Source organism: Fistularia commersonii, chromosome 24 (assembly GCF_037954325.1).
Source record: "Fistularia commersonii isolate RoL2024-O1a breed Wild chromosome 24, RoL_Fcom_v1.0, whole genome shotgun sequence".
Lineage (NCBI taxonomy): Eukaryota > Metazoa > Chordata > Actinopteri > Syngnathiformes > Fistulariidae > Fistularia > Fistularia commersonii.
The window spans coordinates 2,523,670-2,660,998 of NC_141307.1; the positions used below are offsets into that span (position 1 = coordinate 2,523,670).

The 137,329-nt window shown below is 44.5% G+C and overlaps 13 protein-coding genes across 23 annotated transcripts; 5 read left to right on the plus strand and 8 right to left on the minus strand.

Annotated features, from left to right (window-relative positions):
• Positions 1 to 300: 300 nt before the first annotated feature.
• LOC147219679 (uncharacterized) lies at positions 301 to 8,753 on the minus strand. 2 transcript variants are annotated; one of them, XM_086171353.1, is made up of 9 exons: positions 8,619 to 8,753; positions 7,248 to 7,353; positions 6,606 to 6,719; positions 6,465 to 6,521; positions 5,663 to 5,800; positions 3,940 to 3,987; positions 3,285 to 3,398; positions 2,908 to 3,012; positions 301 to 1,489 (listed from the first exon to the last, which is right to left on the minus strand). In XM_086171353.1, exons 2-9 carry the CDS (start codon positions 7,344 to 7,346, stop codon positions 1,382 to 1,384), a joined length of 783 nt encoding a protein of 260 aa, XP_086027479.1. In that variant the 5' UTR covers positions 7,347 to 7,353; positions 8,619 to 8,753; the 3' UTR covers positions 301 to 1,381. The 2 variants fall into 2 exon arrangements, with proteins under 2 accessions (XP_086027479.1, XP_086027480.1); XM_086171354.1 differs by lacking the exon at positions 3,940 to 3,987.
• Positions 8,754 to 9,900: 1,147 nt separating this feature from the next.
• On the minus strand, positions 9,901 to 25,255 carry sema4ab (sema domain, immunoglobulin domain (Ig), transmembrane domain (TM) and short cytoplasmic domain, (semaphorin) 4Ab). Of its 4 annotated transcripts, none has more exons than XM_086171357.1 (15): positions 24,912 to 25,255; positions 21,623 to 21,882; positions 21,136 to 21,296; positions 20,337 to 20,396; positions 19,837 to 19,935; positions 19,657 to 19,750; positions 18,024 to 18,146; positions 17,796 to 17,923; positions 16,627 to 16,808; positions 16,270 to 16,414; positions 15,414 to 15,603; positions 15,225 to 15,340; positions 14,817 to 14,980; positions 13,781 to 13,878; positions 9,901 to 12,696 (listed from the first exon to the last, which is right to left on the minus strand). In XM_086171357.1, exons 2-15 carry the CDS (start codon positions 21,720 to 21,722, stop codon positions 11,924 to 11,926), a joined length of 2,433 nt encoding a protein of 810 aa, XP_086027483.1. In that variant the 5' UTR covers positions 21,723 to 21,882; positions 24,912 to 25,255; the 3' UTR covers positions 9,901 to 11,923. The 4 variants fall into 4 exon arrangements, with proteins under 4 accessions (XP_086027483.1, XP_086027484.1, XP_086027481.1 ...); XM_086171358.1 differs by lacking the exon at positions 24,912 to 25,255 and adding an exon at positions 22,956 to 23,087 and having other exon boundaries at positions 9,901 to 12,681; XM_086171355.1 differs by lacking the exon at positions 24,912 to 25,255 and adding an exon at positions 22,956 to 23,087.
• A 1,263-nt stretch (positions 25,256 to 26,518) lies between these two features.
• s100v2 (S100 calcium binding protein V2) lies at positions 26,519 to 37,108 on the minus strand. Its single transcript, XM_086171359.1, has 3 exons — positions 36,980 to 37,108; positions 30,531 to 30,662; positions 26,519 to 28,480 (listed from the first exon to the last, which is right to left on the minus strand). Exons 1-3 carry the CDS (start codon positions 36,986 to 36,988, stop codon positions 28,310 to 28,312), a joined length of 312 nt encoding a protein of 103 aa, XP_086027485.1. The 5' UTR covers positions 36,989 to 37,108; the 3' UTR covers positions 26,519 to 28,309.
• A 1,138-nt stretch (positions 37,109 to 38,246) lies between these two features.
• Positions 38,247 to 44,667, minus strand: thap7 (THAP domain containing 7). Of its 4 annotated transcripts, XM_086171461.1 has the most exons (6): positions 44,541 to 44,667; positions 43,273 to 43,352; positions 42,228 to 42,365; positions 41,722 to 41,823; positions 40,825 to 40,959; positions 38,247 to 40,734 (listed from the first exon to the last, which is right to left on the minus strand). In XM_086171461.1, exons 2-6 carry the CDS (start codon positions 43,350 to 43,352, stop codon positions 39,753 to 39,755), a joined length of 1,437 nt encoding a protein of 478 aa, XP_086027587.1. In that variant the 5' UTR covers positions 44,541 to 44,667; the 3' UTR covers positions 38,247 to 39,752. The 4 variants fall into 4 exon arrangements, with proteins under 4 accessions (XP_086027587.1, XP_086027583.1, XP_086027585.1 ...); XM_086171457.1 differs by having other exon boundaries at positions 38,247 to 40,959; XM_086171459.1 differs by lacking the exon at positions 44,541 to 44,667 and adding an exon at positions 43,935 to 44,515 and having other exon boundaries at positions 38,247 to 40,959.
• A 505-nt stretch (positions 44,668 to 45,172) lies between these two features.
• LOC147219683 (low-density lipoprotein receptor class A domain-containing protein 4-like) lies at positions 45,173 to 56,421 on the plus strand. The gene is made up of 4 exons (XM_086171719.1): positions 45,173 to 46,052; positions 51,905 to 52,056; positions 52,190 to 52,243; positions 53,885 to 56,421. The coding sequence occupies exons 1-4, from the start codon at positions 45,953 to 45,955 to the stop codon at positions 54,356 to 54,358; spliced, it is 780 nt and encodes a 259-aa protein (XP_086027845.1). The 5' UTR covers positions 45,173 to 45,952; the 3' UTR covers positions 54,359 to 56,421.
• Positions 56,422 to 57,055: 634 nt separating this feature from the next.
• ssr2 (signal sequence receptor, beta) lies at positions 57,056 to 60,715 on the plus strand. Its single transcript, XM_086171720.1, has 6 exons — positions 57,056 to 57,103; positions 58,001 to 58,161; positions 58,283 to 58,381; positions 58,691 to 58,799; positions 58,895 to 58,972; positions 60,133 to 60,715. The coding sequence occupies exons 2-6, from the start codon at positions 58,001 to 58,003 to the stop codon at positions 60,241 to 60,243; spliced, it is 558 nt and encodes a 185-aa protein (XP_086027846.1). The 5' UTR covers positions 57,056 to 57,103; the 3' UTR covers positions 60,244 to 60,715.
• A 6,129-nt stretch (positions 60,716 to 66,844) lies between these two features.
• On the plus strand, positions 66,845 to 71,970 carry LOC147219685 (death-associated protein kinase 2). The gene is made up of 12 exons (XM_086171721.1): positions 66,845 to 67,022; positions 67,420 to 67,568; positions 67,812 to 68,033; positions 68,158 to 68,296; positions 68,384 to 68,513; positions 68,638 to 68,686; positions 68,937 to 68,963; positions 69,685 to 69,837; positions 69,953 to 69,998; positions 70,082 to 70,171; positions 70,273 to 70,347; positions 70,433 to 71,970. Exons 2-12 carry the CDS (start codon positions 67,507 to 67,509, stop codon positions 70,511 to 70,513), a joined length of 1,074 nt encoding a protein of 357 aa, XP_086027847.1. The 5' UTR covers positions 66,845 to 67,022; positions 67,420 to 67,506; the 3' UTR covers positions 70,514 to 71,970.
• A 701-nt stretch (positions 71,971 to 72,671) lies between these two features.
• LOC147219686 (tropomyosin alpha-1 chain-like) lies at positions 72,672 to 77,759 on the minus strand. 2 transcript variants are annotated; one of them, XM_086171722.1, is made up of 10 exons: positions 77,507 to 77,759; positions 76,846 to 76,971; positions 75,626 to 75,759; positions 74,593 to 74,710; positions 74,433 to 74,503; positions 74,231 to 74,306; positions 74,083 to 74,145; positions 73,937 to 74,006; positions 73,740 to 73,818; positions 72,672 to 72,898 (listed from the first exon to the last, which is right to left on the minus strand). In XM_086171722.1, exons 1-10 carry the CDS (start codon positions 77,618 to 77,620, stop codon positions 72,895 to 72,897), a joined length of 855 nt encoding a protein of 284 aa, XP_086027848.1. In that variant the 5' UTR covers positions 77,621 to 77,759; the 3' UTR covers positions 72,672 to 72,894. The 2 variants fall into 2 exon arrangements, with proteins under 2 accessions (XP_086027848.1, XP_086027849.1); XM_086171723.1 differs by lacking the exon at positions 72,672 to 72,898 and having other exon boundaries at positions 73,736 to 73,818.
• Positions 77,760 to 82,216: 4,457 nt separating this feature from the next.
• Positions 82,217 to 96,377, minus strand: arhgef2a (Rho guanine nucleotide exchange factor (GEF) 2a). Of its 2 annotated transcripts, none has more exons than XM_086171578.1 (22): positions 96,167 to 96,377; positions 92,139 to 92,301; positions 91,729 to 91,796; positions 91,251 to 91,311; positions 90,995 to 91,127; positions 90,090 to 90,199; positions 89,688 to 89,831; positions 89,331 to 89,581; positions 88,721 to 88,846; positions 88,516 to 88,633; positions 87,829 to 87,905; positions 87,490 to 87,661; positions 87,173 to 87,249; positions 86,872 to 87,044; positions 86,613 to 86,680; positions 86,285 to 86,473; positions 85,786 to 85,872; positions 85,644 to 85,693; positions 85,261 to 85,311; positions 84,825 to 85,133; positions 83,779 to 83,959; positions 82,217 to 83,247 (listed from the first exon to the last, which is right to left on the minus strand). In XM_086171578.1, exons 1-22 carry the CDS (start codon positions 96,227 to 96,229, stop codon positions 83,219 to 83,221), a joined length of 2,700 nt encoding a protein of 899 aa, XP_086027704.1. In that variant the 5' UTR covers positions 96,230 to 96,377; the 3' UTR covers positions 82,217 to 83,218. The 2 variants fall into 2 exon arrangements, with proteins under 2 accessions (XP_086027704.1, XP_086027703.1); XM_086171577.1 differs by having other exon boundaries at positions 91,251 to 91,314.
• Positions 96,378 to 97,706: 1,329 nt separating this feature from the next.
• On the minus strand, positions 97,707 to 107,073 carry LOC147219688 (palmitoyltransferase ZDHHC18-B-like). Of its 2 annotated transcripts, XM_086171585.1 has the most exons (9): positions 106,292 to 107,073; positions 105,552 to 105,712; positions 103,971 to 104,120; positions 103,248 to 103,385; positions 102,661 to 102,712; positions 102,481 to 102,583; positions 102,249 to 102,361; positions 101,799 to 101,901; positions 97,707 to 99,291 (listed from the first exon to the last, which is right to left on the minus strand). In XM_086171585.1, exons 1-9 carry the CDS (start codon positions 106,543 to 106,545, stop codon positions 98,989 to 98,991), a joined length of 1,377 nt encoding a protein of 458 aa, XP_086027711.1. In that variant the 5' UTR covers positions 106,546 to 107,073; the 3' UTR covers positions 97,707 to 98,988. The 2 variants fall into 2 exon arrangements, 1 of the variants encoding a protein (XP_086027711.1); XR_015108044.1 differs by lacking the exon at positions 97,707 to 99,291 and having other exon boundaries at positions 100,793 to 101,950; positions 102,481 to 102,712.
• A 567-nt stretch (positions 107,074 to 107,640) lies between these two features.
• Positions 107,641 to 114,169, plus strand: kdf1b (keratinocyte differentiation factor 1b). Its single transcript, XM_086171396.1, has 5 exons — positions 107,641 to 107,665; positions 109,320 to 110,230; positions 111,155 to 111,241; positions 112,311 to 112,393; positions 114,106 to 114,169. The coding sequence occupies exons 2-5, from the start codon at positions 109,339 to 109,341 to the stop codon at positions 114,151 to 114,153; spliced, it is 1,110 nt and encodes a 369-aa protein (XP_086027522.1). The 5' UTR covers positions 107,641 to 107,665; positions 109,320 to 109,338; the 3' UTR covers positions 114,154 to 114,169.
• Positions 114,170 to 115,400: 1,231 nt separating this feature from the next.
• On the plus strand, positions 115,401 to 120,967 carry nudc (nudC nuclear distribution protein). Its single transcript, XM_086171236.1, has 9 exons — positions 115,401 to 115,595; positions 116,430 to 116,507; positions 116,610 to 116,825; positions 116,903 to 116,980; positions 117,055 to 117,168; positions 118,101 to 118,295; positions 118,374 to 118,457; positions 119,170 to 119,288; positions 119,963 to 120,967. Exons 1-9 carry the CDS (start codon positions 115,521 to 115,523, stop codon positions 120,012 to 120,014), a joined length of 1,011 nt encoding a protein of 336 aa, XP_086027362.1. The 5' UTR covers positions 115,401 to 115,520; the 3' UTR covers positions 120,015 to 120,967.
• An 8,155-nt stretch (positions 120,968 to 129,122) lies between these two features.
• On the minus strand, positions 129,123 to 132,562 carry tbxta (T-box transcription factor Ta). Its single transcript, XM_086171428.1, has 8 exons — positions 132,344 to 132,562; positions 131,845 to 132,109; positions 131,557 to 131,691; positions 131,407 to 131,468; positions 130,963 to 131,024; positions 130,660 to 130,833; positions 130,447 to 130,570; positions 129,123 to 129,759 (listed from the first exon to the last, which is right to left on the minus strand). The coding sequence occupies exons 1-8, from the start codon at positions 132,526 to 132,528 to the stop codon at positions 129,501 to 129,503; spliced, it is 1,266 nt and encodes a 421-aa protein (XP_086027554.1). The 5' UTR covers positions 132,529 to 132,562; the 3' UTR covers positions 129,123 to 129,500.
• Positions 132,563 to 137,329: the final 4,767 nt, after the last annotated feature.

Sequence of the window (137,329 nt, forward strand, 5' to 3'; positions counted from 1 at the left end):
TTAATAAAGTTGTTCTCATCTCATCTCATCTCATCATTTCATGTAACGTCAGAAGAGTGTTTATTGCGAGACTGCAGCTCTCTGCTGACATCTGCTGGCTCTCTTGCAGTGACAGAAACACACTTACAGCTGTCAGGCTGATCGTTTCACACTTTGCACAAAACACACTCTGTCCACCATCTTCCAGGAAACAGTTAAACGTGCACAAACACACTCTTCACCATGTCCAATATACCAGTTGTCATTCACTCCAAACACAACGTGAACACCAACACGTTTCCAAAAGCGACCAAAGGAGCCTTCAAGGAGTACAACCTTTTATTTTTGTCACGACAATATACAATACCGTTCTGGAAAAGCTGTGCGTCATGCTCCCTGGCACAAGATGAAACACTACTGGCAAAAGAAAAGGATAAAAAATAGAGGAGAAAAACTTGCTTTTGAGCATGAATTAATGTCATATGCATATGCGTGTAAATATGCAGAAGACTGTGCAAAGGCTGCAACAAAGAGAAGGTAGTTGGATCAGACATTTTTGATGCCAGTACACAAAAATACAATAAGCTACAAAATTAAATATATTACTCTTCATCCTTTTCAGTGGTAAGCATAGTCTTTTTTTTTTTTGTACAATATTATTGCGAAATATTAAAGTGCTCACATAACAGACAGGTACAGGGTTGAATAAACAGCAAATGAGAATAATAATGAGTTTGAGTACAAGGGCCCTAATACAGCTTTTTTAATCTTGTGTTCACAACACAAGATCCCGACAGAGTGCATTTTCTCACATGAACAAGGAAATAATGTGTGCAGGAGGCCAATCTTTCGCAAACAAGTAAAATCTTTCGTGCAGGAAGAAGACAAGTGTCTGGCCTGGATTGTCTTGTGTGAGAAAAGAAATCAACATTTTGAGAATAACAGGAAAAAAGATGAATGCGTGTTTATGTGTGCAAGGTGGATACCAGTAGGAAAAAAAAGAGAATTGTACTTGTGGGGAACAGAACAACACACATGTGAATGTGAATGTTCATGTGAATGTTATTGCAGACTAATGAAGATCTAAACAGAAAGAAATGCCGCAAAAGAAAAAGCATCACAATCCTGATTTCTGTCTTTTTTGTACACGTGTAACTGCCTCTCGGATTATAAATATCATCAGCCATTTAACTATATATTTTACTTTAAAATTAGCATCTCCTTCTCCACTGTAATACTCATCTTGAACTATCTCTTAGAGAAATGGCATTTTTTTACGGTCTTCGATTTCATTATGCTAAATGCTACACACTATCAGTAAAGTGAGTACACATGTGTCATACATTCTGTGTGTGTGTGTGTGTGTGTGTGTGTGTGTGTGTGTGTGTGTGTGTGTGTGTGTTCAGGGCAGCGCGGTTGCAGCTTCTATGGGCTCCACCTGTGGCTCGGTGGGTGGGGTGGACAGCTCCTCCACCTGGTCCGAGTCTGGTTCAGTCACAACCACAGCCACCTGCAAATTCACACACACACACACACACACACACACACACACACACACACACACACACACACACATAATAACTATGTTTAGAATTTTATTTTCACTTTACTGAAGTAAATATTATTGTGAATGTGCACATGATAGTTATTTTTTTAATCCAATTTGACACTGTTGTGGTTGGTTGTGAACAGTCATTCAAACCTTGCATTGAAACTACACTGACTTAATAGCAATGTTAAGAATTGAATAATCCCTAGCCTGTTGTGAGCGTCGAGTGGAGAGATTTTGGTCACTTCTTTCCTAAAATTCTCAATTGTGAGAATGTTTATTTGAACCTTTCGAAAAAACAAACAAAAAAAACAAACAAACAGCTGAATAACCTATATTATCCACAATTCGGCTGAAACATTTTGTATCAACACCAAAGCTTGAAAACAAGCTAACATTCAAAGCTAACCACAGCTAGTTTATGCTACATGCTAAATATTAGAAGGTAAGTGAGGCAATGCTCCTTCTTTTCGGTCTGATAATGTTGATTTGGGGTGTTTAAAAAATATTACAATGATTATTATTATCATTATTGCTATCATTATTATTACTATTATTATTATTATTATTATTATCATTATTATTACCATGGATATGAGCATAGGTACAATTCATTCCATTCTTTTCATCATCATTACTAAATGAATGTCAGCTAATGCTGCCTAGCTATCCCTGCTATACATTTATTTATTTTTAGTACTCTGAATGCTCCCTTCTACTTGAAACGTGTGTGAAGCCATAGAAACAATATGTAACAACAAAAATGAAAAACTAATTTCTTCATTTTTTTTTATCTTGAGCAAAAAGCCCCTAAACAAGCTGTTAGCAGAACCTAGCCACAAACTGATGTTCAGCAGCTAGCTGTCATGACAGTTAGATTACCCATGTTTTATAATATTTTGAACTTGATTTTTTTTTTTAACGGAACGATTAATAGTATTACCGAATTGTATTGCCCTTTATCTATCATTGGTTAATACTCAAATCACTTTAAAAAGCAACTGCTAGCAAACTTATTGAAATTCTCTGAAAGTGGACGGCAGATTGCGAGCTGACATTAGCAGCTAGCCCCCATAAGCACTTTTGAGACAATAAGTAAAATAACGTTGTCCGTGGGCTGTGTTTTAAGAACACAGAATCATATTTAATATCAAATCCCTTTTGGGTTTTAATGACTTTAAGAAATTAAAATTGCTCAGGTGGTCTTACTCATTATCAGGCTTCTTTTGATAGATGTAACTGAATGGAATGCAAGGATGTCAGTGTAAAAAATGTTTTTTTTTAAATAATATGCAGGTGTAAAACGTATATTTAACCTTTTATATTTTCCGTCTTTCATGTAGGGGGCCAGAAAACCTGTCTGGTCACGTTTATGTTACCTGAGACACACTTGGTGCAGCTGCTGCTGGAGAAACATGGACGGCCTGCACAGCCGGAGCCGGCGGAGGACGAGTCTGTGGGTAGACGGGCCGTTGGCTGGGAGCCTGCAGGGCACACACACACACACACACACACACACAAACACACACACACACACACACACACACACACACACACACAGAGTTGAAATTTCACTTTGTAGTAGTTGTTTACCAAACCTGTACTGAAAATAGATTTGCTATATCAGCCAAGTTCCACATGTTCTTAAATTGAATACAGTGGCTGAAAACATGCTGTACGAAACTGAACATTCAAGGTGAGTCATTGAGTCGTCCTTCCCGTTCCGTCTCAGGTGTCAGTGGGCGGCCGTGCTCACCTGGGTCGGTCTGGCGGCGAGGACGCTGAGGCCGAACAGTATGGCGGTGGTGCAGATGAGCAGCTCGAGCACCAGGAAGATCACCAGCGTAGCCAAGATCCCATCGATCAACAGCTGAACACAGAAACCCGACGGCAAACACGGTCAGAAAACGGGCCTGCGTTTGAATTTCTCATCACCTTGATAAAAAATAAATTGATAAAATCCATTGTAATAGTTGAATATTTTCTATGCGCTGTGTCAGGGGTCTCAAACGGCCAGCCAAGGGGCCCCCATCCTCCAAAATAATCACATAATTAGCGTAATTTATCAGTTACAATCAGTAACTATCAGTTACAATTGAAGAAACAAGAGAAATTGTGAGAGTAAAAATGTCATGATAATAAATAAATCAAATAAAATAATAAAGATAAAATAAATAAATCAAAATGGCGGCTATAAGCACAGCAACGCCTTGCCGGAGTTGAATTTTTGATTGTTATCGGATTTTCCTCTCTCAAGAGTTACTCTCATTTATTGCTTGAATACAACAGCGGATTTTCTCAGTGACAAACGGCCTCCGGGGAAAACGGGGTTTGAGACCCCTGCTCTACATGCACGCCACAATGTGACAGCGTTGGTGAGAAAGAGGGGAAGCTATCCGCCAGTCACTTACTTTACACCTTTGCTCGATCGTCCAGGTGCATTTCCTGAAACAATGTTGCTGCAGTGGACAGTAAAAACAGAGTATCATGGACGTGCTTCTTCAGCAAACAAAGCGCAAGCTTTGAATACGTTCAGGTGATTTATAGGAAGGGAAAAGTGCAATCATAAGTTAGTGATGACGCCGTTAACTTCTGTTAATATCTGTTCTTTATGTAATGCAAACTGGGCTCGGCTCCCTCTGCAGTTCTATGGATGGGGAGGAGAAAACAAGGATTCACTCAAGTATCATGAATCCATGCTAATATTAAAGAGTTATTTCGCCTTTTTTTAGATAAAAGATACAGTGTATCGTTAACTTGTCATTCAATTTACAATATCCGACAGTACAAACTCTGGAAAAAGAGGAAAACAAAAGTTTTTTGGTGATTTTTAGTGATTTTATTTCATGTGTTCTAGATTTTCGTGCAATGAGAAAATAAAACAATGGGATGAATATCATTTTTTATGTGAAACATCTATACTTTCTGAAATGGAATATTTCTAATATGTGAGCAATTTGCACGATGTTACTGAATTTTATGCATGTTGGTAAGAATAAAAGATAAAAAGATAAAAATATCAACTTGAATCAAAATCTGCCAACAAGGTGAAAACGAAACAAAGAAGTGATACACTGATGGTGGAATCCCCCTTTATATTTTAAAATGAATCAATCATTTATTAACCATTTTAATATCGCCACCTTCTTAAAATAATTGCTTTTTCTGAAAGCACAAAAGGCCACATGATCAATAAACATGATGACAATTATCTTTAGAGGGTGGATATTACAGGTAGAGTTTCCAAGTTGAAGTTTCTATGTGAGGGAAACTTAGTGAAATCAGGCTGAAAGACCTTAATTTATATTCTTAAACGGTGCGTTGTGATATCGGCCCCATCTATAGATCTACATCAGCAAACAGCAGGAAGAGAGGAACACTCAGACAAACTAACAGGATTTGTTTTCCAGAATATTTCTGTCCTGCAAACATTGTTTCAGTCTTGCACCAGAAGCAATTTCACACACACACGCACACACACACACACACTAGGACGGTAATGTGAAACTTTAAAAGTCAGCCTGAGCTTGACTGATGCTAACTTTCCAAAGCTGATGCCAAGATTTGGGAGGAAAAACTCAGGAAGAGGAATAACCGCCTGAAACCCTGAGATACTGCAAACACGTTTCATTTAGGCACTTTGGGATTAGAAGGACTAAAATAATAGTTAGATCTAAGTTAGTATTTTATTTTAATATTTAGTTTGATCATTATTATCATGTTTATGTCACTCAAAAAGACGGATCGATCGCTTTTGTAGTTTTTGCTGCTGAAAATTCAGTTTCCTGCCTTTCTATTCACATTTCCTCAGACGTTCAAACAAACTGTGCTTTTGAGTTACTATCACACGGACGACAAGCTTTTCCACGACGTCCTATCGCTGGTTTATTTTTCAGCGCATCTCAAGCTTCGCAGTAATCTATTACTACTCTGCTCCTCTGCAGTTTTTGCCCTGCAGCCTGGACTCTGGGAGAGAACCAAGAGAAAGCGGGCTTAAAGCCAATATGCTGGTAAAATCAGGTAATCAATGAGTTCAATATGATAGTTGCAACATGTGAAAATGATATTAGCAGCTGATATTTCTGCTTTCTGTCACCACAAACCATTCAGCATTCAGGAAGGGGGGGGTCGTACCACGGCGTGCAGCTCCAGTTTGTGGCAGTGTTCGCAGTGGTAGGAGTTCTGCCGGTACGGGAGGTGTTTGGACATCAAGCCCAGCGCCGCCGTGGTGAAGGCGGCGCTGATCAGGTGCAGCACCAGGACGCACTTTACCTGAGGACGACGACAACAGCACGCCGCCCGGGGTGAGTGTCACCGCCACAACACGGGGGGACATAAAGTCTTATAATGCCGCGCGCCACATGTTGCCATGACAACAAGCATCATTGCATAGGTGCTATTGTACCCCTATGGAAAAGGTAAAATCAATTATTTGTACGTGTTTTAGTTAATTAACACAGTAAATTCAGATCTATAAATAAATTGTGATTTTGACAACCATTGGTTGTTTGAAAGCCTCCTAAACATGGAGCATGATGAGATTGAAATAGAAAACCAAATTAAAAATGAATTCATCGCAACTTCTGTACATATCACAAAAAATTGTTATTTTGCAAAGTTCTCTAATTGCACCTGTTTTTAAATGTGTAGATAAAAGCTGGTAGACGGTCAAAAATTAAATTTCAAAGTTTACAAACACGCTCACTTCGATTCACATGAGACTGTGTGCAGTTTCAATAGCAACAACTTCGTTTTTTTGTTTTTCTTTCTTGGAAATACAGTGTTTTTGTGGGGGGAAAAAACATTCCGCAGCACTGATTTGCCATTTTTGCTAGCCTAAATAGTGATGACTACTTCAACGAACTAATCCGGAAGCAGTAATTGAGCATGACCCAGCAAATATACGTCTGCTGCACAACCACAAGGACAAACTCACCCAGAAAAGAGTAGGTCTCCTCCCGCTGTGGATCAGCGCCGACCCCGACAAGGTCACCTGAAAAGTCAAAATATCTTCATCACGTGGGATGTCATGCATCTCACAGACGCCTCATATGGAATCAAAAGCGCCACAAAAGACCTGAATGACCACGACCAGGAAGTAGATTAGATCTCGGGTGAAGTGGACCTCCTGGATCTGGAGCATGGAGACGCTGAGGCAGAGAATCAGGGCGCCGATCACGATCTGGATGGCCTGGGGGAGGAGAAAACTCAGGGTCGACCGAAAATATTTTAAAAAATAAATACACGTCAACTGAGTTTGTCCTCACCTCAATAAAGATTAGTTTTATTCCCTTTCATTTAGACACTGAAAAATATTTAAATGAGTAAAGTCCCACAGTATAATGGTGACAATCTGAAATTGATTTATTATTATTATTTATTAATTTATTATTTCTTTATTTAATTTTTGCAAAGTAATTGTTCATTTATTCAATTTTTTTAATTTTTTTTATCCTGTACATGGGAGCTCTCATTGCGAAATTTCACCGTACCTGCACAATAACAATTAAAAATCTTAATTCTTGATCTGAAATATACTTTTCACATATTTAAAAAAATAGATTGGCATATCACCTTTATTTGCCACTTCGAACCCCGAGAAGAACATTTTTTGCAACTTCTTGCGGTTTCATTTAAAGCCTCAAGTATAGCATTCCGATCACATCGATCGATAGATTAATCCGAGGTCGGATCAATAGCCGCGGAGGTCATTTCTCACCCCGAGTGTCTTGGGCTCCATCTTGAGGTGGGACTGCAGCTCGATGGGGGAGAGGGTCCCGGGCCGGGCCGGCGGCTCGCTGTCTTTCACGTCAGCCATCTTGCTGCTGAAAAAGCAAGAGTAATATGTACATATTGATCAATATCAAAATTGGATTTTTAGATCTATTTTTAAATGAAATACATGCGCGATAAATTAATTCATTTCATTTTTTTTTTCATTGATGCAAAACATTGCATTGCATTTCTGAGTGTTTTTTTTTAACCTGATTAATTTTTATAGGTCATAAGAATTTATATAACATTCTTAGAACTTGTTTGGCTGATTTATTTTTTTCAAATGAACATAAAAAGATGTTACTCATTTTTAAAATAATGTTTCACTTTTATAGAGGTGCTTACATGCTGATTTTTGGCATCGTTTGGATTTTTCAGTTTTGTTTTCCACATTCTCAGGCAGTTTCTGCTTAAATCTAACATGTTTTTAAACGCTTTAGATGATCGTGATTGTTTGTTTTTGAGCTGACTTTCAGAAAATGATAGTGATTTTTGACCAAACAACAACGAAAGGCTCCGAAATGTGACTGGCGGCTTAAAGAAAACAAAAAACTGCTTGATTTGAAGGGGAATGAAAGTGATCTTTACCAGACAGTCTTAAATAGATTTAAAAAACAGAAACTAAATGACATGATGTGATCACAAGGCCTCTGAGTGTGAGTGCAGCTTTCAGGCCAGAAGACGGCGTCAGTTTGCAGGGTTCTTCATGGCCGAGGCCCGCGGTCACCTCTTTATTCACACCTTTCTGGGACTTTAAGAAGAAAAGACCCAAACAAAATCCCCGACAGCAACAAACCACCCGTGACAGAAAATGGAGCGGAGGTCACTCGGGCACAATTTGCACTTGGATGGAAGTTACAAGCTGAGAGTCAGCACTCCGGTCGGCTCCTTCGTCATCCAGCTGAATCTTCTTCAATATTAATGTCCTGCATCCGGGAATAATTCAGACAGCAGAAACCCTTCTGGGTTTTTTGGTTTGGTTTCTTTTCTCCAAACTGACTGCAAAGACATATTTCAATGAGCGCTTTAAAAGAAAGAGAAACCGCCTGAAAAAAAGTGAGCCTCCTTAGAGCCCGGAAAATGGATGCATTACGCCAATGTGTGTGTGTGTGTGTGTGTGTGTGTGTGTGTGCACTGCAGTGGGATCTGGCTGGCTGCATCTTCGCACTGGGCACCCTGCAGAAAAAGTGCTTGAAACGACTTCAGACCTTTACGTTTCTCTCTAGGCCTTTTCAATGACATTCAAGGACTCCAGCATCCTGCATCCCAAACACACACACACACACACACACACACACACATGCAGGGATCCTACCTGTGCGGGTTCTGTCCCTGCCGTGCACGGCCGGTGGTCTCGTCCCCGGGTGTCTGCGGGTGGTCGGCGGCTCCTGCGGCCGGATCGGATCGGGGCGTTCCCGGTGCGTGTCCGGCTTCAGGCACTGCGGCTGCGGCTGCAGATGCGGTGGATTTCGGCTTCTGATGCACCGACTGCGGAACTCGGAGGCTGCGGTGATGCAACGACCCGTCTCCGCTATTTTCCTTTTGTGTTCCTGTTTTTTTTTTAATGCAATTTATTGCATGCGGGCTGTGGAGCAGCAGGCCAGGAGCTTCGTTTTTTTTTTTTTTTTGTTTCCGGACGTGCCGAATGGCAAAGCCGCCGGGTGACGTCACGGCCCGCCCCTGCAGGACCGGTCCGGACCGGGATCGGGATCAGGAGGTCCGGGTCCGGACACCACCTTTCCCCTCTGTCGATGACTGTTAAATATATTACTGTTATCGGGTTGACAGTGTTTTGTTTTGTTTTTTTAAAGGAAAAATAACAACAGTGAATCAGCAAATAATCAAAATGAAATTAACAATAAATAACCAAACATTTCATTTTCCCATCCTCTTTGCATTTAAAAAAAAAACTTCTGCACTACTTGACGGTTGATTGTTGTGACAGTCACTGTCACATCCGTCCATCTGTAACCATGGCAACGCTCTGCCGGCCACCTTGGGCATAGAGAGTTATCAACTGACCGGCGTTTGGAGGAGGGACGAGGGGTCACGGGGTCAATCCAAGTAGGGAGACACTGAATGAAACAAATGACATTTTTTGGGAATTTGACATGAAGTCGTCCACCGGGGCTCCACCCGGATGGGTCACCTGTCAATCACGCGGCTGAGCGTGGGAGCATCCACTCATTCACACCCACAGACAATTTAAGAGTGGGTAGTGACGGAGAACCCGGAGAGAAGTCACACAAACTCCCGGGGCTGCAAAGCATCCAAATGAATCCTTCTTGGAGTGAAACTATTTCATCAGGATCCTGCAGGGCTTCGGTGCACTTCCAGCCGCGGCCACTAGATGGCGCCCCCGAGCAGCGGTCGTGTTTGGAGTCCCGCGTCTTGCGGGCTCTGCGGGTGTGGCGACAGCTGTGACCCCTGACCTTCACCGGCTGGAATTTAGGTCCAGATATGAAAACATCATGTGTCGCGGAAACTTGCAAAGGGGTTCTCAAACCACCCGAGGGTTTTTTTTTTTCAATGTCAAGATAAATCTATAAGCAAGAGTGTTGGATTGGGCAGAAAAATACAAAGAGCGGTGAGCGAACTATGCGTTCTTATCCATTTATTTTAAAAATGACAGCACATTGATTGATCCTTAGTGCATTTGAATGCTTAATCATCCGTATTTCTTCCATTAATATCTTTAAAAAAAAAAAAAAAAAAGACATTTACCTGAGAACATTATGCTGTAAAAGTTTTTGAAAAACAATTTTATTTCATTTCACTTCCAAGACATGAGAGCGGAGCAGGTTGTCTGAGAAGATATTCAGCGGAATTTTTTTTTCCCCTCAAAATATTTTAAAACATCTGAAATGTCACTGGCCTTGGGACGATACAAAGGACTGTGGATTGTGCTTGAAGGCAAGACGAAGGCAAACAGCGAGAGTCGGGAAACAAACATCACCCGGGGCTCCGATTCAAAGAACATAATTTCTGTACATTTGGTCCTGGCGTTGGTGAAAGTTCAAGCGGTGTGTGTGAAGTCACTTCTTCCCCTCGCACCGTCTGTACGCGGGTTTTTCTTCTCTTTTTTTTTTTTTTCCCTGCTCCGGACCGTGATGCTGACTCATAAAAAGTCACACCTCGATAGGAAGTACCTTTAGCTGAGACACCTCAAAGATATTTCCGCATATCTGGACAAAAAACACCTGATTTTGCCTCACCGATCGCATTTCGGGAAATGGTTAAAATAATAAATAAAGAAGAGGAACATTGTTTTTGTCAATGGTCTTGTGATTTGTTTGCTTTTCTTCTCCCTGGCAAATTCATCTGAAAATTGGCAAAAAAAAAACAAAACTAAAAAAACAGGTAGATCAGTGACGCTGCGTCACATTTAAGTCCATTTCAAGCATTTAAAAATAAAATTAACTTTCTCTTTTTTGCAAAAGTCAACTGTGGCGGGGGGAGGGTCGTGCACAACATTCAAACAGTGCATTTCCGCCACCGAAAGGGTCCCTCGGGCTGACGGCCGGCGTGAAAACCCTGTCAGTACCTTCACGTGTAGCAGCTTCTTCACAAAAATCACATCAGGCAGAGAATGTGTGTGTGTGTGTGTGTGTGTGTAAGTGAGAATGAACGGGCCGCGACCTGGTTGCCATAGAAACCATGTGACATACAACTGGAGGAAGCACGGGGTCAGAATCTTGGCCTGCTGGTGGTGTTGACATGCAATGAGTGTGTGTGTGTGTGTGTGTGTGTGTGTGTGTGTGCAGGGGGAACGCCCAGTGGGCTAATCACCAGTAGGAAAGCGGGCAAGAAATCTATGAATAATTCATCTAATCCGCTGTGCGTGACGTGGAACGGACAAATGTATCGGAAAGTGAATTGCTCTCATTTTTAGAGAAACAGTGGTTCGGTTTCGAGACGCGTCTGCAGTCTCGGGGGGGAAAATGAAAAAGTGAAACGGTCCGGTGTGTGACGCACACGTCCAGGAACATCACATCCGCCGGCAGACACTCGTGTGTCACCGGCCTCCGGTGGCCTCAGTTAGAAGATCATCCACTTTCCCCGAGCGGAGAACCTTCCCATCTGATTCACAGCTTTTCGACGAGCCAGAAGAAGTTTTGAAAGTTATCGTCGATCCTCACGGGACGTGAGCTTAGACGCCTTCTTTGACTCCTCGCGGCTCGAATGAGCTCGAGATAGAGTTAGCTTAGCACGATGAATGGCTGTTTATGGCAACGGAGGCCTAATTCTGTTAAATTCCTCAAAAAAAAAACAATTTTTGTGCGGGGCCTGACAGAGGCGGGATACTGATTCATTGTGCTAAGCTAACAAGCAGGAGCTGCGGTTCTCGCTCTGCAGCCCCGACGGTGAGAGTCCTTTAACTGTCAGCTTGCTTTGGACTTTGGAAAAAGAGTTTGACTGAGGCGGTCTCTGGCTTTGCATGAACATCAACTATTCTAACGAACAATGAACCCCGTTCCCACCTGGAGATCCGGCAGGCTGGGCGTCAGGGAGACGACAGGAAGTACCACAGGAACTTTTTGCGTTTACGCCCTTGAATCCGAGTCGGACGCCGTGCAAACAGAAGCTCGCCTCCTCATCCGGAACGGTTGCGGAGGCGTGTCAGATGGGCGTGTTGGGCAGATGGCCGTTGGAGCCGACGAGCCCCCCGTTACAAACCAAAACGCCGGCTTGTCCGTTGCGCTTGCCGAGGAACTGGCTCCCCCTGAGGGCCTCCTGCTCCGGCGACGGCGTCCTGTCGGAGCCCCGGCTCGGCGCCGCCGCCTGCGGGGCGGTCCGGCTGCGGCAACGCTGCCTTAGCGCGTAGAGGACGACGGCGGCCAGCAGGCTAAGGCAGAGCGCCAGCAGCGCCGAAACCGCCACCAGCTCCTTCAGGTAGCCGGGGTTCGGCGCCAGCGGCTGCGCCTCGCCGTCCCGCCGGCCCCTCGACCCCCACCACTGCATCCACGGGCTCCAACTGGAGTTCCCCGAGCCGTCGCCGGGCGGCGTCGGGCCCGCCTCCGTCCCCCGAGGCCTCGCCGATGTGCGCGGTCCGGGTCTCCTCGCCCAAGTGGCGTCCGCGCGCAGCGTCGGGGCGGCGCTCCAGCCGGTGGGGGGAGGGGCGGCGGCGGCGGGGCCGCTCCTCTGTTTGACGTGGTAGACGGCCATGGTCTGCTGGTAGCCGTTCTCCACGGACAGGCAGAGGTAGTGGCCCAGGGTGGCCGGCGTGGCCACGAAGCTGAGGCTGCCGTCCTCCAGGTGCAGGTAGAGGTCCGAGGACAGCCGGCTGTTCGGACGCTCCCACAGCTGCCGGGACAGCAGCGAGGACGCCGGACACTGCAGCCGCACCACCTCGTTCAGAGACACCGACACCGGCTCGCCTGCGGGACAGGAGGCTGATATACAGATCACGGCTGGAGGACCTCCGTGCACGGAACCGTGACGTGCATGCAGGGGAAGGGGAGGAAGCCGGCGGCGGTGGCGGCGGCGGCGGCGGCGGCGGCGGCGGCGACTGTACCTGCGGCCGCCGGGGAGGAGGAGAAGAGCCTCTTCTGACCGACGCCGGTAAAAGGATTTATAGATCGATAGATCGATTTGAGGTGTACTTTAAATAAAATACTTTATTACTTCTATTATTTTTTTTGGTACATTTAATTATCTTCATTTTTTTTATTATTTTGTATCATTTATTTGCGGTTATTATTTATTTCTTTATTATTATTTGTGTTTAATTTATTAAAATTTAATTTAAAAAAAAAAAAAAAACTCCACAACCTAGAGTCAAATTCCTGCTTTATGTTTAATTTATTTATTTTGTCTTCCAAAAGTGCCGAGGTGTTTTATTTTTCACTGCGCTTTTTCTTCATTCCAACTCGTGTTCGTGATGAACACAAATGAAAGCACTCATCAAGTTTGTTCATGAAGCTGCAGCAGAGGAAAGCGGTGTGTGCGTGTGTGTGTGTGTCCACCTGAGTAAGGAAGTGGACAATGCCACAGGAACACACACACACACACACACACACACACACACCTCTTGAGCGCCAGAATCTCAGGTCTCTCCCCCGGCCGAATCTGCCGACAAACCCACAGGTGCGTCTCAAACTACTGCTTCCTCGTTCGACAGAAAAGGGGAAGTGCAATGGTGTTGCAAGGACTTCAAATTAAATTAAACTTTTGGCCTCTAGAGAGGGAATCCGCCTTTCCGCGCCAGTGCGACAGCTGCGGGCGGCTAAACGCTCCCGCGGCGCCTCCTCGCCACCTCCACTGAGCCGCTGCCGTTCTCAGCCAATAATCCCTTCCAATCCCAGCGGGTGCGAGCGCCGAGCGCGCTCAGCTGGGAATGTGGCACGTCGGCCTTACGCTTTACGAGCGCCACCGCGCCGTCGTCGCGCTAATCCGAAGACGAGGTAGCCTCGGCGGGGTTCGAGCGGAGCGTTTCTAGGCGGGGTCGCTTTCCGGCGACGTCCCGGCGTCTCTCACCTGCGGGCAGGTTGTCGGGTCCGAAGCGCGCTCGGGGGGCGGGGAAGGACACGCCGTTACAGGCCTGGTCGGCGTTCCCTCTGTCCACATCCTGAGCCCTGCAGGAGACGGCGGGTGAACATTCACAGATCTGCTCCCAGACGGATGTTATGCAAACCCTTGTTTTTTTTCTGCACCGAGGTGACGGGAACCCGCACATGCAGATGCATTAAATAGGAATTTCCAAAGGCGTTTAAGCGCGTCAGGTGCTCTGGATGCAGATGTTTGAGCAAACAAGCAAACGCTATCCCAAGGCAATATCATCATTGACATATCTTGGGAAAATGTAAAATATTAAGCTTCGACAACTTGATCAGGTACTCTGATATCCACAAAATTTGACCTAACGCCGCCCCTCCTCCTCTTAAGACCTACATCAAGCCTCGCTACCAACTCACGAGTCGAGTGCTAAGGTCGGTGTCTAGAGGGGACTGCAATGTTCCTAAAAGAAAGTCTGCCTTTTCCTGTAGAGCCATAGAAGAATGGAATGGGCTTCCAGACAACCTAAAGAACACGACTGATTTTTACACCTTCACGCGGACCGTAAAAATTGGATTCTGGAGCTCCAAACATGCTCACGCTAACAATGCTAGATGGGTATTTTGCCCCCAGATGACCAAAGTAATAATATCACAACGATGGCACTTTCAACTTGCAAAATACATATTTTATTCCTGTTTATGTATTGTATAGTTATTCTATTGCCTATCTGTATATTTTATATATATTGTCTATTTTGTACAGTTTTATATTTGTATTGTCCAGGACTACAGATGGGAATTAGCTACGAGCTACAATCTGGTACAAACATCTCTGCCTCTGTGCTTAATGTAACTGTACACTGTCCTAATAAACTTCTAAACAAAAAAAAAACCAAACAACTTGTTTACCAGCGCTTCCGTTTGTTGGAAAAGCCTCGCGTTTGGCTGTCAGGGTCCTCAAAACCCCCCGTCGGGCTCATTCAAATGGGAGAGCTGTGAAACAAGGGGGTGCTTACAGGCTGGTGGTGGCGCCGGCCGTCTCCACGCAGGCCCGGCGAGCCGGATCCCACCCACAGAACGGGTCCCGGGACAGGACGCACTGAGCGCAGGTCCAGTAGAAGGAGCAGTTTGCCGTTGGGAGCCTCGCCACGCCTTCCGACGTGCCCACGTATATCATACCCTGCAGAGGCCGGGGGGAGATAAACCCAAACAAATCATCGTGGATGAAAGTCTTATCTCTGCGCCGACAGCTTGCTGATGTCTGGCCAGATTCTTTCTTTTTTTTTTTTTTTTTTTTTTCTGGAACATCTGGTTTCCTCGAGGCTCCGCTTTCAAGCCGCGAGCGTTTCTCCGCAAATCGAGCGGATCGGGTAATCAGAAACGTGCAGCCGGGTTGAGGATCCGGTCTGAACCGGACCGCGTACCGTGGCCACCGACAGCTTCAGGCTCTTGATGGTCTGGGGCTTCTGGAAGACCTCCACCTCCTCCACGACGTGAGCTCCCTCCTGCAGCAGCACCACTTTGTGCAGGAAACCGGACTCTGGAACCGACGAGCCGTCGGATTAGAGTTCGGCGTCGATGAATTTGATACGCGGTTTTTAAATCTCACGCACCTGTGAGCAGGAACAGGACGGTGTGATCGCGGCCGGCGGCGCCGCGGACCCTCTGCGCCGCCAGGCGGCTGTAGCGGCGCTCCGCCGACACCAGGGTGAGGCGCTGGGCCGCCGGACGCACGCTCTCGTCCGCCAGGAAGTTTTCCTTGACGAAGCGCAGGGCGTTGTCGGAGGCGTTGTGCAGGCCGCACTGACGCGCAGAGAGGGAAGGCGAAGATAACGCAGGTCTTAGATCGCAGCGGCGAAAAACACACTTTGTATTTCCGAGCGGAGTTGAGAATCACGGGTGTGGTTTATCTTTAGCCTCCGTCCTCGTCGATCCTCGGATCGGAAGAGATACGGGCTGACTTTTTAATAACGTCTTCTCACTTTCTCCGCGTGAAGATGTCGGGTAAACCGTAATGATATCAGTTGCTGGAGATTACAAACGTCGAAATTAACTTTTTAGTCGGATAGAAAGTGGGATTACACGAGGCGGAAACGGGCCACCTAATCCGTCCTCTGGAAATATTTTTCATCGTCTTTTCCTCCGTCCGAACCGACCGGAGGTTTGGATTTACAACCCGACCGACCGCTTTTAATGACCGTTCCGTTTTCCGAATATTTTCTTTTTTTCCACCGGCGGCGAGCAGGGAGAGGAATCCAGATTGAGGTGGACGTCGGGAGAGGCCTCGGCGAATGAACGTGTCATTAGCCAAACAAACAATGGCTATGTTTGTTCATGCCCGGATAAGCTGATATGTAAAAAATGAGCTTGTTAGTGTTTAATGAGGTAAATCTCAGACTCCTTTTATTCCTTCGGGCGGTTAAACGAGCTCTTTCCCGTCCTAATGCTCGCAACAAGTGAGGCTTTTACCTCGCCCGGGTTGGCGACCTTCTCCTTGACCCGCGTGTTCCACTGCAGCGTGTCCCGGTTCAGGACCTTGTAGTTTCCGGCGAAGACCGATTTGATGTCGGACAGGCGGAAGGAGCAGACGGCGGACAGTCCGGAGTTGACCGACCTGGATGACGGGAACAAACGCTAATGAGCTACATGGGAATCCGTCTCGTAGACGTCCTTTTTCAGCTCCGCGCTTCGCAGCGTAACGACGTTGTTATCATCCGGTCGCATCTTTGCCGTTCGAGCACCGTTTTACGGTTCGCGGCTGTAACGAAAACCGGATTCGACGTGTCTTCCGATTGTTTTCGCGCCGGATCGAACTCCTCGACTGACCACTGCGAGCTGAAGATGCCGTAGAACAGCGTGTCGTCGGCGGGAGCGCCCTCTGGTGGCGAGAGGCTGTCCACGTCCTGGATCACGTTGTAGGGCAGCTGGTTGTCGGCCTGGCACAGCAGCTGGGCTTTGGCGAAGGTGGTCCAGCGCCGTTGCAGAGTCCGCTGGCCGCCGATGTCGCTCTGAGAGAAAAGGGGGGATGGAAACTCAGCGCTGAGGTGCTACACGGTGCTCGCAGTACTGAATACGACTCTGGGGAAAGGCGCTGGAAAGGCACCAAAACCCTCGCGTGAAACGCGGTGCGACGACTAACTTTGCGCTACGTTCTTGCACGATTCAAACTCCGCGGCTGAAATTCAAGGTCACGACTTCATTCACTCGGTTTGTGTGAATGAAAACGGGAAGTTTTAGCGGAATTAAAACTTCCTTCCCAGTAATGAGTCTCTTCAAATCAAAACCACCAGAAGGAATTGAGTCATTTTCAACTTCTGCTTTGGGTGAAAAGAGAGATTTCGCCGCCGCTCTGTCACGGCCTACAGATGCAATCGGCGCGTTTGCTTTTAAGTTTTAGAAACTTCCTTAAGCAGAGGAAGTTTGGTCGAGCTGACAGAACAGACGTGGACATTTTGATGAGCGGCCTCATTCGGAGATGACTTAATGAACCCGAATCTTTGGAAAAAAGAGTTTGACTTTTTACATGAGCATCAAATCGAAAGCCATTTATGTCTAAATTCGATCTTTTTCAAACGTCTTCACTCTGACACCCACATCGAATGTCCATGGATGCTTTGGAGTTATTGATCCTTCTCTTATCTTTTTCCAATCCTTGTCTTCTTCAGTTAAATTTTCTCTTCTATTCGTACTAATATTCATATTTATTGTTGCGCTGCTGCGACAAATGAATTTCCTCGACGGGGATCAATAAAGTGATATCTTAGCTTATCTTAAAGTTTCAACCGTCAGGCAGAGCGGTAGCTCACTGATAAACAGGAAACATTCGGAGACGCGACGGATGTAGGTCGTTCGAAATGGTCTGATATATTTGAGCGAGTCAGAGCAGCCAGTGGAGGGAACATAATGCAGAACCCAATCCGCACGTCTCGCTCTTCCTTCTCTGGGTTTGCGGCGGACAAAAAAAAAAAAAAAAGGGGGTGGGGGTTGTTTTTTACCGTGCAGATCTGGGAAACTCGGGACACGATGAATTTGTCGATGAAGTCGTACTCTCGGCCCACTTCGCTGAAGAAGAAGTAGACTTTGCCCTCGTCCGGGACGAAGCTGGAGGTGATGAAGGTCGGCTCTGCGGAGACACGGAGCACGTCGCGGGTCCGACTACGGTTTCCACTTCGCGCTTTGCCAAACGCAGAGACGGAAATTTAGGGAATTCGGCGACGTCTCACCCTCCAGCCATCCCAAGGTGTCGTCCAGCTTCATGTCGACGCGGCTGCCCTCGCTGAGGTGCCGGGAGATCACGGGCCGGTTCCCCCGGTAGTCGGCCACCGTCGCCGTGTACAGCTCCCCGTCTGAGGAGGGACGGAAACGCTTTCCCTCAGACACACACACAACTCAAATTTGAGTTTGAGCTTCAACTTGGCTTCAACGAAGGATTCACAAAGTCAAGAAGCACGTCAGACTTTCAGCGCGTTCAGAAATGTTTGGTTCCCCAGAACTTGTAGGTTTCACTTTGAATAAAATCGTACCGTCGGGATCAAATAGTAACACAACGAGTGGATTTGAGAAGTAAAAGCCCTTCGGGGTTATGAATTAGCCGAGGGTTCCAGCTTGTTCACTGACTCGAACTTACGTTTACAAAATGTGTATTGTCGGAGAATTACTTTAAGACGGTTTAAAGAGCTTAAGCTAAGTTTTAGGGCGCCACAAAAAGCACGGCAGGTCCAGAAACGGAGCGTCTCACTTTCAGTTCCTGCAGGTGAACAGAAGGTCCGGACGCCGAGCGAGGAGTTCTCACATCGAAACTATTAATCTCTCAAGTGCCGGCAGATTTCGTCCGCGCAAAGCCGACAGTTTTGCGGGGAATATTTTGCAAACAGCAATTAGCGCGGCGCGCCTCCGGGCTACCAGCTGAAGAGGCTCATTTGCTGTTAATGGCGCGGAGATTAAGGAGAAAAAAGAAGACAAAAAAAAAAAAAAAAGCTTCGTTCCGTCCTATTCTCGCCGCCTGGCCGAAAAGGTCACTAGGAGGGCGAGGCTTTCAGGAAAACCCTCCGTGAGACAAAGGTCTGTTGATTAATGTCACTTTGACTTTTAAAAGAAGGCCACAGGATTCTCTAAAGAGGTTAGAAAAACAAAAAAGAAAGCAGCTGCTCTGCTCACTCGCTTTTCACTGCCGTCCACAATTATTTCAAGGGTCCCTTTAGTAGATCTTAAGAGACATATATAACAGGAAAAAATGAACATTTTCCTGAGAGTTGAGAGTTTTCTGCGGACGACAAAACTTCCAACTCCAACAACGACAAAATCTAGTTTTTTTTTTCCTTAACACAAAAAGCAATAATTCCTTTTTTTTTTTGCATTTTTATAAAGTTACACAATTTGGCTCTTTTTGCATTTGAAATCATAAATCAAAAAACACAAAAAACATTTGCAAATGACTTGATACACATAACACAATGAATGAGTAAAATAGTACGAGCCTCTGTCCTGTAGGAAACGCTGTTTCCTGGTGTGTGTGTGTGTGTGTGTGTGTGACCGTCCCCTCCATATTCAAAACTTTAGAAGTGCAATGACAGCTTCTGTTTCATCATCAGAGATTAGCGAGAGGTGACAGGGAGGAGCGGGTGTCACGCGTCGCCGAGGAAACTTGACCGCTTTGACAGCGGCAGTTAACGAAGATGAAAATAAGCTGGTCTTATCAGCGGGTCGGGACGCAGGAAGCGCCGAATTGAATTTGGCCGGCTTCCTGTTCCGCAGGTTTGCCCACCCGTGGCCGGTTTGTGTTGATTGGAAGATGGTTTCTGTCTTTGCGAGGCGGCCGGTTTCACTTTTTCATTTTCACGCCGAGCTTGACCTCACCTACGACAAGAGCGGTGTTGCGCTGGTAGGGGTCGTACGGGCAGCGACCCCGTCCCTCATCCCGCTTCACGCCCATGGTAAATGACTCCGAGTCCTGCACAGAGACGAGGCGGGTCAGGCCGGGTCCGGAGATCGAGGCGCAAGAACAAACCCCTTCCGTGTCGGCCGGGACGGACGTACGATGTAGGCGCAGCGCGGGCTGAAAGCGAACGTCCCACACGCGTAGAGGTGGGTGTCGTTCAGGAACTGCAGCACGCGGATGAAATTTGGACAGTCGGCCTGGCGGGTGACAGAAAAACACTCACTGAGGATTTAAATCTTGATTACGAGAGGCCACTTGGTCACACAAGCAGGATAGCATTCACTCCTAAATGAGGTCATAAGGTGACCGAGTTATTTGCATTTATTAGCACTAGCGCCGCCATGCATTGGTACTGATGTTTCATCAGAGAAACCTATGATAATTTTGGGGAACTCTTGAAATGCAACAAACAAGAAAAAAAAAAAAAAAAAAACACCAGATGGAATTCCGACAAATCAGGAAAAAGGGTGTTGGAGACGGCACAAAATAATATCTTTATAAAGTAATATACGATACAACTGTCATGAAAAATGCCCTCGTGCAAGGAATTAATTTAGCTCGATTTGCTTGCAGAATCCATCAAAACTGGACTACTTGCCATTTTCTTGCCTTTCATGGAACACTGTTCCAGGTCCTTCTCCGAGGCGCTCCAGTCCAGCTGCAAGGAAGAGGACGGGGTCAGAAGGAGCCGCGGCTTTCAGATTTGAACACCTGCGCCGAGCAAACGCGGTAAGCTACAACAACAGCGAGGACGGTGGAAAGCGCTCGGATGTGGAAGGAAACCCGGGCGCCGGGAAAACACCGGGAGCCGAGGCATGTTTGTGTAGTGATCGAATTGAGGAATTGAAAGTATGCCGAGCACCACGTGACACATCTCCAACGAAAAAGAGGCTTTGAAACAATCGGACGCTTGATGAGAATAACAACACTTTTTTTTTTTTTTAATGCATTTCTTTGTGACTTGAAATTAAAATCTGATCATATTTTCTGGACGACAAGCTCAACCTATTTACGTCATCAAACCACAACCCATTTCAACCAATAACATCAGGACATTAAAAAAAAATAAAAAAAAAATAAACAAAAAAATGTGATATTTAATCATCATGTTGACATCCGGGCAGAGATATCTGTCTTTGATTTTGTTTTTGACAGTTCTTTTTGAACTTTGTTTTCGCTAGCATGCATGACAACATACAAATACATTGATCTGCTAATTGTAAAAAATGCTTCAAATAATGGCAATCAGAAAAGAGGATATTCTTGCATCCAAAGCTTTTCGGTTGCAAAATGAAAAAAGCTGAGATCACCCTCTGAAAACTTGTTGAATCATGTTTTTTTTTCTTTAAATTCCTTAAATTCTGAGTGTGAGAACATTGACCCGGGAGGTTCCCCACCTTGCCCTTCAGCCTGAAAGCATCTTTGTCGCTCACGTCCAGTGCTAACACGGCGTCCCGGGCCCCGACGTACAGCATGTCCCCGGCGTCGCTGAGCAGCAGCGTGGTGGTGTTGCTGACGTCGCGGCCGACGAAGCGGCTGAGACGTCTCCCGGGGCTGCCTGCGGACGGAAAACCGCCAAAGTCAATGGGCGGCCGTCGGGAAAGCGATTTTCCAAAACATTCAGCGGAAATAATATCATCAAAATAAATCATGGATGAAATGTTGAAAAAGTGATTGGAAGAGCTGAAATTTATCAAAATACATTAAAAAAAAATATATCATAGATGACAAGGAAAGAAGTTTTAAAACACGACTAATGGTAAATGAATAGAGGTGAGAAACAGCCAGGGTTTGAAGAGGCAATGAAAACTGTGTTTTCGTACTGTTAGTATAAACACACCCCGAGCCGACTTAGCTTTGACCCTGTGCGGCATCTTTACTCACCCAAAGGGAAAGAGACTCTGGGTGTCAGTCTGGTCAAACACGGGCTCAGGAGAGCCAGCAGAGCCGCGGCGAGGGCCAGGATGTGACGGCGATTCTCCATTACGGCGGCGGGGAGGGTGACCTCGCTTACATCGAAGGTCAGGGAGCAGCAGCAGCAGCGCCGATGTCGAGCCGGAGCGTCGAGGAGCCGTTATTAAAGAGGGGCGGGGAGCCGAGCGGCGGCCACATCGTCTGCTTTCTCCCGCAGGACATCGCTGTTTCTGAGATGCATGTGAATCGAGTTTTAGTTCCTTTAATTCCCTGTTACCGCGGTTTAGACTAGTAAAACCGAGACAAACTCACAACAGGAATAGGAGACGAGAGACTCTTTCAGAAGCCTTGACAAGTGAATGGGGAATCAACATTCTATTTATTCTCATTTAAAAGCTAATCATTTTTTTAGAAGCAATATTTTGTTAACTTCTAATTCACTTCCTGCAGAAATGATATAATTTAGTTGCTGATTCTGGGATTGTTTTCTTGTCTTGTCCCAAATGATAACAAAGTGACTTCTTTGCAACACAATTCTGGTATTATTTTGTAAACATTAGCTTTTATTTGTTTATATTAGTTGGTGTGAGAGAAGAGGAGGAGGTTCTGTGGAGGAGGCTGAATTGCTGGGAGAGAGCAGCCGAAAGGAAAAGAAGATTTGTTGATTTTATTTGTTTTTGCAGTTTTTAAACAATTACCCCTGGTCCTTTCCAGCCATTTCAAAGCAGGAGTTTGATTTTATTTACCAGTAATTTCTTGCTGAGGTTTGCTCGTGGTCGGTCTCACCAAGAGATGTTTCTTTTTTTCTTGAGGAAGCAAAAATAAGTGCCGGATCAGCAGAAAGAATGGGGAACTGTGTCTCCCGGGGTGGCGGGTGGTCTGAGCCCGGGGGCCCCGCCGCCAACCCGGGGGACCGCGGGTGCCGGTGCTCCGCCCCTGCCGGTGGACCTCCACTGCTGGCGCAAATAAAATGATCCGGTAACCGGTTCTGTTTCGGCTTCCAGCCGAATTCGAGCCGTTTAACGGTCAAAAAAAAAAAAAACACGTGTCGCGCTCAACAGGCTGCGGAGCTCCCCGCCCGCCCGCGGGGGTCCGTCGCCGAGGCAGCCCGCTGACAAAGCGTCCCCCCCGGCCGCAGCCCAGCTCCGTTCCCCGGTAGTAAGCTAGCTAACCGAGCCGCTTCCGGTCGGAGCCGCCGAACCTTCCGAGTCCGGAACCACACGTATCCATGACAATAAAACCACGCCAGACATTTAAAGCGACCTTCCCAACGTGTGTGTGTGTGTTTGTCGGTTCTCCTTACCGATCTCCCTGCCCGTCCTCCGGTCCGCCGCCTCGGTGGAACCCGACCGGCAGAAACTCGGTGAGCGGAGCGCGCTGGCCGCCTTTACTATGTCAACAAAGCCCGTGGGGGGCCTCCCAACACCGAGCCCCCCTGGCCCCCAGGCGCCCCCTACCGGTCATTCGTGAGTACTGCAGGTAAAGGCAGGTGCGGTTCACAGAGTTTTACGTCCCCAGGGGCGGCCTGTAGCCCCCCCGCCCCTTTTAATAATCCATCCATCTATCCATCCATCCATCCATCCATCCATCCATCCATCCATCCATCTATCCATCCATTCATGCAAACTTTCCATCCATCCATCCATCCATCCATCCATCCATCCATCCATCCATCCATCCATCCATCCATCCATTCATGCATTCATCCATCCATGCATCCATCCATCCATCCATCCATCCATGCATCCATCCATCCATGCATCAATCCATGCATCCATCCATCCATCTATCCATCCATCCATCCATCCATGCATCAATCCATGCATCCATTCATCCATCCATCCATCTTCTGCAGCTTATCCTGCACTCAGGGTTGCTGGAATCAATCCCAGTCCAGGCACACCTTGAACTGGTCACCAGTCAATCGCCACATCAAACAACCATTAGCTCATACACTCGTTCAGGACAATTTTCCCCCTATTTTTTCCCAATTAACCTCCTGTGTGTTTTTGGACTGGGGGAAGAAAATGGAGAAAACCCACGCAGGCGTGGGGAGAACGTACAAACTAACCACATAAAAAGGTACGACTTGTTGGAGTTGAATCACTGCGCCACCCTGATGCCCTTCATTTACGCATTGTTCATAAAAGATAACAGTGATAAATAGCACTAAAAATAAAAATAGTAATAGAAATAAGTATTTCTAGTTGTTATTGCATTTTTGCTCTTATTGGGAGATGAATTCCTTCCATCTCTTCCAAAACAGATGCAGTTTAGGGAACTGTTTTTGTTTTATTTTTTATTTTGAGATTTTTTTTTACACAACTGGACCGTCATATGTAAACTTACTTTCCATTTGGGCTTCTCCCTTCAGGGTCACCACAACGAATCAACCTCCTCCATCCTCCTACTTCAGCATCCAGCTAACCTACATATTCTGTACGTAACTAAACCTTCTGAGTCTGAAACATAAATGAGCACAATTGAAAAGCTATATTAGCATTATTCTGTAAGGATAACATGTAAACAAATGGACATGAGCCATTGCACATTTTCTTGCTTTTATACCACTGATTTCAGTTTATTTAAGATAAGATAAGATAAGATAAGATAAGATAAGATAAGATAAGATAAGATAAGATAAGATAAGATAAGATAAGATGATAATAATACTTCTACATAGGGAAAATTGATTTGTCACAGCAGGGAAATAAATACAGAAAGAGATGAAAGAAGGGTAAAATGAGGCTATCGTCTTCCAGCGCCATCTTGGAAAAAATAAAGATTTTAGACTAAAAGCTGACAGATTTGTCCGAACATCTTACTGCTTTTACAATTCAGCCTTACGTGGCCCGCACCACAACTCCTTCAACTCCACAAAGAGCCTCAAAAAAGTGCCAAGTCGCAACCTGTCGCCACCAAGACGGTGACTTGGTCCCGCCTCCGCAGTTTCCTGCTTGTTCATTGCATTAGGCGCCAAAACTGCAACGCATCTTTCAGCGATGACACCGCGGAGGATGATGAATCGAGCAAATCTGTTACACACCTTGTCCAAAACTCCCTCACGCTCTGCTCTGGTCTGGATGAATAATAAACACACTGAATAGACTCGTTGGAAACAAATCCACAAAGACCTCCAAGTGCCTCCTTATAAATGAACTTCTGCATTGTATTTTTTTCTCAACGCGGCAAAGCATTGCTACTCTTCCGACGTGGATGCGGTTTTAAAGAAGATTGAAGTCACGGTTTGTTTCGGTACCTGCCGAGCGTCTAGATGTTTCCCATCGTTTCCCTCCTGACAAGGAATCCGATGATGTTTGGCTCCAGAGTCTGTGATCTCATCTGTTCCACATTAAAATGTTTGCAGGATTGGTCAATGTTGAAATTGCCCAACAATTGAGCACACACAGGGTTTTGCTGGTTTAGACTAGTCCAGACAAGCTAGTTTTTTGCTGAAAGCCACCTCTTTGTACTCCACCACGCGTCATCTCCAGAGTCCCATCCTTGAGGAATGAAAAAAGGAGGATTGCCAAGCATATCAGATTAGAAATCAGCAATAATTCCAGTTCAAACTGTGGCGTGTAAAATTAGACTGCAGAATTAGTCGGAGGCAGCACCACGATGAGCGCGGCAGGGAAAGGAGAGGGTAAGATGGCTAATGAGGAGAAAAGAAGATTGGAGGGGATTAGCAGTGACCTGAAAACGGCCATGTGTTAACAGGCCGGACGCCTCCCAGCGTCAAACGTGAAGGTGCCGCCACTGTGAGAAGAACACGGCAGCATCCGTAACACCGGCCCTTCAGGAGGCCTGAAAAATGAGCATTGCCTCTTTTGCAGCCACTACCACATGGGAGGTGGCGAGGAAGTGGCGAGAGAACTTGACATCATCGCCACGTCTTTTTCGGACGCTTGGTTGCGAGGTACTTCCCTCGGTACATCGCAAGGAAGTCAAAGTCATATTTATTTTCAATTTCTCGGGATGTACTGGACATACAGGAATCGAGAAGGCGTTTCTCACAATCCCACGGTGACATGACATTAACTAAATAATAATATAGCTTAAATTAAACACTAAAGTGTATTGTTAAATTAAACTATGTGCATGCAGATACAAACTGATGATGAGGTGAAAAGACATTTAACGGCATGAAGACCGAAGTGCATAAATACTTCTTCTTCTTCTTTCGGCTTTTCCCGTCAGGTGTCGCCACAGTGAGTCAACCTTCTCCATCTAACCCTATTCTCTGTATCTTCCTCTCTCACACCAACTACCTTCATATCCTCTCTCACTATAAATACGTGCAATTTAAATATAGAGTAGCAGCAGTTTTTTGTTTTTTTTTCAAAAGGTTAGTAATACCCTAATGGTATGTGGTGCAATAGCAGCATGATAGTGACTGTGCAAAGTAGCATTAGCGCATGTATAAAAAAAAGTTAACATTAACATCAAGCCCTCTATGTAGCCCAGAATTCCAGAGTAACTTCTGTCATTTGGGCAGTTCTCAAAGGAAGCTCTGCAGTTAAAAACAAATGTTAGATTCCGCAGCACTTCATTTGAGTAGTAGAGCAGAGACAGTCTACTGCCCCTCAAAGTAAGTGTTGCAGGACTTAACATTTGTTTTTGACTGTATAATGATTGCATCTGTATTCTGAAAGATATTTGATAAATGCAGCTGAAAGCATGCGAGAGTATGCAGATGTGTCCCTAAATTAGTATCTTTAAAATAAAAATAAAATTGAAAAAATGATGTAAAAGATATATAATTATATAAATATGAAATGTACAATTAATTATCCATTAAGGGACATATTTATTCATCGACCCGGTAAAGAAATTGTGAATAATGTGGACACAATACACACAGTGTTGTGTTGCTACTTTCTGTAAATGTTTATTATATAATTTTCTTATGGTGTCACACAGCTCAGAATACAGAGAATAACAAAATATAAATACAAAGACAATGCGGGTTCACAGAGGGCAAAGCGTAACTGATATAAAAAGGGACGCAAATTGAGATGCTGAACTGGTGCCGGTTTCTCTAAACCCACGCAAAATCAACGGCGCCGGAGTGTTGAGAGAGAATCCGGACATTTGTGTGTTTTGAGATGAGAAGAGTTTATTTTAACACTGCCAGTTTTGAAAAACACAAATACTGCGAATTACAGGTTGTAGTACTGTTACCCTCAAGTTGCACGAAGAAAGACAAGCACGTCCGAAGTATCCCAGAGGGAAACAGTTGATTTTTGTGATTATGTCCTCATTCTGATGTGCCATCAGGTTGTTTTTGGCTCAACCTCTTGATGGTTTTTAAACTAAATGCCCGACACTTAAGGGTTTAATGATGTGACCTTCTTGAACTCTGTCGCCGGCACGAAATCTGAGCTCTGAACCGTAAAAAATGCCGGAGTGGTGAAGCAGTGAATATCGCAGCAGCGGGCGACTCATCCTCCTGGAGTTAGTAAACACGACACATTTGGAGACACCATGAATCAAGACTATACATGAGAAAATAAAAACAAACGTCAGACGACGTCCGAGTGGAGATCTACTTGATGTTAATGACTAGAATAACGCCCCGCCACCCTTTGCACCAGTTAATTTTCAAAAAAAATCCTGCACCCCCTTGGGCATTTCAGAGAGGATCGTCTAGTAATGTCTGACGGTTTCACTGTCCCGATCCGACAGTTTGTTGTAATTCACTGATTTTCCTCCCCGACTCGACTCCGGGATGGATTTACCACCGACCTCTGACCTTAGGGACCCTAAAACACCTCCGACTGCAGCCTGGTGCAGTTCTGGTTTTGTCCAAAGAATGTGTCCAATGAAGGAGGGAATTATTTTAAGGTGACCTCAGGTCAAGTCATTTGTTTAAGCTTCTTAAAAAAAAAGAAAAGCAGTTATAGTAAAAAAAAAAACTGACAGCATCGTGGACCCCCCCCCCCCCCTTCTGGTGCATCATTCTATTGTATAAAGATGTAGGTTTTTGTTTATTATTTTTGTTCAGGTTTCTTTTTTTTTCCTAATTTCCTGGTAATTGTGTAAATGTCAGGCTAAAAAAAAAATTCTAAGCCGAGATTTCTCCCAGATCATTAGCAAAAATCGAAATAAAAGTAAGTTATTGAGGGATATTCTTGAAAGTGCAGTTTAAGGTGTCTGTCCAGGGGCTTCATGTGCTCTCAGTCTAAACTCCAAGCAGTGGTTTTAAACCCCAACACATTTCACAGTTTGATCCAGAAGGAACTTTCCAATGAGACAACAGACCTGAAGAAAACCACACACACCAAAACAACCCTCAGAAGTGCAGCGAAGGCTTTACGGACAGATCGGACTGCCGTTTCTGCTAACTGGACCTGAACCCTTTGGAGAACATTATATATAGAAAGATGGCTTTAATTGGTGCAAAGGATGCAGAGCACTATACGGGCCAAAGTGTGACGTGGTACAAACAAAAAAAAAAAATTTAAAAATGTAAAAAAAATGTTTTAAAAAAGATACGTTTTAGTCATAAATGTTGGAATATCTTGCAGGGGGCGGACTAGACTTTGTATCTTTGTATTCTGTCCGACACCTGATTGGGAGAGAGTGACGTTTACTCTGTTTGTTTCGGCCCCGGGCTGGAAGCTGGATGACGTGGTTGTGCGGGCGGCCAGGTCTTCACAGCAGGATGCAGCTGCAGGACGTGCCCTTCTGGCCGCTGAGCAGGCCGTGCTGCGTGGTGGCGAGCGACTGGATTAGGTTCCAGAAGTGCTTAAAGGAGATGCCCTCGCCGTCGCCGACGCCCATCTTCCTCATGATCTCGCCCAGGCCCTGCTCTGTGCCGATGCCCTGCAGTGACAACCGCACAGGAAACAGTCAACGCCTTTTTCAGGTTAACTGGAACCCCCTGGTTTTCAGCAACCCAAAAATGACCTCTGGTTCATTTTTGACAATCGGTTCAACTTCACATGATTCGAGACAGAAATGCAGGCAATTTATTGATATTGAAAAAAAAAACGGGTAAAAATCACCGGCAAGGGGTTTTCAATATGTCAAAAAATGTCTTGGTCAGTTTATATTCGTCTTTTATTTTACAATAGAGAAAGAAGTTTCAATTGATTTTGTAGGTAATATTCAAATAACTCCCTGTTAATTTTCAAACACTTCTTATAATAACTACAAAAATAACAATCAGTATATCTATAAAGTGCCTCTGTACAAATGAGAAGAAGGGTATGAACTTGAACGATGATCTTTTTCTCATTTATGCTAATTTCTTGGTTTAAAATCATCATTAAAAGGTGATTCCTTGTTAAATTCGACTTTTGAATCACAAAGAAATATTTGTATTGTTTTCACAATGTCGATTGAATGGAAAAGCTCCATTCGGTTTCACGCTGCACTTCAGGCGCCTTGGCGTAATCTAGAAAAATACTTGGGTAGATCCTCCCGCTCATCGAGGAACCTCACGCCGAACCGAACATGACGGACCAAACTGTGTGTTTTTCATTTAATTATCCGCCCAAACGACTCTGGCTAAAACATCCCGAATGCAACTGAAAGAGTTACACATAAACGCAAGATAAAACAAAAAAAGGGATTTTTTTAAAGCGGGTGGCGAGGGGGGGGGGGGAGGGGGGGTCACTGTAAAGGAATGCTCCTCGGGGCAAGCGTTCAAACAGAATGTGTCTGGAATGTGTACACAATTACAACACCGCCACTACTACTACTACAACTACACGCCGTTTACGACCGCGAGCTCCTCCGCTCGTTTGAAGCCATAAACTGAATATCACAACACTCACACAAGAAGATACTGCACCTCTGTGTTCTCTCACCGGATCCACATTCCCTGGTGTGCTCTCAGTTAATCTCCCATTGTTAAAAAAAAAAGGATAAAATAAGTGTTTGAAATCGATTTTAAATTAGCAAGAAGTGTAAACGTTGCCGTTGTGTTTCCGCCCGCCGGAGTGTGAACAGACAGTCGGTCTGTTGCACGGATTCATGGCCTGTGTCACGGCTCCGCGCTCCTAATCGGGGATTCAGATTGAAATTTTCACCCGAGGGCCCCGAGACCATTGTTGACATTTTTTTTTGAAAATTTACAAAAAGCAAAAAAAAAAAAAAAAAAAAGTTTTGAATTATTTGGCCAAGATGCAAACATTAGTTGGATGTAAAATAAATTATTTTAATCCAATTAATATAATTCCATTTGATTTATTGGATGCATTTTTGATGAGTTGGCCTGTTGTACTATTTGAAAGAATCCAGAATCAATTCTTGCTTTTCTCCTCCAAGAATTTATCTTATAACTATCTAACTTCTTCGCTTAATTTTGAAGCCCAATAGATCGGCGATAGTGTCTCAATAATATCATTGGTGTCATTATCAATCAGACTACATTTGTATAACTGGATCAAATTTAACACAAAGCACTTGATGGAGCATAAAGAAGTGTGTGTGTGGGCGGGGGAGTAAGTCTCTTTCAGTGTGTGTTTGTGTGGATTGTGTTTCTATGTACAAGCCTTCACAGCGTGTACCTAACTGTCGGTAGTTCCGTGTGTGCGCATGTGTTTTTTTTGTTGTTTATATAATGCTTGAGAGTGTGTTTGTGTGTCATTGTAATGCGTGTGTGTGTTTTTTCTTGGAGGTGTTTGTGTAGGTTTGTGTTTAAGTCTCCACAATGTGTGTGTATTCTTGTCTGTATGTTTAAGTCTGCAGTATTTGTGAGCGTGAGTGTGTGTGTGTGTGTGTGTGTGTATGTGTGTGTATGTGTGTGTGTGTGTGTGTGCACAGGGTTTGCTGCTGTCTGAGCATGTCTCTGTCTGCCTGTGTGTGTGTGAGCCTCGCAGCCGCGCCCTGTTGCCGCGGCGATCCACGCCAGTCTCGGCGGCTTTACCTTCACCAGGTTGGGCAGCTGGGAGGACAGCAGCCCCTTGAACTCGTCCGTCTTCAGCGTGCCGCTGTTGTCGGCCGAGGCGGAGTGGAACTGGGTGACCAGCGTGTTGATGGCGCTCTCGAGGTCGGAGTACTGCAGGAGCCAGGAGAGACAGGAGGAAAAGCTTAGTCACCCTCACATCTAATACCACGTCTGCCACGGAGGGCCTCCCAGCAGGCTGCTGGCTCTGCCCGGGTTACGGTTAAGGGAAAATTGCGGCTTCGGTTAAAAGTAGCCTCCGCCATCTGGGCGCGTCGGTGGACAGATGACAGGCGGGGAGGCGGCGTGGGTTCGAGCCGCCGCTGAATCCTGCCTGGTGGATTCCCGAGGAGCAGGAGAGGTCCTGCACCCGTCACACACACACACACACACACACACACACACACACTCTCTATATATTGCTCCACAGAAAAGAACAGAACCGGGGAGTTTTTATTTCTCCCATCTGTTGCACAAAAACTCCCAATCCACGGCCAGATTTTATGCAGGACTGGGAACCTTTTGTAATTCAGGTAATATTTCATATCATTCTCAGAAAACTTTTGCAGAGTTTCAATCGATTTGATTTGTTGGTGGATTAGGTTTCATTTTGAGGCAACACGGGAAAAGTGCAATCCCTCTGCGTTTGCTTTTATTGCAGTGTAATGAGGCTTGGAGGTAACAGGCAAAACTGAAAAGGGTGCTGCGCCTCCTCAGAACTGATGTGAAAATATGATCGCTTCTGCAGCTACACGACTGTCATGTCTTTTTTTTTTTTTAAATTTACATGTCGTTTCCCATTATTCCAGCCCCGAGGGCCCAATTATCCAATGCAACACATATCATTTTTAATTAGTACCGACATGTGGCATAATGAGGGGGCGACAAGAAAACATACTCCACAGAACTGTATTCCACAACGGGTTGGTTTGGAATGATCATTTATTTAATTTTAAAATCCACTCCAAACTGCAACGCGGTGTCATGGATATCACCAATTGCGTATAAAATTCATTTTAAATGCTGCTGAAGGTGGTTTAGGGAGGGCGCCGTTGTGTTGGGAGTTTCGGTTGCTGACAAACATCTTTTCATCGTCCTTGTAACTAAATGTGAGTCAGTAATAATTGTACCCGCTGGGATAACTTCCAGTTTGAGTCCTTACTTCTAAGAACGGGGTTAAAATCCAATCATCTTGTGATTCTTCCCTGTGTTCAGGGTGCAATCAGACCAAAGGGCTTGAAATCTGATCATAAAATGAGTCACTTTACAGAGGCTGCGGTGGTTAAAAAAAAAAAAAAAAAAAAAAGAAGACAGAAAGAAAGAAGAAAAACCCAGCGGTTCTACGGCCGCCCCTTTCACAATGTAAGTCAATCGTGACAAAAAAAAAAAAAAAAAAAAAAAAAAAAAAAAAAATCTGGGCCAAGGCAGGCACGTCACATGACCGACTCTCTAAACAACCGGGATCCACACGTTATCGGCTTCGAGACTTCCTGTGAGGTGAATCATCCCCTCCTGCATTGTTCTGGTCACCGGCAGGACACACACACCGACTGGAAATGTTGGGGCCGTTTGTGGCTTTGGAGAATTCACTGAATTGCTCTAAGATGTGAGTCACCACCCCCCGGCCCGGCTCCGGAGGCCCGGCGCTGAACGCAGCTCAAACCAGGCCACATTTCCTCCGGTTCCGAGCCGGATCGAGAGGCGGACGTGATCGACCCTGTTTCCCACAGCGGGTCCGTGTTCCCGAGATTTGTCGCAAAAATGAAAGTGCCGAGCGGGATCGAGAAGGACGTAACTGTACAAAAGAAGAAAAAAAAGGCTTGAAAAGAAATGGCTAAACACTTGAGTTTTTTGTTGGGATCTCATGTTCCGACAGGGGAGAAGGGACGAATGAGCTCTGAATAAAAACAACCCGAAAGATGAAAATTTACAAACAGCCGCTGCGTGGAGCCCAAACATATGACAATCCGCATGCTGGGACTGAAACGGAAAGTCAATAAGTGTCACCTGACACAAACTGCTGACTAAACCACCGTGATCTGAAGGTTTACTCCCATTTCAATTGAATTTGTTGCAAAAAATGAATTAAAAAAAAAAATCCGCTCAAAATGAGCCAGAAACTAAGAGGAAACTCTTTAAAGTCACCTTAAACTTGTAAAAATTACAATTAAGATGTTGAGTATTCATTCTGAAATATACAGCTCAAAAAAATAAAGGGGACACTTGGAGTAACATTATGTTGTTTAAGTGCTCCCTTTATTTTTTTGCACATTGTTTATTATCAGTTAACTACATTTTGAAATACAAACCTAATTTTAACTTTAAAATCTATCATGCGTAGGTTGAACAGACACACTTCCCTTCAAATGAACATTTCAGAAAGCAACACTGGAACAATGCCATCCTGCAAAGCTTAGTAAATACTAGTGTCGCTCTTCGAATATTCAAAAATGCGTCTTTCAGTTCTTGAGCCGCTCTCTGTCCTCCAGGGCTCCTGGGTGAAACTTACAGTCATGCAATACATGCGGGCTCGCAGCTCCGTCAAACCACGCCCTTGCGTCTCAGAATGACTGATACCCGCCATGTCTGAGAAAACCGACTCCTTGGTGTTGACTTTGACTTCTTTTATTCATCAGAGGGATTGAAGGGAAAAAGATTGCTTTACAGCCTTGAAATCACAACTCGGTGTGTGGGTGGTGGGGGTCCGCTTAGCAACAAACCGCTGCTTTTGTTTGGTTCATTTGAATGTGTGGCGTCGGACTACTCTTTTTCTGTTTTTTTCCCAGCTCTGTGGGGATATGAAACCTACCACAGCTTTGTTTTTTAGATTTTTGGTGGTGGCGGGGGTCATCTGTAGACAAGTTTCACAAGATTCTTTTCAACCACCGGTTATACGTCCGATCGTTGTCCATCTGAAGCTCGCAAGCTCTGCCAGCACAGGAGCGTAGCTGACCACAGAATTGTGCAAAATTAAAAAGTACAACGGTATGCATGTGGACGCTGAAATATCCATCGCAAAACTAGGTCAGTTAAGTTGTCCAGTCGGCAGGAAAACTAGTCGATTTAATTTTGTACTTTGCACTGGAAATGACTTCAAGGAATGAGGAGGAAAGTGCATCGAACATAGAAACTGTTTTCGAACTGTTAAGTAAACAAGAAGGAACCGTTTGAGCCACAAAGACTCCAGTTTGTAACGTTTTGTCTTCATTAAAAATGACAAGCATGAGATTGTCTATCGAACGGAGCATAACCCCATTTTGTCTCTGTTGACCTCTCCATAATAAATATGACGGCTGGTTGTTTCTCTGCTATTATGAAATAGCCGGCTGTTGAATGAAAGAGTTTATAATTAGAACTACAATAATCCCAGGTTCATGTCCCGAGGGTTCAGTGTCCCCACGGTTCAATGCTCCATAGGTTAAAATGGTACAAAATTGAAACAACACAGATGGTGTACTTTTCCCCCGCTGGAGAAGCACAATGCCTAACCTGTGATTTTGCAAGTGAAGGTGTGTTAACAGAAAATCAAACAATGGTGGATCCTGGGAACCATCCTTCTATGAATGAGCGTTGGGGCACGAAGGTCATGCCAGGCCACGCCAATCCCACTTACTGTTAAGACTGTAAACCGGCACAGACATGAAAACAGACATGAATCACCATGCTCTAAACTTGCTGTCATGGTGACAAGCTGAGCACTGGGTGACTGACAGCCATCACTCAGGATCAAGTTCATTGTTATTCACACAAGCTGGTCAATAAGACTTCTAATCGGAGGAGGAACTAGTTCAAACCGAGGACTCCGTACAATTAATACACTTTAATACACGACCGCAGGAAGAATAGATTTGCAATCAAGTTAATTTTTAGGCCTTTGACTTTTCAAACGGAACCGCATGTATGCTGGACATCGACTTATCTACTCTCGCTGAATAATCAACATCACAACTAAAATCAATGTGCAATCCGTTGTGAGGTTAGCTTAGCAAGCTACAGGGAGAGAGGGCTACTTCCTGAGTTTCGATAATGCAGCGCGTCACCGCCGCTAAAAGCACTTTTGGAAGCATGGGGAAGAGCGAGAGATGCCAGTTAGGCAGAACTGAATGCAAAATCAGAATCGCTCGACAGGTTAGAGGAACTGAACACAGCAAAGTGTTCAGGGTTCACGAAAATGCCTCCCATGCGGGAAGTGTCAAGTCACATTTCTACACGGACTTGCCGAAAATCTGTCAGGCCACGTGTAACACGATGCGTGCCCTCTTTTGGTTAATGCAAGTATTTCTTCACGCAACGGAAGCAAATGCTCCAAGAATTTTTACCCATCCTATTGAATCATTTAACTATCATCATAAGCTCACAGATAGGAGGGAACAGCATGTTAGCTATTCTATTTTCACCGCTAGCGAACAACCCAACAATGCTCGTCTTTTAGTTGGTGACAGGACGGAAATGCATTCAGAATTACTGCCACTTTTATCAGAGGAAAAAATATAATATAATCAGTGGTGTTGACCCCCCTTCACACTCACACACACACACACTCGCGCTAAAGTACTATTTTTGAACAGCCTGTCTATTCAGACATGATAATCCAAATCACTTGAAGTGTGTTATCATTTTATCAGATGACACCTTCCTTCTAGCAGCCCGAGGTGGGAGTCGTCCAGTGAAGGGTGGAGCTGAAGCCAGGACAGCAAGCTGACGATCGCCGCTGTCTGCAGCCACCGAGTTGGCAAATGTTTGACATACTTTTGGATGATATTCAACATTGTTATAGACAAAAGGAGGGGTGCACGAGTGTGTGCTTGGTGGGAGGGGTTGCTCCAGTTGAAACACAGTAAATGCGTTTTCACTCTAAAACCTGATAAGGTTTCCTCCCTTTCCGAAAATATAACATCTCACTCATACCCACCCCACCCTCCCCCACGCACACACACACACTGAAAAGTATCTTTTGCCACCTGATGTTTTTGTTCCACCTGATGTGCAGACAAGTCAGTATTTAGAGCGCTGTCTTTGAGGGTTTTAAAACTTTGAAATCCAGTTCTGAGATTTGACAGCCACACCAACAGATATGTCCATGTTCTTGACAAAAATAGAGCGCTATCACGGTGTGTGTGTGTGTGTGTGCGTATCTATGTGTGCGTGTGTGTGGGCTCTGGGGGCTGCTGAGGTGCAGCGGGTCGAACCACACCCAAGCCCTTCTCCACCTCAACTTTTCTAACTGGGCTGCACACCTGTGAGAATTTGTGACTAAAACAAACGTGGCGCCGTGCTTGTGCCATTGGTCTAACTCTCCACGCCCTACTTCCGGCACCTCCACGAGAACCACACCCAGATATTTTTTCTTCTTCTAAACGTTTCGTTTTTATTCTCGATGAAGCAACCACCTGCCAAGTTTCCGCCCGTTGAGACACGACCCCCGGGGTCACACCGAATCCCGGGGCCTCCGCAGCAATCCCTCGGCCCCGGGGCGGGTGGGTGGGGGTCGACACACAACCTCACAAACGGTGAAACAATGCTCGCCACATGTGGATTAGCAACGCAAATAAAGCACCTGGGTGAACGTGTCCTCAGCTGAAACCAGGCAGGGAGGAAGCTCAAGCTGCTTCAAATATGAAGAGCCCCTCCGCGCCTCTTTTGCGACACCCACCCTGACAGAGCAGCTCCGGCGTGACCAGTACAGTTATTAAGCTAATTTCTCTGTTGTTGACGTGTCTTTTATTCTTTAAATAGCATAATTTGGAGTTTAAATCTATTAGGGTGTCTTAAAGAACTGTAAAGTGAGTTCACCAATTTGAGGGGGGGGGTGATCAAACTCAGTCCTTGCAACTTTTTAAAACTACTCACAATTTTTTTTAGCTCGCTTTAAGTTAAAGTATGATGTTCTGTGTATCTTTTTATGCGATTTGAAATGTTTAAAAAAAAATCTAAATCAGATGAGAGTTTTGACATTTCAAACGGTTTTTAGTGAAGGGGGCGTCCGGGGGGAGGGGGACTGCTGGCCGGCTGACAGGTGGACCCACCTGGGCCCCGCGTCCCCCTCCGACGGCGACCTCCGCCCGTCGCACCGCGGACCGGACGCCTCCCCAAGCCGGGATGGAAGGCGCGCCGGCCGGCGGGCGGCCACGACGGCTCAGCCTCTCCCCAGCTCCCGGTCCTCAGGGAGGGGCAGCTCGGTCTCCCCCCGCGCGGAAAACACGGACGGAACTACTTTCCGGCTCAAATGCGAGGCAGCTGGATCGCAACGGCCTCGACGTTTGATTTTTTTTCCCTCCTTCGATTTATTTTATGTATTTAGGGGGAGGCGAAACTCATAAAATCCAAATAAAATGTAAAAAAAATTTAAATAAATCAAAAACTAGTCCTAATGGGGATTTTTTTCCGAAAAGGGGAGAGGAAATAGGCCCCAGCGGAGGAGCAGCTCCTACCTGAGGCATGTCGACTTCTCGGGCGGGAGAACTTTTTTCCTTCCTGCGTGTCTCGCTGGTGTCGCTGTGGTGTGTCAGCGGAGGCGCAGTCCGTCTGCCGCTGGCAGCCGCCCTGGATCCTCCCCGAAAAACCAGGAAGAAGGCGCTGTAATCTGACGCACGGCTGAGAAAGAAAGAGAGAGAGAGAGAGAAAAAAAAGACGGGGAGGGAGGAACGTACCTAGCTAGGCTAACTAGCTTCTTCTCCGTGGGGCCCCCCGCGCGCTCTGCTTACGGGGCCCCGGCTCGCGCGTGTTGGTATGCGCAGGCGCGGGAATCAGGTGTGCGGTCAACATTTGGCGCCCAGAACATCTGGAAACTTTTAGGAAAACCTGTCTTTTCTGTCTTATTCTGTGCACGACATGCAAGTTTAAAACTAGTGTGATTTCATTAGGAATCGATTCATTCCATTTTTTTCCTCTTTCTTTTTTTTTTGACATGAGGTTCACATAGTGTTGGAAAAGAGGCCTGGTTTTGCAATAATGAAAAAAAAAACAAACAGGGTGAGAGGAGACCGACAGAAAGACACGGAGAGGGAGAGAGGAAACAGGCACAACCGCATTCTTTCTATCTGGTTTTATGGCTGTCGGTATGGGGGGGTTGAGAGGGGAGGGAAGGGGTTGAGGGAAGGGGGGGTGTGCGCAAAAAAAAATAAAAAGTGGTTCAAATTAGCCGCAGAAATCTTTCTGAAGAAAAAAAAATCCAGCAGAAGAAACAGCAAAATTCCAAGAAGTAAAAGTAGGGGAGTTTTCCCTCCACTTGTGTCCCCAGGGTGAAGAAGAAGAAGGGTGTGTCACACAGTATATGATCTCTGGAACCCCCCACCACCACCTTCTGGGATCTGGAGTATCAAACTGGAGGGATGATGCCACACCCAGTCACAAGCCACAGCGAATTGTTTCAGTGTGAGACCATCAATATTTCCCTTCATCTATGGAGGGGAGAGAGTGTGGGAGTAGGATCAGGGTGGGGGGCTCCAGATGCTTTGTGTTAACAAGCATGTACACAAGCACACACACAAGAAGGATGCAAAAGGAGTGCCATTAAGTCAAAGTTACATGGGAATATTAAAGTGAGAAGGTGGGATGTGCATGTGCAAGTATGAAGATGTCCTTGAGTGTCGGGTAACGCACCCTAAAAATGTTTTGTTTATTATTAGGATTCCGGGATGTCAGCCCGGGTCCTCGGGTGGAGTCCCAGCTCTGCAGTCACTTCAATACACTGTCACAGTAAAATATCTAATGCTATTCGTCACAACCATGTTAACACTGTTAACATTTCTTTGCACTGTTTGCATTTCATTGCTATAATATGCTCATAATATACATATATGTTATGTTCATACATGTTATGTTTTTTTTCATCCTGCTCTTATCCTTGTTGTTTTGGTTGTCTATTGTCACCCTTGCTGTTGTTTTTTTTTTTTGCTACCTTTTAATTGTCTCTTTTATTTATATTTATACTCATATTTATTGATATTGTTATTATTATCTGATCGATCTTATAAGAATTTCATTGAACTTGGAAACATGTTTCCAGATTCTGCATACCAGAATAAACATGTCTAATGTTGAATCACAAGAAATTATTTCTCCTTGATTTTCAGGTGAAAATCAGGACATATGTGCATTTTGGAGAACATTAGTGCATATTTTTCATCCATGCATCACTTATACCGCCTATCCTTCACTGAGAGTCACAGAAGGGCTGGAGCCTATCCCAGCTATCCTGGTGATACATGATGTGCGTGTTTATTTTTTCTCATCGTTGCAACAAAAGCAGCAAAGCTGTGCATTCATTCTTTCCTTCCGTTGCCGCTGGGTGAGAGGCATCACAAGCATTCAACTATTACAGTGTAATAGTTGTGTCATTTCTGTCATTTCCGTGTCATTTCTGACGCTCAAATGTCATTTGAGCGTCAGAGGTAAGAAAAATCCATTAGCACGATTCTCCTTTTTAGATTAATGAGTTGGAACATTAAGGATGGTCCTGATGGTCTGCACCGTAACAGTCCCTTGATGGTTTCCACCTGGTCCCCATTCGAGCATTTACATGTGGCGCAAAGCTATTAGCCTTACTTTGTCCTGATGCTGCTCAGCTTCCTGGTCTGTATTCCTGTTTATGTTTAATAATTGCTCACGCCATGTTTCTGTCAAACCCTGTGACGCTCCACGCCGACCCCTCGTCGAGTGATCGGATTTAAACGTCCCTGTCAAATCGCCCTTTTGGCTAAAGGTTGCAACCAAGGCCGTATCTGAGAGTAGTTTTCAGCTTTGTTTCCCTGCAGCGGTAGGTTGGACTGGGCGGTCTCTGAAAAATGTTTATTGAAAATATGACCGTGACAGGTTTCAATCTACAGGCAGAAATGTGGCCCGAACAAACAGGTCACTTTGCCGATTCTGGTTTTCAGATTTTGTAGGTGAGTCACTGCTTTTTAATTTTCATTTTTCCACACACATTGAGGTATTCTTGCAATCTAAGATTTAAAAAAAATATATATTTGACACTAATTTCCAGTTAATTTTCAGTTTGCTTGCTGTGGGACCTTTCTTGCAAATGTAGACATATTGACACTAAAAGTTATACTTGGTTTTAGGAAAACTATTTCTAAGTTTAAAAGTGACCTCTGCCGTTCCTCTGATGTCTACCTAACACCTAAATAAAAAATAAGGCGCAACATAAAACCGCTTGAAATAATTCATCAGAAAGTGATTTGACTGTGACTGATAAAAATGTCAGTTTCTGAACTCAGTGCTGAGCTGGAGGTGAAACCCCTCCAGATGTTCCTTCAGCTTCTCCCTCACGTCCTCCCTCATTTCCACCGTCGAGCTGTCTACTGCAGAGCGCTGGTTTCCCTGTTTATCCTCACAGAGCATCTGGACTCCAGACAGACCTCCGTCGCCCTCCGTCGTCGGGCTGAACTCTGTTTTCAGGTCCAGTTCTGAAACCAGTACGGTTTGTGCGTCATCGCCGACTCCCTCCATCTTGAGAAGGCCTTGCAAACAGTCTTCGGCCGGGAGGGGGAGGAGGATGAGCTGCGCCTCGGCGTCGCCCTGGATCCAAAACAGCTGCGGGCACAGATCCTGGTGAGACTCCGGGCCCTCGGACTCCCCGTCACCCCCCTCAGACAGCAGCGGCTCCTGCTGGGGTTCGAGGAAGGACAGATTCAGCTCGCGGGCGTCCGGCAGGGATGCTGCCCCCGGAACCGCCGGCTGGAAGCTCTGGAGGAGAACCGGAGGAAGAGGCGCCGGGAGGCCGGCTTCGTCCCCTGGCGGCCTTTCTGGCGTGACCCTGGATCCACCTTCGGAAGTCTTTGCCGAGTCCGTGGGCTCGGCGGGCTGGACGTCTCCCGTGGGTTGTGTCAACCGCCCCCCAAGCCGTCCCCTTCCACAGTAAAAACAGAACCCCTTGTCTTCAGACCAGCGGCTTGTGTCCGGGTGAAGACCGGCCCCGGCCTGATCCATCTGATCCCCACATCTGTCCTCCAACTGTCCCGAATCCTCGCTTCTATCCTCCCCTCTTCCTCCCCGGCCCTCCGCCTCCGGAATCCAGCCCCCCCTGTGTTTGGGTCCGTCCCGGGACACGAGCAGCGTGTGCTTGAGCCGTTTATCCCTCAGCCTCAGCACGGCGCTCCGCAGCCGGTTCTCCCTCCGCCGGGCGGCGTGCAGCTGCCTCAGGGCTTTCTCCAGGCAGTCGATGGCCTGGTCGTAGCGCCGCCTCCACAGCAAGGGGCAGAGCTGAGCGTAGCTGTGCTCCTTTGGCAGGTAGAAGCCCGGCGGCGGCGGCAGGCGGCGCATGTAGCGCGACGGCGACGGCGGCGGGGAGGGCGAGAGCCGTTCCACCTCTGCGAGCGCTCCAGAAGACAAGGGCCTACGCTCGGCCCGCGACCTCCGACCTTCTTCTAGAGTTGGACCCAACTCTGTCTCTTCGCCCGAATTCTTCCTGCAAAGAAAGGAGTGAATGTCCCGTTAACCCGTCCTTCACATGAAGTTGAACCAGAGTAGTTTGTTGATCCAGACCTTTTTAAGTGAGTAAACTCACTCATTTGAAAACAAACACAGGAATTCCTGCAGAGTTCAACCTTTTTTGTTTTATACCTGCTTCTTGGGGACTTGTTGCTGTGGTTACTCAAAAAATTAGCAAAAGTCACATGACCTTCCCCTGGCAGGGATGGATGATGGGTTTATGTAAACATGCTGGAAGAGTTTCTGTTACAAATTTGCATGGCAGGTGCAGAAGACCGTTCGCAAAACAGGATCCCTGTCGGAGCATCGCTGTTTCCAGCCCACCTCCTAACATCACCCCGGGGGGGAAATGGAATCCGTAACGTGACGAGTGGCTCGAAGTGCACGGCCGCCCCGGGGTTTCGCAGCCACTTATACCTCAGCGTTTACGTGACTGCCCGCTCCAGGGAAGAAGTGGTTCAGGCACTTCAGAAGCGTCGCTTCTGGCATTGACACTTGATCAGAATGCTTCACTGGTCCAATTTGACAAGACGAAACAGGTCAAAAATGAGGGCCGTTGACTCACGGGCTTATTGGATTCTGCCGCCAATGTGACCTCTAAGATGTGAACAAAACCTTCCCGCTTCACTCCAAACTGATCTACAAACGCGCCTTTGTTAGCTCGCTGTTACACTGACGATGTTGACTTGGGAAGAGGCGGGGCCAGGCCGCGGCAAATAAATCACTTAGCTCTGCACACCTGTCGGCGCATTTGGGAGGCATCGCCCGTCTTTTACACTTGGCGGTTGGAGAGGAGTCAAACACGGTGGGGAACGCGTCTTCTTTCAGTCTTCTGATCCCGCTGGGGAGGAGAAAGAAGGGCGGATTGTCACCTGCCGGTCAGAGATCTGTTCAGCTAAACCATGGATATCAGACTTGAACAATTTAAGTTTGCATGAAATCTGCAAATGACTCTAAATTATGGATTGATTTAAAGATGTAAACTTGTGATACATAGTTCACCAAGCTGCATCATACATTTCTGGGTTGATCATTTGATTACTTTGGAAAAAAAACAAAAAAAAAAGACAGATCATCACTATGATGTTTAATCATCATGTGAAAGAAATGAATTGGAAAAGCAATTTGGGGGGGGGGTTCCAGTTCGTGTTTGTCGTTTCTCCAGACAAAACACAATGTCGTGATAAAGAAACTAGATACATTTTTTGGTTTTTCAATGACACCCAGCCCTGACTGGCAGCTGACCTGCATCCCGTCAGCTCGAAGCTCTCCGGCGTGAAGTGTTTAGAGCAGAAATAGACAAAGTCAGTCTGAGGATCCCAGGAATTGGGGCGGTGGGAGTTTGTGATCCACAGGCTCCGGCGAGTTGCTTCTTTTGGTAACCTGCTCATTTGAGACAGAAAGAAAAGATATACACATGTGAGTGATTCAACTATACACTAGCTTGGTCAAATTGATAAGCAATCAATTTACAGTAATTTCCCGACTATTGGCTGTGACTTTTTTCACATGATTTCAACACAGTGGTTTAAACAATGATGTGGCTAATTCATGTATTTTCTGGTGCTAATGAGCTTAATGCCGCCAAAACATTTAGCCTTGTCACATAGGACCAGTGAAATCACTGTAAAATTCGGAGGCCGTTCAATTCTGACAACGATGAAGACGATTTTAATGGTTGTCATGCTCAGGAGGAAGATAAAGATAGCAATTGGCTGGCGTAGGATAAAACAGGGATAGAAAATGGATGGATGGATGGATGGACTTTTCCTCGTGTTATTTAGTATTCATCTTTTTCATCAACTGTGTTACAGACACTGTTCAGACAAAAGGATTTCCAGTGGATGTTACATGTATGTATTTAATTAAAAGATTAAAATCTGTGTAAATATCTCACGTTACAACGTGGACACCTGTGGCTTCTGGACAAGTGCAGCGTATATATGCAAACATATACTTATTTAGTTAGTTTTAGCTGGTGCTGCTTATATTCAGGTGCGCTCAGCAGTCCAGAAATGATGGTACTCCTGGCCTTTCAAATTAAAAAGCCACATCAAAATTGAGCAAGGAAAGAATCAAAAGCAAGATATTTCTTAAAAAAGAAAAATAGAAATCCAAATGTAATAATACGTGTAATGATAGGGTTTCAGTTTGTCGTCCCTAAATGGTGAACGGAGACAGGAAAACAAAAATGAACGTGATGAAATTGGTGCAAACGTGATAGGGCTGATCGGAAAATAGCAGATGCCCACGCCGTCTGTAACTTTTCCACATTGAACACGGCGCCCACCTGTGAAAAGTCACACCAGCGTTACGTGTCTCGCGGTTGTCCCGAGACTTGCAGCCGCCCGCCGAACAATGGCGGGGCATCTATGGGCACGAGAACAAACAGCGGTTATAGTTTGCCACGTGTCTTCTGTCAGTATCAGACAAGTATGACAAGAATTCCATCTCGATGGAAAACAGAAAACATCCGGTTTAAGAGTTTCATCAGAAATACTTCACTTCACAAAGTTGGATAAAAAGTCTACTCCTTTTTATTTATATTTTTTGTTATTGTCGTTGCTTTACGTCTTTTGTTACCTGTGCTCTGCCCTATGCTGTGGCAATGGCCGAATTTCCCCTTTGGAGATCAATAAAGTCTTATGTTGTCAATCAAGTTTGGCTAAAATAAAGATACATATTTGCTGCTTCTCCAGGTATGTCTGAAATTAAATACCTTTTATTTCCTTATGAACACTTAACTTATTAACAGAAAAGCAATACTGCAAGTTATTTGCCATGATTGCCATGATTGATATAAACTTCAATGTTGAACAGACAATGAGGACTGCAGAGAGAATCATAGATGCCAAACTGCCTTCTGTTCATGGACCGATACATTTTCTGTCAGGAACTAGGCAATAAATGTCACTGCAGACTCATCACACCCTGGACACAAAATTTTCTTACTTCTCCCCTCTGGAAGGAAGTTCAGATCACTGCACGCCAGCACGACCTACCATCACTCTGTTGAACACACATATTATAAGGCCGTACATATTGTGTCATACAACAACAATAACATCACTCCCTAATCATCACTTTGACAAATTCAGATAAAATCTTAATAAAAGTGTGGACTATTCGTTTATTTTATTATCTATTTCACTGTTCACTTTAGCTTTAATACATACTTGGCCTTTCAGGCTGTTTCTGATTGCGATGTTTCGCCACTAGATGGCGCTGTTTCTCTGTCTGTGTCCGGTTCTTGTATCAGCAATAAAGTTTATAGAGAAAAAAAGAAAACTTTCGTGTTCCGATCTAGATGCTGTCGTTCCCGCTGTAGCTGGCTGTTAACGATTACGGCTTTTTGAATATTTGTAGTATTTTTCAACCACCTTACATGTTTAGACTCTCCCTTTGGCCGACCGTTATAACGTTATTTGGGTCAAGCTCCGCGCGATACCCGGCAGACGTAAACTAGCTAGCGGAACATGCTAACTTAAGCCCAGAAATGGCGACATGCTAACCCGCTGTGGACGCAACAAACACATATTGTACCTAAATGCCACTTACTTCTTCAGTTGGGTGAAGACGAAAGAATATTCATGTGTTAATACAGGAATACGACTCTTGCGCAGCGGTTTTGACCTCACGAAGATGGCTGTTCGGTCTTCCGTTCACCTTCTTCCTTGTAGCTTCGTCATCGTTTTTTTTCTTTTTTTTTTCAGCTAAAACTTTATTTAGACACCGGATGCAAACAGGCACGACTCACCAACGCACGACGCCAACACATCGGGCTTTCTTTGCCAAAATCGATCATTTTTTTTATAAATAATTCCTATTTCTTGAAATGAATAGGTTTTCTCACAGATATGAACTAAAAATGGGAAGAAAAAAAACGTAAAAATAGCAGGAGTCCACCTATTGTTTTTATATTGAGTCATGATGTATTTGATTAAATTTTCACAACAGTAAATAAATAACAGTAAGTACGGAGTTTGAAACAATCAGTGCCACGATGCATGCAAATAAAGCAAATTAAAAACCAAGAAAGTACATTCAAATCAACAATTACTTTGGATTAACATGAGTTACGGGGACACAACACCAATTGAATGTGAACAATCTATAATAGATGGATAAGTAAATAAAAATGATGTTAATCAGATAATTCTTCTGATACCAACGCTTGGCTGAAGATGGAATCGTGTTCTGACATTTTGCTTTCACGTGAAATGACAAAAAATCCAAAAAAAGCAAATAACGACGAATTTATTTTAATGTGGACACGCACAACAAGTTATTGGCACTGTAGATATCAGCTGGGAAAAGGCACATCTACACTCGAAGCCTGCTAATCTCCAAATGATTTCTCTTTTTCCACATGATCAACTGATGACACTGATCGGATGCAGAAACTAAACTTCAAATCCTGCACCTTCTGCACCCAGGAGGTGCTCGGAAAGCGAGCAAAAAAAAAGAAGACGGAGGAGGGGGAAAAAAAAAGCTTTGTCATGAGGGGTTTCCACTTGTCCTGGAGTCAGCTGGTGGTCACGGTCAGCGGTGGGGGAGGCTGTCTGGGAGCTGGCTGTCTCGTCTGGGCCCTCCTTCCCTCCCTCCGCCATTGTCCCCATCACTTCCTCCCCCACTGACAGGAGGAGAGAGGAGGCGGGCTGCAAATCAGAGCGCGTCCCACAACACACACACACACACACATTCGCACTCACACACACTCTCCCGCAGACACCGATGCCCTATCTCCGAACCGGGATTATTTCCACGATGAGGAGAGTCCACGGAGCTCCACGACGGTCGTGATGTAGGCTCCCCACCCCCCCACCGGAGGAGGCTGCAGGACCGCCCCGCTGCTCTCCGCCCCTGCGGCCGCCTGCGAGCGGCTCAGCCCCGGCTCTGCTCTCCGGCGTCCTCCCCCTCCTCACCGCCGCACACACCTCCACCGGAGCCAGCCAGCGAACCCCCGTCTCATGAGAAGCAGAGCCGCACCGGGAAGCTCCAGCAAGGCGAAGTCCAATGGTTTATGCCGCTGCACCTGCACCGGACCCCCGCCACAGGGCATGGATATATGTAAGTCACCGGTCTGGAGGAAGAGGAGGGGGGCTCAGACAAATTAGAGCAGTTTCCGGGCAGGGTTAGGCTCTAACGGTGCTGCCTGTCTGCGTGTGCGTGTGCGAGTGCATGTGTGTGTGTGTGTGAGCAGTCTAAGTTTCCTGTGCAGGTTATGTGGGAGCAGCAATATAAGGGTGTTTTGTTATCACTCAGCAGCAGATGTGGTGCAGCCTGGAGTTGGGAGTCTTTGCCCTTCCTCTCACCTGGCAACCATTTCAACTCCCCGGGCATTGAGTCTCAGGACATTTTTTTTTTTTTTTTGGATGTCTGAGCTTATAGCCGCAGCCTTGTGGGGCTCAGAGGGAGGAGGAGGAGGAGGAGGAGGAGGAGGAGGAGAGAGCCTGGTGTGTATTCTGGTCCTGCTGTGTGAGGAGAGGCCGGCTGGCGAGGCGGCCACCCTCCCCCACATCTCATACTTCCCAGGCCGATCTGTGCTGCACAAAGGCGGTCATAGAAAGCAGGCGTCACCGGGCACAAATGGTCTGACGCACGGTGATACTTCAGGCTCCGGCCGTGCGGGGGGGGTTCTCGTAAAATACGGCGCGTAATCTCAGATCTGAAATAAAACCGGAAGAAAATGTTTTGGTTTTGTCCGGAGACGGTATGTTTCAGACTGGATGGCGAAGGCGTTGCAGTTCCATGCAAATGAAAAGCAGGGGGTCAGAGGTCAGGGTTAGGGAGGGGAGCGGGGCTCCGGTGTTGTGTCTCGCAGTGAAAGACCAGATGAACGGAGCGCAGCTGATGGTCTGCCAATCCATTCATTTACTTTTATTTCCCCCACTTCCTGTTGTGTCTCTTTGGATTTTAGTGCGCAGATCGGCCGGTTGCCGCGGGGGCCGGGGAGGTACGAGCCCCCCGAAACGACACCGTTTTCCCTTACATTTCAAATCCGGCCTCGATAAGAGTCAGATTTGGATGAAATCCAGCGTCTGCGGCCGCGGGAGAGATGTTTTATCTCCATTTTACACGGCCCTCGGTTTTTGAAACCGTCGAGCAAAATGTGCAGAGATAAAGATATCGCAAAACCACAGGACAAGATGGTGTGTGTGTGTGTGTGTGTGTGAGAGAGAGAACTGCGTGATTCCCATCTTCTTAACACGTCGCTCACAGGGTCAAAATGTGGCGGTGGTGTGTTTCCATACACAGACCCGAGGCTGTGCGCTTTATTGGCCCTAAACCAGGCGTCTGCTTCGTCCCCCGCTCAGCTGTGACTAACTGACACACAGGAAGTTGTTATTCACTGCCGCTCTAAACCCGAGACAGGATGTTCACGGCGCTCAGCCTCTGTATGCGCCGCTTCCCAGTTTCCAGACATGGTCAAAAGTGGCGCCGTCCATTGTGTGTGTGTGTGATGTTCTTGTCCGGGGCGGTTTCAGGACATTTGAACTGGACGGATTCTCTCATTTCATCCCATTTGAACACGTAGGCCGTCATTTCATCTTTGCGGCTTTTCAGCCGCCGTCTAGACGGGTTTCTCAGTACCTACCATGTAAACAGTGCTCAAATGCTACTTAGCTCTAGACGGAATACCACCACCGCCACCGCTACTACTGCTACCACCAATAATAATGATAATAATGACAGTGTGTTTTGATTTCAACCATAAATTTCAAGAAGAAAATGCAGAGATATATGCAAAAGAATGTTTCAGATACGGAGAAAATAAAATCTGTCACCTTTTGTTCACGTGGTGTCTCTCTCACATGCAGGTCGTCCAGATCGAGCAGAAAATGCGCAAAGAATACAAGCGGAATCAAGTGTAATATCTGTCTGGCTTCGTGAAATTAGCATCTTGAGCAAAACAAAAATAAAGCCAGATGCAGATAATAACTAAGTGTGTTTTGGCGTGAAGGTTATACCGAGCCATTAGCAGAAAAACATCTCATCCGATGTATAAAAGCAATATTACCAAATTGAGTAAATATGATAAAAGTGATATAGTGAACGTCACCGGCGGTCATAAATGAACGCTCAAATGAATCCGGGGCTTAATGAGCCTCATTTCCAAGGCCGACGCGCAGAGATTATTGAAAGTAAGAAGAATCAGTGGCGCTGAACAGGCGCAGATCCCGATCACGTGAACGCCCGTCTCCTCTTGGCTCCGTCTCAAAAAGACACTCAGGCCCACATGTGAGCTGCAGTTAGCAGGCGGTGTGTGTGTGTGTGTGTGTGTGTGTGTGTGTGTGTGTGTGTGTGTGTGTGTGTGTGTGTGTAACGGTGGGGGGTTGATGGGACGACTGAATGAAACACACAATGCTGGGGCTGATTTGTCTCCTCATTACGGCTGGCTGCTGTCTCACGTTGCTCCTCCCTGGGGGTCAAAGGTGAAAGGTGAAGGTCTGTCAGTCACCGGCAGCGTCTGAGTCTTTGTCTCCTCTTTGTTCACACACACACACATAGAGCAGAACCGACACACACTCCTCTCCGGCTTCTCTGGGGTTTTGTGTCCTGAATGAAACGTCTGAAATTAAAAAAAAAAAAAAATCTTTTCAGAAACATTGATGCATTTCAGATCCAACTTTGGACAAAATGGCGAAATCCCTGAAAGAGAGGAGGCTTTTTCGGTGAACACACTCCCCGGGTGTGTCACCACAGCCTGAAGGATATTAATAAATTACAGACTATAATGTATTTCAAGTGGTTATTACACTTTTCACATGTGTGCTGAATATCCAATGAGCTGGAATCGGTTCGCAGCGTTCGAAAAGGAGCCGTTTTTGCAGATTGTAATGTGAGTATTGTTTCAGACGGACCTGAAAAACACTTTCAGGATCCCCCATCGGTGTTTTTAAATAATGTCGGTCTTTGGCCTAATTCGTTGAATATTACACCTTCAAAACTCCCACCTTTGAACCGTCTTTTGGTTTCACGTCTTTTTTTTTTCTTATATCGCCTGCTTTCGCCGTCAAAGGCAAAGTCTTACCGAATGTTTTATAACTTTCCGTGTGAATAATATATACCGGCCTGAATAATTCATCAAACCGCCTCTCGCTGAGATAAAAGGGCTTGTTATGAAGACGGCGCGTCTCACTCTAGAAAAAGTTTGAACCCGTTGCGCCGGACGGCGATTTTACTTCTTCCTAGCAAAAATCACCTTTTGCGATTCCGCGCGGCTTCTTCTCAGCGGCCTGTTGCGGGACGGCGAACCCCCGGCGGTGTTCTAATATTAGGTGGAGCGGCGCCGAGCCGGGTCAGGTGACTTCCTGTCAGCCCGGTGGTCTGGTATCGGGCGGGGCTGCAGGAGGAGACGTTTTCCTTCTCTCGACGTGTATTTTCAGCTGCTGCTGAGATCTCCAGCCCAGACCCGGGCGTCTGCATGGAGGAAGGCGAACATCTAGTCTTGTTCTGAATAATGACATTTTAGTGAAGGTGCGTGTTCATGCAAACCTTGCAGAAGCTCTCGTGCAGAGCTTCACACTCATTTTCACCGAGGGCCACATCAGCATAACGGTCGACCTGAAAGGGCCACCTGGAGCGGTAACAGCAAAATTGGAATTAAATGTTACCAAATGGAATGTAAAATAAATGTATTTACTCCTTAATGTTAAATAATAATTTATTACTCATTCAAATCTAAAATGTTACATATGCATTTGCATAGATGTAAACAAATGTTTGCTAGTTGCTCTGATCCAAAGCGAGCTTTCACTGCTGCAGTGTTTTGGTGCAGACATTCTGCCGCCATCCTAGTTTGGCTTTTAATTCTTGGACGATTTCTTGTTTTTCTAGAGGGCAAACCTTAGCATACTTAGCGTCGCGTTGGTGTCAAAACGCAGACGTAGATTTTACTCTTTGATGACCAACGCCTTGAAGCACAAACATGTATTGGCCTTCCCACCTTTCTTGAAACAGCCTTCCATCTGATGCTTTTCTCTTCCTGGACATTTAGGGATCATTTGTATTTCTCAATTCCACGTGTTGAGAATGGCATTGATGTGGATTCACCACAATCCAATGGCAGGATGCCGGCACTTCCTGGATAACATGATCGGCATGAATTGTGGGAAATGCAGTTTATGGTCGATGCACACGTTTCACTTATTTATTTTAAGGCATCGGATTTTTTACGGCGTTTTCGCAGGCCGCATAAAATGACTCGGAGGTCCACATTTGACCCGCGGGCCTTGAGTTTGACACGTGTACTCTTGTGGCAAAGACTCTCAAACGGCTGTTTCTGCTCGGAGGGAGAAGGTCTGAGCGAGTGGACGGCCGCGCTGTGAGCACTGAGGCCGTGTTGCAAATCAGAAAAGCAAGTTGTTTTTTTTTTGCCATCGCTCCTTTTTCTCTCCCGATTGATCTGAACGGCGATGACTTCCGCAAAACGAGGCTGAAAATAGAGAAACGCGGACTCGTGAACCTACTCGCTTCATCCCGGTGTGACCCGGGGTGTGTGTGTGTGTGTGTGTGTCCAGTGCCGGTGTGTGTCGTGTATTTTGGTCGCGATTTGCTGAAATGGCGAAACGGAGGATGAAGAGTTGTCGTGAGGAGGGATTCTCGCCAGCAGCGAGCCGTAATGTCTGCGTGGGTGTTATTGGTCGCCTCTCAAACATCTTGAAATTTCACTCTATTTTCCTCAAATATTTCCTAATAAGTGAACGAAAAGGTCGAGCTACGGTAGAACTACAGCTTTTAAATGTGATGAGTTCAAGGCCCCTCTGGACCGCCTGGATGAACGGGGTTTTTTTGTGATTCCGTGAGTTACAAAAACATTTGTCTTTTATTTTCAATTTTTGATTTTGCCCCCAAACCTCGCTGAAATACTCGCCTCTCTCAAATATCATTGTCGTCGTCGCTTCATCAGACACGTCTCGGGAAAGGAAAGTCAAAAAATGGCTCGACGCGAAATGATCTCCGCGGTCGTACTTTGTTTGAAAAATAAAAAATAAACACAGAAAAGCGTGTTCTGAAGGGGACCAAAGTCATTTCCACAGCTTTGTCTTCGTCCTTCGTGGAATAAGAAATGACTGAATAAAGTCGGGTCTATTCGTACAAAGCACGTCTTTATTTATTATTTGAGTAGATTAGAGACGCAGCTAATTATGTGAGACAGATGGTGTCTGGTCTGCAGCTCAGCCTTGTTATTATTAAGCGCTGTGTGTGTGTGTGTGTCTGGGTGCGTCTGAATGTGTCAGGGAAATGAATGACCCCCCCACACACACTTTAAACACCAGACCACATGGGTCCTGCGGCTTGTCTCTTCAGCTGATTGTTGATGTAAATATAACATTTTCTGACATTTTTCAGTGCGTGTGTGTGTGTGTGTGTGTGTGTGTGTGGCCGACCAGCTGAATCGTGGAGTCATGAGACGTGTGACAAGCGTCTGGTCTGGTTTTAAGATCAGAACCCGTTCCCGTCTTATTTTGTCGGCCCCAGCAGGAACATTTCAGCAGATTTGCGTGAAAGTATTGAATATTTTGATTGTATTTTTTACTTCAAATTCATGTTTAGCTGTTTGGTTTCCTTCAGCTTACCATCAGATGGCGCACAAGTGACGATTCCCCCCGAATCGTGAGACGTATTCGTGTTGAAATGTTCATTTCTACATATTTCAGGTTGCGGGTTGTAAAAAATCAGTTCCTTGACAATGTGGGGAATTTTAATGTTTGATTAAAAGTTACATTAAAATTTTCATTGTTTAATAATCTCCGGTTCCAAAACAATAAAACGTTCAAAAGAACTCATTTATCTGCGTTGAGGGAAATGATATTGCGTCATTTTAAACCACGATTGAAAGAAAACACCCAACCAATACAAAAAAAAAAAATGTTCTGGCCGTCCCTAATGACGTTTCTCTCCGCCTTCCCGTGCAGCTGAACTGGAGTTTGTTCAGATAATAATTATCCTGCTGGTGATGACCTTCATGACGGTCGTGATCATCTGCCTCCTCAACCACTACCGGCTCTCCGCCCTGGCCTTCCTCAGCAGGCTCAGTCACGCCCAGCGGGACCGGGACGCGCAAAGGGTAAGGCCACGCCGCCGCCGCCGCCGCCGAGAGGTGAAGTCCGATCCAGCTCTCCTGTCATCTGACATTGGATGAAGAGCAGAAGGAATTCTAGCCATCTGACGCTCCCTCTCGCTCTCTTTCTCCTTGTCAGGATGCCAACGGCGTGTGGTCCAACGGCGTGCTGACTCAACAGAGAAATGGCGAGGTGAGGGATGCCCGTCGGGCATTGTGAGCCATTTATAGCATGTATTGTACATCGAACGGCGAACACGGTCCATCGATTTAAAAACAAACAAAAAAAAAAACCAACACGTTCGTAAATAAACGCAACGGAGCGGTGAAGAGAAACGAAAAGTGAGTGACAGGGTGAGGACGAGAGCAGGCAGGGCGGTTGCAGGTGTCGGATGAAGTGCGGGGTCGTCAGACTGCCGGAAGTGTGTGTGTGTGTGTGTGTCTATGTGTGTGTGCGGTTTGGCAAAGTGAGCGGCAGGAAGTGCAGACGTGGACTCCTGGTAGGCGGCGGCAGTTATAGTCACTGTTTTGTAAGAGAGCGTTGGCTCGGGGGTGTGAGCGTGAGCAGGCGGACGGATACCAGCTCTGCTCTGTGCCGCTTAAAGACGTGATGCGTTCAGGGACGCTCGCAGATGTTTGGATTATTGGCTGTGCGAATATCCAGACACTGCGGGGGGCGGGGGGACGATTCTTAAAGGTTAGTGGGCCATCGATCCCGGATATTGATTTGTTGATGTGCGGAGGCTCCGGCCGGGACCGCGGGCGGCTGGGATGGTCGGCTTCGGAAAACACGAGGGCTCGTGTTGTTTGACGGTAAATTCCATTATGACGGAGCGAAAGATGGCCTGGAACGCAAGACCCTCCAAATAACACACTTTATGCTGTATCCTTAACTTATTTTCTGCTTTAGGGGTGGGCAGTTACAAGGGGACGCGTGAGAAACCTGAAACCCGGAGGGCCGAACTCGGAATAAATGTTTTTATTCCTGGACAGGGACGCCCGAAGGGCCACATGTGGCTGCGGCCCACAAACGCCCATGTCTGGTCTCAGACCCTCGGCCCTCGAAACAATATTTTGTGTCCCCCTGCCTGAAATCAAATCTTGGTGTTCAGTGCGTCCCCTTGCGTTTTTTTTCACATGCATCTGAGGGTTTTATACAGCGGGTTTAAAGAAAAAACAAACAGGCAAGGAAAAAATGAAAAAGAAACTTTGCAATGTATCTTTTGCTTCAAAATTTGAAAACAAAATGAGTTTGGGATGAAAAAATGTCTCGTGACGTTGTTGAAATGATCTTAAAACCACAAAATGATCGCAAAAAAATAAACGGGCAAAATTAAAAAGATTGATTAAATAACTAGGATAGCCATCATAAGGCTTGTAAACATGATACCTCCTCTTGAACACGCTACCAATCCTTTTTCAAAAAAATTTCCAACAGTGACAAGATTTTCTCTTTTAACTCAACAATATTTTCAGGGTGTAATTTCATCAATTCTTTTTTAATAGTCATTTTTAATATTAATTCGTCATGTATTTTTTAGAGGAACAGTTGATTACAAATAAAGATTTTTATAATTTACCCATTTACCCATTATCCATTGAGTGTCATGAAAAGCGCTATAAAAATCCCATGTATTATTATTATTATTATTACCTCCTTTACACTAAAACAAAGGAAAAATTTGGAATAAGTGTTACTTCTAGGGAATGATTTCAAAAGGTCTGACCACCTTGACCAAAATGAGTTTGACACCTCTGATTTAGACGCTTTTACTTCGAAAAAACCCAAATTTCCGAACTTGCGTCTAACGTTTCCGTGGTCTTCCGTTGCCAGGCGACATGCGGTCACCTCAACAGGACCCTGCCGCCTTTCGTGCAGCAGCAACTGTGTCGCTTCCAGCCCACCTACCCTCTGCTGCCGCAGGAGATCATCAACCTGCCCCCGATCATCTGCCTGTCGGACGGCGAGGAGCTGCCCTACAAGGGACCCTGCAACTTACAGCTCCGCCACCCGGATCAGCAGCTGGAGCTGTGCAGGGCGTCGGTGCGAGCGCCCCCGAACCGGACCGTCTTTAAAAGTGACTTCATAGATATTTATATTCACAGTACCAGGCCGTCGGTGCTGAGAAGCGACCGCGGAAACGGCAGGCCGGAGCATCCCCCGCCCTCCTACGGCGCCGTGATGGGCGTCCGTAGCGACGCCGCGACGAATCACAGCCCGGCCAGCAATAACGCTCCTCCCGCGGAGGCCAGGCCGCGGCACGGCGGCTCGGAGCCGGCCTCCGCCGACACGGACCAGAGGAGCTGACAGAAGAGTGTCGTTTGACGAGCGCCGGCGGGTCGGCCGCCGCCACCGCGGAGGAAGCAAAACCTACCCGCATCACGCCGACCTGTGAAAAGTTTATCGTTGCGACAAGATTTTTTCAAATACCTATGAATCCCAAACACGTGGACCAATATTTGGTGTGGAGAGCGCAGAAAAATATCGCGAACGTTTCACATTAGAGTTTAAATGGGATCCTATTAATTTAATAAGTTGTATGTTGTTATGCAAGAAAAAAAAGTCAGAGCCACAACAGCCTGTGTTATTTATTTACGGCATTTGAAAAAATCTTGTTAAAATACGAGGAACTAAACTTTTTGCACAAAAAGGTGATGTGGCTTTCTTCTCCTGGCGTGGCAGCGACGCAACGTAGGCGAAGTACTCTGAGGAGATAAACTTTTTTTTTTTTTTTTTTTTTTTTGAAATGTAATACTAAAGTTGCTGAGATTTTTTTATTAGGTGCTAAAATCTCTTCTGTTTTGTCTATTTTTGTACGCTTTGACATCTCCGTATGCTGACATCGGCAGCTTTCCCACTCCGTTGCAAAGAATCTAGTCATTTGAAAATGGGAGTTTGGCAGCTGGTTCCGTCCCGGTCCGCGGAACGCCGCGCCGACGTTCACGCCCCGGTCGGCCACGGGAATGTACCGAAGTTTGTGATGCAAGCGAACCCCAAGTTGCACTAAAACCTCTCGAGCAGAACTCGCTTCCGTTCCTTTTTCGGGTTTTTCGTTTCTCCGAGAGGCCGAACGTGTCGGTTGCCGTTCGGGCCCCGGACTGAAATTTGAATCTTTGAAAGCCTCCGCTTGGAAATTTTTCCCGCTGTGATTTTAATATCTTTGTAATTATAAGACGTTCACGCTTAACTCTCCACCGAAATTGAATTGAAGGTTCCAAAACCTTCAGTCGGCAATATTTAATGAGGTGGATTCAAACAAGACTAGACGTTTTTTGCTCAGAGTCACTGTCCGACCTCAGAAAGGGACGTCAGTGCTGCCATTTCTGTTTCGCGAAACAGCTAAAAAGTAGCAAATCACAAACGACAGAAGAGGATGAAAAGCCCCCGGAGACTTCTTTACCCTCGGAATCCTTTTTCGGCCCCTCGTCCGTCTTTTTTGACTTTAGCTAACGTACGCGGTTTTACCTGCAGAGGTGCAGGCTGACACCAAACTTTACATCGAATACTGGATGACCTTGAAACACTGTCTTGGCATTGAGATCAGGGTAAAACAAAACGAGCCTCCCCCCAAATCCTGTTCGGCAAAATCCTTTTTCGACTTTTCCATCGATGAAATGCTCGGACTCTTAACAGGTGACGAGAGGAAGAAAAAGTAAAAGTAAACTTGAAGTAATGGCAATATCTGCATACCTGGACTTCACGCCGACTCTCTTTTGGATGCTTTTGAATGGCGATAATACAAACGTGCTGGTTTTAGAGCTATGCTATGGATAAAAAAGGAATATTTGATTTATTTATTTGATGTCGATGACGGATGAAATGATGATTTATTCATGTCTGAGCAGGTTTCTGAGTTTTAGTTTAGTTTTATTTTTCGTGTGGCTTCTGCTACGTGACGCTGCTGCTTCTTCCGGCTGCTGCTACTTTCCACCTTTTCCATTTTCTCATGTTTGGAGGTTATTTGGGAAAATGTATCTTAAAGTATATATATTTCTTTTCAGTTTTGTCTCAAATGTTCCTTACACGTGTCTGTCTGTTTGTTTGTTTTTTTTTGTTTTTTTTTCATGTAACTTCCAGTTTACATTTTCTCAGACGTATTTCCGGGTAGGTCAGCATGTTAGGTGAAAATGTGCCTGATGGACAGACCACAGGAAACCACTTGCACTCGAAAAAAAAAGCCCCCACCTCTGTTGTGCCTCACTTCCAATGGTGCTTTTTCAGCAGGCTGACTCCTGAGTCTTTTTCTGTACAGTACTGTATATAACTAATATATTATGCACATGCACTACCCAGTGGGTAGAAAAACCACAAGAGAACATTGTTACTGGTATAATGTAAAGACATTAAAGCAACAAGAATGCATTGGAAAACAGGAGCTTGTTTTTTGCGTCGATAGGTGTTGGTGTGTGTGTGTTTTCGAGGTAATGCTGCGCTGGCGACGTCACGGTCGGGAGGTGTCATCTTGGCTTCGTACAGCCTGGAGAGCAGCAGTGTTATCCTTATCATCAGCCGGTGGATTCGGACCCTTCACAATGGGAGGAGCAATTCGGACCCAAAGAGATGACACAAACAGTGTAAAAGTTTTCTTATCACGATGATTATAATAGAGGTAGTCACACTCGTTTTAGTAGCAGGAGTCATCAACTGTCATGAATCAACTATTTCCTATGTGAAGTTACTTGTGAAGGCGTCTAAAACGATGAAGATAGTTATGATCGTGGCAACAAAAGTAAACAAAGAAATGCCGAAAAAGCTCTATCATGTGTGTCACGAGAAAACTACAACAACGCTCATTTAAATTTTGACGCTCAGTGTCAGAAATAATCCAAGACCATAAAAATAATATCATAGGTGAGGTGAATCTTTTGTGCTTTTAAATAAAATAAAAGATTCGCCCTGGCAACAGTGTAGCCTCCGGTCCACTAGGGGGCGCTGTGACGGCCGAGCCCCACCACACTTCCCCGGTACACGTCATGCCAACAGCGGCGTTGACGTTCTGCGCCTGCGCGGCCGCTGCTCCTCGACGTCCTGGACTAGAAGGGGGAACCGGCGGTAAGGCGCTGCTCTCGTTTCTGTGCTAACACCACAAACCGATCGCGTCTTTAAATTGATCGTTTCGAAGTGGACTCGGGAACTTAATGTTGTTCACGTCCTTTCCGGTGAATTTCAACTTTCGGCTGTCACCGCGACACCGAGAGGTAGTCGGTTGTGTCCCGGCTGGTTCCACGTAGGCGCCGTCAGCTGCTAGCATAGACATCCCTGCTCTGACAGCCACAAGCTAGCATCTCTTAAATCATTACTAATCTGCTTTTTCGTCTACTTTCCACCCATGTTTTGCTTAATAGATAATATTTCACCAAAGTTCTTGATTACGTAGCCGTGACACCAAGTCTGCGCTGTTTCCAAAGCCTTCATTTGACATAAAACTTGGATACTTCGCCAAATACCCGTTTTTCCCCTCTTATTGTCCTCTGAGATAATTTTTTTAATAGTTTTAGGTTGTTAAAGTTAACCTCTGTTACTTAAAAAAGTCAGCTGTGCATGACAAGAGATGTAACTCCTAAGAGAACATAGTTATTATAATTATCATCATAATGAAACCAAGTAGTTGTTTATTTTGATATGTGCCAAAGCTTTTCATTCGCCCTTTCCATGAAAGACTGCTATTTTGTGTTACCTTCATTTTAAAATCAAGCATTAAGTAGTAAAGGGAATTGGGTCAAAAGCACAGGATTGTACTTCCCCCAATCAACAAAAAAGGAAAGTCAGTTCTGTGATTTCCCAAACTTTGTGGGGAGTTCTTCTAGGAGTAAAAAGCCAGCCAGTCTTTGACCCGACTCTTTAGCTAGTTGACAGTTCCCTTGCAGCCGTTCAACTCCCAAACTATATTTGACCTCCACTCTCTGGTTTTGTGTCAGACTTTTGACTCTCCGTCCTTCTCTTTCTCAGATGATGAAGATGCTCCATGTGTTCTTGGTCCTGGCGCTGCTCGGCCTGGGCTCGGGAGAGGAAGGAGCCCGTTTGCTGGCTTCGAAATCCCTGTTGAACCGTTACGCGGTGGAAGGCCGCGACCTGACGCTGCAGTACAACATCTACAACGTGGGCTCCAGGTCTGACTCTTCTAACCAAGTGAAATCTCTCTAAATCTTTCTCTCATCCAAAGTAACTCGTATCCATCTGGACGGTTTTCGAGTCGATGAGAAAATGTAAATTGTGCTTCCGTCTCCGCAGTGCCGCTCTGGAGGTGGAGCTGTCGGATGACTCCTTTCCTCCCGAGGATTTCGGCATCGTTTCAGGAATGCTGAACGTCAAATGGGACAGAATTGCTCCGTATCCTTGAGGCGAAAAGAAAAAGAACCTTCTAAAAAAGAGGTCCATTTCTAACGAAAAGTGGTGTCAAGCCTTTTTTTCTCTGTCTAACAGATAAAATCAACTGACGAATTACAGAAAAAGTAGGTCATCAGAGAGCAAAGTATTTCTCTGTAAGACTTCCTGTAGAGCCCAGATTCAGTGTCTAAAATTTTAAATTGCAGCTCCTGATTTTATATTAAGGAATTTATGTGCCGGAATAGTTTCACAGTATGCTCTGTTTGATTGAGTTGCTGAAAAACTTGTCGACCTTGACACCGGAACGTTCAGAGCCAGCAATGTGTCTCACACGGTGGTCCTGCGCCCCCTGAAGGCCGGCTACTTTAACTTCACCTCCGCGTCCGTCAGCTACCTGGCCCAGGAGGGCGGCCAGGTCGTGGTCAGTCCCAGCGCTTCCCCTCACCGATCGGCGACTGAAGTGCGTTTTGGAAAAAAAACAAATGCTGAAGTGTCGTGTGCCTGCGTCTCTTTCAGGTTGGCTACACCAGCGCTCCTGGCCAGGGAGGCATCCTGGCTCAGAGGGAGTTCGACCGCCGCTTCTCCCCGCATTATGTAAGTCCCTCGCTGGCCCGGATCCACGGCCGTCCGAGCTCCAGTCAGTCGCCGCTTGACAAGTGTGTTATCACTTGCGCGTTAAGACGGTGCAAAGTCCGTCTGCCTGAAGCCGCCGCATGCCGTTTGGTTCAGGGGCTGATATTGCCCCGGAGGGTGCAGGCGGAGCTTTGGGTCGCAGTTTCCTTTTGCGTCGAAGTATTCAAGGGAAAAAAACAAAAAGGTCATCTTTGATCAAATTATCAGCGTTGCTCAGCGAAAATCATTCCTGCGTGTGTGAGTGAATGTGTGAGGTAACCATGTCGTGCCTCACCAACCACCTTCAGTGAAGCTAAGTGGCTGCGACGGCGCAGAAACGCCGCTGAAGAGAAAAAATGCGTGTTTCTGTTTTATCTGGGTCGACCGTGTGAGGCGATACTTTTCACATGTAATATCTGTCAGGGGACGGCGCCCGGCGCCGAGTCCGAACGCCTGTGGTGAGGAAACTAGCCGACATCCTTGAGAGCTTCACTAACGAGGATGGTTTTTGTGTCGGGGATGCACGGCCGCGCACCGGGTCGGCGCCCGTAACAAGGTTCCCTACTTTGATTTATGCGTCTGACAGGGTGATCTTCGTGCCGAGTCTCCACGTTCTCCCTCTTCCTCCCACGGTCTAAAAACATTCAGTGGTTCATCAAAGAGTCTGAATTGCCTGTAGGTGCAGTTGGACGTCTCCGCGCGTCCGGGGTGAAACCCGCCTCTCTGCGAGATAAGCAGCAGAGATAATGAAGGGATTGATGAATCTCAGTTTGTTTTGCAAACAGACTGAGGGCACAACCTGTGAGTGCAGAGGTTTTTTTTTTTTTTCTTCCCAGAACATTCCTGCAAGATCTGGCACGTATTTGTGATATTTATTTTTAAAAATGTTCTTTCTAAGTTGTCAAAAGTCAAGCCAACTTTATTGTCAATACTGCCGTACGTTCACACATACAGAGCATTGAAAAAGTACAAAAAAATTACATGTACTTTGTCACAGAACGATGACGAGTTATGCTAAGGTAGTTATGGTGAGAGTGCAATTTTCTTTCGATTTATATTTTAAAATGACTGAAGTACCAAGGTGCTACTGCAAGAAAAAGGAAGGAAAACATGATCTCAATATACTCTCCTCTCTCCGCCAGCTGGACTGGGCCGCCTTCGGCGTGATGACTCTGCCCTCCATCGGCATCCCGCTCCTGCTCTGGTACTCCAGCAAGAGGAAATACGACTCTCCGAAGGCCAAGAAGAACTGATGAGGGGTTTGCCAGGTCTCGGACTTGGGGGGCGGGGAGGGGGAAGGGGCCGGGGGGCGGGCCGGGACTCCAAGGGTTAACTGGGCACAGGAATAAATAGCCTAGTAGCCCATATTGGGTGAAAATGACCAAGGAACACATGTGTAATTTTACCGGTTCTACAGAAAGAGCCACGTGGAAGAACACCGGGGTGGTGGAGTTACAGACCGCGAGCGCAAATTTACATCCCAAACCTCAATTGCTGTCGCTGTGTTATGAACAAACATCGTGATCCGTAAAAAACCCGAATGGAGAATAATGTCACTTCTCTCAGAGATTCAGCCGCTGGAGCCGCGCTTTGATAAATGAAGGGCCGGTTGTTCGTTCACAGCCGCCGTCGCGTGAAAACAACAAGTGCAGTTGCATCCGTAACAACCGTTCTTTTGTAACTGTTTCAATAACGAATAGAAAAATAAACCTTTTTTTTTCCAGACTGCTTGTGAATCATTTGTTTCACTGGGACATGGAGAGAACAGTGGGCACAAATAAAAAAGTCTGCTGTTATTACAGGATTTTATCTGAAGTAGGTTGATTTAACAAGTGTTCACATTCAAGATCAGGCCTGAAAGCAACTGGCCATCATTTGATTTGTTGAAATGATCACAAACCCATTTGCAGATGGTATTTTTTTTTCTTTTTGAACAAAGAAATATAGAAGAAAATTGAAAAAAACTCCTCAGTATATAATTGAAATAGTCATAATTGAAAATTCGCTCATTGTGGGATGATTTAAGGCAACTTCCGCTCTATGTACCTCATGATAAGTTTGTGTTCACACATAAATGCTTATTTATTCCTCTAGACCTCCAATTCCAGCATCCGTCGAGCAATATATTCTAATTTCTTAGAAATAAACTGAGGGAATGTATATTTGATGGACAGTTTCAACCACGTGCCCTGTTCTTTCTTCACTTTCTCCAAACCCAATTGTTGGATCCTGTCTCACTCTACCTCCACAGTGTGTGTGGGTGGATCCTGCGTGTTGGTTGATGAAACAATCGGAGAAGATATGTAGGCTTCAATCATTAATTCAGCAGTTAAAATAAAGTATGCAGAGCTTCCCTGACAAGCAACAAAGTGTGTCAGTTTCCAAAGTTTCCCTGAGCCAGTGTTTTTAGAATACAAGGAATGAAAAGTGCAGTTGTAGGTGTTTTTTTTGTCATTGTTCCTTGACAGTTGTGACGGTCTTCTCCGCAACATGAAGCTCCCGCGGATTATCTGATTCCTGACATGTTTTCGGAGGCTGCAACTTAAAAGTGGTCATGTTCTCAGCACACACACACCTCCTCTATCTAAAGAACCCTCAGCACCTACTTGTTTGTTTTTGTTTATCATCTATGGATTTGTTCTCCATTTGTCTACAATCATCTTCTTTTATTTGAAGCATTCTATTGCGTTCAAATATGCCAGTTTCTGATGCGCAATGCATGCGCTTTTTCGGTACTTCTCCATCTTGAGCTGCTCGTGCACATAATGTTGTTTTGATTGAGGACACATAGCTCTGCTGACGCACTCCCGCTCTTCATGACAACTTAATGCACTCTTTAGCGATTTAGCTTCCTGAATATTATTGGAATCATTTGTTAATGACTAATAGCGTGATGACTAATTTAGATGACAAATGCTTAGTTTTTTTTTTTACTTTTGGATATCGTTATTAGCAAGTCGAACTACATGGAAAGTACACTATATGGCCAAAGGGATTGGCTCACCCATATATGTATATATATATATATATATATGTAATTTTATTTTTTCTCTCTCTTTTTGTGATTCTGATATAGTGTCGTTTGCTATTTTGCACAACCGACCTCGATCACCCTGATCTCACTTTTTTAATTTTTCACTTATTTAATACCTGTTACATGTTGTCTGTTTAGCACCGTCAACCAAAGCAAATTCCCTGTAGTTGCAAAATTACTCGGCAAGCGAAGCAATTCAGATTTTTCTGATTTTACCCAGATAGCGGTATAATAGCAGCCTGGACGGCAAACAACTCTGAGCGCTTCCACAACCTTGCTACCTCACCCATTCATGTGTTGTCCCCTAACTCGACTGTCTGTCTTATCCTTGTTGGTTTCAGCCTGCACACAACCTGCCTATTTTATTTTATTTACTTTATTCTTGTCATTGTTATTGTCACTCTATTTATATTGTCATTTAGTTCTGGTTGTCTATTTTTCACCCTTACTTTTTCACTCTCCTGCCCACTTAAATTGCACTCATCGTTGCACCTGCACATTGTGAGCCAAACACACCAAACCGCACGTCTTATCTATAATCATATCTATAATCATCTTTAGAATAATATTTACACTCTTCCTATCAGCACATATGCACAAGTAGGAATTTCACTGAACAGGGAAACACGTTTCTACAATGTACATGTGACAATTCACGCTTTGAATGTTGAATCCATTCTGTTCATTCTTATCCTTGCCCTCTCTATTTATGTTATATTTATATTTATATTTATATTTAAATTTATTGTTGCCATTATAACTGTTACACTGCTGTGACAAAGGAATTTCTTGTATCAATGAATTTGATCTTATCCTACCTTATCTTGTATTACAAGAACTCTGTGTCAGTTCCCCATTTGGCCACTAGGTGTCGCTATAACCCCGTTTATTTTATTTTTTCCTCCCCGGTATCAGGAGTCGTGTGGAGCGCTCAGTCGGACATAACGTCAAGCTGTCAAGACATGTGGCCGTTTTCCGCATTCCTCCGCCGCCTCTGACCGACCGCCGGCAGCTCGCCGTGCAGAGCCAGGACACATCCGAGGGGAACAGCCGTGCCACCGCGCTGGGTGAGTCCGTCTGCTTGGGGGGGCTTCACTTCTGCTTTTTATTTGGCGGCGATGGTTCGTTTAGGGACGGAGCGAGGTTGCAGGAAACCCGCACTGACTTCGTCGACGAGGAATGACCTCGAAATAAGCATGAAAAGAAGCTACAAATCAGCAGGAAATAAGCATATCGCAGCCGAAATGTGTGGGAAATGAAAATGAAAAAAAGATTCAAATGAAAAAAACATCATCAACACCTGCGAAATAATTCCTCTCATGGCGAAGAGTGGTTAAAAATCACAGAGAAATCATCTGAAAAAATTGAATACATGTTAGAAAGCAATAAATGACCTCAATTAGGGAATGACTTTTAAATGAGTGAGAAATCATCCATAAATAAATGAGTAGAATGAGAAGTATGACCTGTAGATTAGTCCATGATTTAAAGATTAATTATGGTACTATATTTATATACTTACACATATATTTATGTGTGTGTGTGTTCATGGTTTAATATCAAGGACATTTGATGATCGACTGAATCCTCCGTTCCATTCAAATTTCTAATATTGTCCCGAGAAAGACAATTGGTAACATTTTGTGAGGGTTCCGGATGATGTCACGGTGTGTGTTACCACTTCACCTGTGTTACAACCCCGTTACATGTGGACGCGCCGTTCTCACGACAGCTTACGGGCCGCAGTTTCCTGCGACGGAGAGCGGGTAAGCCAGAGGAACGAAGTCGTGATCGGCGCCAGAGGAACAAGTAAAGGAATCGGGCCGTGAAAAGCCCCCATTTCAGTTGAGTGATGTGAGAAGCGAGCAAACGGGAACAGGAACCCGTTACCCTGCCCTGTGGAGGTGAATGAAAAAGGAGTGGTTTGGGTAAACTGCATGACACCGCGCTGCTTCATTTCTGAACCTGCCCAGTTCCTTTTATTCCTTCATGTATTTTCTGTTCTGACACAACCCATTGGGCAATGTGTGTCGTAATTAGAATTGATTCCTCCCTCTGTGTGTGTGTGTGTGTGTGTGTGTGTGTGTGTGTGTGGATCCACCACAGCCGGAATGGTCCACTTTGCAGGCCCGAACAGCATTTGCACATTTTCATCTCCTGCAACCAGGAGTTCTTTTAAGAAACCAAACATTTGGAAATGTTTCAAATCAGACCTAAAGGATGAGGCCGTTGATGGTGAAATACAGTGACATAAAGTCACGATGCGGTTATTTTTCCCTCTGAGAAATATATATATGTATGTGTATACATATACATATATATATAACCCCACTTTGTGCCACTTTTAGGATATATATATATATATACATATATATATATATCCTAAAAGTGGCACAATTCATTTAAAACCATCTGAAAATTGAAAATGAAAAGCTGCCTTGAGATCAACGCTGTCGCTTTCATTCGTTTTTCTCAAGAAAACCCGCCCTTGATGATAACAAGTTCAGTTCACTGATTTAAAACAGCTAACGGGAGATTTCACTAACAGAACGTGGCATTTTTAAGATTCGTAGAATTAAGATTCCCAGTTTGGATACACTTTGATTGAAATCCGGTGCGTGGAAAAACAAATTGTGACGACACCGGCGAAGAAGGTCAGGGCGCCGCCGTGTTCGGTGTCAACACCTGCGACGGACAAAACAGGGACGTCTCACTTTTTTCTGACAGACGCCGACACTTCAAGGTGTTTCATGGTCTTGTTTTCACGGGGGGCGTTAAACGTTTTTTCACGTGTCAGGTTCGATGTCGGAACCGGGGCTGAGAAAAACGGAAAAACAAGCGTTGTGATGGTAAAGATACAAACGGAGATGTCGCGGGATCCGCTTGGACAACCACTCATGGAAACCTCCTTGTGCGGATTTCTATTTTTTTCCCTCCACCTATGCGGCGGCACGCAGACACGACTGTCTGGCGACGGATACTTAAATAAATAAAGAAAAGTGAAACGTGCCCACGCAGGGACGATGACGTTAGCGGCTCGCTCCGTCGCTGTGAATCAGCGTCTCAGCCCGGCTGACTGAGACCGCGTGCGTCCGGCGGCGAAGGAACGGTTCGAACAAATGCGACAGGAACCGGTGTTACGTTTCCCTTCCTGGTGCCGAGAGCTGTGAGATACCAGAGGGATCCTAGAAAGGAAGGCAAAACAAAAGCCCTGTGACCAAACAAAACGAGATGACGCAAAGCAGTGGCTAAAATCACCAAGTAACACGGTCATCTTGCATCGCGTAGCTTCACCCTTTTAGCATTTTCAAAACTTTGTCTGGATTTTTTGTGTTTTCACAGAAAAAAAACAGACAAAAACACCCAACCGCACGATAGCCTTCATCTTATTGTCATATAAAGATCCAAGGAGGAATACTTTAAAAACGGCATTGTGTTTGCGATCAGCTCCCGCTAACGCTAGCAGCCGCGGTGTTCCTTTCCCCTCGATCATGGATTTTTTTAGCTCGACGTTTCGTCGGTTTAGAGTTCAAGGTCAAGCGTCGGGGTTCACGGAGCAGCGAGTGCTCAGCCGAGAACCTGCCGGCACAGATTCCGTCCTCCGAGCGATTCTGAAAGTATTAACGTTCATTTGGCGAAGAGATTAAGACGTCAGTGTGTCGGGTGGATCGATCGCCGTTTCATCATCCGTCAGGTGAGAAACGCGGGGGCCGACTATTTTCAGACTGTCATCAGCGCCCATTCGCCTCCGGCGTCACGTCCTTGCCAAGTTATTCCAACTATGAGAGATAAAGCGAAAGCCGGGAGGTGTGGCTGCAAACGCGGGCATAGCTTAGCATCGCGTAGCGATTTGGAAGCGGCGGATTTGGGAGGACTACGCATGAGACCGAGGGGACCAAAAGTAAACCGACGCGAAAAGAGGCGAAGAAGTGCAGAGGAGGACGAGGCGGGAGAAAAACAGGATGTGAGCCTTATTTTTGTTTCGCCGCTGATCGGTTGACCTCGTCTGAACGGCCGAGATATTCTGCAAGTGTGACAAAACGCGGCGTTCAGAGCGGTCGCAGCTTCTAATCCGACGTCCGGAGTCTTCATGTTCTCCTCTGTGGCTGCGCGGGTTCTCCGCGGGTTCTCCGTCTTCCTCCCGCAATCCGGAAAAGGTCTGCGGGTTCATCGAATGAGAAAGTCAACAGTTGTATTTCCCAGGCGACCGGTCTACTCTGATATAAACATCACTTCCTGTTTGGTGTGTCATGCGTCTTAACGATTACAGCGTTTCACTTTGAGGTCGTGCGAGATGGCAAGATAACAATATTTGAACGGCGAACCGCAGGAGAGCGATGATGATCCGACGCAGCTTTTGCAATTTTGCTGATTGTAATTCTTTTAATAATCTATTCGTCACGGCGGTCCATTGATCATACATCACAAGTTTCCTGGGGAGCGGAGGAACTGCTATTCTAGGTTGGATTTCATTTCCTAAAATAAGTCACCGGGTTCAGGTTCAGGAACCGCCGTAAACTGCATTTCCTGCTGCTCTTTCATTGAAAAGGCCGATGTCGCCGCGCGTGGCGGATGTAAATATACAGTTTGCCGGCTGCGCGGTTAGAAGTTACACGTTCAGGAAGTCGGCGGAGGGACGTACCAGGAAGGGCTTGTGAAAACGGGTCTTACTCGACAGCGGCGGGACGAGAGCGAGCGAGCGAGCGGGCGGATCCCGACCTGCGGGGCGTCAACGGTGTTTAAAAAAGCCCGACAGATATTCTGTCGGTTTGTCAGGAGTGACCTTCACGTTTTTTTTTTTTTTGTTTGTTTTTTTAAAGGCAGATTAGATGCGCTATCAGCAAAGAAAACACAGGAGGGAGAAGAAACACAAGCATGAGGACCTGCAGCTGGAAGGCGTGAGAGGCTGACCGAACAGGGAGGACGGAGGGGAATATCAAATATTTAACTCCAGGCTCTCAAACTGCATTAACACCGAACGTTATCAGAGGAACGGCGGTGAGTGTTTCCTGACGGGCCGGCCGGCGTCCATCCTCCCCGGGGAGGGGAATGCACCACTTGAAATTCCTGTTCTGTGCGCCGACGTGCACGGGTTCGAATTTAAAAGCCAAAGGGAGTGGATTAAGGTCGAGGGTCACGTGAGAAAAATAAAGTCGACACCGAATGCTGGGAAAACCGAGACGAGGAACCGCCGGGGGGATTAGCTGGATGTTTGCGGTTGTTGGCTCGCCCTTTTATTTTTTTTCTTGTCCTGGTCTTAAAGCTTGGCTCGCTGAGAAATAAAGCTAACGAATAACTATTTGACCAAGTACTTGATAAAGCGTCGGGCCTTCGGAAACATGGCCGTTCGATTCCCGTCGCTCAAATTTAAGATGTAAACTGTAACCGAATGCAGGTTTTCCGGGAGCCATGAGCCAGCGGACGTCCGCTGTCAAATAGGACCGCCGAAGAACCCGTGGGATCCCGAGGGAGCCGAGTCGGCATGGCGCTCTTCAAACCTGAGAACGTGGAGGATTTCTACGAGATCGGGGAAGTCATTGGAAGGTGTGTTCAGAAACGATCTGTACATTTTGAATGGGGTTTTTAAACACGATTCAGCGTTTTCTCTCCCGGCTCCGACAACTTAACGCAGACGGCTGATCTTTTTTCGCGTTTTCTTTTCTTCACTGACCAACATGTCGAATATCAGGGTCTTGTGGAACTCGTGTCAGATCGGGGACTGATTCGTTGAATCGCTGTGCGTGTGATGTGACGCTTTCCCTTTCTGAATCCCCTCCTGCCGTCCAGCGGGCATTTTGGTCAGGTCCGGCGGGTTCGAGAGCTGACCAGCGGCACCTACTGGGCGGGGAAGTTCCTGAAGATCCGTAAGAACTCGTGCAGCCGCCTGGGCTTGGAGAAGAGCAGCGTGGAGCGGGAGGTGGAGATCCTGCAGGCCCTGCAGCACCCCAACATCGTGGCTCTCAAAGACGTGTTTGAGAGCCGGTCCGAGGTGGTGCTCATCCTGGAGATGTGAGTGGACGCGGAGTTTGTGTGGATTTCCGATTTGTCGAGGCGCCTCCGCACGAACCCTCGGACGTGGCGAGAAGCGGAGCCGGCGGGAACACGGAGCTCTGAAGCCTCTCTGGTGTTTCAGCGTCAGCGGAGGCGAGCTCTTTGACTTCATCGCAGCCAAAGAGAACCTGCTGGAGAACGAGGCCATCGAGTTCATGAAGCAGATCCTGGACGGACTGGGATTCATGCACAGCAAGAGCATCGCGCACTTTGACCTCAAGGTGACCTCACACTGATGGTGTGTGTGTGTGTCGTCAGCGGAAGGGCAATCATATTCATTGTTTAACCGGATCTTTACGCTTCTCCAGCCGGAAAACATCATGCTGTCAGAGGAAGCGTCTCCGCATCCCGACATCAAGCTGATCGACTTCGGCCTGGCTCACCGCTTCCTGCCGGGGGAGGAGTTCCGGAGCACCAGCGGGACCCCCCAGTACATCGGTGGGGACCTTCTCGGTCGTCATGACAACACGGCCGCACAAGGATTTTGGACTTCACAGCGAAACAAGTTCCCAGGAATCTTGTAATTACAAGTCCTCTCTCTCTTTCTCTCTCTCTCTCTCAGCGCCCGAGGTGATCAACTGTGAGCCTCTGAGCACCGCATCAGATATGTGGTGAGCAAACTTTCTGTAACGTTTCTTCTCGACAGTCCCGCGCCGGTCGTACGCTTTTAATACCTCGACTAGGCTCCCACGCTCATCCAGGTGTATTTCCCCTCCTCCGCGCCGCCGTTCTCTCTCGCCGTACGCCCGTAAATTCCTCCGCCTGGCGGCGTGTCGGAGCCCGTCGCCCAACAGTCGACTCGACAGTTGCGGGAAATGTTTCCACCCCAATGAATGCTTTCTTTGTCTCCTTCCCCTGCAGGAGCATCGGCGTGATTACCTACATACTGTAAGTTGTAAGTGTGTGTGTGTGTGTGTGTGTGTGTGTGTGTGTGTGTGTGTGTGTGTGTGTGTGTGTCCTATTTTCCAAGCCCGAGTTTGTTTCCCATCATAATTTCACGTTCTCAAAGTTCCGATTTTCAAAATGATACCGCCGTTGGTGCGTCTGTGGCGACGTGGCCCCATGAGCTACTTGTAGTGTGACCATATTCAAGTCCTCAGGTGTCAACAATATAAGATGAGATGAGAACAACTTTATTAATCCCGAAGGAAATTGTTGTGCCAGAGTTTCAAGTAAAAACATAACAGTAATAGATAATAGTGGAAAGGAGGAAGAATAAGAAATATAATGAATATATAAATTGCCTTAGCTGTTAGCAGTAACTACAAAGATTGAAGATTCCCTGCTATATATATATATTATATATACCAATATATTGGTATTATTACACATTACTGTAATTTACGCATCTAAATATATGCCGCACCGGCTAAAAATAAACAAATGTGTAGGCTGGAGGTGTCCACGTTGTAACATGAGATATTTCTTTTTTTTTTTTTTAGTCCCGTGAGCGTGAAGCTCGTTCGGCCAAAATAAAAAACACTGATGCCACAGTGTTCAAAGCGTGCGGAGAAAGTCGAGGCTTATAGTCCGGAAATGACGGTAGCGTGTCGGTAGTGCGCTATTAAGTGAGTACAAATTTTAGCATGGCCTGGTTCTCCCTCCCCAGACTGAGCGGCATGTCCCCGTTCCAAGGTGAGACCGACGAGGAGACGCTGAGCAACATCCTGGCTATGAATTACGACCTCAACACCAAGTACTTCAGCATGACCAGCTCCATGGCCAAAGACTTCATCCAGAAGCTGTTGGTGCAAAACCCCAGGTGGAGCAGGAGCAGGATGTTTATATCCTTCCAAGTGTCCAGATGGTCCAAAAGAAATGCTTGATGTGCATCTGAAGTGACTTGAGACTGATGCCTCTCGGCTTCTGCGTTGCAGCGAAAGGATGACGGCGGAGGAGTGTCTCCAACATCCCTGGATAAAGGTGAGCCGGCGCCGCTAAGCTAAGCTAAGCTAAGCTCCGCTCACACCCCGCCGCTTTTTATTAAACGCCCCGAATCCCTTTAGCCGCTGACGCGCAAGCAGGTGGCCAACAGGAACCGATCCTCCATCAACATGAAGAACTTCAAGAAGTTCAACGCCAGGAGGAAGTGGAAGGTGAGCGCAGATGGCCGGGGGCCGAACACACACACACGCCGGGCGTTTCCCTGCATGTGGTTTCTGAAGAGTGTGCACGTGTCTCTGCCTTCCGCCCGCAGATGTCCTACAACATGGTGTGGGTTTGCAACCGGCTGGTTCACCTCAAACTGCTGTGCAAAGGCAGCTCTGACTCGGTGAGGCCTTTTTTTCTTTTAAAAATCTCGCTCTGCTCTCGGAGCGGCGGGAATTTATGGGATTTGTAACGATGTGTTCCCGCAGAGACAATGCGAAAGCGACGCGGAGGACAACGAGAGCAAGCCCGCCTCCCTGCTGCGACGCAGACTCAGCAGCAGCTCATAGAGCCGGACAGAAAAGCGTCCGTCGGGCCGAGGGGAGTTTAGCATCACGAGACGTTTCGGAGATCTCTCTTCACACACGGCTTCTTCTCTCTGTGAGACGTTGACCGATGCAGGAGATTAACTGACTGATGCAAAGAAAAGGAGGACCGAAAAAGTTCCTATCCTCTCCCAGGTCTTCCATGACTCGCCGATCTTGAATCTCAACACTTTTACTTTCCTGACAACATACTAGTGAAAATGTTTGTAAAGGAAAACTCGTTTCACACCGTGTTTTACCGCAAAGGAAACAATTATTTATTGCTTTTTCTTGTCTTTGTTTTCTTCTTCTTATTTTTAAATAAGCCGTCTTTGTCTGCACGGCCCGGTTGTCACGCCGACGAGGACGCCCCTCATCTCCGGTCTGTTTGCGAAAAACATTCCTCCGTCTCTTCGAGGTCCCGCGCTCGCCTTGAGCACGCCGAAGAAAAACATGGCTTTCGCAGCAGCTTTCGTAAAGGCCGCCGTGTGTGTTCGCTCTGCATGACGGATGAGCTAACGGGCTAGTTCATTAGCTTCACTTGCTAAAAACATTGAATTGAGGACAAGAGAGTAAAAAAAATGAGACAAAGCTTAAAGAATTTTGTTTGATTATCCCCCTGGATGTGTGAGCGTTTAACCTCAGTTCAGGAGTGGTTTACATCAGGGGCTTTGCAAGGTTTCGAAAGAAGCAAAAGCCTGAAACAGAAAAAAAAAGTTTGTAATAAATACACTTTTTACATTTAATACTTGCAGGTATGACTACATTTGTATAAGATGAATATGCACAGAAGTTGGGATTAATCAGGAATTAAATCATAAAGTACAAAGTGGACAATTAATCTTAGAATTCACAAATTGTGAAGAAAATGCAATTAGGAGGTCAGTTTTATGGTAATCATTTGGTCACTTGTTATTTTTGTCGTCTGGCTTTTCAGCCTGTGTCATTCCCCTTTTATTTTCTTATAACTTTTGAATCCCGTCTCTCAGCTGACGTACATGTTCTGCTGTTTGTTGTCTGAGAAACGTCTCCGCCCGCCTTCATAGCCCCTCCGCTCGCCGGTGAAATGTAGCATCTGTTAGAATGGCCATGGGGACCGCGAGGCCCGGCTTTTCAGCTGCTGCTTGTGAACAAAACCAATAACGCTGCCACCGTGACCTGGAAACATTTGAGGGAGTCTGTGTGTGTGTGTTTGTAGGCTTTGACAGCCTAATGTTAACACTGTAGAAGTGAGTTAACAACCCACATTACCTCCAATAGTGCATCTGTTTTTAGTTTTTAAATAAAGTCATTTATTAATAAGCTAAAAAAGTAATATTGTCATCAAAACTACTTTTGAGGATCTGTTTCAATCTGTTTTACATGCAGAAAGGACTGAGCTGATTGATGTGCTTTTTAAACGTCAAAAAATGCATTAAACGAACAAGCAATTTTACCACCAATCGACTTTTGTGAATTCTTGTGGCGAGATCCGTTCATGCGTGGGCACGTCAAGGCATTTCTAATACAAATCTCCTGTACTGTGTCCCAGTTTAAGTTGCATCACATTTAAAAAAAATTCTGCATTCCACCATGGTGAATCATATTTCAGAGGAATTACAGTAAAAACAAAACAAAAGTGCAGTTAATAAATGTTGGAAAGTGTAATAACTTCCACCTGGGTGTGAACCTTCAATTTGCATGTTATTGCTTTCATTCATAAACTATCACTCCCTCCCAGCTGCAGCGGTTCACTACTGCCACCTAGTGGCCGGGAGGTGTAATTGCAACTCAGATGTACACAAAACACAAAAGCGTGGGGAGTCCAAGCTGAGGCCGCGCTGAAACCACAATGAAGCTGGCTTTCCCTAAAACATGACGTGACCTCTGACACCTACACCATCACCAACGGTGGGAAATTCAGATCGATATCCAATTCTGACTCTTGGTTACGAAGAAAGTCCCCTCAGCTCCGTCCAAATATGCACGCCTGAGAGGTGCTGATCAAGTGACGTAACCGAGACAACTACATCTCTGAATATTAACCAAATGTTCACAAACTGGTCTTGCTTTCCAGACGAAGCCGTGCCGTTTGAAGGCTCTCTACGATCCAGGAAGAATCCCAGCGTTGGCGATTTAGTTTCAAATAATTCAAAAGCGAGAATAAAACAGACACAGATGGTTTATTTCAAGCTTTGTTTGTTTTTTTTTCAGAGACGACGAAGGGAAAGGGGAGGTGACGGCCAACGGGAAGGTCGTCAACAAAGTGCTGAAAACGGAGGAGGACGGGGACGCACGAGGGACACCAACCGCCACCAAACACGTCCGGCCACAAACAGGTCGAGTCTCTGGACCGAGACCAAGATGGCGGCGCTTCCAGAGCGTTTTTAGCTGGAAACACACAGTCAGTGTTAGTGTCTTATATTCTTCTATTTTTCCATGTTAGCAAAAAGGATTCACACACATTTATATATTATACCAATAGACACTGCCCCAGAAAATAAAGGGAACACTAAAATGATTAATCCTTGATCTGATTGAATGAAATAGTCCTATTAAATACTTTGTTCTTTACGTCATTGGATGTGCTGACAACAGCGTCACACAAAAATGATGAATGGAAATCAAATGTATGAACACACAGAGGTCTGGATTTGGAGTCACACTCAAAATGAAAGTGGAAAAACCCGCTAATGTTGATGTAATGCCTTTAAAACAAGTCCAAATGAATCGGTGTTGCTTCCTAAGTCGACACTTTGATTTCACACAAGTGTGAATGACTCTGAGTAACGTTGTGTTGTTTCAATGTTCCCTTTCTTTTTTTGGAGCAGTATATATAACTAATGCATCTAACTAATCATGAATATAATTATATTTGTTATCTGTATCCACTTATAGGGAAATGATGCTGGAAATAACAAAATGTATCGATTATGTCGGGCTGTTAGTTAAGCTGAATTTAATAACATCACCAAGAAAACGACTGCCTGACGCTTCGGTAATTTCGGCTTTGCACTAAAGTTTACACTTGGAGAGTCTTTTCGCTTCTTAAAATCTGAATCATTCATGCCTCTTTATGTCCAAAAATGATGATTGCCATCTGTCATTTGAGTTCATCTGACAGAGCAAACATTGCAGACGCTTCCGTAGAGAGGCGTCTTCACTTGGGAAGCACGTGATCGATCCTGGATCAATACCGAACTACGATCGAGCGCATGTGGCGTCCACCTACATGGAGGTCATGTCATTGAGGGCGTGGTCCAGCTCCTCGCTGATGGCTTTGTACTTGAGTTTCTGCGCGTAAAGCTCATCTGCGCGAGCCGGGACGGACGGGTTGGAGATCATCCATGAGGGAAAGGAAACATTTTAATGGTTCAAAGCGAGGAAAAACACGATCGACGACGGTGTCGATGTCGGCAGCGTCTTTACCTTCCAGGTCATCGATTGTTTTCTCCAGTTTGGCCACGGACCTCTCGGCGAACTCCGCCCTGGTCTCCGCCTGACGCCACCAAGCAAGACTTGGGATCAGAGAACGTCCGAGGGCGCGAAAGTCGGTCGTTTTGAAAGTCGCTCACCTCTTTGAGTTTGTCCGTCAGGATCTTGATCTCCTCCTCGTACTTGTCCTCTTTTTGCGAGTACTGAGGAGACGAAGGACTCCCGTCACGGGCGGAAAAAAACAAAATACGTTCACGTTACGGCCGACGCCGGTTCTCCCGTCTGTACCTTCTCTGCCTGGGCCTCCAGAGACTTCAGGTTGTTGGTGACGTTCTTCAGCTCCTCCTCGAGCTCGGCACATTTCCTGCAGCCGTTCGGATTCGACGGCGAGGAGAAGGAGAGGGACGGGCGGAGAAAGGAAAACATCTGAAGACCCGAACCAAACGGACAAACCGACTCACGTCCGGTTGATATTTTTGCCGACACTCACGCCTCGGCCAGCTCCGCCCTCTCCTCCGTGCGCTCCAGCTCTCCTTCCACGATCACCAGCTTTCGGGCCACCTGGACGCGCACGGTAAACACAACCTTGTATTGACACGCGCATCCCGATCGTTTGCCAATATCAACTGATCGGTGGCAGCGGCCCTCACCTCCTCGTACTTGCGATCGGCCTCCTCTGCGATGTGTTTGGCTTCCTTCAGCTGGATCTCCTGCAGCTCCATCTTCTCCTCGTCCTTCAGGGCCCTGTTCTCGATCACCTTCATCCCCCTGCACACACACATGGAAAAATCTTACAGCTTGTGTGTGTGTGTGTGTGTGTGTGTGTGTGTGTTTGTCAGTCAACTTGGTGTCACGACCTGCCAATTTGGATTAGTGTAATTTTCTTCTTTTGCCACTAGAGGATGCAAAAGATCTCTTCTTCCTTTTTTATCCGGCCCACCAAACTATTTTTTTTTAATATTTTAAGAATTTATTTTATTCATATATTTATCATATTTATTTTATTTATACATTTATAATATTTATTTTATTTATTATATTTATTTTAAGTATTTTCAATCGATATTGAATTTAGAAGCTCCTTCATTTTTCCTTTTGTTTAATTTTGTATGGATGATTACATAGAAAATAATGTATATAATCATTCATGATTTTAAATTAGAAATAAAAAGGGAAAAAAAACTTAAAATATTTCAACTGCAATTTTCATTTTGTTTTCATTTACATGATTCACACTTGACCCGCGAATAAAAATTGAATAAGAAATAATGAGCCACCCCTGATCCAAAAGATAGTTTGAATTCTCACATGAATTGAAAAAGCAAGTTCTATATATGATTTAAACTTGGATGGTCATGTTTGCTCAACAGGTAATTGTTTATTTTTTATTCTATACAAAAAAAAAAAAAACTGCCTTTTTTGTCTTAGAGGTCCAATTTTATCAATAGATGTTTTCACCTTTACCCGAATCAGATAATTCATGTGATTTCTTTTTATCCTTTATGAAACCAGCCGGTCTCTGCAGAGTCTTGGTGACGTGACCGGACACAATTAACAAGACACAATGGACATTAACGGATATAATTAACTTGAAAAAGCGTCACCACTTAGCGGAGCCGCGGGTTTCGTTCTGGGTTACGGGTTTGGAGCGCGAACCAAAACATTTTGAGAGCGAAGCGTCACCTCTCGCTCTCGTCGGCCGCTTTCTCGGCCTCCTCCAGCTTCTGCAGGGCAGTGGCCAGCCTCTCCTGGGCTCGGTCCAGCTCCTCCTCCACCAGCTGGATGCGCCTGTTCAGGGACGCCACTTCCGCCTCGGCCTGCGGATGAACAGGTGCGGATTAGGATTTGTCAGACGTAGAAACAAAGCGTAGAGTTTCATCGGCGCCCGAACGATGTGGACGAGATCGAACCGAAGCGTCTCGATGTGTTTTTTTCTTGTTACGGTTTGCAATTTTCCCATTATAAACTATTCGTGATTATTTTTTTGGTTTGTTTATTTTCCTTTTTTTTTTTTCAGGGGACAATAAATTAATATGTGATTATTATTTTGTTTTATTTTGGGTGTTATTTTGTTTGATTTTAGGTGAGTTCTGTGTTCCACGTCTACCCAAAAAATAAATAGATGTTGAAAAAAAAGCTATTTAATTGCAAGTTTGCAGCGGTGGGGGTCTTGGGGATCCCCTAGCATCTCTGTAACCCACTTAAAAAAAGAGCCGTTGGTGTCGACCACCATTTATTTTATTTTTTTCCACCGATAACTTTTGCATTTTTGATGCAAAAAGCATTTTACAGCACTTTTCTGAAAGCATTTTGTGTCAGAGGAGGTCAAATTTGGACGACGTGAGGTCACGTGCGGAACAACCGCGACAGAAAAGACCGAACCCCCTCATCCAAGATCCTTAAAAACACGGTGATTCATCGAGTCCCCGTTCGAGAACCGGAAAGAAAAAGGTCATCCCCCTCGGAAGGGCCCGCGCCCCATAAATGGACTTGGACCATTGTTAAGCTAGCGGTCAAGGTTTAGCGTCTGACATCATGGCCAAAGCAGGGCTCCGAATCCCCTCCGACAGCTGTGAGGCGTCCACGCCGGGCACGAGGGGAATGGAATGCAGGGGAGACGCGGGGAATCGTCGGGGCTTGGTTTACACTGGCGGCGTTGCAGCTTTTCATCAGGGCCACGGCTTTCGCGCCGCGTCCCGTTTGAGAACGGCGGCGGCGGCGATATTTCGGGGCTCGCCGTCTATTTGTTCCTCTCTTTAATCGGGCGGATGATGAGGACAAGTAAACAGCGAGGGTGACGAAGGGAAGGCGGGTCAGGACGCGCGGGCACGACATCCGAGGCATTTGCTTCAATTATCACAAACTTAAGGGCCGTGTTTTACACGAATAAATGCGTTACTCACGTCAGCCGCCTTCTTATCGGCCACCTCGAGCTTCTCCTGAGCATCCTTCAGGGCCTCGGAGTACTTGTCCAGCTCGTCTTCCGTCCCCTTCAACTTTTTTTGCATCTGCAGAAGTTCGTCCTCATGCTGGAGGCGCGAGTGGGAATTCGATTAAAACGGAGTTAAAGTAAAAAAAAAAATAAAAAAATAAAAAAAAATTGGCAGATAAAATAAAGACATTTTTGTTACATTTAGTGCAATACATTTCCATTCGTATAAAAAAATTGATACGTAATTAGGATCACTACAAATTACTATTAATAATAGTAATATAATATTCTGTGCAGTTTATAAAGACAGACGACTATTAATGAAATATAATAATAATAATAATAATAAAATACTCAATGCAATTTATTAATACAAATGACTTAATAAAATATAATAATAAATTATTCAATGTTGTTCACGAATGCAATATTAATATTAATAGATAATAATAATAATAATAATAAAATATTCAATGCTGTTTTTCCCCTATCCTGCCCATTTTGTATCCTACTTTCTCCAATGATCTCTGTGCCGCACACGCATGAAAACTACATTTACTTTGCTCCAAAATGAGGAACTTTGTGTCTTTAAATCGGCCTTTCTGGCTCGTTGGTCTGATTTCACAGCCCACCTGTTTGCTCCTGTCCTCTGCCGCCTTCTTGTCTGCCTCGGCTTGTTCGGCCTGGTCCAGAGCGTTCTCCTTGTCCAGCTTCAGCATGAGCATCTTCTTCTTGATGGCCTCCATTTTGGCTGCGTTGGCGCGTCTTTTATTTTAATGTGTAATTCTTTCTTCAGGCGAAGGCGAGGAGGACAGAGAGACGGCTGCGGGACGGACGACCTGAGGACGGATGCCTGAGGCGAGTGGACTGGACGAGACGCCGAGCTCTGACAAAGACAGAGGGGGGACATTTATATGACGGAAGAGGTGACACTCCCCCTTCCAAAGCCCTCGCTCGCCCACATGACGTACCCTCCTTTGTCCGGCGGTCACTAGATACTATAAATCTCCCTTTTCCTATAAACTCGGTAATTCAACTCTCCTTCGTCTGTCCGCGGAAGTGAAAAACATGGACCGATAAACGTCGGGGGGTTAACTTGTTTGTTTTGTCATCGCTTCTGCGCGGTAGACGGCCAGCTGTTGCGGCCGTCAAGCTATAATCTTGCATCCATCTGACACCGTTTGAGTTTGCAGGGAAAGACGATTCAATTCCAGTGGCCTTTATTAAACGCCGTTTCCTTCAAGCCCCGGGGACCTTTGCAAGTGAAATGTCAAAAGCGGCTCAAAGGGTGAACTTTGTTCCCGGCGTGGACGTAATCACAGCCCCAGAAGGGAGGGGAGGGAAGTTAAGGGTGATGCTTTCGACCCGGGGTTTGCCATTTTTGTCCGGTCGCGAACCCAAAAACCAAGGTGTCGGAGTCCCCTCATCCCTCCGCCGGCTGCTGCTGCTGAGTCAGAGGAAATGTTTGATCCTAATTTGTCAACACTCACACTTTAAAACCGCAGAATTCACAAATTCCAAGACATAAAAAGGCGGGATCTCGGTCTTAAGGATACAAATGTAATACCGTAAATTCCGGCATGTAAGCCGCTACTTCTTTTGCACTCTTTGAGAATTGCAGTTTTTACAACAATGCGGTTGTTTTACGGTAGCTTCCTTCCGCCAACACCCGCTCACGTTTACGATCTTTCTTCAGATCGGCCATTTTGCGCTTTTCGAACTCACCCCCGTCACGAAAAAGATGCGCGGAAATGCATTTGATGTGGCTTTCACGTCGAAAGTGATCGGTCCGGCTGTCCAGGAAGGACACTAAGCTATTCAGTAGCGGTAGTTGTGGATGTTACCGTCATTTATTTAATTCAAAGTTTTCAAAAATAATCTTTCCCTGTGACTTCTTGCTGCGGAAATACCTCATGTTTTGATGGGGAGACCTGCGACAAGTGCGACTCACTCATGTTCAATCTCTTTTTTCTTTTAAAAATGAGTAGGTGCGCCTCATGTAAAGGTGCGCTCTATAGTCCAAAATTTATGTCAGGTCAGACAGTACGGTATTTAAATAGAAATTAAAAGTCCCCAGTATTGACCCCTGAGGAACGCCATGCTTCACTCCAGCTATGCAAGAGGAATATTTGGGTTTGTCTAACGTCACCATAGAAACCTCTTCAAATTCAGAACTCTGAAAACACTTCCTTCATGACTTAATTAACCTTTCAAAAAGGTGATTTTTGGCCTTAATTACAGATTCCTTTCAAAGAAAGAAGCGCAGAAAAACCCTCCCTGCCAAACAGTCGGAAAGAATAACTAACCAGAAGACGCATTTAACGTGAAGAAAAAAGTGTTTGTTGATGTTTTTGCAGAGGACTTATCTCTGTTTACTGCTTCGGTCCGTGCAGAATGTGATATATCGTCCCACTGCCAGGACAGAAAGGTATCCTGGACTTTACGCCTGCTCCTGACCAGGAATGGGATTTGCAGGCCGGACTTAGCGAGAGGGAGAATTAAGCCTTGGTGATGCAACCGACGTAACTTTAAGACCGTCATTTAAGTTGTGACCGACTTAGCTAAAGGCGAGGGGTGAGGCCGCCCATGCCAACGCCGACCGGACTCAAAACGCGCCGCGTTAACTTCTGCCCCCGAAACTTCAACGCCGGTATGAAAAAGACATTTGTGGTGACGTGTGGATGGACGGAAGACGTCCGGAGGTGTCATTAGCTCGCTGGTTGTTTTGGGTGCCGGTGGAAACCTTTATCATTAGTAAAAATTTGAAGAAAAAGAGAAAAAGCAGATCAGATCAAAAATAAGCACCAATAGTTTTGATGGGGTGTGTACGTGTATGTGTGTGTGTATGTGTGTGTGTGTGTGTACAGTATATCCAGTCATTCCAACTACATCTTATCATCCCAATATCAGAACAACCTTTGTTTCCTTAACATATACCATGATGTATATGTATTTCATTACCTTCTTAAAATAGTCATTTTTTGATAAAAATTGTTTTTTTTTTGCCTAAATCAACTCCTTATTCAACAGATAGCCTTGGTCTACAGTGTATTTCATATTTATCAATACATTTTTATCTTACATCTTTATAATAGGTATTTTTTGTATCATTTTTAAAAAAAAAAAATTAAATTAACTTAAAATGTCACTTTTTTGGGAAGGTTATATGTAAAGGTGCACGTACATATTTTTACCTTCTTTTTTTTTTTTTAGACACTTTTATTTTCACTCGCTTTTATTCCATAAGACAGCGATGTAACAAAGTGACTATCCCGGCCGAAAAGCGTACCTTCCTCCTCTCTGGGATGCTGAAAGAGCTTGTTGCGGCACGAGAAGCCGCGCGGAAGAATACAATGCAAACCGTCTCCGGCCTGGAATTCCCGTCCTGTAACTCGATTCCATCACCTGGCCTGCGATGCCTATAATTGGATTTCTCCCGGGATCGGGTACGGGGGCAACGAGAAGCACATTTAGGGGCAGCGGGGGGTGTCGACGGGGGGTGAATATGTCAGTTATTCCCCTCACTAGGCACCAGCGGAGTTATTAATAAACATCTTTTGGCTGACATTGTCTGCTAGATCAGAATAACACACCGTGTGTGCGGCAAAGCGCGTCGACGGGAACCGGCAAAGAGGGAAGCCGAGGGAAGAGGGCAGGTTGCCATGGTTACCTGGACATCGAGCGAAAAGAGTCCAGAACGGTGTGGCGTTCTGGACGGGGATGTGTTTTATTTTGGCATTTCAAGCCAGCCTTGTGTCATTTCAAGCCAGCCCTGTGTTCTGACACACACACACACACACACACACACACACACACACATGCAGTCCTGAGAAGGTGTTGCCATATCGCAATGGTGATTGTGGAGGCCTGGATTTATGGGGCCGCTGAACTCCGACGACTCCAGTTAACCCTTCTGTGGCTGCTGGGGTCAAACTTTCTGCTCTCTGTTTTGTCTGCAAGCGAAAAGTGAATTTTTATTTTCATTTTATCCTGAACGTCTATGGACCAATCGCACGATAGATGCATGATATTCATTGATGAACAGTCTTGCAAGTATAATACTTAGTGTAATACTCCTCTTTTCAGTTGCTATTGTTTTGCACATTTTCAAGAAAATTCTTGGTTTATTTTGAGTCACTTATTTTTGAAGGTAGCACACTCACTGATTAGTTCTGCTTATCTTTTACGTGTCAGAATTTTTTTTTTTCAATTATAAATGTATTTAGTGCTGACATTTAGAGCGATCGCTTATCATTTTCTATTCAATTTGCCCTAAATTTTCTATTCAGTCCTATTCACGTGTTCTCTGGAATATTTATACATACAGAACTGTCTCAGATAATTAGAATATTGTGACAAAGTACTTTATCTTCTGTAATGCAATTAAAAACACAAAATTACTTTTTCATGATATTCTAATATTTTGAGATAGGATTTTTCGGTTTTCTTAAGACGTAAGCCATAATCAGCAATAATAAAATAATAAAAGGGCTTGCGATATTTCAGTTGATTTGTAATGAATCCAGAATGTATGACATTTTTGTTTTGTAATTGCGTTACAGAAGATAGAGAACTTTATCACAATATTCTAATTTTCTGAGAAAGTCCTCTATGTATACCCTAAGTGTGTGTGCGTGTGTCATATTTTAAGTTTATATGATACTGTATAAATAAGTTTTGGGTCTGCTCCAGCCTCCCCCCCATCCATATATGGTCACTTCCTGTTGAAGGAAGAAAAAAAAGCAGAATTGATCAAAAGACAAATAGAAACAAGAAAAATACCAGTGAGGAAATAAAGGAATCAAAACAAAAGGAATAACAAAATAGTCTTAACGATGCACTTCGTATTTGAGATTCTTTATTTCTTTATGTGTCAGTACAATTCATATGAAGAACGAAAGATTACGCAAAAGGAAAAAGAGTCCTGAAGATGTAACATCTTGTTCTGCTTACAGTCTCTCAGATATTTTATTATTAAATTCACTTTATCATCTGCCACCAAGGGTTGCGCTTTTGTCAAAAGCCGGTGGAGACGCGGCAAACGACGGCGCGGCGTGAAACACATTCCCATCAGAGAAGTAACAGCACTGGAAATATGAAAATGGAGTTTTATGCAAATCCAGATAGATAGAGAGATAAACAAGAAAGCAGAAAGCCTGTTTGTATTGCCGTGGTTACAGAAGTAAAGCCTTTTTAAAAACATGCAACGCAACCAAGCACTGTGGATCAGCGGACATTTTAGAAGCCCTTCGCGCCGCCACAATTTTTAGGGGGTTCCCATAGAAACAAATTATTTGATTACATTGCATTGGTCATTTATGTGCATATAATATATATTGAAATATTTTCTTTTTTCTGTTTTTGACGTCCCGTAAACACGTGGAACTGCCAGTGTTTTTAGGACTTTGCCTCTGCAAGTGCGAGTCCTACATTCAAAAATATGACTGAAAGTTCAGTCGGTCTGCTTTGAAAAATGAAGGCGGCGAAACGCGTTAGACCAGCGCGGCGGTGACAAGAATCGCCCGTCCCTCGAAGTCATCGAGCAAAACGGGGGAATTATTCGATGAAATCGCCGCTAAAGCATCGAACCTTTGCATTCGTGAGCCATCCCGCGAGGCTCGGGCGATGAGAAGGATGACAGTTCACTTTCACGAGCTGCGTTTCTTTTGACCGTGACATTGAATTTCAGCGATCGGGCCTCACGTTGGAATTTCAGGAAGGTCCCGCCGCTGTTGTTTAGCTTCCCGACACCCGTGTGGCTCGAATGACTCCGGCCTCGACCCCCGGTTCGTCCCTCGACGTCCCTCCGGCTGCTCCTCCGTCCCCCTTTGACTTTTACTTTTTATTTTATCGTTGGCGGGAATAAATCCGGGTGTTTGTCAGATCTCGCAAAGACCAACCTGAGTACGATCAGTTTATGAAAAACAGAATCTTTATCCCTGTGCCATCATGATTAGCAACGCGGCCTTATCCTCCTCCTCTGGCCTCTTTTCATTTTTAATATTTAGTGCAAATTGAGGTCCAGATCGCCGCTCGAAAAACAAAAATCCCTTGGCGTGGGGGGGGGGGGATACATAATTGCCTTACATAAATGTACTATAATATAAGCATAAGAATACCTGAAAGCTTTAAGTATTTGCACATTCCAGAGATGTAACACAACCCTTGGTCTCCAAAGCACAACTGGAAAAGAACTCACGATAACAAGCCTCGGATGCAAAGCGGATAAATAAAGGCGGGGAGGTCGGCGTGGGCGTGTTTGCATTGTGCTTCGTGGCGAGGAGGCAGCGGGGGGTCAGCGGGGGCGCCGGGAGCCCGGTCGGCGTTGTGAGACGTAACCGCCGTCAGATCTCCTCCGGGATGTCCTGAAAATCTGGAAGGGCGAGAGTAAGGGTCACGTTACAAGATAAAAAAAAAAAGAAAATGGAGAAAAACAATATATTGACATGGAAACATGTCATCGCAGATACATTGTGAAAGTGGATCTGAGGCTGCCATCAACTGTCAATCAAAGCAGTCCATTTCAAATAAATAGGAATAAATCTAAAACATCAAAATCCTTGAGCGAAGCAAGGAGAAACAACACACGCCATTGCGTACGGCAAAAAGATGCAGATGCAGAAGGCTGTTTCAACAAAGATGGGAATGCAGACGTAACATTTTGGATTTGAATGAATGATAAACGAGCTATTTTAACATGAAGGAGTTGTTACATTAGATTACATTTATGGTGTTACCGTTACACATGGCCCTTGGTGAAAATTAGCTTGACACCCCTGCTTTCTATCCATTTAGTTCTTGCCTTATTCCCAACTCAGACCGACATAAATAAAACTACAGACTGTCCACTGTGTAAACCCCCCTTTTCATCGAACGTAAAAAACAAACAGCGACACCGTGTGACCTCTGGAGCTCCCGGACGCCGTCCCTTCCTCCTCTTCCTCCTCCTCCTCCTCCTCCTCAGCCTCTTCGTCTGACATCACGTCCACCTCCGCGTCGCTGCCGTCCCGCGGGGCGTCCGGTCGCAGGAGCGTTTCCTGGCCCGCCAGCGGGGAAAGGGCGCCGGCGGGCGCCCCGCCTCCAGGCTGCAGGTGAGAACGGCGGAATCGGTGGGTGACGTTCGCCGCCCTGCTACTTACCGGTGATTCTTTGGTTCTGTGACCCAACTCTGAACTCAATTTGCTCGTTTATCAAATTAAATTTCCCCATGAAAATTAAATAATCCGTTCCGGCCTCTCCGGGTTTTCGTTACATGCGAGAACAATGTACTTTATTAATAGCATATATTCAAAAAACAACAAAAGAGAATCGGGGCAGTTTTTCATCCATCTGGCGCTCTATCGCTTAACTTACTTGCTACACACCTAACGCTACGATGCGATGCTAAACGTAACTCGCACTTTCTCGTCAAATTCTTATTGTCTTAGCAACTGGACTTGAATTTCTTCACTTGAACACGTTTCACTCCTCATCCCTGAGGCTTCTTCAGCGCCGCACTTTATGAGTAACTTCATTTGGTGATGGAGTGAACGTCGCTCCTCTTTTTAAATCCACCAAACCGTCCCGACTGGCTTCTGAATGACTCTTCCAACGCCTCGTTCGTTGACATTCCCGCCGTCCGCTGCACCAAAACCCCATATGTGTCGTAACTATCTCACCGTCAACAACTTCTCCATGTCTTCACGGACGAGTCCACAACACGCACACCTCGCTCATGCTTTCCCGTGTTTTTAAACATTCATCCCGCTCGTTTGTAACTCAGATGTCGGCTCGTATCGCAAAGCGAGAAATCCGCCGAGCGACGACTCGTATCTCGGGAAACCTCGGGCTCGCAAGTCACGGTTCCTCTTCCTTCATGGTTTGGATCTGACGTGCTAAATCATCTTTGTTCCATCTTTTGATCGATTGATCATAACATCGGCACTAAGAATCTGATAAAAGTTAGGGCACCTCCAGCTGCTCCTCAGGCGCCGCCGCTCCGCAGCCCTTCATGTGTCGGACCTGCCTCTCCAGCTTGGCCCGGGCCTTCTCGCTGTCCTTGAAGCGGCTCTCGGCGTCCCGCAGCCTCAGCAGCTCCTCCTGCAGGAGGCTGTGCTGCCTCTGAAGGAGGGCCAGCTCGCCGATGGTCGACCCCGCGCCGGCCTCCCGGCTTCCCCCGTCTCGCCAGAGCGAGCGCCACCCTCCTCCTCCTCCGGCGGTCGGCGAGTCCTGCGGCGGCCGGAGCAGCTCCAGGATGGAGTCTTGTTTGATGACGGCTGCCTGCGGGAGACGATGGAAGCGAGCGCTAGCGTTCGGTGAGCTAATCCAAAAACATTTACAGCCGCATAACATCGAAGAAACTGTTATATTTCTTGCATTCGACCGTGAACGTCCCTTTCCAGCTCACCTGCAGGGCGTGGAGGTAAACGCTGAGGTTCATCAGATGCTGGTAGACTTCCTGTCACATAGAAGGAACACACACATTACCGGTGTCCAACTCACACACACATGCAGTCATTTATTGCATTTTTTGCAGTCATGTCCACGTGAAAACAATAATCCAAAATAATAAAAGGACATTTTTTCTTGATTTATTTTTTTAAATCAATTTAGCAGAATAGGCTGCTTCATTCAAAATCATGCATCCCTCTGCAAGTTCAGTTATCCTGAACTCACAGCAGCTCCAAACTTGTGGAGCTTTACTTTTAAAATGTAAAAAAAAAACAAATTTATAACTCAGACACGAGTATAAAATCCCCTAGCGGCTTTTATCTTGGAGCTCGGACTCACCTTTGCTGCCAGGGAGTCGTGACCCCCGTTGATCATCAGATCCCGATCATCTGGGCAGAAACAAACATACGTATCGTGTAGAAGGAAAACAAAGCATGTTCTCAAAACTCCCGTCAGCCACTTTATGAATTTTAAGACCCACTGGTTTCCGACGCCTCGGTGTGGTTGTGGTGGCAAAGGAGGGGAATGTCCACAGAGGAGCCCAGCAGGAGCTCGCTCAGGCGGTCCACTGAGGAAACACAAGACACCTCACACACTTGGATACCAGAGATACCAGGTGAACAAGAACGGGGACATTAAATCTGGTTATAAAGGCGAGAAGGCTTACTCTAAAAGTAATGTTCATCACTGTTAGCTCAATGCATGCGAAAAGAAAATGATATCTTCACAATTGATATTTGGGGGGCAGGTTAGACCATTTTATGGCAATTTGGCATTTCTCTCCAAATGTTCAACTTATTTTCAGTCGTGCAACATCTTCAAGTGAAGAAATTCAAGTCCACGATGAGAAGACGCCAACAAAAGCTCATTTTAATGTTTGGGTTATTTTATGCAAATTGTGGCTGCAGTTCCGGCAGTGACCACTAGGGGGCGCCCTCCAACCACAGTCCACCGCCCCCGTGGTGAAACTTGTGCGTTACCCTCCGCCGTGGCGTCCAGGAGGAGCTTCTCTGCCCGGGGTGCTTGGGGGGTGTCCGCTCTGAATAAATAACGGGTGATGGGAGGCTGTAGGTCGTCATGGCAACTGGTCACCTGGGCCAGCTCACAGAACAGAGTCACCCTCTCCTGCAGGAGCTCCAGCATCTCCCGGTCCTTGTGCTGCAGGTCGGCTGCGGGGGGAGGAGAGACGGAGGCGATCTTTTCAACATTCCAAATAACCAAATGCTAAATTATAATTTCTCTTTCATGCATGCGTGGAGCATTTGGGGTCATCTAGTATTCGGGGTCAGTCACTTTTTCCCATCTGACCTTTCAGGCGTCTTAGATGGGCCTTGTGTTCAGTCTCGATGAGCGGGAACTCCTCTCTCGAAGGACACCTGAGAGCAAAGTCACATCATGTGTGTGTTTATTCTCATGTGCACGCACACACACACACACACACACACACGCCAACAGTGACCGACCCTAACACGCAGCAGTGTTCTCGGAAAACACGACAACTGCACAATAAACCCAAACTATCGCGACAACCCCGATGTTTTCGTAAATGGCGGTGAGTTCCACCCACTTGCTGACGGCGCGCTGGATCTGGCGAATCCAGACGTTTTTGTCCTCCTTAGAAACGGCGTGGAACTCGTACATCTCGGCCGGGGAGGAGTCGGAGATGAGGAACATGCCTCGGTCCTGAATGGCTATGTCTCTCACGATCAGGTTTTGAAGGGAAAGCACCGGGGGTTTATCCTGGATCACACAAAGGACCAGGGCGGAGAGACAACCCATCCATTTTTGCAAACATTTATCTTAAACTAACTTGGTATATTTTTATTTTCTGTATGTGTGTGTGCGTGTGTATGTGTGGGTGTTCTTACCAGGCATGGAAAGATGTACCTCTGGTCTTTCTCCTGCAGAAACACCAGGATGTCTGTCATCAGTAAGACCTGTACATCTACACATAGACGCCACACACCAAAACACAGTAGTTTTTTCTCATCAGGCAGAACAGAGGCGAGTTGTTCGGTGTTTATGAAAATGGCCGACCCCGTATAAGACGCGGGTGGTTTGGCAGAGTTGATTTTCCATAACGGTTAGCAAATTCGATCGGCGGCTGATTGACAGAGGATGAGGTTCGGGTTTGGATTTATTTTAGGAGGAAACTTTGTCCATGCTGATGTTAAACGCGGCGCACCTTTGAGCCGGGACCCCGGCGTCTTCCAGAACAGGGTTCCTTCGTGGACGAGCTTCCGCCGCAGCAGCTCTGCGGGCCTGAAGAGCCCGCCGTCCCTCACCCTGGCTTCGGCCCGCTGGTCCAGCTTGGCCTGGATCTCCTGCATCCGCTGGGTCTTCTCCAGCTCCTCCATCTGCCGGCCAGGTTAGAGATGTTATTTCTGACTCGATTTCCCTGAAAGCAGCTCTGCAAACTGGCGGGAATCGGGGGGCCGGTCAGTGTGGGAGCAGATGTTTCGTAATGGTCTTTAACTTTAAAACTCTGCTTCTTCTTTCGCAAAAAAGGGCCGGGCGGAAATACCTGCTGGTCTATGGAGCTGAGAAGTTCTCTGATCATCATCAGAGCCTGAGCGAGAGACATCGCCTCTTCTTCGTCGTCTGGAAGACAGAGAGAAAACATCACTGATCCGGTTCTTGTCAAAATCTTCTCGCCGGGATCCTGTCCTGAAGTGGTGGCCCCAGAAGACGGATGGTTCAAGAGAGGATTCAGAGAAGCCATGTCTGAACAATGCTGTGCTGGGATCAATACCAAGATGGATAAATGCACATGGACCAGGAGCTTCTGCACCCTCCAAACAAGATCCAGCCTCAGTCCATGAAACTTTCCAAGTGAAGAAATTCAAGTCCAGTTGCCACAACAAGAAGATTTTGACAAGAATCGCCGTGATTTTTATGATTGAGAACCTCCACAGACATATCACTGTTCCATCATTCTTACCTACAATAACAAAAACTCCCGATCCAAACACTAGGTTGAATTCATTTATGGAGATGTAAAACAGTACTTAGATTTTAATATCAGAAAACGGTAATATTGGAAATATAAAAGTAACATTTACTTCATACTTTCTTTTCAAACACTCAGTAAAGGGTCAAACAGCCTCAACACGGAAACTGAAACTGAAACCGGAAACCCAAAACACATCAAATGAGCGTATGGAGTTGAAATGAACTATCCCGTTTTGTCGTTTACCGGCCCGCAGCTCACCTGTGGTGTTTTCCAGAATGCGCTGAATCAGGACGGGATACTTGGAGATCCGCTGAGTCACCAGTAGGATGCACTCTGGAACACCATGGCAACGCAGCAGAGGCCCACGACTCACCCGCTGCACCCAGAAAAAAACACCATTCAGATTTTTTTTTCTCATTTTATGCGAATGATAAAGCCACAAGCCTTGGCGCGTCCGTCTCACCCGGATGAAGGCCTGGAACCTCTTGTCTCTGGCCAGCAGCTCCTTGTACAGTTTCACAGCCTTCAGGTGGCGACTGCAAAACTCGGCGTACGACTTCTGCAGGTCGTCGGCACTCTGACCAGAGAACTGGTGGAGAACAAACACGCCTTCATTTGCATATTCGGTAACTATTATATGCGCGTGACACTGAGAAACCTCCCCTATTACAATTATGAGGGAGGTGTCGGACGGCCGAGGTCAAACCTGCAATGAGAACACATGAGTAATGCTAATTCAGCAATGAATCAGCGAGCGGTTGTTAACCAAAAGAGTTTGTGTTTCTGCTTGTCCACAAAACGGCAAAGCTGATCTGTCATGTGCTGTCAGGGCAGAGAGCGGACGGGAGGGAGGTGATGCAAAGAACTCGAGTCACATCTCGTCTGCGGCAGCGAGAGGGGAACAGAAACCGAAGAGACAGCCTTCGAATAGAGACACGATTGTTAAGATTAATGGAAATCAGCAGTGAAATCTACGCCGAGCAGGCGCGATGCAACTGAAGCTAGCAACTTCCCGGCCCGCCGAGGCTCCGGATTCCAACAAATCGAATTTGATCCCAAATCCAGACGCTCACCTGCTCCAGCAGTATATCCCCCAGGCGGTGGATGGTGAAGTTACAGCTGGAACCGTGTTGCAGGCTGCTGTTTCTCCGCATGAGGAGCTGCGCCAGGAAGTGAGAGTGTATCCCGGTCAGCTGGTCCAAGCAGGGGAACATGGCGTGGACGGTGCTGGGCTCCAGCAGAAGCTCCTCCAGCATGCCCTGCCTGAAGACCCGCTCCATGATCCGCAACGTCCTCATGTGATGCAGCTCTGTCTGGATTAGCTCTGAGGATACACACACACACATACACACACAGCAAAATAATTGCCAAAGTGGATGTCTGCTATCTTAGGATGACTTGAGTTGGAAGATATTTCATCATCCACTCACCATAAATGACGTCCTGCCTCCTGATGATGTTTTTGCGGTGTGCTTGCAGGTAGTTGCTGTCCACGGCCATGCTCCACGAGTCCGCCTCAAACTCCTGGCCCTCCAGCTCCATCTCCTCCAGCAGCGAAGAGTAGTACAAGTCCCCTTAACCAGAGCGCATCATCAGCATCAGGGTCAAAGAAACACAGCAGCGTGAAGATCGATGTTATCACGCGTATTAAGTTGCTTGTTTTAATTCAAGGTTGCTCCTCTGGAATACGTCTCACACTCTCTGAGTTTGGTCAAATCGTCCATTTCTTATCTCATTTATCAGCTCGTTTCACTAAAGATGTGTAACCTTAACCCTTGAGTGTCTTTCCACCCCGTTAAAGCCGCGCCGCTGAGTTTTGGATGCTGGGATACCGTCGTCGTTGAGGGACTCCATGGACATGGCTTTGTTTCGGAAGCTGAGGGAGTCCGTGGACTGAGACAGGATCCGGCGCAGACCCAGCGGAGAGTCATCGTTCAGCGTTCTAAAACAAACAAACACAGATAAATACACGTGCAAACCCAAGGAACATCGAACGACACAAGCGTTGTGGGAAAACTGAAATCAGGATCTACGGGAACCAATTAAAACACATCTTATTGAGATAATTTTTTAAAAATTGTAATTGTCCAACAGGCTGTAGGGAATATTATAATAACAGACTGGATAAGACTGCTGTCAAATTCAAGGATGTTTGTATTTCAGTAAAAGGTAAGTTTACAAGTGGCAAATCAATAATTAAACAGTTGAGTACTCAAAGATTTAATGCAAAATATGAGACACAATGAAGCTATTAAGTCAATCTCAATTGACAATTTTAATCCGAATGGACGTATATGTGACGGTGCTCATGATTTTATCCAAGTTTTAAATACGTCATCAGATCAGGCAGATCAAGTCACGGCGGATAAAGAAACGTTTTTTTAGAGGTGCGTCTTTTCAGTGTGAATCTGCAGGAGGAACTCAAGGCCTCCGTTCACTTGTACTGGAGCTGCTGAATAAAGCAGAAAAAAAAAGACATAACCTTCAACATTGTGCAGAGAGAGAAAGCACTCCTGATTCTCAGCCCAGACCAGCCTGGAAGAAATAATCCATGTTGCAGCCAGGGGACGTTGTGATCACCTGGTTGCCCCCTTTCTTGCTTTTCTTTTTGTTTGACCGCTGGAGAGATGTTACTTTATTGCTCTGCCTTATTCCTGCATCCACTTTTTTTTCTCCTTTTTCTAATTTACTCTGCAGCTGCTGTCTGATAAAGAAAAAGAAAAAAAAAACGCCTCACCCCACAATGTTGTTGGTGGAGACGCTCTTGGACAAGGACAGGCTGGAGCGACCGCGGCGAGAGCCCAGGAACGACTGTCGGATGCTGTCGGAGTGGTAGATGGCTGAGCTGGGACGGTCGCGCATGACTGGGGCTACGACAGCGGGTAAAAAAAGAAATCGGTGTATAACGAGAGGGAGCTTTTTGGAGGGAAGCACTGAAAGACAAGAAGAAGTGATGATACTCCGACACATTGCGTTCCAACGGTATGTCTTACTTTTTGTACGCAGCGCCACGCTCTGCAGGGCCGAGTTGTTCCTCACCAGGGCTATCCTCTGCTGCTGTGTGAGGGAGACACAAAGTTCTCCACTTTACACAAAAGTTCCCCCCGTGGAGACAGAGATTCTTGGATTCCATTTGTTAAATCTGATGCCTCATCTTGTTCTGAGGTGATTTTTAACAGGAAATGCGCTTTGACGGCAGCATTTTATGTCCTTGGAAGTTGGGGTGCACCTCAAAATCTGACATGCTTCCCTCTTTCAGCATTTTCGAAAAGCAAATCTTAAATGTTTTGAATCCGAGACGGTGTAGTTTTCGTCTCGGGCCATTTTCGGATGACCTGGTTGTTTATACCACCATTCATATCGTCGTTCGTCCATGTGGTGATCGAACAAAACACATTTACGGGTAAAAAAATAATCTTTATTCCAGTCACGAGTGTTGGCTGGATGGTTGTGAGTCGCGGCCCGTCTTACCCTCTGCTTCACTTTGGCACAGTTTGGCAGCGTGTCTCGACAGCGGTTGTGGATGGTGATGTTGCATGCTAGAAAAAAAGGTTAAAAACACAAAAGCAGAATTTGAGAGCGTTGTATCATATGTTTGTTCGTGTGTTTTTGAAGTAATGGCTCCTATTTCTAATTACACAAAATCAAGTCTCAGTCGGATCAAAAGCTTGGAAAGATAAAATGATAGTTTCAAAATCTTCCAGTTACAGTGGGCAGCTTGTTGAGACAAATATGTGTTCAAGGTGGTATATTATTCCAAGAAATAGCAGCGAGGAAATGTTCCTTTCCATATTGCGTGAACATTTGACTGTAATACTGAGACAGATTTCATGTGAGATGTTTCCGCCTCCTCGCTGTGGATGCGGCAGTGTGTTACTTGCTCGGGCAGCTGAGGGCCTCCTTGGCGGTGATGCTCTTGTTGCAAGCGGAGCACAGCGTCGTTCCCGACACCGTCAGGGATGTGAAGAGGTGACCGTTGCTGTAGCGGGCCTCCCTCTCTCTGGCTGCCTTCTCCTGCTCCCTCATTCGCTCTCTTTCTTTGTTCTAGGGGGAAATCAGCAACGGCAACCAAACAAAAAAAAACAGGAACTGAATATGAAAATGCGCTAGTGCATCTCGAAGGGTCCACGGGAAGACCCTGAACACACCACCAAAAAAATAAAGAAAAATGCAATCGAATAAACGTGTACCTTTTTTAGAAAACCAGGCGGCGTACACGTCGCCATGTCGTTGGTCACAAGAGCTACTTTGTATTTCTATTTTACAAATTCACTCACATATCAAAAGGCAAAAACAAAAAAACAGAATTGTATTTTATATCATAAAAGTCGATTGGCTTCTGTGTCGTGTCCTCTATCATGTCAGGTTCGGCCACGGATTAATTCCATATTGGTTTTACCACATGCGTTGCGGTTTACTTTGACAAAACTATGAACTTTGTGGCTCAAAGAACATGAAACCCGACCCAAGCGTATGAAACTCAGAATTGCGATAAATAATACGGTTTGAACTTTATGACTAGATGCAACACCAACCTTTCTATGATGAAGCGCGGTGCTATTTGTCTTTGGTCAAATGTGTCGCGATGCCACACGCTGTCGGTCCCCACGCTCGAATCAGTCATAATCCAAAAATAAAATGCAAAGGCAGGTTGTAGAGTCGCTTGCAATAAACTGACGCCTCTGGAGAATTTGGCTTTGGTGTTTCCTGCAGCACGAGCCCCTCCTTAAAATATTCTCTGTTTCAGTTTCGACCTGCTCTCTCACCATAAAACCTAAACCCAGAATACAAGTTGTTGTTATGGTGGGGTCTCCTGAAAGTAGGGCGCCCAAACTGCCAAGTAGGCTCAGACGTGTGCTTCTTTGCCCCAAAGAGTTCTTTTCAGTCACAAAGTTGTGTGATTGCAAGACATACACCACTAGTTAGAGAAGTATTGTGCAAAGTAGGTAGGGGTGAATAACGTCATTGTTCTTTTGAATCAGTGGCTGCAGATGTTTGGTAACAGCTTTGCAGGGTGTGAAATTTTAGAATCAAGAAATTCATCATCACCCGCAAGTCTGATTCCCCAGAAATGTCAACATATATGCCAGATGTCATGCCATCTAAAGAATTTGAAATATTCATCTTCCTCTGGGTTAATCTCAGAGCACCTTCCCGGTGCCAAGTGGTGTAAAAACATCCAGCACAGAGACAAATGTACCTGTATTCACTCAGAGTGGCTGGTATTTTAAGTAGAGGCAGACTAAATAGTGTACTTTTGAGAAAGGGAGCATTTGTGTGTAGAATTCTCCAGTTTTAGGACAGAGGAAATTGGTCTGGTAACCCAGATTGATTCCCGCTGGGCTTCCTGGCACCCTGGGTGATTTAAGTTTAGCCTTCCTGACCAACATATGAGTGGCAGTGCCACAGTGAGATGGATGTAATCAAATAAAAGGAAACACACACAAAAAATAGGAATGTATGATAATGGGAGTTTATGTCATTTTTTTTAAACTGAATAGCTTTTATTGGCCCCTGACAGTGTGCTATGTTTGCACAGATACCACTTAGCTTCCTTTAGTATCTTGCTAACGGTAGTTAAGCTAATACCGAGCATCTTAGCTTCCTGTATTAGCCTCAAAGTGGAAACATGAACGGAGACAGCAAGTGCTAGCACCAATGGTAGCGGTGGGTTGTTCCAGGAATTGGAATACGATATTTTGAGTAAAGTAGGCCTTCAAAAAAATATACATTTTCCTGGAATCTTATGATTTTGTGAATTTAAATATCATTTTTATTGTTATAGTGTCACAAATATCGCGTTAAGTAAGGCTGACGTCGCGTTTGTTAGCTAACTTCAGTTGCTTGCTAACACTCAGCTATCGGTAGCTAGGCTAATAACGTGTGTTTAGCTTTCTATATTAGCAGCGTAGGAGGAATTGGAATGCGATATTGTCTATGAAGTACGTGTTATATGATCATGCATTTTGCTGAGAGTTTACTATGGCCATTTGAGTCGCTATGAAAAAGCCACCAATGTGCTACTAGCGGTTAAAGATACGCAACTGAGGGCATATAGATTAGCCGTTTCCGGTAGCTTGCTAACACACAGCCAGTAGTACTAAAGCTAAAACGAAGGACTGTAGCATCCTTTATTAGCAGCAAAAAGCAGATATTAACTTGGGTTCGTAGCTATGGTAACCCTGGCGCTGACAGGAATATTGTGAATTAATTTTCCAGTCATACATTTTGCTGGGCGGTTATGTTATTGAAAATTTACCGGCTTTTTTTTTTTTTTTTACTGTCAATGTCTTTTTGGAGTACGAGCAGTAAATGGGAGAAGAAAAACTAACTGAGGCTTGAGCAGCCAAATGCTAGCATCTGTGGTGGCAGCAGGGTGTCACAGGAATTGGAATTGACAATTTTGAAAATTGCTATATGTTGTTTAAAATACATATTGCAGGGAGCTCATATATGCTTTTTGTCAGTTTGTAGGTAATGTAATATAGTAGTAGCAAATAGCCAAATATGTCTTGAGCAGCCAATGGCAGAAGCTAGCTTGGCAGTGGAATGTATCAGGAATTGGAGGGAGGTTTTGTTACATTTGTAAGGATTATATAATTTTACATTTTTCTTTCTAACAGCTAATAGACACTGACATGGATGAATATGAAGGTTTCAAGTGTGAAATGTATTGTCCCATCTTATACCATCCTGGGTCCTAACACCTACTAGCTTATTGTGCCACCAAAGGTGTGCCACCTCGTTAGTTTTCGCAGTATGAAGCTACAAAAGGCTTGGATTAACAAGGTCTTTTTTTTTTTTATTAAAGTGAAGGACCAGAACATGCTGAAAGGATTTGGGCGACTGGGATGAGACACTCGTGGACAGAGCCGGCGCTCCCGTCCCTGAGAGGAGGGTTACATCGGGTTGGACCCCTGAAGCCAGCCTTTTCATATCCCAGGTAAAACATATGATATCTATCCAGAAGCATGCAGATCCAGGGACCACATACCCCATTCTTACTCAAGAAATGGATGACTGTGTGTATTAGAGAGGCTGAAGAGTACAGTTTGCAGCTTATAGCGCTCTGCAAATTGCCTGACCTTGGAAAATCCATCCATCCATTACATTATTAACCTGCTTTATCACGTCTCTGCTATTTTTGTAACGAGAGGGGCACTTTGCAAATGTCTGCACAAGCAACAGCCTAGCAGATCCAGCCCTGAGTGCATTTTTTATCACTTATATCTATGAATACATATTTTTTAAGGCCTTGTCACATACAGTGGTAATATTGTGCATGCACACTCACTCACTCACTCACTCACTTACTCACTCTCTCTCTCTCTCTCTCTTTCTCTCTCTCTCACACACACACACACACACACAGACACACAAACACACACACACGCACACACCTACTGCCATTTCTATGGCAACAGTTGCTGTAGTCAACTATCTAGTGTGTGAGATTGGTGTATGTGTGCAGGCAAAGATGCACACCGCCACCCCCACCACCACCACCTACACACACAAATACATACATAGTTAGCCTGGTTGAGTGTTGGAAGTGATATATGAGCAGCACAGGCCCGAGAGGCCCGGGTTCCTCTTATAGAGACCTGGGCCTGTGTCACAATCAGGAAATGGCTGGTCACCGAGTACACAATAACAAAGAATGGCAAAGAAATAAAGGAAGTTACAAAAAGAAAGAAGGACAAGAACGAAGCAATAGCACCATTAGCTAGAATCTCTGTGCAATTACTGCACACATACGTTGATAGTAATTCCTCTCATTTGTTAAGTTGCAATATTTGTCACATTTAAGTTGGCTGCCCTGTCAATACACTGCATCTGGAGTGTCATTTGCAATTTTTGGTGTTATCACTATCTTCTTCACTCAGTGATGTATAGAATGCAAACTCACCCGCAGGTTAATCTCCCTCATCCTCTCCTGGCGCAGTTTCGACAGATTGGTCACTCTGGACATCCTCAAAGATGACGGGATGGCAAAAAATTAAAAGAAGAAAAATGGTAAAGAAACCGTCAGCGCGTCGAGATAAGAGTATCCACAATTATGTTTGTGTTCGTTCTTTACGAACCACTCTGGTCGCCTCCAAAGACAAAATAAGTGAAAAATCTTTTTGCACCGGCCAACTGTAATGTGCTTCTGCTCCTAGTGAAGTGTCTGTTCCTGTGAGAAATCTGACTTCTGAATCATCGCCGCCCCCTCACGCACACACACACATGCACACACACAGTGTGTTGAGCTATCCGTGAATGCCTGGTAGACTATTATTTGCTCTTTCCAACATCCCAATATGATACCATTTTTCAAAAATCCATTGCTTTCGCTTTGACTTTTGACACCCGGGCAACGAAAGGGGGGATTCCTTTTTAATCAACTTGCAATTCAACCTAAATTATGTTTAGTCATTTGGCATCTTGTTTCGGAATATGATGAGCCTCATTTGTCATGCTTGGTAGTCAAATAGGACTTTAATTTGTTTTTTTATCTGTTAATTCATGTTAGTTACAGTGACTCTGGTTACATTTCGTCTTTATGTAGTGTTTACTGAAAAGAGTGGATAAAAAGTGCACAACGATTAGAATACCGGCAACAAATTACAAGATATGGCCCCAGGAAATGGCCCCAACGGTCAGTAATGGGTTATTCAGGAAATTACAAGGAAGCTGTCTAATTTAACAGAAATATTAATCAACAAAGAAGGAAAAAATACAGGTTCTCCGGTTTCCTCCCACAGTCCAAAAACATGCAGCAGGTTAATTGTAAAGAAATTGGGTAAAATTGCCCCGAATGAGTGAGGGAGTGAATGGTTGTCTGCCTATATATATATATATCGAATTGCATTCTTTAAAAGTCATTTTTATTTTATTTTTTTCAGTTGAATGTATTTTGTTTTTCCTTTTTTTTTACATCTCCATTCAAGTGTTTAGCATTAGGAATATTTTGACCTTTTTGTACTTTAGCTTTGTTCTAACATTCTCTTGCCATTTTTGAAGTTCCACCAGCTCTTACACATTAATGTTTAATTCTTTTTCTGAATAAGACTCCAGAATTCTTTTTTATATTCTCACTTCAACACTGTTGCTGATCAGAAACAAAATAAAATAATTTAAAAACTGTAAACAAATCTTAGAAAAACCAGAATAATTTCAAGTACTTTTCCGTATTTTTGTCATCGACATGCCCTCCATCAAATATTTAACTCAAAAGAATATTTCTGATAAGCAAAGTGTTTATGGACCAAAAATATTTCTATTAACGTGACTGAATTGAATGACAGCTACAATTTTAGGCCATCGCTGCCATCTAGTGGCAAAACGCTGCCACGACAGCACAATTAGCTTAGATAAACTTAAACGAAATGACAAATGTTGATAGTGATTGCCATTTTTTAAAAGGTGTCTCAACAAAAGACAACACACGTTTTTTTATTGTTCATACTTCACACTTTATTTAAATCAGCTTCTTTTCCAATATTTTCCTCCTTTTTTAGTGTTTAATGGTGATTGGCGAGCGACATATAAGTGCATTACCTCCAGGGTTACAATGGGGATTGCATATTTTACAGCTTTTCACCTGAGAGAACAAACCAACACGTCCACTGATCACGTACATGTTCTTTTTTTGTCAGATAGCACAGAGAAACCTTGTGTAGATTCATACGGGACTATAATCATAAAAATGGCAACACGAGCAGGAGTAATGAAGGATATAGTGCTTCAGCTCAGCTGTGCATCCAAAAGTACCTTTACTCACTTCATATTCACTGTGCAGACTGGACACATGAAAAGAGAAATTCCACCATTAAGCAGAAGTGACATTTTGGGAGAATGCATGAAAATGTGTCCCCGTTGAACAAAAGATGATTATCCTTTACCATTAATATTAGGACATAAATACTAAAACTGACCAATAGTATAAGAAGAAAGTAAATATTAAAACTGATAAATACAAGTGACTATAGCACAAAGAAATGTATAAAAAAAATCAAACAAAATCCTCCTATATATACAAAGTATGTTCATTAATGCAAAATGTAGAATTTGCTAAATTTCAGGTAGCGTTCTGCTCCTTTGTAGGAAACGCCCTGTGAAATTTCTTGCTATATTTTTTAGTAATGTCTTCATATTTTCAGTTTCGTGTCTATCATTGATTAGTTAGCTGATTGCCTTCAGGAATTTCATGATGCTCAAACCAGCAGAGAATCTGAAATTCCAACTCAACCATTAAATCGGTTAAATACTGCCACATTTGTGGAGTTTCATGGCTGGTTCTTCTGTTTGGTGCCTTTGTCTGTCAGATTAAATCAGGAAAAAAAATGGCCCTCCTGCTCCTTTTTTTAGAAATTGGTTCAAAATTTACAGGAAATAAGTCTTTGAACTATATGGGGAGAGTGCATTTCCTCTTTGACTGATGCACACAGACTCATAATGCTGTTTCTCAAGCAAAAATACTGACTTTCAAGCTCTTGTATGTCACATGCATGGAAGAAGTGCTATGTTACATGAGAATCATCGGAGAGACGTATGGCTTTATCACAACTCCACTTTTTCTTTCTTCTGTTTTAACATCAAACATATAATTTAACAAGTCCGCCCCCCTCTGCTCCTTCTACAAACCAACCGCCGGCAAACCTTGGGAGAAGAGTGAGAGGATACAAGCTCTACGCCTTCGAGTTGCCATCAGGCCTTCAGTGCAAAAGGAGAAGACATGTTGCCTTTCTATCCACTGCCCCTGTCAGGAGAGGTAGTGGAAGTGGTTGGACTGGGATTATTGTTATTTGAAGCAGCTCTTTTACTTTGCTTCAATTGCAGTTTGGCAGGGCGTGCAGCAGAAGTGTTGGCCTGTGGAGGGCTGGCGGAGCAGCGGGCACCACAGTTGGTGGAAAGCTGCGGTCCGGGGTTGGAGGTCACCGCCGGGCCAATATCCTGGCCTGGGTGAGGCGACTGTTGTTTCCCCTGAGGACATGAGGGGGGCAGAAGTGGAGCAGCCGACTCCAGCAGACCCTTTGTTCCCTGTGTACACTGCAGATTTGGGAGGAAGACGAAAATAAAAAGTGGTTGGACACAGATGGATGAGTTGCAGAGTGACGCCAATCAAACACAAGATAATGTAAGATGTCACAAATCTGACACAGAGCAGATCCACTTAATTTTAATGTAATCCAGCATAAAACATCTCACCTTTAAAAGCATTGGATCACAATCATCCCTATAGTTTTGCTTTGTATTTTTATATATATATATATATATATATATATATATATATATATATAGTATACAGAATTTACATAATATACCAGTACACAAATACACGTGTGTGTGTGTGTGCGTGTGTGGTTATTAGGAAAAATTGGCTCAAAGAAAGTGTCAGGAAATCGTCAAAAAGTCATCAAGAAAGATCATGGATACGAACAAACAGAATAAAATGACCAAAACGTTTGAAAAAATTGATGACAAAATTATATTTTTCAATATCAAATGAATGAATTAATATATTTGAATAATAGAGTTGTAACATGTTCACTGTGCTAATGTTTTTATGGTTTAGTGTTGTTTGCATTGTAATTTTGTGCAGCAGACAATGGTAAGGCCATTGAGGGCAATACTTTAGATCTAATCTAATCTCTAATCTCAGTTGCTGGTGGACTGCATCTGTGCAGCAGGGGGTTTCGCCTTGTTGAAATGTCAATAGACCTTAACCTTGATTCTGTAGTTGATTTTCGTGTAGAATTAATTTACTGAACACACACATTCAACTTTTGAGCACATTTAAGAGATTAGCCAACTGCTTTGTAAAACACTGAGAAGGTTTTTGTGAACATATTGCAGAAGGTATCTTTTCAACTATAAAACCTTTTACAAAGGCGCTTTGAATTTTCATGGCATTCCTGAGAAAATTGCAAAAAATAAAAATTGGCAAAAGGAGGAAAGAAATTACCTTGAAATTCACTGATGCGGAATAAATTTTATAACAATAGCAAAAAATAGGCCTATGAATATAGAATTTATTTTTAAAAATCCTAATTTTGTGATATCATTAATATGATTTCTTAATCCTTTGTAAAATTTATCATAATTTTGATAGCATTTTGGATTTTAAAAATTGGCAACATGATTCAATGGCATATGCCACGCTGCAGTTCTGCTTATGTCCACTAGGTGGCTTCAGCGAGCTCACCCCAATGCAACCAGAACTCATGGCTCTTGGTCAAATGTAACCATGCATGAGGAAGAAGCCATGCAGGCGCGCAGCCATCCGTGCTCTTGCTCTCCCTCACTGTGAACCGCTTACCCAGATCAAGCCTCGCTTTTCCTGCTCTAAATGCAGCTAATCATTCTGTGCAGGACGCTGCAAACTCCAAGCACTCGTCCTCCTCGTGTTCAGGCAGGGAGACGGACACAACAGAGACAGACCACACAGAAAAGGGGGAGGTTATGGTTGGGACGATGGACACAAAGACGTGGGGGACCAGCTTGTTCTTGAAACGTCGGTGGGAAGAAACAACACAGGTGATGGATTTCATGGGCATCATGCATGCTTTATTGAAATAAAGCTCTTTGTGATACACCAAAACAGTGGCAAAAAAAAGGTGACAGTATGGATAAAAGAATACAAAATGTGGAAAGCAATGGGTGAAAAGGGAAGGAAAGCAGACCGACTTGACGAGACACATATTCTGACACTTGGACCCTCATAGGTGAATCCAAACTGTTTCAAATTTTGGGCATCTTAAGGATATGAAAAGAGTGAATACAATTTTATTGTAAATGAGGATCTCTGAATGCCCTTAAAGTTGCTTTGTCACCCTGGATGTAGCTCCATGTTACTGTCCATATTTGTTTTAGTAAAGCCTCCCTGCAGCAGATTTGCATTTACCATGACAATTTGTTTGAAAAGGGGTGATAGATACAGAAATAACAAATAAATAAATAAATAAATAAATATAGTATCTGTGTGAACTAACATCCAAGGTGACATTTACACACAAGGGTTTGGACCGAACTGAAGGGTCAGAAGGTCCAGACCAAATATGTTATATGGAATGAAAATAAATGATATCACACCATTGAATAATAAATGAAGTGTTTCTGTGCAACATAACATCCCTTTCCAGTTAAAAGACAACAATCTTGTTTTCCATTCTCTCCAAATCACATTGCAGCATTTCTCTTCAATAATCTAAAAATATTTATTTTTGCATGTTGCTGGGTCCAGTTTGCTAAAATGACTGGTCATTACATCTGATTGACATGTCAGTATATAGTTTTATCAATTTTTAAACTTCTGTTCATGTTCATGTTACTTTCCACTCACTAGGAAAACAAAAATGCTCAGTGAACATGAGTTCTACAAAAAATAGTTTGTTTGAACTCTGTTTTGGCAATTACAATAATTATATAAAACACAAAAAAAGTATCGCTTTAACAAGGGGAACAGAGTGATGCAGTATACTGTGTGGCTTGTGTTTGCCGCAGGCGGTGTGGTGCTTGGGGTCTGGGGCTGCAAGCAGGGAGGCCGAGCTTCCTACCACATTTATCTGGCTTTTGGCGGCGCCAAGGGGCAACTCGATGTCCGTGCTGACCGTCTGAGCAGCTTCGTCTTTAGGCAGGAAACCTCGCCTGTCAATCAGACTGGGACAGGAAGCGACAGGTACTGAAACGAGTGTGCTCTTTCTTCTACCTGGTGATCACACATTGACAGACTGCATTGTGTCAAATCTGTTTTTAAGAATACATGCTATGGTTCCCTTTAACAGGCGTCAAGATACACATAACAAGTCATCCATTTCCTTTAGTCTTTTATTTTGTACTTCGTTTTACATTAAAGGTTAAAATACTGCTGAATTTCCAGGTTACTTCAAGCCTGATTTGATGTGATTTTCTGAAATTCCCAGTGATTTCAGAGAAGGATTCGCTGAGGGGAAAAAAGGATTTCAAGCTACTCGCTTTTGGGAAGAACAGCGTCACTTGTGACTAACCTGGGGGGCATCGGTGCACACAGCACTGAGCAACAGTTGATGAAGATGTTTCTATGACTGTACGGATTGGTGACGTCCCCCGCCCCACTCTTCCCTGACCAGGTACCTTTAATCTACACACACACACACACACACACACACACACACACACACACACACACACACACGATGAGTTTATTGTCAAAAAATATTTTCGAGTTTTTGTTTTTTTTTCCTCAAATCTAACACTCACGTCTTCATTTGTGGTTAAGTTGGACGCCACCAGATATGTATGAAAGCCCGAGAGGCCCAAGATGGACCAGACTGAGAAGAAACATATGACCAGCTCCACCGCGGTGCAGGGCCAGGTCAAGGAGAACAAAAGGTATTTTGAATTAAGGTAACCGTGAAAAGGTTTGGTGCAGAAGGATATCTGCCAGGACTCTCCTTCAGGGCAAAGACCAGGCCTTTTCCACCCTGCGCACCTGAGGGACAGAGAGAAGAGCTGACACATAGGCAATTTTATACTTCGACGATAATGTATTCTTCATGGCTCATGTCAAAGGCACAGCACATATAAAATGTCATGTATTCAAATGTTTAAATACTTTTAAGGCTTCCTTTCGTGGCCGTTCATTAGCATTTAAACAAAGAAATGTAACAACACAGTCTAACCCTTGAAACGTTTTTATCTTAGTCTACTTTAGTGCCATTTTTTTGGAAATGCTCAACATTTCCAGTTATCTGCTTATTTTTTATGTAATTTTGTGCCAATTGTATTTTGACTTTATTCCATTTTGATCAGTAAATTGAAAATAATCTGTCGGGTGATAAGACACAGAATATATCACAGACTGATAAATCAACATTTTGCATCACAAAAAATTAAAAAGTAATATGTTGATTAACATTTATTTATTGCCCAGGCCCTTTCCACCATTTTCCTGTTAACAATGAGCCCAGAAGAGAGTAGACACTGTTGGCACTCGAGCGCCACCTAGTGGAAGGAAAATTACATACGCAGTGCAAGATGCGTGGTCACGCAGCCGAAGATGAAGGCTGTCAGGAAGGACAGTGACACGATGAAGGTGTAGAAGAAGCGGTAGTTGCGCTTCCCGACGCAGTTCCCCACCCAGGGGCAGTGGTGGTCGAAGCGCTCTGGAGGGGGACGACAGAGAGAAGCATCTGTAGCTTCACCTTTGACTCTTTATTTATGGGGCCCTTATTGTCATTTATAATAAGTCATGAGTTCATTTATCAGCCAAAGTCTGAATTCCTCGACACCTTAATGAAGAAAAACAAATAACTACTTTTAGGCCCACAACAGAAAGAGATTAACTCAAGGAATGTAGGTTTTTTAGTTTGTTTGTTTATTCATCAAAACACCTCTTTCTCAGTGACATCCCTGAAAGCAGCTGACACAGTGAGAACGTCAACTGTTGCTAGCCGTGCCACAGGATTGATGCTAATGCTATCTAATAATTGCCTGCTCCGTGATTGCTATTAAGCTCATATAAAAATAAAGACAACTAAAAATATCAGCCACCCCAATGTACCCGCTGAAGCTGGCAAACTGCTAATTGACGGACAGGGTATTTGTCACTGAATATTTGATTTGAATGAAATCAATTTTTTTAATCTTCCTTTAATCTCTGAGTTTTACTCTGTGATTGCCCTCTAAGTATTTGATTTGTATGTTTTTGAATCTATAAATGCTCTCATTCTGCATGTGTGTGCCCTCACCCACACAGTTGTCACACAGGCTGCAGTGGGAGGTGCGTGGCGGCCGGAACATCTTGCAGGTGAAGCAGTACTTGAGCTTCACCACCTGCTGGTTAATGAGGACCTCCTTGGTGCGTGGCGGGGGCCGGAAGCTGGTGCTGCCGGGGTCTTCTGTGGGTGGAGAGGACACAATCTTGTTCATCATTGCTGTAAGGATTCAGTGGCGCTCACACTGTGTTTCCATGAATGTGTTCCTCCAACAACTGAGATGTCCAAGTCCAACATTTCACAGGCTTAATTATCGTTGTTAAATTAAGGGCAAAGCTACTCGAGTATTTAATTTACAATATTATGATGAATATTAATATAGCTTGTGATTGCAAATAAAACATTTTCAACTACATATTTTAAAAAATAGCATGCAGAAATACATTTTTCCCATTGAAATTTCAGTTGTTTTTTTTTAATGGAAATCCAGAAAAAAAAATTGTTCAAACTGCCATTTATATTTGACATGTACTTTTAACCCTTTTCCACATTACGGTCCCTTAACAATCGCAAATAATACAGGAGATACACATATTAATGAACCCACCACTTAGACTGTACATCAAACTGGAAAAAAGGGTTGCATATTTGTCTGAGGGTTTGATCTCACTTCCATTGTTTCACACTTCAATCTGAAATATTTCACACGGTCTCTGTGGAAAAGGGACACGGCTTTAGGTACGCTGCCAGTTGAAACTGCATTATCAACGCGTCCTGCACACGGTAATACCCAGCATTTACCGGGAGAGTGCTAAGACTGGAAATCAGGACGGGTAGAAGGGGGTACAAAAAAGATCTCTTTATAGTGTGGCCAATGGGTAGGAATTCAATGCAAAAGTCAGTGCTTGTTTCAAAAATAGCTGCTGAAACAGTGGTTTGGTTGAAATGAACATCTTATATCATCATGGGGCTTAAACTTTGGTCATGTGTAGGTGTTACAGAGATCATAACACAGAAGGAATTCTCATGGTAAAAGAAAATGTTAACAGGGAATATCATGAAAAGTCCCAGATTGAAGAGGTTTAAGGTAAAAGACTGACGGATTTCTGGAAAAAAGTCCGCTATTGGCAAAACGTCTTCAGCCTCAGAAGTCGATAGGAGGCCATTATTGCTGCAGGATGCAGTCAGCATAATGAGGAAGACTTGACATTGAACCCCTTTTAGAGATCTTAAAAGGAAGTAGATTCGACACAGCATCATTGATCTGACCAGTCAAATACATCATTTCACCTAATTAAATGAAAAGGCTATTATTTATGCTATTTTTGGAGTTACATTCTTAGAACTACTTAATAATTTGCCTTTTTTTCTGTTATTTAGGATCAGTTTAAACTACTGTTTTAATGGATTTCGTAACATTTTATTTCATAACAGTTTCTTGCTGATATTCAAATCTTTTCTTGATTAAGTGTAAACATGGTGATTTTTACATATGGCATCACCTCATTAAGAACAACATTGACATTACAACTTTAACTTCAAGAAAAGTGTCATTAAATCCTGGGCATCGAATTTGTCGCCACGTATTAATGTCCTCACAAAGAGAAGTCTTACCAATCTGTTTCTCGATGTCTGCAGCCTCCTCTGGAGTGGCTCGGGGAAGAATGCCCGGGTCTGAGAAGCTGGTCTGGAGCAGTGTGATGACCACAAACACGAAGAGGATTCCTCCAATAACCGGTATGCAGATGGTCAGGTGTTTGACCAAGAACGGGCAACTGCAGACGGGGACATGGTACATGAGATTACAAAACAGTTACAGGCAATTTAATGTAAAAATCTCCTGTGAATTTGCACTGGGAGAGGTGATACAGACGTGGAAAAATCTGATGAAAGAAAAAGGCAGAGGGACCAAAACAAAGCTACGTTACAGGGACGACAAGGGACATGGGGGAAATGAGATTGCAGAATAGATGTCAATTTCATGTACAAATCATACATCAATATATACTTGGCAAGGCAATACAGAGATGCAAAAAAAGACCATAACAAACCTGCTGAGGACTGTATTTTCAGTTGCCATTGGATTTGCTATCAATTATATCAGTGCAAATTCATCTGCGACGATGGGCACAAATGTCAACTTGATTAAAATTCCTTATTCACTGTTGTTTACGTTGACTCAAAATGAATGGGAGGATATCATTTGAGCTGAATCACACGTTTACGGATTGCGAACCAACCAAGACCCTTTGACAAAACAACGCTTTTCTTACTGTCATCACTGAGTAATAGTCAAGTAATAGAGTAAATCAACGCAGTAACGTTGTCTTTAAGCATGTTGAGTCAGGACTCACTCAAAAATGAAGAATAATCCGCTTGTCACCAAGATGAGGCCGAGGGTGAGGGGCAGCACCCCGCTCTGCCGGGCCGCGATCACCCGCCCGTCGCAGAAGAAGCGGTTCTTCCCCGGGAAAACTTCCCACCTCTTCCTCGGTCTCCTCGGGCCGGCGTCCCGGTCACCGACGCCACCGTCACCCCCGCGGCCGGGCGGTGCCGTCGGAGTCGGCAGCGTCAGCGGGTCGATCTGCTGGTACTCGCACTTTTTCATGGTTTAAAACGCGGCTTCTCCGTTCCGTCCCGAGTCGGACCGCCAGGGCAGCCACCGGGCGAGCGGCATCACCGACGCCCCGGTGCAAGCGGGCGGCCGGGGGAAGCTGATGTCGTCATTGCAAGGAAAAATCCCGCAACCGTGCTACGAGTATCCCGCTACGACAAATAACAAAAGCCCCGCAGGCGACAAGACAGCGCCGAGTGCCTTCATGTCTTTATTTACGATAAAGTTTCCGGAAGGACTTCATCACCCAGCTGTTAGCTTAGCCAGTCATGCTAGCCAAGTGTCGTTAATCATCAGTCAAACCGTTACACACGCTGCTAGCTTGTCACTTTAGCTAGCCTATGTGCTAAGGTGCACAAGCTATATTAAAATAGCTGAGAGCGATCGTGGAAAAAAAATACTTTTGAAATAAACGCATGGATATTAAATCTAAGAAGTCATGCAAATACGTCGCCGCTGTCCTCGGGCTTATTTCATTTAATTATTCGGCTGGTCCAGATTTTTAAGTGCTCTTGCGTCGGCAGACAGCTCAGCAAACGTACTTCCGGTTCTAAAAATAAAGTTGTATTAAGCTAGAAATCTTGAAATGGATTGACAAACGCAATTTTATTTGAATTTTTTTGATTCAGAATGTCCAACGGCTACGACTGTAAAAAATGTCGTGCATCAATTATACAATATAGTCAATTTGATGTAATTTAATCGCGATAGTACGTCGGATTTTTCACCAGTGACTGGCGAAATATCGATAGAGAGAGAAAAGGGAATTAATACATGCAGAAAATAAGCATTTTTAAGTTATTAGTTATAACTTTTTCTGATTCTGATCAGGGATATTTACTTTGTGCCCCAATAATAAATGAGAAACGAATGGGGCGTATTTGGCATCAGCCAAAACACAACAACATGGCTTCTATTTTCTATGGGTTTTGTGATGAAATTGTCCCCGGTCATCCTGGAAAGAATTGTGTATTTTTAAACCAACAGATTTGGTCTTATTACATCGTAAGAGCTCGGAGGGTGCAAGTAGCTTGCATTTTATTTTGGTACTGCGAAACCGGAAGTCCAACCTCTTTGCGGATACCTGGTGTGTTTCTTCCACCTTGACGCTCAGGTACGTCGGGTTTTGTCGAAAACAACTGGACTTGGGAAGTTTTCTGCGGACAGGTTTTAAATGTTGGAGAGGAAAGGGAAATGTTAGTTTGAGGTGGAGGCGTCAACAGTCGCTCAGGGGTAAGTTGCAAAAAGGACCAGTGCATTTCAAATTTGATTTATTGGGAAATTCGTTTGTCCTTAAATGGAGGAAATGAGCAGCAGTGACGCCGCCATGAAAGTTAAATAAAGTAGATACACAAATGCGATGGGTTGACTGTAGTGTGACCAATATTTTAATGCTGTCAGCGAATTTACGGAGATCTTAGAATTATGTATCATTAGCTGTAATTTGCTTGTTTAATTTTTTTTTCTGTAGTTGTAGGGACCCAACAGCTTAGTCTGTCACCCAGCAGTGGTTTCTTCAAGCTGTGACTCCTTTTAAGAATAATAAGAATTCGTGTTCAGGATGCCTTCAGGATATGCATAAAACTTGTTGTCTGCTTGAGTCCTTTTTTCTTTCACTTTTGTGGAAAATGAAAGCATATTAGATAAGATATACTGTATTGATCCTCATAGGGGACGTTCTTTTTTTACAGCAGCACAACCATGACAATATCAATAATTATGAGTATAAATGTAAATAAGAGAGACAAGTAAAAGATACCAAAAGACATCCACCAAAAATAGACAGCAAAGTTAACAACAGCAAGGATAAAAATAAACAACAGAATGAAAAAACAAAACAAAAAACAATGAAAAGACCAATGACAAAAACAAACAGGATGCAAATGGAGAGAGGGCATGACACGTGCCAATGAGTGAATGATTCCAATATTCAGTATTTATAATTGTAGAGAAGAGGCAAATCTGAAAAAAAATCTTTGATTGACCGCTGTCAGTCACACAACTCCTCCTGCACACAAAAGCCGAAGAGAACTGTCTTTGAATGGATCTTCCACAAAGTGGATTCTCAGAAACCGTGTGTGCGTCTTTGTATATTCCTTTCGAATGAGTGTCCTCGTGACGGTGACGTTATTTCCTCTTAAGTAATTGGACTGGTTTAACGTCTGCACCACCTGTTCTGATTCAGGATGGCATCGCTGTCGGTCAAATGCTGCATTGAACCAGTATTTCTGCCTGTTCATTTATTCTGCATATATCCAATAATGCTTGCATGTATAAAGATGTAATGATTCGACTATTACAACATTTTTAGGAATCCTCATTTCACCATTCAAAGAACGGTCAGCCATGTATGACTGGACATTGTTATTATATTTACCTGTCAATCAAGGTAAATATTTGGCCTGATATTCAGTGAATTTAAGATGTTGTAGTTGCCTACAGATGAACATGTTCAAAAGAATCCAATGATATTCAGTGTTTTTAAACTTGACATTCAAGAGCCTGATTGCAAACTCAAGATTTGATTTGGTTAAAAGTAAAAAGATATATAATTAACAGTCTTTTTTTTGTGGCTCTTTTCTTCGAAAACCAATATATTTTAGTATTTTGCCCAGTAAGAAAGTGCATGGTGTTGCTGTTTGAACTCCTGAGCTCTCTTGAATTTTCACAGTAGACTAAAGATGCCCTCAGGTGTTCTAAAGTCAGGAATTCGCGATGGCTGCCTGAACATAAAGTCTGACTAATTTTCAGTTTTTGACCTTGTCCAGACCTTGGAGCCAGGAAGTCATGTCTGCCAGCAGCTCGGAGCCCGTCGGCAGCAAGCAGGGACTTAGCCGGAGTAGCAGCCAGGCGTCCTCCTACGAGGAGCGCTGTGTGGACCCGGTTGAGTTTGTCCCGCAGAACCCGGAACACCGGACGGTTCACAAGGCCGACCTGAAAGATGCTAACGGGAATAAATCCGAGACCGTCGGTTTCATTCAGGGCTCAGCCGAGGCTCCCGCCGCCGCTCAGACCTGCTACCCCTGTGCTCCTCCTGGCAGCTGTCGGACCTTCCTGTGCAGCGTCTTGACCTGTGGCCTCTACAGAGTTTGCATGCGCGCCCCCTGCCTGGCGCCGAACCCGAGCACCCCGGACGAACCGGAGAAGCTGAGCCTCCGAGACGTGAGCCTCGCGGACGGCAAAGAAGAGGATGCCACCGATTGGCTGGGCGACGTACGTATTGGCGGGGTCAGAGTTGACAGCCAGAGAGAATACCTGGACGTTGAGACCGAACTTCCCTCGTATGTGCCTTCGCACGGTAGCCAGCTGCAGCTGTCCCTCCAGGATTCACTCAGGTTTGACGACTGGGAGGACGGCGAGGAGGACGTGGACTCGCTGATTACCAAGAAGCTGCTGGAACTATATTCTGAGTATCAGATCGAAGAGCTGGCCAGGTGCACCTCAGACTCCGTCTTCCTGAGGAAGAGCAAGGCTATCAACCAGCTGATCAACTCGCTGGCGGTGGAGCACAAAATGGACGAGCAGGAGGCAGAGTGTCGGCTGGTGCGCGGCATTATCCGGATCAGTACGCGAAAGAGCTCGAAGAGGAGGCCGCACACATCCCGCGTGGAGAGGACGCTGTCAGACAGCGGGAACGAGACCATGAAGGAAAGCGAGTCCTTTACGCTCAGCAACAACAGTAAGTCGGAATAGTTGCAGTTTTCCGTTTTGTAAAACCTTCGAGCTCCGTCACACAGAGACCTTAAGGGTATCACGTCATCTGCTAGCCGTTGTTTAAAATTTAGGGATCAATATTTCCCACGTAAAAGATGCAATAGAGATTTTCACAGCAGCTGTTCAGACGTGTCAGTCGCTCGATTCAGAATCCTGGCGCAGTGAAATGGGTTTGTTAAGTCACTAAAATAACAAGTCAGCAGCCACATCATTTAACATTTTATCAGCTTTTGACGCTGATGTTTTATTGTTTTAGTGCCTGACATTGGCATCAGGTTGACAAATTTCCCACCACAGTTATTTTCACACCTGTCTGATGTTTCAGCTGTTAAACCTGCTCTTGCCGCTGTTTGTGTAGGACTTAATCTGAAATTTTGTACATATATTTTATATGTCATATATAGTTTGGAGATATGATCTGTATATAATTAAACTAAGAATTGTGTGATCATAAGCTGATTATATGAACTTATTCAACAGAGATTTATTTTCTCCAGGTTTCAAAATAAGGCCGATTAGTGTCGCTAATGCAGACGTATATTGTCTCTGTCAACTTTCCAGCATTGCCATCTTTTAGAAATGGTGTTTTGGGCTAAACAAAGCAAAAAAAATGTGCATAATATTTTTTATTGTACATCAAACACAACCCGTCTTTTTTTTTGGAATCATGCATTTATTTTCATTCCAATTACCAATAATTTGTGTTGGATAGTGTGATATATCCCTTTGAAATATTGGGTCTGACAGCACTTGCCAAAACACCCAGCTCCCGAGGCAAAACTGTCCTTGTTTTTCTCTTCGATGCCTAAAACTCAGAACTGACCTCATTCGCTGATGGATTTTCCTGCCATCAATTCATTTTTTTTCCTGTTTTCTGTTTGATCTCAAGATGACTACAAATCCAACCCCAACATCCAGATATCAGAACTGACCAGCTCGGACAAGTGTGCCAGGGAGATGTGGAGGAACCACGAAGGTGAGGAGTCCGTATGCAACCAGTGCCGTGCACTTTCCGGTTTTAATCCGACCAATTTCGTCATGCCGGAGTGTGTCTTTGTGTGACTCTGCACGGCCTTCATGTTAAAGCTTTTTCCGTATCCCGATGAGTCAGAGAGGCACCTCTCTGTCTGTGGCTGACAAATATTCATGTTGCTGGTCAATGAACACAGAGGTGCTGGTGAAAGTCCTACGTATCCCAGAGCGCTGCTAAATCACTCACCAACATGTAAATAATGTTTATCTGTGAGCAAAGAGCCACTGCAGGTCATGGATACGCCTGTGCAGATCAGGCCCTGCGGGCTTTACATGGCCACTTTAACCCTCCCAAACACAGAACGAAATGACATTTATTACAGTTATAAGCTCTTTTCCTCGATTTATCTTGTCTCACAACAGTATCTAAGATTAAATGTACGGTACGGTGTTAAAACAGTTTCATCAATCAGATCCTTTAAAAGCAGGGAATTCCGTTCTCGTTCATTTTGAAGCGTTTGGGAATCAGGTTTGGTATTTTTTTTTCCTGCGCTGGAGCAGCATATGAAATAAGTTGCTTCGACAGGGGAAAGGTGTCAATGTCAGATCAGGGTTTTGTTGAAACACCTGGGCACATCTCGTTTTACGTACATATGCGACACGTGCTTTTACTCGTGAAACAACCCGCGTGTAAACCCGTCAATCTGTTAACCGAGGAAAAAGAGAAGTTAACTTGAATGCAAATGAGTGTGAAATATTAATGAATATACCGCTCTGCCAAACACCAGCTCACCTCGGCCCAACGTTTCACCTCTTTCATTTTCGGCGAACGCGTAGCGTCCTACCAGCATGTTTACATCATCACAGAGACATCCAGTCTGTCCACTTAGACGACGAACAGACACGGCAGCAGAAATGTGATTTATTTCCTCATATGACAACGCTAATAATCCAATTTGACAAAGCCGAGTTACGTGAATCACGTGACGGGCGATTGGTCGTGAAAACGATGACTGCGTCTTCCTGTCTCAAGAACAGCAGCGACCCGTCCTCCTCTGGTTCTGTTCTTGCAGGCCCCACAAGCAGTTCCTCCACTGCCTACTCGGCCTCTCACGCCGAGACCAATTCTTCAGGCGTCCCGCTAATTCACACGTCGGTGAGAACATGAATCTGTCCGTCACGTCCACGGGGATGCACCGGGAAGGCGGGGTCTGTCATTAGGACCAGCTCTTTTGCTGCGGGCAAAGAAAATGTGAAGGACTTCAGTGAACTCAGGGCTCAGTGTGTCCACATATTTATGGCCATTAGATATTTACATTTGAAGGATTGTTGCAGACGCTTCCGGTGACCCTTGTGAACTTTATCAGGATCCAACGTCCCCTCGTCCTTGAACAATATTCGCTGGTTCGACTACAAGACTCCAATTTGGTCCAATTCACAGCTTCCTGATCCCCAACCTCCTCTTGGTAGAAGGTATATAAAATGTTACAACTAATAGATACATTATATGTATCTGCATACATGAATTATATATAAATAATGATTATGTAATAATGAAGGTTATTTTTTATTTATGTTTCTACAGAGGCCGCGCCCGCATGGATTTAACATTCATGCTGTAGTTTAAAACTATTTTTCACACTAAGATTAACAGGAGAAACTTTCTACTTCTCTCGTAATGTACCATTTCAGAAACTAAAGTCATATTATCTTCGTAAAGTGATGGTTTAATAAGTTATAAAACATCAAATAGATGAATGGACTTTGTATTCAACACAGGAAATCACCTAAAAAGTGAAAGCCTTATTTCCTGAATCAACCCTAAAACGTCCCTCTATTTACTTGTTATGCAGTCAAATAATTGACGTATGTTGACTTTTGGTTTAATTCAGCCTCCCGTAGGGGTTTTAGTTTGTTATTCAGCAATGGCTTGGGCTGGTAGAGAGTCTCGAACGTTATGTTTTCAAGGAAAAAAATAATAATAATAATAACTCGTGAATATGAATCTACTCCTGAAAAATGCTTGATTTTTAAGTGTGTTAATCTAGTAGTAACAAACTGTATATAAGGAAACTTTTTATATTTGAGATGTAATAAATGTTAGTAATCAGAACACACAGTCAAATAAGATAAGATGATTCTCTTTTGGTCCCAAGGTGATTAAACTGCAATGGAAATAGCTGATTAAACATACAGTGACTGTTCTGGCTATTCAGGAATGCTGGTGATTTTATTTTTCACACTTATGTCACTCATTTTAGAGCTTGTGGTAAAAGTTTAAGGTTTTCTTTATGTACGTCGAAAATGCTCGAAACGTGCTTCAGTGTCACTCTGAAAATCTGTACGAATCTGTACGAATCTGTATTATATGCTATAATTTATACAAGACAAATATACTGTAAATTGTAATAGGGACAATATTAAGTGCTTGTCTGGGACAAGTGAAGATTGTGATTTTTGAAGTCGCAACATAGCCAGTACTGTTTGTTTTAATTTAATTATATGATGTGTTGCTGTGGTAAAAGTCCTTGCATGAGGTTTATATGAAGCCAATAGTAAACAGGTACTGGATTAATTCCACGTTTTACTATCAAACTCAAATATCAGCTTGAAAATGTGCCGTTATAGATGATTCGTGTCGCTAACACTTTCAGTAATATCATTTAAATCCTATTAACGACATTGCTGTGAAAATGGATGTCTTCGGTTCCTGGTGGGAATTACTGCAGGTGACTTGAATGATTTCCAAGTTTGTGTCCACTTTTCTTTTTTTAATATCAGCACTCACTCTTATCGTAGATCAGGGATCCTGTTTCTGATTCTGATAAGGCTAGTCCTCGTGTTTATAATGTCTGTTTGACTTTCCAGGTGCCTACTTGCTGCCCTCCAGTGTCTTGTGAACCAGCTATTGATTAAACGCAGTGGACGGACATCCTTTGTCTTTTGCTGATTTTAATTAAACCCAAAGTTGTTTGTTTTAAAAGACAACCTTAGAAGAGCCACCAGGCCGATTCTGTGAAGAGCGCGAAACCGAGTACTCGACCTTTTGTGAGTGATACTTTGTGTATTACTTTTATCAGGATGAGCAGTTTCACTTTCATTTGAGGTGTTTAAAATATCTTGACAAAGCTTCACTCGTCTCTCCTTTGGTTCAGATAATATATTAGGAATCTGGGAGGGAATTCCTTTTTGATTTTTCTTCACCTTGAAAACACACAACAAATCAGCCCAACAGCTTTCTGTCAACTTGTCGCAGGAAATCTTGTTATTTTCCATGTTTGGCCAGATACAGGAGCCAGAGAGCACCACGCTGACGTCCGCTGCAACGCTTTTTTTATCCATCCTTCATTGGACTTATAAAGCATAAACAAAACGTATAAACAAACAAACATGACTAAATTAAATTGTACATTAATGTGATTTAACCAGCATGAGGAAGCATAAAGGCTCTTATTATGTATTCACTCCATATATAATTCATAGATTGGTATATTTTTTTGGTTTGGAGATTTTCCATAACTTTTAAAGATTTTTTATACAATTCAAAATCGTTTTTAAAGAAAGTTAAATGGGGGGGGGGGGGGGGGGGGGGGGTGACATCTTCGCATTCTACTTTTGTGTATGAAGACCTTGGCCAAACCTAAAATAACACTGACACAGACTTCATCTCTTTCATTTCCTAAAAGTAAACCAAATGTTATGTCAACTCTTGAGAGAGAAATTGGTGATGATGGAAATTTTGGTCCGGTGTGACGCTCAGCCCTCAAGATGAGTGCCAAGTAGCAAATCTAAAAAAAATAACAGAAAATATGTACCTCAATTCAGTTTCACTGAAAATTGCACTTTAATCTGTTGGAGATGGTGACATAACCCACTGATGCCATTTTGAAAGAATATCCTCCCAAGTTCTAATGAAGGAGAAAAAATGTGTAATTTAAAGGGATGATTTGTTTAAAAATGATATTTTAATGAATCCTATATTATAGGCCCACATTTTCGTCTTTTTGTTCATGTGTCAGTGGATGTCTTTAATGTTTTCTCTAGAAAGGTCTTTCACACGGAGCTCCTCCGTCGTATCCGACACTTACTCCTCACCCTATTGGACACTTCACCTGCCATTTAAAATCCACTCCTGTGATTGGTCAAAATAAAACTTGGGTGGGGTCTGTCTCCAGGAAGTCAGTAGCGTGACTCGCCTGGCCTCAGTGAATGTAGCCCTCCCAACTTTGTCGTTTTCTACGTAGTTGCCGGTTTTCCTTATATTTCATTTAGTTTCTTCGAAAATGGGCGACGAAGAGGAAAAGTATGATGGGATGTTGCTCGTCATGGCACAGCAACACGAAGGAGGCGTTCAAGAGGTAAGTTGCGCTGTCAGCAGCGTGCTCCAGCCTGCATGCTAACGGTGAAGCTAACACAGTTAGCTTAGATGCTACACACCGCCTTCAAGCAGTAGCATCAAAACGGTAAACATATTACAAGATTGCGAGAAGCCGGTATTTACAATCTCTTATACATTTATGGGACAAATGACACGCATATAAAATATATTCTCTATTACGTCGATTCCAGTAGAAGCGAGATTACATTCGGAAGCCTTGTAATTCCAATGTGCTGCCAGGTTAGCTAAACGACTGAGTAGCTAACTGAATAACACCATTCGAAAAAAGTTATCGTGAAACTTGTATGTTTGAAAGTCAGTAATTCTCTATATCTTTGAACTTTGAGCATTCATTTATGTGACTCTTCTCCACAGTCATCCTGGTAACAGCCCGCAGCTCGTCGTAAAGCTACAGCATTAGAATGATATGACAAGTAACCATGGTAACAAAAGACAACGCAAAACTCGCTCAAACCCTAATTGGGTATTCACCAAATCGAGTGTCCCGTAGAGTGACCTGCAGAAAGACAGTGTCGACTTTTACATTCAATTTCTGTCAGGACAATGTAAATACGGTAAACCGTGCCGAAGTCATGAAATATATGTGCTTGGTCTTTAACAATGATACAGAGAGCAATGGAAATTGAATGCTAACGTGGCCTCTCCAAACATTGAGCCTTGAGTCAAAACACTTAGCAGCATCTTTAGAATTTATTGTGTGTAATTATGCAGATGCAAACTGCAGCCTTGGCTTCAGATCAGACTTGTAGTTGTGACATTGTTTTTATATGTCCCACTGCCTTTGTCTCAACAGCTCGTAAACACATTTTTTAGCTTCCTGCGGCGCAAAACTGATTTCTTCACTGGTGGTGATTCAGGTCTAGCAGAGAAGGTGAGTGGCTCTTTGTGTAGTTCGTCACAATGTCTGATTTAAAGAATATATCTGGTCTGATGTGTTGGCATAGAGATGCAACTTCTCACTGTTTTCTTTCAGCTGGTGAAGGACGCTTTTGACCACCACAGTAAACTGGCACTGCAGGTGCACAAGGACAAACAGCAGAAACAGGAGAATGAAAAGAGAGAAAAGGCCAAGAGAGTGGCCAAGCAGAAGGCGGAGGAGGAGGAGAAGAAAAAGAAAACGGAAGACGGCCCCAGAATTCAGGAGCTGACGGATGAAGAAGCAGAGAAACTCCAGTCTGAGCTCGACAAGGTGAAGCCCGAGGAGTCAAAAGGCTGGTTTTCTGTGAAATTCTTCTTGGGTATTCATTTTTGCTATTCATGTAATAGAAAAAGAAAGAAGAGTCGGAGGGTGTAACTACAAATGCTGACAAGTCCTCGGATGCAAAGGAGGATAAAGCAAATGGGGTGAGTGTAAGCTTTCGCCTTGTTGTTAAAAGTCTGCCTGGTAAAATCTGACTCCAAATTTCCCCTGTCCTCAGTCGGACACAGAGGGAGAAGAGGACGAGAAGGACAAGGGGAAACTCAAACCCAACGCAGGAAACGGAGTCGACCTGCCGACCCACAGGTGGACGCAGACGCTGTCTGAAGTGGATGTGAGTGTTACTCCCAAGGAGGCTCGTCCGTCCGCTGCAGACACAGTTGATGAGTTTACCCTGAAAAAATAAATGCTGTCCAGTCACACATGTGAAATAGGAAAAGTACCCAAGAATTTTAAAAACATTCTCCTAAGGTAGAATGAAGTCAAAGAAATGACATAAGCAAGTAATGTAATTAATCTGATGCCAAGGTCAAAATGAGGTTTTGACTTAGTGGAGCTAAAAATCCCAGGGTTTATGGTGTCACTGGAAATTCATACGACAATTTTTCTCTCAGAACACAGAACATCAGCAAGTCTTGATGGTAAATGGGAATTCTAAAAATAGACCTGCAAACACTGACAGAACATGTTCAAGGATTCAAGATTTTTATTGCCATTACACAGAGTGCAACGAAATGTAGAGGTAGTGGCTCTCAGGTTCAGTGGAATCAAAAACAGACAGAAACAACCTTAAAAAGCAGGAATGAACACAACAATACAATGATAGCAGCATCTCAAGGTTAGAGAGGTAAGACAGAAAAACACCAAACATATAAAACACCAAAAATATAAAAACATCTAGAAGAATAAATAGGAAAATATGTAGAAAGAAAAAAGTAAAGAAGTGAAAAGTGGAAAAAGGGTTTATTGCACTGTACTGTATGTGAGGTTCAAGTGCTCAGGGTTGTGCCGAATTTAATGCGATGAGCGCCCTGGGGTAAAAACTACTTTTCAATAATGTTGAAAATCATGTTTTCAATCTATGTCATGTTGTATAAGTACCGGATCTGAGGGGTTTTCAAAGTGTGGTGCACCTTGAACTGAGAAGAGCTGGGCAAGTTTCCACGTTTCCCTGGGGGGTTTAAATTTTTGTGTTGTGTTTTAATTTTTACCTTTTAAGTCAGAATGTGAGCTCAGTTGCTGCTTGTCTCCCCCCCCCACCTGCAGCTGACGGTGCCCTTTGACGTGAAGTTCCGCATCAAGGGCAGAGACGTGGTGGTGGACATCCAAAAACGCACGCTGAAGGTGGGCTTGAAGGGCCACCCTCCCATCATCGACGGGCAGCTCTACAATGACGTGAAGGTGGAGGAAAGCTCCTGGCTCCTCGATGACGGAAAAGTGGTCGTCATCCACCTGGAGAAGGTTAGCGAGGCGATTTTCCTGCAGCTTCCACACGCAGATTGGTAGAAAAAACAAAATGTCCTTTTTTTGGCATTTCAGATCAATAAAATGGAGTGGTGGAGCAGGATTGTCACCACAGATCCAGAAATCAACACCAAGAAAGTCTGTCCAGAAAACTCAAAGGTAAAAGACGTGCGGCTGCAGGCGCAGTGTCTGCTGTGGGTGTGATGGAGCGTCACACAGCAAAAAAAAACAGAAAACTAGGTTTTTCATCATATTTCTTTTGCCGCAACTACTTTTAACTGACCATTCAGCTCATGAGTTTAAATAAACAGCAACAATGTGTCATTAATGTTTATCTGGCTGGAAAATGAGTTCAAAATCACCTGAAATTCAACTTAAAAATAGCGGAAAAGTAGCAGGAAAGTACATAACACATTTGAATGAATTACTTCATTAAGGATAATTAATATGTTTTTTTAAATGGATAGATGACATTTTGTTTACACTGAGCTCCATTGGTCCGGACTAAGAGAAGAAACTTCATTCTGTTATAAATTGCTTGAAAATACATTTAAAATTTCCTGAGTATTATTTACAGATGCCTGAAAAAAACTGCTCATAAAATTACTGGGGGGAACACTACAACCAGAGCAAATAATTTTTTGAATAAACAACAAATAAGGTTAAATTCTCCCTGAAATTATGTGGAAAACCAGAAAGAAATTACGTCAAATTGAGCAAAATATGTTCCTGAATATTTTGTGAAAAAAGATCCCGCTTTAACTAACAGCATCTGTTAGCATTTCATTTAAATCCCACCTAAAGTTTTTTAGAGAGCGAAGGAAAAAAAGAATTTGGTGTCACTTCTCCACCGGTTCCCTCTTTCTCGCAGCTGTCGGACCTGGACGGGGAAACCCGCGGGATGGTGGAGAAGATGATGTACGACCAAAGGCAGAAGTCCATGGGCCTGCCGACGTCCGAGGAGCAGAAGAAACAGGACATCCTTAAAAAGTACGTTGACGCGGCGTCGTGACCTAATATATCTCCATCTTCCCCATCACTGTCCTGGTGCACAGCGTGTGTGTTTTACTGGTCGCTCAGATGACATTCACTGACCAGGAAGCCTCACGGTGTGTAAAAATTTTATAAGAAGAGCGTGTTTACAAGGCGCGTGCGTGTGTGTGTGTGTGTGTGTGCGCGTGCACATTCAAGGCCAGGCCACCTTTGTACGTCAGAGCTGATAAAAGATACAGAAAAGCTTTTTTTTTTCCTTTTGAAGCCACTTGAATCATCAGAGACTGGTGACCACAACAACTGACACACAATTAACAAACAGAACAGTAGTTTGCGTACTTTCAGCTAAATACTTTTAGTTGGACATGCTTAATCCTCATTTTAAGCTGTGATTATATTGTTTTGTTTTTATGTCTAACTGTTTGTTCATTGCTTGTGCAAATGTCTTGCTGTTCTTTCAAACGACCTTTTCTTAGTTTCTCGGTTGTCTGGGTGCAATGCATCAGTCACACCAGAAGGTGGCAGTAATGTACCAAGAACATCAAACGAAAAACACAAGTTATTACACTCCTTACTATCATTGTAACATCCGTTTCTTTTGAGCTCTTGAATACTGTTTATTTTTACAAAATTATGCTGTTGTTTTACCGCTGTGTCTGTCATCGCCACAGGTTCATGGCCCAACACCCGGAGATGGATTTCTCCAAAGCCAAATTCAGCTGAGGCTCGCTGTAACAACGGCTCCTGCGTTGCTTGTGAAACATGAATTATCATCCAGAACCACAAGATCTTTGACAAACATTGGCTTTTTTTTTTTTTTTTTTTTTTTTTGTTGTTGCTCTCCATGGAAACCAGGGGCCTCATTTATAAACTGGTTTACAAGAAAAGGGGGTCTGAGACATGCAGACGCAAATTCCCATATTAACAAATATCCCTGGTGTTTATGAAAAATTTGACAGATGAAAGTGGCAGCGCAGATGGCGAGGAGGGGAGTTTAATCCAAACTATCGCGATGCCTCTCACAGCTTAATCTATCTTCGTGCTAGCCGTTATTGTAGATCCACATTATTGTGAACGCAAGTACTGATCCATGTTCTCACAGTGAGTCATAACTGTTCTAGAAGCATGTTGTAGTTAAAAAAAGAAGGCACTGTAATTCATAAAATCTCTAATGTGAAATATCTCCTGTTATATTCCACTCGAGGGAGACTTTGCGGAAATGATTGTCATCATTCAGAATGACAACAAACATGAAATAATCACAGATGCTGCAAATAGTTCTTGATAATGTCTGGCCTGCGGAGGCTATTTGGCATTTAGGGTTTTAAAAAACACTGTAGAGATCATGACTGCCGTCGGGAGTCGCCTCACAAAAGCTTCTGCGCCTCCCCCCCATCTCGTGACATGCCTCCACATGCCCATGAGTAAATATCTGCAAAGGGAGAGGAAAGCCGTGCAGCTTCTGTGGTCTGCTTACTTGAATGTGAACAAACAGTAAGAAAGAGAAAGACTATTTGTTGAGAAAGTTTTTTTTTTTTTTTTTGTGGGGACCCCGGATTTTGAGCAGCATTTTATAAATGAGACCCCCGGTTGGCAACTGGAATACTCTCAACCTATCTTTTATTGTCCTTGAATATTTAAGCCTTTTTTTTTTAATAAATCAATTTAAAATAAAAGTGGAATGTGTTTTTCTTTTTAACATTCATGTTTATTACCTGTAAATGTGTTTACCTGCATTGCCTCACTCTTGTGTATGAAACTAATCGGTGATGCAGCACAGCCGAGCCAATGCTGCAACTCAACCTCAAAATGAGACCTGAATAGTAAGACTGGTGTCATGATAATAAATATTCAAGATACATATTTTTTACTGCTGGTGTATTTCTGTACGAGTGATGAAACTCTTCAACAAATTCATTTTTGTCAACTGTCTCAGGTTGAGTCTAAACAATTATGAGCAAATGTGTTTCATGATTTTATCTGGTTCATTTTTCATAAAGAATGCACTTAAATCAGCAAAAAAACATCTTTTTATGGAAAAATAAAAGGCTGGAAGCCAAGTGAATAATAATACATGTTATTTAACCTGCAGTTCTCAATCACTGAGGAGATCAGGAAATGTCACCCAGCACAAGTACTTGCCCAGGAAGCTGAGGTCATGAGAGGTTAGCAGCACAATCCCTGCCACGTTCTATTTCGCCTTCAATGAGAACGTTATGACCTTCTCCTTCACCTGCTGGTTCCCTTCCATCACCCAACACCACAGGAATGGCTTGCAGCGCAGCATCTTGGTCCTCTACAAAATAACTGTCCACCCCCTCAGACCTCTCTCCCGCTTCCATGATAGCCAAATTTTAAGAACAGCCAGAAAGATCCTCGCAGATCAGTCCTACATCTGACACCCGGCCTTGTAGTGGCTCCCCTGGGGTCGTAGACTCCGCTGGCCCGCCTGCAAAACCCAGAGGAGAAGGGCAACCTTTGTCTCCGGGGCCGTCCAACTCCTCAATTCCTGCAACCCTGCGAACCCCTGATCGCCTTACACCCCCGCCGAGTGTAATCCAGCTCATTATATATTTATAATATCAATGCAGAGCGTAGCTTACCTCGCAGCTCTTACCAATTGCACAATTTCTGTACAGTAATTTATTATACTTTATTTTGATGTTCATAATTTGATGCCTCTACCCCGTGTGCCCCCCAGGGATAAATAATTCTGATTCTGATTCTACAGAAAATTCGACAGAAAACATAGATTTAAAGGATCAATAAAAATGAAAACAATAGAATTGACAAAGTGGTTGAAAAATAATTAAAAGTTGGCTTCAGATGGAACAGTCCGCTTTATGTAGATGTGTGAATTAAAAACATTGAGCTGCAGTTCTTCTTTTGGCCACTAGGGGGCGTCATTTCCCGCCGAAGGAGAGCGGGTACGCGTAATCGCGCCAATTAGCGCCGTCGACAATCACAGGAAGTTGGCGGTTCATTAGGGCGGATTTTAAGTCGTCATTTGCCTCGACACGGTGTGTATATATGATTTCTACCTTTTAATTAATGGATAAGATATCTAAATATGCATTTATCATAAGTGAGGAGAATAAAACGCTTATCTAGGGTCATTTGAACTTGACGTCCAGGTATTAGACGGAGCCCGGACGTTAGCTTAAAGCGCGTGCGTGTTATCATTCACTTTGGGGAACAATGCTAACGGTGTTATCTGAAAGGTAGGACAATAATCCTTCAAATTTGGATATTAAGAAGCGAAAAAAACAAAAAAAAGAAATCACATCTAAACTCACATTGGAATATGTGATCCACTTTTTTTCTGTAAGGCCAGCTGTGAGTGTTATTTAATGAAGAAATGCGAATTCTGCATCGTGCTTTATTTTTGACTACAAACCTTGAACCAAAGGGGGCCGACCACCCAAAACCCCAGCTATAGGCTTGTTTTTCAAGCTAGCGTCAGGAAGCTCTGATAATTAATTTAGAAAAGAAACCTTGTGGGTTAAATTGACCCCGAAAAACCACATTGGCGTCAAAAGAGGCGCCTCCGGAGCGATGTCCATGACCCCGAGGATCATCGGCACTCGACCACCAGCGAGTGAAACACGGTTTCTCACCCAGGCTGCTATCGTGCGTTGCTGCTAAATGTGGGGACCAGTTTACTTACAAGTCTTGCCCACTGGTGCGAGCGTCCCCGGGCCTCTAGTCGGGCCTGTCATGGCGGTGAGAGCCCGTCCCCCCCCGCCGGCTCACTGCCGACCGGAGGCGACGCACATTAGCTTGCGCTGCCGAGCGAGTCCTGCTAATGTGTGAAATTGCTCATGTAGTTCAAAAACGCGTCTCTCTCATCGAGACTATAGTATTTCTGCTCATTAAAGGCCGCCGGCTGCCCTTTTTGTTTCAACCCTCCGTCCTGTGTTCGCTGAAAACTCCGGTCCTGTCGACGTTCAAGGAAAAGATTATTTTTTCCCGCTCAATGACTGAAAGGTCACATTCTTACTGGGTTTGATTTTGTTTTAGGGAGGTACTTCCTGCAAAGTGGAGCGGTGAAATGTTCTTTTTTACTAGGGAAATCGCATTTCAATGTATGTCCGGCTCCCCAGAATCATCTTTGAGAAAAAAATATTTTAATCTTTATCTTGGAAAGACTGTTTTCATTTAACTTCAATCATGGCAGCTGTTGACAAACCAGGCAAAACCTGTCAGTATAAATTTTATTGATCTAGTTTCAGTTTTTTTTTTCCTAGAATAATAAACTAAGCTAAGATTTTCTCATTCATGCCAGTGAAAATGTGTTCTGCCTTACAGAGGAACAGACCATTGAAGCATTAAAACTCCCAGGCAGTCATTTTTTGGGAATTCCCTGAATTATCTCGAAATGTTTTATTGTGACGATCCACTCTGTCTAATAAATTCACATTGACTTTGCTCTCTGTCTTTTAAATGAAAAATATTAAAATGAATCAAACCATAATCAAACACACAATACACATGTTGCAGCACACACACACACACACACACACACACACACGCCATTGAAATAGGTGTGAAAACTCATAATAATTTCATATTTGAAATATTCAAAAAGGTCTGATCTTTTTAAAGTTACTTTGATTTGTTTCTCAAAGTAACAAAGTAATATGTTGTCAAGCGATTTATCTAACAGAAAGACCTTATTTATTTTTTCAAAGAAACATTAGACAGTAATGAGATTGTATGATTTTTTTGAATTATATTGGATTGTTTCTCTGAATTTATTTCACAACCATGAAAGCACTTTCACTCAAACTAAGTGCATTTGTGAAATACACATTTGTCTTCCAAAGGGGTTGATCTCCGTGGGCCGGTCCCGGGCCCGGCGGTCCGGCTCAGGGTGGGGCGGCAGCATGACGGCGGGTCGGGGGCCAAGGAGTAGGCAGGGTCTGCTCAGCTGAGAGCAATGTCTCACCCAGGTACCAGAATTTCTTCATTAAGGAAGACACACAGACATCAGAGGGGACGGGCCCGAGGTTTCTTGGGGGCGGTCTGCAAACACAGCTCCCCTCTGCTGCTCTGACTCGCCGTTCCAAGCTTTTTTTGTTGTTGTTGGTGGCGGCCCCTCGTAAATCACCCCGTCCGCCGTGCTGGTTTGTGGAGGCCGCTTCGCCCTGACTTTGCCTTCCCCCGGCGGAGCCTTCCTGGATATCTGATGGGGGAGGGGAGGGGGGGCATGGCCACCGTCATATTTCATCCATCCCTTTTACTTTTTAATGCCAGTTTATCTCAGTCGTCAAGCCAAAGGCTCAGCTAGCATGTCCATGTTGGGCCAAACTAATTTTGTCCTCAGAGGCCCCTGGGGGGGGGGGGGGGCGTTCGGCCCCTGAGAGGTTTGCTGTCTCCTGAAACTTTACGTATTTTCCTTGCCCATTCAATGAATATCTAGGCTCTACGCCTGGAAAGACTCAAAATAAAGCAGGGAAAACCTTAGAAATATCCTAATTGGCAGACACATTAAGGGACTGATTAGGAAAATAGATATAAAAATTCCAAAGGTGTGGTGTCACGTCACTTCATATTCAAAGTCCAGATAAATATGACATCACTCAGCTTGAGAGACTTCTGAGTCCAAATATAAAGACATTTATTTTTTTGACGGCTTGGTTGAAAAGTAAATGCTTGTGTCATAGAATATGCATATTACCGCATATTACTCTGTCACCATGACAACACCTGAGGACCGAAGACAATGTCTCAGGGACTGAGGGGCTGAATATCTTTGTGTCTCTGCTAAAAATCTTTCTTCTGCCACGCCATTCTATACTGCAAGAATCAAAAAATCCTGCATTCATTTTTTAAAATTACATTTTTTTTCAAAGGTGACTGACTTTGCCTATGAGTTATACGTTAAAGAACAATCAAAATCAAACTTGTTGATGTCTCACCTTTTTAATCCTCTTTTTCCACTAAACTGTGTGTGTGTGTGTGTGTGTTCACCCTCCAATAACCCTCCGCTGTGCACACTGACATCGGCAGCTTCAGCCGAACATCTGCATGTGGTGTTTATCGCCCTGGGCTCTCAACACCAGGGTGTCGGGCACACTCTGTAAAGCTTATTTGGAGCGCGCGCGCACACACACACACACACACACTTTGCAGGGGTGGACAGGAGGCCGGTGTGCAAAGAAAAACTCCAATTGTCAATTAGCGAAGGCCAACAGAGGCTGCAGGTTCAGGAGTGTGGAGCAGATCAGCAGCCATGAATGACAAAGGCCTTAGTCATCATGGCCAGATTAACAAACACGCACACACACACACACACACACACACACACACACAGTATCAGTGTGTTTACTGCCCCAGACTGAGCAAAGACCTTTGGCAAACATCCTCCTCACAAAGTCTGGACAACCGCTCATAAAAACACACACACTCACAATCGGTCTCATATTAGCTTGTGTTTAAAAGCCAGTCAAAGTCATATAGCATCACAATCCAGTTGTGACTGCTGGCCCAGGAAATACTCTCGGTACTGCAAAAGTAAAGTACTTTTTGTACCAAGAATACATATTTAGCTGCAACGCGTTATAATAACTAACAAAAATGATAAGACTTATGTCTCGAAAGTGAAATCATTAAGAGCTGATCATCCGCTCACTTTCATCTGAGGAATCGATGTCCGCTTTCTGTTTTCCCCTCTAAAGACGTTGATTCCAGCTGGTGTTTCTTGGGCTCGACTTGAAGTTTCAAACAGGGTGAATTGAAGGAGCGACCTCTGACTTTTACTTGCACAGGATGAATTTAGAGTTTGCTTATTTTGGCGATTCCCGGTCACGCTCTGTGTTTGGCGTTCTTTTAAAAGCCGATGGCTTCCAGGTGCCACTCGTGGATGTGAACGGTCGCTCCCTCAAAATGGAGTCCTCTACATTTTAGTGTTTGAAATCAACTATAGGAAAAAAAGAAAGGGGGCTACCTGGACAGTTGTTTCAAACAAGGAAATAAATGAACTGAATCTTAATTCTTTTATCGTCTGAATCTGTTCTTTATCCTGTCTGATGCAGGTGTTTCGCCTCCCCCCGTTTCCCCCTCAAATTCCTGGATTTGGAAAAACGGCAGTTTTGAAAGATGCCAACGTTCCGATGGGGGGACCTTTTGCTCCGCGGCCGCTCGGGCCCCGCCAGCTGCGGGTCACGTCGCCTCCCCGCCACTGTTTGCCCGCGGCCCCGTGACCCTGCAGCCTTCATTTGCACCAGGGTGAGGACCAGTCCATCACGGCCCCCGGGGCCCCACCTCTGTGGGCCTGACACACACATCGCACCCATGACATCATGAGCCGGGGGCCTCAGGTATGGGGCCGAATCAACCTGGATATACACCCCTGTTTGATCTGCTTCCAGACGCTGGAAAATAAATTCACTCGCCGGCACCGGTTTGAATAAGATCGACACCGCTCTCCTTCAAAAATACCTACTGTTTTTATTTGAACGGTCCAAGTCTCATCAAAGGTCTACCGCGTCTCCCTGAGAAGAAATCACTCACTTAAAAAGTCCAGCCCTCTTCAGGAAAATTAGGTCTTGTCTGTTTTATGAAATATGTTTTCCTTTCATCTTGTTTTTCCTGGTATTGTTGATTATTCACACATTTGTCAGTAACTTCAGATCATTTTAGTGCCATTTTTGTTAAAAATGATCAAACCTGTATTACAATGCAGTTCAAGCTGCGACCACTAGGGAGTTTAATGAGCCCTAACAATCAATACAAACTGCATCTGTGGGAAAATATTGATTGGCAAGCTGCAGTTTGAGGTTGGAAGATGTCACATTTTATCTGAGCCATTAATTTCCTGTCACCTAAGTTATTTAAAAATAAAAATTTCACACCCCTTTTTTTTTCCCCGTGCATTCCACCTGAGTGTTTGGAAATCCTGGTGTTGTGACGCTGCGCATCATGATTGGAAACATGACTCAGAACCAGCACCGATCTGTGAAATAGATGAAATCGCTCATCGCTAAATAATCACCAGATACAAAACGTTGCAAGCAGGTTGAGTCAGTTTAACAGAAATAAAAACACAGTCCAACACTATTTGTCCAACTCCTGGTAAGTGACCAGTAAATATGTTGACAAAATTTAGATTTAGGACATTATTCACGTATCTTAAAGCTTAAAAAGCCAATTGTCTGATTTCACAGTGGTTATTCTAGCAAATCACCAAAGACAGGAGGCAATTATTTGTGTTGGAATTTAAATGCATGGCGTTTACAGATGTTGCCTTGACAACAAGACGCTGGATGATCAACTGGTGAAAACCTGCCGACAGAAATTGGATGAAAGACGAGATCTGATTAGAATGGATTTTTTTTTGTTCTTTACATGCATTTGATGGTTCATCCGCAGTTTGACAGCAGATTTTATTTCTAATTTAAAAAAAAAAGATAAAACTAATTTTTTGGTACAAAGTGTCCCTGCCAATTTTACTTTATCAGGACAAAGTTAAGTATTTGTGTATATATATATATATATATATATATATATATGTATATGTTTCTTTGAAGTTTTTAACCTAAAACACATGTATTTATATACACATACACATATTTTTATATGATTTTATTTTGCAAACCAACTAAACGTAATCAAATTGGCCCAAAGGTAGAGGTAAGGATAAGTCATCAATAGAGAGAGTCTATAATAATATTACATTTCCTTTTTAAGATTTTGCACTGTATTATTATGAACAAGTATTATTAACAAAATGAATGTGTGTTGTCTTGTTCTGAGGTGGGTTTAATCCCAGAATCCTGATCTAAGATGGAGTTTGGCTCATCTAGACTTTATCCAGATGAGACAGTTTGACAGTGGGAGTGTCTTTTTGGAGAAGGAACAAACTCAGGGTTTCTAAAGAGCCCAAATGGAGACTCACAAAAAGAAATCAGAAGATGCTCCAGCAGAAACACGACAAATTCAGATTCTTTAGAGAAGTTATAGTCATGCTGTTAAACTGCAGGAGCGAAGCAAGACGTCCTGGCACAGTAAAAACATTAGGAGATGAAGGCAACTTGACTGAAAGGCCCAATTCTTTTTTTACTAAAAAATTATTTTAAATGTTGTATTACTATTTTAAAAAAGTAAAGTGACCTACTTGGCAATAGTATTATTACTTTAGTCACTGTTTGATTTTAGCAATCATACTGAGGGTTTGATCACTCTTTGAAATTGTTTTTTATATCTTTGCATTTTTTCCAATCGTAGTTTATTTGATTTTATTTGTTTATTTCTCAGTGTTTCCTGTTCGGAAGGTGCCTTGCGAGTGCTTTCATCAACATCTGTAGTATTTTCATAAAGGACGTCAGCTGCACGGCAGGCCCGAGAGAACGTCACCGATAAATATCCAAGTCATTTTTTAATTCAATCCCAGGCGTTTCTCTCTTCGCACACCAACCCGAATTTGTCCGACTTATGTAGCACCTCGACGACGACTTTAACAAAAGGGTTGCAGTGAAGTCGGGGGGCGTTCCGGATCAGGGCTCTTTCACCGTCGACTTTTGTTTTCAGCTGCGCGTCGTGCGAGAGGCAGCCACTTAGCGATGCTGTGCCGCAGGGTCCCGGGGGCCAAAAGGTTGACGTGCGAAGTTTAAAATTCAAAATTAGTCGACGTCGTCACCTTCCTGATATAAGACTTGAATTTGCCCTTTGACCCCCCCCCCCCCCATCATTGTTTTTTTTACTCATAGACACAGACGAGACCAGAGTTTTTTTTGAGCAAACAAACCATTTTTTTAATTTATTATTAAATGACATAAATAAAGACTCACAACGAGTTCAAATACAAATAGATAGTTATGTACACGTGTTTGCGCGGGGCGGGTCTCGGACAGACAAATTATCAGGGGCCTATCCAATCCATCGGCGGCCAGCAGAACGGGCACATTTTGAACAGAAAATTCCGGACGTTAATTTATTCTATATACAAAGATATACAGGTTTGTGTTAGCAGAACCAGTGTTTTCACCTCCTATTTAAGAAACCAAGAGAAAAATGTGCAGTTTGTTTTGTGTGCAGCGACGGGTAAAAAAAAAAAAAAAAAAAAAACAACTACTAAGAAGACAAACTTTCTGGAGGAAATTATAAGGAGAGGAGTTTCTGACGCACAGCTTCTCTGACTCTCCATCGGATTGTCTCTCGTGTCTTTCAGTCTTTGCTCCGTTCGGGCTCCTCTGGCAGCCGGTGGCCTCAGTAGCTCTGAGCCACGGGGGCCCAGGAGGCGGTCAGCCTGGCGATGGAGCTCTCGAACTGGGCCTCCCCCACGCCCACCTCGCTCAGGCTGGGGTCGTACATGGAAGACGGCGAGGAGACGGGCAGCGAGGAGGTCAGGCCCGTGTACGAGGAGCCCCTCAGGAACTGGGAGGTCAGGCCCCCGGGGATGGAGCCGGAGGCCGAGCCCGAGGGGGTGAGGGTGGTGCCGGCGACCGACCATAGGCTGGGGTACTGACTGCAAAGGGGAAGAAAAGGACGACGGGTTCACTCAAAGGCGTTTCCAGTCAAAACTGGATTTCAGTCGACTCAGGCTTCATCCACTCGAAGCCTTGTAAACATGATGCACTACAAATCCATTGGTTACACTTGGTTTTGGTTGATAATTGTTTTTTTTTTTGCACTGCCCTGCTACCTCCATCCCTTTTCTGCTCTAACTCAATCTCTACTTACCACTCCTATCCATGCAATATTCATATTTACAGTATATTTATACATTTTACGGGACAACTTGTCATTTTTTCATTTCTACTACCCACATCCCCGACTGTATACCTGTTATTTCTATCACAATTCTCTGCACAAAGCATTTTTCCTTTTGTTCTTTTTCACAATTTCTTATATTTTGTTATCTTTTTTTAATATTGTACATAGTCTTGTTAATTTGTATCTATATCCTCGATTTGCATATTCTTCTATGATTACTGTTTGCACACTTTTCTTCCCTGTAATGCCGCTTTGACAGTTGAATTTCCCCGTCTTGGGATAAATAGAATCTATCTTATCCTCCTTATATGTCAATGACCACATAAAGACCGCTTTCAAAATCAAAGATCGTGGCTGGCATCCGAAAAAACACAACCTGGATTTGATTTAACCTGAAACTTTCGAGATCAAATTTTTGGTTCCAGGTGCGAAGGCTCACCTGGAGTTGGACGTGGAGTTGGTGCTGTGGGACAGGGTGCCCATGCCCGTGGAGTTGGGGATCTGGAGAGCCGACCAGCTGTCGTGAGTGGGCAGCGTCCCCGACGTGTTGTCCATGTAGTTGTCTGCCAGCGGAGAACACAGTGAGTGCTGTGAATCCATCTCTCGCGGGTACTTAGCTGTGTGTGTGTGTGTGTGTGTCGATGGGTCTTACTAGTGCTGGAGGAGCGGTGGGGGTAGTGGCCGGGATACGGGGCGGCTCGGTGGCTCCTCAGGCTGGAGTATCGCTCGCAGTAGGAGCCCGAGGAGTGGCCCGCCGAGCTGCTGAACTGAGGCGGGCTGCTGCTGGGGCAGATGGGGCTCTGACTCGGAAGGAACCAACCGCCCACTGCGGAGAGGTTGGAAACATAGTCCGGTCACAGGGCGTGAAAACACACACGGCACGGCTCTGAGAGGAGATCCTCCGCAACTGTGGTGGATGTTATTAATTTCTCTGGATTACAAAAAAAAAACTCACGTTGAGAATAACCAGACTGCTGGCTGTCCGCACTGTGATCGGGCACTTCTTTATGATCGCTCCTGGAATCACACACACACACACGCTTATTAACATTCTTAATAACATTCATAGACTATGTCTTCTGTGTGCAGGCACATTCAAGACAGTGTAAAGTTTTAGAAATTCTACTGTCTTGTTTTTCTGCTGTTTAGCTTGGAGCCACCTGGTGTTCTCTGCACACAAGTAAAATAGTTTTGTGACTAAAACAGAAAAATACATGCTAGTTGGAAATAATTTAGCATCATTACAGCTGTGTATTTGTCAAGTGTACTCCATATAATAAAGGTGCTTCACTTATAATTTGAATCAAACCAAAAGAACGCACTTTGAATGCTGTTGCTTTTTGGGTTCCCAATAGAGGCTTCAGTGTTTAACTTAAAGGGTCTTGGTTTAAATACGTACCTTTCTTTGGCGTCCAGGAAGGCCTTGGCAAACGGATTGTGCTTTATCTTCAGCGCAGTGATCTGTGGGAGGGCGGTTAACATTTAAATCCATATCTCAGACTAGATGAAAATAAGTGAGCGAATGGGGAATGGGACTTTAAGGTCTGACCTCTTCGTTCTGGTAAGCGGTGACGGCGATGAACTGTGTTTCCGGGAAAGACTGGCTGCTGATCATCTTCTGGATGCCGCCCACCTTCACGATGTGTATCCTCGGCTCGTACTTGTGCAGGGAGTTCAGCATGATCTGCAGGGGAGGGGGCCAGGCGGAAGAGAAAAATAGATTTGGATTAATATTGGAGAGTGAAGTCTTCCTCAGAGCAAGTGATGCTGCCGCAGGGGTGAGAGGTGAACCCAAACATCGAGATTTCAAAAATAAATTGAGGTCATCCCGACCCACCTGTCCGCCACCGTTGAGTTTGTTGGACAGCTTGACTTTGCTGAAGGAGACGGGCGCCTTCATCCAATGCGCGCCGAAGTTGGGTGAGTCCGGGTGGATGTAGACGCAGCTGGGGCTCTGCGGCTCCGGCTTCCCCCCGGGGACCCACTCCCCGTTCACGTACTTCCACCGGTTGTTGTCCGCGGCCACGAAGTCCAGCAGCACCGAGTACATGGCGTTGGGGTCCAGGCCGCTGACGCTGGCCCGCAGCACCGGAAACATCCTCCTGCAGAGGGGGAGAGCAGGCGGGTGTCAGACCTCCAACCCCCCTCCCGGCTATTTGAATGCAATCACAGAAACACTTGCTAATGGCCCCGGAGGGCCAACTTTGACACCTGTGCGTCTAGGGGCCCCCCTTCTTCTTTTTTTATTACGACGCGTATTAGAAACGTCCGCGTTTAAAACGCGAGATGTCGTGCGTAAAAGGCGCGCAGGCGTCCTGCGTCCGCGGGGCCCTTACCTTCCGGTCTTGGTGACGATCATCTCGTTGGTCAGCTCTTTGAACTTGTTCCACAGGTCCGCGTCCTCCAGGCTCAACTTAATATCCCGCTCCGACGCGTCTCCCTTCTCGCTGCCCTTCTGGAACTCGCTCTCCACGGCGCTGAGGAGGTGCTCCAGGCGCTGGTCGGGGTTGGAGGAACTCATATTTCCGGGTTTGCGTGGATCGGAACGGGTGGCCTGCGGGGGGAGACACGGGGTTGTGCGTCCTCGGCCCCGGAGGCCTCATCCTTTAAGGGCCCCCGGGGACCTCATGGGGATGCGCGGGGGGCGGGGCGTCTCAGGGTCCCGCCCCCCGCCATGCACCGGCCTAGGAATTAAACGGACCAAATTAACGGTTCCAAGGAACGCCGTGCATCAGACCTTTGTCTTTAAAAAAAAACACTAAATTACCCCCGAATCGTCGTCGGGATTAAATCCCGGATATGGACATTTCGGGGATTAGGAGCGGATAATCCGCCACGGCGCTCCGCTGCCACTTCAAAGGAGCTGCACGCCTTTGAACTCACTTTTCTATTTGCAAATAGTGTTAATCTTTTGTTGTCTCCGATCCACGCGGGACGCGACAGGACCGGGCCTCCGTGTCCCAGTCCTGCGTGTACCTCCGCCCATGCATTTGCATGATGGGCCCACAGGACTCCCTCCTGCAGCAGCTCACATTAAATATATCAACCAGCTGGAGGCTGTTTGCACCATATGCCCCCCCACTCTACACACACACACACATGCACACACACTTCCACCCATCCACCACCACCCTCTACAACGGGTAGACGCAACCAGACGGCGATGATCCAAATAACATTTTATTTAAAACCTCCGTATTTGTGCAGCCAGCACAGAAGGGGAACCGTGATTGACAGCTCGAGCACTGATATGACAGAAAGCGATAAACACATTTTATTTCATGCAGAAATGAAAGGCAGTGTTTCCTATGACCTGTTGTGTTCTCAGTTACGAGGTTGGGAGGGGGAAATACACAGTTTACTCTTGCATTCAAAAGAGAGATCACTCAGGCAGATTATGTATTTTTTTTCTTAACTCCAGGGAGGGATTTGATATCAGGGTGTGAAGTTTTTCTTAACATTTTGCTCATCTTTTGATAAAAGAAAGTCCTTTGTTTTGGATCCTTTGAAAGCCTTTTGTTGGGAGTGCTCATTTATATGGTACTTAGCAGATTATCTTATCTTATTTGATACTGGAGAGGTCAAACTATTTTAGCTATACATAGGTGTTTAAACGTTCAAGCTTTTATATTTACCTGACAGTTTTAGGATTTTATAGCAAATAAAATACTCAACATTCTAAGTTGTCTTTCTCCCCCTAACCGACCCATACATTTGCGTTTTCCAGTAAATATGCAAATAAGATTTGAATCAACAGCACAAATAACAACAATAATGATGATGATAATCATAGAACTCTAGCATTAGGTGGGCACAGGTTTCAAAGGAAATGCTTCTGGAAAATGTAATGTCATAAGTCGCTCTCTGAAAACACTTTCACACACACACAGTCGATCTTTGTTTACTTTGCGAAGTATCTTTTTGAACACATTTCCAGGATTTTCTTTTGTTTGTTTTTTGTTTTGTTCTGATCTGGAGTCTCTTGACTTTCCCCAGGAGGTGCATTTCTGAAGATACGCGCCGCAGAGATCGTCCTTTGGCATCAAAGAAGACGACATGAACTCCGTGAGTGTAGAACCTTCAGGTGCTTATTTATTCCTTTATTTTGCCACTACAGTATTCAGTGTTTAAATTAGCCTCCGCCCACCCCCAACCCCCCAGCAGCCTCTGATTCGGGGTCTGTCATGTACTTGGAATTGAGTGAAGGCTTTGGAGCGCGACGCCGCTTTACTACTCCACTTCCTCCGCTTCTACAGAGGCCATAAATGTAAAGGGGTTCTCTCACACCTTTCCCATCCCGTATGCCTCGGCAGTTTCCTCCTTCTTTCCCCCCGTTTTTCTCCTTTTTTTTTTTTTCAGACAGTCGTCTGAATGATCAACAGATTCGATAAACCTGAGGGAAACCCTCTCTGCGTACCAGTTGTTTCTGTTTTCTTTATCTTTCTTCTGTTTGCAGACTTGTGGATGTCCACCATGTGTTATTTTTAAAATGTTTCAGATCAGCTCGTCCTAAATGTGACCGCCACCCCACGGGCCTTTTTTTTTAAAAAAAAAAAAAGAATTTCAATACAAATATTTTATTTAAATTTTGGTGGTTTATTTTCCTGCGTGACTATGAATTAATAAAAAAAATATATTGATTTTTGACAGATTTATGACTAGTTTTTTAAATGTTGTAGATACATTTAGAAAAATACATTTCAATTGTATTTTTTTGATTATTATTTCATTTACATTCTTCATCCCTTGCATTATGGTTCAGGTTACTTAAAAAAAAATCCCTTTTTTCTTTGTAATGTGTTTAGTGCGATTTTTTTTTGACTGACTCTGAGAAAATTCTTTTAGCTTGTTAGTTATTTAAAAAAACTTCATCTTTCCTCTTGTAGCCGTGGGGTGAAGCGCGGGGTCAGCTGGAGGTCACTGTGACGAAACCGAGAAACACACCGGCTCGTCTTCGGTTTCCTTCGCCGGCCCACTTCTATCGTCCGTTCACATTGTCCGGCAGGCTGTACCACACTTGCGTGAGTAACGCGCCGGTCGTCATAGCAACCAAACGCCCCCCTGGACGAGCGTCTGCCGTGTGTGTGTGTGTGTGTGTGTGTGTGTGTGTGGTCGTCAGGTGTTGCCTGGTGAGAATCTGTAAAGCCCCAAAACAACACAAAACATCTTCAACTGTTTGACAGGCAGGAGGAGGAGGAGGTGGAGCCTCTTCGTCCCGCACAATGAGCGAATGTCTGCCCCGAAATGTGTACTTTACGTGAAAATCTACATGAGGTTTCCCACAGCCTCTCTCCTCGTACACACACATGCGTGCGTGGCGCGGCCAGGCGAGGGTTAACCGGCGGAGTCTGGGCCCTGGCATCGACACACACTCACGTAGGTGAGAAATATTGCAGAGGTCTGGTGCTTCACAAAGGGACAGTTATAACCAGGCATATTTTCCAGAGGACCTCGTCGTCCTCGATCAGTAAACACCGGGAGGCAGATGAGTCAAGCCTGGGAAGAGAAAGCACACACACATATACACTCCTCCAGTTGGTGTGTTTTGTCACGGATTGTGACTCAAGACGCTTACTGGACGCAAACGCAAAATACAAGCTGTAGTTTTCCTGACAATAACAAACACAAAGATACCCAGAAATGTGCGAATAATACATTTACAGCTTTTTTTCCTTTAAATATGGAATATATACATATATGTATCAAACTGTAGACTTTCATGATATTTTCTTATTTAGTTTGGCTTTTGTGATTCCCTTCATGCTTTTTATATTATTATAATTATTTCAATTATAGAACTCATGTTGATTCAACTTAAGTCCTTAACACTGGATTTTTCCTAGTGATGGAATTCAATTTTATTTATTTGTATTCCTGAAATGTGATTTGATACTTTAATTGAGTTGTTTTTTGTTGTTTTTCATCCTTGTCATGAAAAGGCGGAAATTCACCCAATAGAAAAGAGAAGAATAATACCAAGGCCTTTGATTCAAACCCCTCGAGCACACACCATGATCACATCCTACTTTTATAAAGTACTCTGCCGTAAGTAAGAATCATCATAATTATCAATAAGAATGATGATAAAAACTGTTGTAACATAGTGCCTCTGAAAACACTAAATACAAGCTTTTAAAAATATATCTAAATACTATAACCAGGACGGAAGGATACAAATAAATACAAACAAATACATATTAATAGTTAACAGGAGACAAAAAGTCAAATACAGGAAAACACACCAAGAAAACATGGCAGTTTCATATTATTATTTATACTTCAACATGTTCAAATAAAGAGTTCATTCTTCATCAAACGGGTACAAGTGTAACTGTAAGCACTGAGTGAAACAGCCACTTCCTTACATCCCGCAACATAACACACACACACACACACACACACACACACACACACACACACACACACACACACACACAGATGTGGATTGAGTCCCGAGCTTCGTCTGTCACTTTTGCGTTTCCACTTCAAGTTCAGGAAATCTAAACTTACCTCTTCTTATCACCCGGCCCTTTCAAAGGGATAAAAAGAATTAGTGGGGACAGTAATTACCCTCCGCTCCGCCCCCGCGGCCCCCCGGCCCCCCGGCCCTCATCTAGATGCCCCTTGGTGGACCTGGGGACCTTTGGCATGCTAATGATCCGGGGCGGCGGGGAGAAAAGCTGAATCAGCATCGGTTTGACGGGAGAAAAATGAACTTGGATGGAGGGAAGCTGCAGACGGTCATGACAGAGACGAGATTTAGATATTGAAAAAACTTTTATTTTTGTTGTATCTCTAGCATAAAGAGAACGACTCCGAGTTCAATCTTGAAGAAAATAGGAAATAACTTCCTTAACAGACGGAAATGATTTATTGAAGTTGAGTGCACCCCAATATGCAAAGATAATAGAATGAATTAAAATTTGAATATTTTACGTGGCCTATTTTGTTTATCATTTTGCATTACGATCTTGCATTTGCACCACAATAAGAACACACCACAGCCCAAACTTTGTATTTATATAAAACACAGCTTAAAGGTTTTGAATAGCAGTGAAAATTAAGGCCCAAACAAGTAAGAATGTCACATATATTTAATTAATTTAATTTTAATGATATTAGAACACTCAATAATGTAAATAATTAGAGACTTTTAATTAAGACTTGCTTACATTAAAATGCCTATGGTAAATATATCAAATGTGTTTTATAATGTGTGTGTGTATATGTGAGTGAGTGTGTGTGCGCATGTGTGTGTGTGTGTGTGTGTGTGTGTGGCTGATAAACAGAGCCAAGACTTGAAAACTTTTCAGATCATCAAA

Coding starts and splice junctions, on each gene's coding strand:
- nudc (XM_086171236.1), top strand. CDS start 115,521: ATGGGCGACGAAGAGGAAAAGTATGATGGGATGTTGCTCGTCATGGCA. Junction 115,596..116,429: donor ACGAAGGAGGCGTTCAAGAG/GTAAGTTGCGCT, acceptor TTGTCTCAACAG/CTCGTAAACACATTTTTTAG. Junction 116,826..116,902: donor TCCAGTCTGAGCTCGACAAG/GTGAAGCCCGAG, acceptor TTCATGTAATAG/AAAAAGAAAGAAGAGTCGGA.
- ssr2 (XM_086171720.1), top strand. CDS start 58,001: ATGATGAAGATGCTCCATGTGTTCTTGGTCCTGGCGCTGCTCGGCCTG. Junction 58,800..58,894: donor AGGAGGGCGGCCAGGTCGTG/GTCAGTCCCAGC, acceptor CGTCTCTTTCAG/GTTGGCTACACCAGCGCTCC. Junction 58,973..60,132: donor GCCGCTTCTCCCCGCATTAT/GTAAGTCCCTCG, acceptor TCTCTCCGCCAG/CTGGACTGGGCCGCCTTCGG.
- LOC147219679 (XM_086171353.1), bottom strand. CDS start 7,346: ATGGCTGACGTGAAAGACAGCGAGCCGCCGGCCCGGCCCGGGACCCTC. Junction 6,720..7,247: donor TGGAGCCCAAGACACTCGGG/GTGAGAAATGAC, acceptor CTCCTCCCCCAG/GCCATCCAGATCGTGATCGG. Junction 6,522..6,605: donor TCCTGGTCGTGGTCATTCAG/GTCTTTTGTGGC, acceptor TTGACTTTTCAG/GTGACCTTGTCGGGGTCGGC.
- kdf1b (XM_086171396.1), top strand. CDS start 109,339: ATGTCTGCCAGCAGCTCGGAGCCCGTCGGCAGCAAGCAGGGACTTAGC. Junction 110,231..111,154: donor CTTTACGCTCAGCAACAACA/GTAAGTCGGAAT, acceptor TTTGATCTCAAG/ATGACTACAAATCCAACCCC. Junction 112,394..114,105: donor TCCCGCTAATTCACACGTCG/GTGAGAACATGA, acceptor TTGACTTTCCAG/GTGCCTACTTGCTGCCCTCC.
- sema4ab (XM_086171357.1), bottom strand. CDS start 21,722: ATGGAGAATCGCCGTCACATCCTGGCCCTCGCCGCGGCTCTGCTGGCT. Junction 21,297..21,622: donor CAGAGTCTCTTTCCCTTTGG/GTGAGTAAAGAT, acceptor TTCCGTCCGCAG/GCAGCCCCGGGAGACGTCTC. Junction 20,397..21,135: donor CTTTCAGGCTGAAGGGCAAG/GTGGGGAACCTC, acceptor TCTTCCTTGCAG/CTGGACTGGAGCGCCTCGGA.
- LOC147219686 (XM_086171722.1), bottom strand. CDS start 77,620: ATGGAGGCCATCAAGAAGAAGATGCTCATGCTGAAGCTGGACAAGGAG. Junction 75,760..76,845: donor CCGATAAGAAGGCGGCTGAC/GTGAGTAACGCA, acceptor GTTCATCCGCAG/GCCGAGGCGGAAGTGGCGTC. Junction 74,146..74,230: donor TGGAGGCCCAGGCAGAGAAG/GTACAGACGGGA, acceptor TCGTCTCCTCAG/TACTCGCAAAAAGAGGACAA.
- LOC147219688 (XM_086171585.1), bottom strand. CDS start 106,545: ATGAAAAAGTGCGAGTACCAGCAGATCGACCCGCTGACGCTGCCGACT. Junction 105,713..106,291: donor GGATTATTCTTCATTTTTGA/GTGAGTCCTGAC, acceptor CCCCGTCTGCAG/TTGCCCGTTCTTGGTCAAAC. Junction 99,292..101,798: donor CCAAAAGCCAGATAAATGTG/GTAGGAAGCTCG, acceptor CCAAATCTGCAG/TGTACACAGGGAACAAAGGG.
- arhgef2a (XM_086171577.1), bottom strand. CDS start 96,229: ATGTCCAGAGTGACCAATCTGTCGAAACTGCGCCAGGAGAGGATGAGG. Junction 91,128..91,250: donor CGTGGCGCTGCGTACAAAAA/GTAAGACATACC, acceptor CCGCTGTCGTAG/CCCCAGTCATGCGCGACCGT. Junction 88,847..89,330: donor GGGATATACTGCTGGAGCAG/GTGAGCGTCTGG, acceptor GTTCTCCACCAG/TTCTCTGGTCAGAGTGCCGA.
- tbxta (XM_086171428.1), bottom strand. CDS start 132,528: ATGAGTTCCTCCAACCCCGACCAGCGCCTGGAGCACCTCCTCAGCGCC. Junction 131,025..131,406: donor TTCCTGGACGCCAAAGAAAG/GTACGTATTTAA, acceptor GTGTGATTCCAG/GAGCGATCATAAAGAAGTGC. Junction 129,760..130,446: donor AACTCCACGTCCAACTCCAG/GTGAGCCTTCGC, acceptor TCCCCTTTGCAG/TCAGTACCCCAGCCTATGGT.
- s100v2 (XM_086171359.1), bottom strand. Junction 28,481..30,530: donor AGCTGCCCAACCTGGTGAAG/GTAAAGCCGCCG, acceptor TTGTCACTGCAG/GGCATCGGCACAGAGCAGGG.
- thap7 (XM_086171457.1), bottom strand. CDS start 43,352: ATGCCCCGCCATTGTTCGGCGGGCGGCTGCAAGTCTCGGGACAACCGC. Junction 42,366..43,272: donor GCTGGTGTGACTTTTCACAG/GTGGGCGCCGTG, acceptor TCAAATGAGCAG/GTTACCAAAAGAAGCAACTC. Junction 40,960..41,721: donor CCTCCCAAATGCGCCGACAG/GTGTGCAGAGCT, acceptor CTTTCTTTGCAG/GAAGAATTCGGGCGAAGAGA.
- LOC147219683 (XM_086171719.1), top strand. CDS start 45,953: ATGAGAAGCAGAGCCGCACCGGGAAGCTCCAGCAAGGCGAAGTCCAAT. Junction 46,053..51,904: donor GCCACAGGGCATGGATATAT/GTAAGTCACCGG, acceptor CTTCCCGTGCAG/CTGAACTGGAGTTTGTTCAG. Junction 52,244..53,884: donor CTCAACAGAGAAATGGCGAG/GTGAGGGATGCC, acceptor TTCCGTTGCCAG/GCGACATGCGGTCACCTCAA.
- LOC147219685 (XM_086171721.1), top strand. CDS start 67,507: ATGGCGCTCTTCAAACCTGAGAACGTGGAGGATTTCTACGAGATCGGG. Junction 68,514..68,637: donor CGGGACCCCCCAGTACATCG/GTGGGGACCTTC, acceptor TCTCTCTCTCAG/CGCCCGAGGTGATCAACTGT. Junction 69,999..70,081: donor TCCAACATCCCTGGATAAAG/GTGAGCCGGCGC, acceptor GAATCCCTTTAG/CCGCTGACGCGCAAGCAGGT.